The sequence below is a fragment of the Gallinula chloropus genome, assembly GCF_964237585.1.
Source record: "Gallinula chloropus genome assembly, chromosome: 12".
NCBI lineage: Eukaryota > Metazoa > Chordata > Aves > Gruiformes > Rallidae > Gallinula > Gallinula chloropus.
Window position 1 is genome coordinate 5,378,072 of NC_140097.1, and position 144,179 is coordinate 5,522,250.

At 45.5% G+C, this 144,179-nt stretch overlaps 2 protein-coding genes across 2 annotated transcripts in view; one reads left to right on the forward strand and one right to left on the reverse strand.

The window, feature by feature from the left end:
* Window positions 1-5,397, forward strand: part of LOC311196051 (2-epi-5-epi-valiolone synthase-like) — a gene marked incomplete at both ends in the record, with an annotated part of 6,560 nt that extends 1,163 nt beyond the window's left edge. The window contains 4 exons of the mRNA XM_084269546.1: window positions 1,721-2,354; window positions 3,493-3,726; window positions 4,398-4,650; window positions 5,297-5,397. Coding sequence (XP_084125672.1) covers window positions 1,721-2,354; window positions 3,493-3,726; window positions 4,398-4,650; window positions 5,297-5,397 — 1,222 coding nt within the window. The remainder of the gene's footprint in view (window positions 1-1,720; window positions 2,355-3,492; window positions 3,727-4,397; window positions 4,651-5,296) is intronic.
* Window positions 5,398-14,146: 8,749 nt separating this feature from the next.
* Window positions 14,147-113,250, reverse strand: MITF (melanocyte inducing transcription factor). Its single transcript, XM_084269395.1, has 10 exons — window positions 113,115-113,250; window positions 54,937-55,183; window positions 28,810-29,037; window positions 27,581-27,664; window positions 26,212-26,307; window positions 21,449-21,566; window positions 18,243-18,299; window positions 17,135-17,210; window positions 16,504-16,651; window positions 14,147-14,851 (listed from the first exon to the last, which is right to left on the reverse strand). Exons 1-10 carry the CDS (start codon window positions 113,216-113,218, stop codon window positions 14,450-14,452), a joined length of 1,560 nt encoding a protein of 519 aa, XP_084125521.1. The 5' UTR covers window positions 113,219-113,250; the 3' UTR covers window positions 14,147-14,449.
* Window positions 113,251-144,179: the final 30,929 nt, after the last annotated feature.

A 144,179-nucleotide genomic window follows, 5' to 3' on the forward strand; every position in this document is an offset into this window, starting at 1 on the left:
CAACCTCAGCCAACAGCAGGATGAACACAGGGCCCAGAGCACACCCAGAAAATCCCTTGGGTGACATATGCTTCCACAAGTGTATGTTCACCTTCAAATTCACTGCTGTTTTTGCACAGCAGAGGGGTTGCAGTGGGTGCTAGTCGTGCCATCCAGCACCCAAAGCTGATTCCACCAGCGTTCAAACCCATCCTGTCTATTAGAAGGGTCACATGCCAGAGGAGATGCACAGTTTATGTGCATGTGCGCAGTTTAACAACAGCTACAAACATATATATTTGGCACATTAAAATATATGGGTTTTTTATCACTGCAATTTGAAAGCCCAGAAGAAATTTTCGCAAAGGTATAAACTCTTCAGTGTTTTTCTTTAATAGCTAAAAATATTAGGGCCAAGTTTAGACAAAATTTGGTAAAGAAAGCAAAGAAGCATCTACTTTGATCTATGAGAAAAAATCAGGCATGTGGAAAGAAATTGGGCACGTAAATCTGATTATCCAGTGAGCCATCTGCGCATTCAAAAACCATAACAGATTCATGGAAACTTTCGGGTTTTTTATCCAACTGCAGCTCAAGGAGAGGTCTTACATAAAATACACTTTGCTCTTTCCTTCTGTCTGTCTTTTTTTTTTTTTAATGCTTTCTTGATTCCCAACAAACTAAAAAAGCCACTTGCTTTTCTTCCAGCTTCCCCTGCCCCAAGGAAGTAATAACTGGGTTGCAGGGCTGTGTTCTTCACTGTTTTAAATAGATACCACAGGCTGGCTTTGTAGACTCTTATTTATCCTTAAAAACTCCAGCATGGAAATCTTTCCCAAGTCTCAAACTATTTTCTTTCACTCCCTGGGAACAGTTCCTATTTCTGTCACACCAGTTTCGAGGTAGAGAGATCCACTGTTTCAGCTGGACTGTTATAGAGACACTATTTCATAGGGAGGTCAGTGGCTCTGTGTAGACAGACAGGAATAAATCAACTCTTATTGCACAGATTCAGCTGGAAGAGGATGTTTTCTCCACAAATGGTGGAGGAGATAAGACACAAATGGTGACAGGAGATAGGACAAGGGAAACTGGCACAAAGCTGTGCCAGGTCAGGTTCAAATTAGATGTTAGGAAAATATTTTTCACTGAAAGAGTTGTCAGGGCCTGGAACAGGCTGCCCAGTGAGGGGGTTGAGTCACCATCCCTGGATGTGTTTAAAAAAAGGGTAGGTAAGGTACTCTAGGGATATGGTTTAGCACAGGACAGGAACGGTTGGACTTGATGATCTTAAAGGTCTTTTCCCACCTTGTGATTCTGAGATTCAAATACTCTGGGAAAATTCTGGCAATCTTCCCCACTCTCTTTTGGGAAGCTGAAATGATCAGCCTGGGGGTTTCTACTGGGGTTTTCAACACCGTGGTCCAGTCCTTCTTCCTCTTCTTACAATTTTTTAAAAAATTATATATTTTTTATAATTTTTAAAAGTGTTTTTTTATCATGTAGAAGTTCTGCCACTTGACTGTTCACAAAGACATGGGAGGGTTTCTCTGGTGCCAAAGCAATTGAGCTCTGACACCCAGGAGAACTGTCCCAACCTTGCAGCCCTCCACTTTTGTAGTGCTCAGGCAGGACACCCTTTGTTCCCCACACTCTGGCTACATCCTTATACCAGTTCAGACATGCCAAGTAGAAAACAGGAATATAATGATTTCAAACTGTGTTTTCTGATCCTTGCCAGAGGTGAAAACATCTCCGAAGGGGGGATTTCCTGGACAATTGAAGCTCCCATCTATTTTTGCTACAAAGTGGTAGAAACCTACAATATTCTGGATGTCTCCAATACCACTCTGCTCTGGGGTCACATTACTGACCCCCAGCAACTAGAGCTAGCCACCAGCAGCAAGAGGAAGCTGAGGCGCTTCATTGTCATCGACGAAGTCGTTGACAAACTTTATGGCTCCAAGGTCAGAGAATACTTCCAAGAGAACAACGTTCAGCACAAAATCCTCGCTCTGCCTACCACTGAGGAGACGAAATCCATGGACCTGGTCTTGAACATCTTGCAAGAAGTCCAGAAGTTCAGCATCGACAGGAGAACCGAGCCCATCATCGCCATCGGAGGAGGCGTCTGCCTAGACATCGTCGGGCTGGCTGCATCCCTCTACAGGAGACGTACCCCTTACATTCGGGTCCCCACAACCCTCCTCTCCTACGTTGATGCCAGCGTGGGGGCGAAGAACGGGGTGAATTTCCTGCAGTGTAAGAACAAGCTCGGGGGCTACACCCCTCCGGTAGCCAGTTTCCTGGATCGGTCCTTCATTCAGAGCATTCCTCGGCGACACATCTCCAACGGCCTCGGGGAGATTTTAAAGGTAGGAGCTTTTGCAACTGCAGTTTTCGACCCTGAAATGTGGATGAGATGTCCATCAGCATCCATGGCACTGTATAAAAACAAGGGTGGGCTGTCAAGGCTGCGTGGGAACTTTGAACTCTCATTGACCCTATGTATATATATATATATAGGGTCAAAATATATATAGGGTCAATATATATATATTCAGCTGCCAAACTTGTTAGAATATCCCTTACATGCAGTGCCTAGTGCCAACCCTGCAAAGTAAACTCCAAACCTCAGTGCCATGTGTAGACACTACAAAAACAGGGAAGAAACCATCTTCCCATCGAGGCTGATCCATAGCACTCTGAAATGAACTGCTGCCAAAGCATTTGAGGCTCATTATACCGGGGATTAATAATCTGCCAGATCATTTGCACCTACCTCATGGGGGATGTCAAGTGGGGTCAATCAATCTTCTGTGAGACAAATTCTAAAATTACCTGGGAAGTGCATGGTAAATGGTTTTGTGCCTGAAGAGCTCTGAAAACTTTTAATAAAGCAGAGTTCAAGTTATTAAAGATTATTAGAAATTAGTTCATCAGTAGCATTTTTCAGCGCTGACACAATGAGAACTCCCCAGGATATCTGGAAGTTTCTGGCAGGCATCAGGAAACCCAGAGGTCACTGTTCCCCACCGCAGGCGTGGGCTAACCCCCACGTTGGAGGGTGAAAAGATATAAATTTATATCAATGAAACCACTTCTGACCCCTTGTATTCCTCATATGGTAGTGCTTTCCCACCTTCCCTTGCCCAAAGTGCAATCCCAGGGATTAGGTGAGAGTTATCCTAGGGATGGCCACCATCCAGTCCCTTGTCTTGGGCACAGCTACTATGAGATAGGTTCAAGTTTCCTGCCAGACACACAAGCACCCAAAGCTCATTGCAAACCGTCTGCTGGGCTGCTAGAGTGTGCAGCAAACTCACAGCGTGGTCAAAGCTGCCCAGCAGTAGGGGAATTTGCCCGCTGGTGCTGTCATCTTACTAAATGTACAGGTATTTCTTTGCTAGTGTATAACATGATACCATAGTCCAGTCTAGTGAAACACTCAGGTTTTCAACAGCACAAACAAGGGTCACATAATCATCTTTAATTGCTTCTTCTTTGTCCTAGATGGCACTCATGAAACACAAAGGGCTGTTTGACCTGCTCAAGAGCCATGGGAAATACCTGCTGGACACCAAGTTCCAGTCCTATGATGTCTCTGCTGACCACAGGGACGCTGCACTGCAGACTACCAGAATTGCCATTGAAACCATGCTGGAAGAGCTGGCTCCCAACCTCTGGGAGGATGACCTGGACAGACTGGTTGATTTTGGTCACCTTATAAGCCCAGAGCTGGAAATGGTGAGTGACAGACTTTATAGTGCAACATCCATTTAAAAACACCAACCTTTTCAGTCAGCAGCATGAAAACTTGGTGCAAAAGGAGCTGAGCTCAACTCCAGATTTGCACATTACCTCAGATCACCCAGTGCACCCAGCCTGGTCCTGTTGGATAACCCTTTCCCAGCCCTCTTTCTGCACCCCACCCACCCCAATTTCCTATTCAGACCACAGACCAGTCCTCACTCCTCACCAGGCATTTACCAAAGCACAAGGATGACCAGATTTCAGTGAAGCCACCAGAAATCACTAACATGAGCTATAATGGAGCAAAGGCCTGGAGACCATGGCCCGTATTACTGAGGAGGAATTGCTACCAAGGTCTGAGGGGCAGGGCTATACCTTACACAGCGTGCAAAGCTCTTCACCCCATGGTGCTCTTCATCAGTGATTTGAATGAGAATTAGATCCTGGATCCCTAGGAGGGATTTTACAAGCAGTTAATCATGTGTAAAACAGATCATCCTTTGCAACCCATAGATCATGGGATGCTGAAGTCCAGCAAGTCTGTGCTGCTGCTGCTGTCAGTCAAACGCCAACTTTCAGGAGTGCTTTTAGGAAATAAACATAAACCTATTTATTCTTTGCCAGCTCAAACCTTCTCCCCCCCACCCGCCTTTGCTCTGTTTCAGAGAGTTTTGCCATCACTGATGCACGGAGAAGCTGTGAACATCGACATGGCATTCATGACATACGTCGCCTACGCGCGGGGGCTCATCACCGCCGAGCAGAAGGAGCAGATCATCCAGTGCATGAGGGGCCTGGAGCTGCCCGTCTGGCACAGCGGCTGCAGCTGGTCCCTCATAAAGAGAGCCCTGATGGAGCGCCTGAAACACAGCGGGGGACAGACCCGGATGCCTCTTCCCACCGGCCTCGGTGTAGCAGGTAGCGAGGGACTCACTCCGGGCAGCCCCTGGGAGCAGGCACTTGAAGGGGGGGGCAGCAGGTACCCTGACATGCTGAGATGCTGGGAAACATGCCCCACAGTTGTATGTTTCTGGTTTTACTTGTGCTTCCCTTAACACATCAATAAGCCCACCTTCTTTTGTGGGTAACCACCAGAACTCAGCTAAGGACTGTGGTCTAATGAACTGCATTACAACCCATCAACTCACTTAACCAAAGAGTCTGCAGGCCAACAGTGTCATGAGGAAAAACAACTCCTTTGTTATGCATGTTAAACGTGTGTCAAGTTACCCTTGGCAAGAGGGAGTTCATGTATTATTGTGTCTAGAGCTGATACTTGAAAATGAAAACCTGTGCAGCATCTGGGAGGAAACAGTCTTCCTTATAAGATTTAAAAACCCCAAACACCACAAAACAAAACCCAACCCCTAACAGAGGCAACCCATGGGACCAGGTTGTGGCCTCGTGCATCAGTCTCTACCCAGACTGTTGCCATGAAGCTCAGTACACTCACAAGAAAACACACATCAACTGTTTGGAGGAGCTACTCTACCAGTAGTGAGTTAGTGTACGAGTGGGAAGAGCTTCTCTGGGTGTCCAAGTAACCACAAGTCTTGTTTTACAGAGATATTCAACGACACTAGTGAAGAGACCCTGGAAAGAGCGTACAAGCTGTGGGTCAGGGACTGCAGGACGGTGCTGGAAGAAGAGCCAGCGGCTCTCTGAGAGCTGCAAACTGGAGCTGACGTCCTGCCCCACACGTGGAGTTGTTCAACATCATTAGTTAGTGGGCAGGACTGAATTTAAAACAAGATAAACACAGAACCACCCATGAAACTACGAACACCCCAGAGCTCTTGGAACAAGAATAACACTGGCCTCTGGCCTGACTTACCTCTTTCGATTGCTCTTCTTGAGAGGAGATTCATTAGACCCACGTAGGGCTCAAGACTTGATCACACCAAACTGAAACCACCAAGTGCCTTAGTGTAGTGCAGAGCAAGCTGTCTCCTTTGGCAGGGAGCGACTGACATTTATCCTTTCATTGATGCCCTGTCCCTGGAGGTGTTCCAGGCCAGGTTGGTTGGGGTCCTGGGCAACCTTGTCTAGATCATGCCTGGAGGTTGGTGGTTGGGGGGTTGGAACTCTCAGGTCCTTGGGGTCCCTTCCAACCCAGACCAATCTGTGATTCTGTGATTTGGTGAATTGGACCTGGGGGCTGCCTTGGCCTGGCACAGTGCTGTCCCACTGCTGCTTGCTGCTGGATCCCTTAAGCCAGTAGGTGTATCTGACTCATAGAGCATGTAGAAGAAGTGGAGCATCTTGATGGCACCACACCACGTCTCTGTGCAATGTAAAATCTTTGAGGTGGGATATCTCCTTCACTGGTTTTCACATTCTGAGCCGTTCTTGTTTTCTCAAGCTAGCAAAATAAGGAACTTGGCTGCCAGCCTTTGCTCCCAGTGTGAGGGGATGACACACTCGCTACCACTGCTGTGAAGCACAACAGGAGGTGTATCTTGACAGCATGGTAGTCCTATGTCCTGGGACTCAGATACCAAGGACATGCTGACAAGACTGATCTTGCTGCCAAGATGTTATAGCAGTGGTTTTACTGCAGAACCCCTGCAAGCCACCGGTGTGACAACCACGGTTTGATTCGCACCATCATTGCCATGAACAAAAGCTGAACTCCAGGCTGTGTCACAGGACCTCCCAAACATCAGCCAAGAGCCTCCTCATACCTGGCTGGAGAGGGCTCCTTCCCCGTTGTGGTACTTTCCAAGTAGATAAGGGCTGTTGGGGAAAACCAAGAGAAATTTAGGGACACCAAGAGAATTTGTCACCTTCAAGCGGCCTCAGCGTCACATCTCAGGATCCTGGCAGACACAGAGCAGGTTATCTATCGGATGCTGACTGTGAAAAACGGAAAGGCAATGTCAACCCTTTCCCCAGAGATCGAATCAAAGGAATCACAGTCAACAAACAGCTGTTGAATTGTTTACGGTGTTGTTATATTACTTTTTCTCCCTTATGTCATACCACTTCCTGCTGATCTGCTGGCTTCTGTTTTGCTGAAGTAATAAAAGCCATTAAACCTGGAAAACTTGTAAAACAACCATTCTGTTGCTGTACCCAGTGCATGTCTGTACGTTTACACATGCTCGAGAGACAGACAGACACTGGAGGAGTGAGGAATGTAGTTGGCTTAATAAATCCCTCTTCCTCTTGATCCCAGAGGTGTGCCCAGAAGTGCACAAAGAGGCTTCCCTGGCCCTTCTCCAGAGCCATGTGTCTCTAGCTTCAGGGCAGTTTTGCACAGAGGTACCACCTCACCAAGCAGATGTCTCCATCCTTGGAGCCACATCTTCCCACAGAAATAGTCCCCTAATGCCCTGAGTCAATCCAGCCCGTGGCTGAGGATATCAAGGACATTTCCTCTTTTTTCCAGACTGTCAAACGCAGGTTCCTTCAGCTGGTTCCTCACTGCAGCTTCCAAGCAGGGGAAGCAGCACTCCTGCTCCAGGAAAGACACCTGCACCAGCAGCCTTTCACTAGAACAGAAAGGGGCACTGCAACATGAGAGTAGGGGAAGATCTGGACGTTTTAGGAGCATGAGAACCCCAAGGCAGGAGAGCAGTGCTGAGGGACAAAGAGATGACAGTCTCTGGAAGGGCTGGGGGGTTGTGCCTGCCCCATCTGCTGACACTCATCTTTCAGGGATGATGCAGGACGGGAGACCTGTAGCTTTGGTGCTCCTCTCCCAGAGTTTAGGGTGATCACCTGGATATACTCACAAGCAGTTTTCCTCTGCTACAGGAGCTGGATGGGACATTTTTCACATCAGAGAATCTAGAAACAAAGCACAGGATTATCAGCTGCCCTGAAGTCAGTGTCCCTCAGTGCAGGAATCCTACTGTCCTTTACCTACCTGAAAGAGGTACAAGGCAAACAGCAGCCTGAAGTTGTTCATTTTAAATATCCAGGGAGAGACCAGAGGCATTCAGCACCCCAGTCCCACGGGACAACAAGCAACACGTTAGCAGGGTCCAACCACCCTGGACCCAGAAGAGACCCAGAACCTCACACATCAATTAAAAGCCCAACATCTGGGACTGATGTGCTACTGGTGACAGCGACGTGGTGGCAGGTCACCTGCCAGCCGTTCCTACACGTTGGCTTTGCCTCTGTCTTCGGGAGCCGGTGTGTGTGTGTGTAACAACATATCAAAGGAGCTGGAACACAATTAAGACTGAAAAGTGAACACATGATTATTATTTTTCACCCTCCCTTCTGCTGTGGGTGACAGAATACAATCAACCCCTGACATGCTTGGTTGCTTAGTAGCAGACAGCCACATTTTTAATTATATACTAAAATATGCTAAAGAACATAAAACGTCTGTGTGACTAATACGTGTATATCAAGAGAGGCATATGACAGCAGCTAAATTGCTTCAGTGTCTGATCAAGAGTGCCTCTGCCAGGCTTGTCATCGAAAGATCAAGGGAAGGAGGTGGAAAGTATTATTAATAAAACAGTGACTTTTTAAAATACACCTCATTGTTTGCAGTGCTGCTTTTTTTTTTTAAATGTCTAGCGTGAATTTAATTCTTTTCATTTATCCAGCTTTAATTCCTGCTTTTTTTTCAAATGGAGCTATTATCATTAGATCTAAAAAAAATCTTTGCTTATTTTCTTATTACCTTCAATGACGTGCTACTCCAAAGAGAGAAGTAGAAAGCCGTACGGGACCCTGCTGGGCTCTCAGCAGTGCAAGTTCTTCATCAGCTTGTTTGAACGAAATTACTTTAGTGGTCAGAGAACAAGAAATTATTTTATATTATTTACATGCTCTGAAGTAATTTATTTTGCAGCAATCTTCTCTATCAACTGCTTTTCAGCAGGAGGGAGGGAAAAAAAAACCCCAAGAAAGATTATGAGCTCCAATAGCTTGTAATAAAGGAGTATCTAAGCAGTTATCACTCACGTCCAGTCACTAGCAGCATGCAACGTACCCCATATAAAATGAGAATCAGGCCAGGTGTTTCAAAGATGTTGACTAAAAGCATTTAAAGCAGCCAAACAGTGCTGAATGTAGCAGCAACTGTCCCACTCCCTGCCCAGCCCCAAGGTCTGTGCGTGTCTGTCTGGAGCAGTTATTGCTCACACAAGTTACACACTGCCTGGGACAGGAGGACTCGCCAGTGACAGCACTAAGCCATGACTTGCCTCAGAGTGGGACAGGTTGGCTGGCTGGTGCTGGGCAAGATCCAGCACGGTGCCGTGGGGTGATGCCGCCTTCGCCTCGCCAGCGCTGGGATGCAGCTGAACTCCTCACTGCAGCAGGGTCCCTGCCCACTGAGGGAAGCAAGCCTTCGTTACAGCTTCCCAGCCGGCTGGAAAGGGTGAGATCCCACAAGAGTGTGCTGTTCCCTGCTTTTTAAACGAACATCTGACTCACTGCCACCAGAGGCAAAGCGGAAAGCCATCAGGAATGGGGAGCTCTGGAGACAGCTGGACACAGGAGAGCGGAGACCCGGGGGCCATGTGCCCCATCTACTGAACCCCATGAAGAGCCCAGAGTGCATCCAGAGAACGCTGGTGCCAAGAAGTTGGTTAAGATTGGAGCGGTTTCAAGTAGGGCTGGACTTCAGATCCCAGGCAAAGGCAACAGTGATGGTCAGCACGTGTGCATTTCACCTGCAAGCCAGCAGCACGTGAAGCCTTACTGATTTTCATAGGTCAGGGGCACTTGTTCAAGCCATCCCTGTCACCTTCCCAGCATCAGGAGCTGCCGAGCTCCCATGCCTCTCCTGGGAAGGAAAGCACAATGGTGGGAGCGGGGCCCCTGCTGTGCCACCACATCCCACATCCCGACCATGGGGCTTTTCCAGCAATCCAGACCCAACCAGGCACTGGCAGCCTTATTTTTAATATCCATTTCCTTATCCTGTGCGGAATTTTCCCAGCTTGCAATAAAAGGAACTAAAAGGCCTGTAAGCAGACCTGCTGCCACACCCCCAGCGACTGCTTCCAGCCATTACCCCACCACAGGTTTTCTTCCTGGGTTCTCCAACCCAGATGAAACCTGAAGCTGTTCCCACTGACAGCAAGAAACTCGCTCCCAACACACGGTGCTGGCACAACCAGCCACTGGAAGGAGAGGCACAACACATCCAACACCTCAGATTAGAAGTGATACCCTAGGCTGCTGGCAAATAGATTTCCTGCTACAGTACGATGCTGCCATATCTGAACACTGTGCTGGATCGCTGCAGGAACAGCACTACACAACCTCCTGGAAACTCTCAGCTTTGAACTTGTCTATGTCCCACAAAGAGGGAGCAGGGCTTTTCTGCTGCACCTGAGCACAGTTGGGTGGTTTCACCCAGCGTTTTTGTTTGGTTGATTTTTAAATTGCACGATGCAGGACAGCTACTTGCTTTTAAATACAACTGAATGAAGGCATTTTCTATTTCAAATAGACATCAGATCATCGAGACTCCAGGCCAAGTTCAAAACTCATATTGCTTGTATTCAGGTCTCAAACCCCCAGGAGATACCACCAGCACCACCACCACTGCAGTGACATCCACAGACGGCAAGGACAGTATGAGCAACAGCCTGCCAGAGAGCAAGACCAGAAGGGATGAAAGCAACAGAGAGATCAACAAAGATGGGAAGACAAAGGAAGAGCCCAGCTGGTTCCTAACCAGCACAATCCCAGAGCAGCTCTTTGTGCATTGTGAGTGGAAGCTTCAGAGGAGTGACCGGGGGGAGATGAGCAGATGTTTTTCCATGTCTACCTGTTCTGCTCCTTACGCTGGACTGTCCACTTCGGCTCTGGCTGCTTGGGTGTGCATCTGCAAAGTGGGTCTGATCTGTAGCTCTCTCCCCCTGGTGCTGCTGCAATACGAACAACCCGACAAGCTCAGGGCAACTGACTGGGAGCAGCCCAGGAGCAGGGACATCTCTGCCACCAAGTCACATCATGGGAGCACTGCTGGGACTCGGAATGCATGGAAAAACAATATTCACTTGCATGGAAAACGAGTGGCTTACACAGACATATGTGAAAAACCAAATGCTTTAATCCATCTATCAAGAACAACAGTTCAAATTATTTCATTGGATACATTAATATTGATCCATAATTTACAGTGCTATGGACCATACACAAATTATTGCTGCAGTCAACAGCAGATGAATATCAACATTACAGTACCAAGCATCATAGCAAGAGGCAGTAATTAATGTCACTTTTTCAAGAAATATAGGTATTTATACTATTATCAACATCAGCTTCCCCCCCCAGTGCATTTTATGTCAAACAACATAAATGTAAGTGCATTATTTTGTGCTTTGTGCTTTCCTCATGTACCTTCTTTTTGCTTTTACAGGTTCTAAGAGTTAAATATTGCTTCGTAGGCCAAAAGCAGTGAGGAAGAACTTCACGGTACTCTGCACGTTCCTGCATGGCTCTGGCAAAGCGGGAACTGGTAGGTACCCTGTCCAACCACTCAGGGAAGCCACCCCAAAATGCCATCATCAGACTGGGCCACAATTTCAGTCCACCTCACTCCACCTAGTTCCTGCCAAACCTGGCCTTTAATTGCCATCTCCACTCTCTGCCACTGATCCCCTGTAAAACGTCACAGTCACACGTCCCACCCTGTGCAACCGGGCAGAGGCATCTCCAGTCAGCCCTGGCCTAGAGAGCCACATCTCCTAGAGCCTGCCCCACCGCAGCGTCACCTCACAGGAGCAGGTGGAGTCCAAGGAGGGGCTGCGGCCCAAGGAAACACAGGGTGAAGAGTGAGCAGGGCACAGCCCAGTCCCGTGTCACCCCAGAGCAACACAACGTACAGGGAACACACCTCACGGCTGCTGGGGCCACTTTTATCAAGAAATCCAGCTCTTGATGTAAAGGTCTTCCTTGACTCCTAACTCACCTCCACACAGCACGTAGCAAAAATGAGAAGTTCACGGCTATCAGCGAGCATCAGTGTTTCACGTACGCTCAAAACAGATTTATATACCACAGTCTAGACTCCAATTCCCCAATGCCCAGCACGGGCATCAAACCAGAAGCCTTATTCAATATATTCAGTGGTTTTCAGTTACCACACCAAGCGTGTGCACCCCGGTTTCGCACAGCGCTGCAGAGCTGTCCCGATCTAACGGGGAAGGGTAACGCAACCCTGTGTTACAGCTACCAGCACTTCACAGCCCTGATTTTCTTTACCTCTCACCACTCCTAAACAGCAGTGCCAGCAGCCCGTGCCTGCACGCTAACGGAGCTAACTCTGGCACAGCTGCCCAGCGAGCACCTTCCCTGCCAGAGGATGATGATGGCTGCAGCGTCATCCTGCAGGCTCCCGGGTCCTGCCCTGGGCCAAAGCATCGCTACCCTAGGAAAGACACATCCCCAAAAGCTGTCTGGGATGGGGGGGGGGGTGTGTGAAATGGGGAGGGGGGTGGGGGAGAGAGAGGCATCATCAAAATCTAACTCCAACTCCTCCTTCAAGAAATACAATGAACAAAGCGCCACAACCCAGCGGCTGCATCACCACCAACACATCGCTCGCTGCTCCAGTGGAAACAGCCAGCGACAGCCACAGAAAGAGCAACCCCAACGCAGACCCCAGAGTCCCGTGACCGCAAGCTGCCACCCCAGCGAGCCCCTCGCCACCGGCACTGCGCAGGGTGCCCTTCCACAGGGACACGTGCGGGTGAAAGCTCAGTGGGAACTGCCGCCGCCACCACCTCTCCTTCCCATCGCCACCCAATTCACATTTGATACCTGAACACCAACTGCAGTGACCGAGGGTTCCTTACAAACCCCTCCAAACCCACAGCTCCAGCCACTACCCGTTCCGCTCGCCCCACGTGCAATTTCCAGTGTAGCACAAAGGAGAACGGGGAAGCTCTTGTTTCCTACGCGTAGGCACCATGCTCCACTTCAGCGTCCTACAAAGACATCACCCTACACACAGCTCTCTCCCATGCCACACTTCAGTCAGTGCTAGTCGAGGAAGACTACAACTAAGAGTTTAAGGCACTTCATTCCGAACGAGATGCGCTTGCCTGCCTGCCGCCTGTGAGTGAGAAATCCCTTCCACCCGCCCAGCTCGTAACACCACACATCACCTCTGCCAAACACCTAGGCTCGATATAATACAAGTATAACTACCGTTATTGCATAGGACTACACTTTGAGTAGATAATGCACCGAACTACTTTTACAACATTGTTGCATGTTAAAAATTAATGACGTCGTTATCAAGTAACAGTTATTTTGCAGATACAGTAATTTACTCTTTTTTTTTTGTTGGTTTTTTTCTTTTTTTCTCCTTATGTCAGCCCCAGTGCTGAAATAAAACACAAATTACTATAACGGGTATATTAACTACATAGTTATGTTTCCAAGCATATTACTACTTCTCTTCTGTATCACTAAAAATAAATATGTAAGTTCAGTTTTCTCTACAGAATTGTTTCATTACCTAATCTAAATTTGTACTCTACCTTAAATGTGGTTTAAAAACATTTCCAAAGTGAGACTGTAATATACAAAATATTCTCAAAATCTCTCTTAAAACACAGAACCCTGCATAAAAGCTTCCTTTCAAGTGTTTACAAAGAACGCAGAAAACCTCCAATGAGTTTTAAAAATGTCAAAAAATCGTTGCAATATTAAGAGGCAAAAAATCTTACAAATGAAATACAAATATATTTCAAACAAAAAAAAAAAACCTTGAGGATAATAACTAAGGAATCCATGCAAATCAAAATAAACTGTACAATGCAATTTAAAAATAAAAAATAATAATAAAGCTAATTAGATATGTACAACATAATGTGCCCAGCTGATAAAACAGTCAGCGATTTTTTTATGTGTATTCCAACTACAGAGCGTTCCTGCTCGGTTCACTGTTGGCAAAGCCATCAAGGTGTGTTAGAAAACAAAACAACATCATCAAAAAAAAGTCTAAAGAGGAAAAACTCGAGCCATGATCCAAAAGGAAAACCCAAATCAGCTCAGAGTAAAACTAAACGGCACTCTGAGAAAGAGACTCGCATCTCCCAGCAGTTTTCAGCAACAGCATTTTATATCACAATCAACACAATCAGGATGTCTGAACACCTTTTTGTTTGTTTGTTTGTATTTGGGGTGGAGTAGGGTGGGTGTTTTTTCCCTAAACACTTGTCATGGAAAGACCAACGTTTGAGGGACACTGTATCTTTAAGGCAGCACTAAGTCAATTAATACAATTACAAATTGGACTTGGTTGGTTGTGGTTGGTTGTTGGCTTTTTTTTTTTTTTGGTTTCTTTACATTCTTTAACTTTACATTTTGTTTCCAAGTAAATAGGTTGCATTTACAATTCTACGATTCCCCCCTCTCCCCACCCACCCACCACCCTCCCCCCAGTAGAAACAGACTCTTCATTTATAATTCTATTGCTTTGAGTAGATTTGACCAGTTCAAAGTTCTTGGCGAATCCAGTTCACAGATACTGTACATATGCTGTACAATATTTTGGAGGCATTGGTAGTTTTAAAATAGAATATACAAGTTTCTTCACAAAAAATTCTAAAAAAAATCCCTATATATATAATATATACACACACACACACACACACACTGGGCTACTGAAGAAGCACAAAGGGGGGAAAAAAAAAGAAAAATCAAAAAAATTCTACAAAAGGTAAATTATTTAATCTACTGATCCAGAAACAAAGCAGTTTATGAAAGGTGTGCCAAGGATGTGCTAACAGGCGTGATCGGTGTCCTCCATGCTCACGCTGCTCCGCCTGCTACTCGTCTTGGATGCTCCGGGAGACACGGAGGAGAGCAGCGGGTCAGTCACTCCCACGGGGGAGAGGGTATCGTCCATCAAGATATCCTCCAGCTTGGATCCCATTTTTGTGGGAACGCTGTAAGTGCCAGCTGGTTCAGTCACGTTTCCGAGGTTGTCGCTGAAGGTGATGGTACCGTCAGTGAGATCCAGGGTGGTAGTGCAAGACAGGTCTGTGTGGTGCGGCATGATGTCTTGGTTGCAGTTGTCCAGCACAGGCTCTTGTTTGATGACCCTGTTGACCATATCTGGGGAGCAAAGGCCTGTAGATGGTACGAGGGTCAGTCCGTGTGCCCGGGCTTGCATCTCAAGTTCCTGTGAAGGAGGATAAAGGGATAAATTAAATATATATATTTATAATCTGAGGGCAAAATCTGTCCTGCTATGGTCCTGTGTGCTGCGACTGACAGCTTCCTTCTGCTGTACACAAACCGCTTCCTCCCCTTCCACAGCGACAAGTGCCTGCTCCTTGTACGCTCCTGCCCTGCAGATTTCCACCTGAGCACCTGTCTCTCCAAGAGGAGGGTGACCACCAGCCCACAGAGCTCCTTCACACTTCTCCTCAGTACCTACACCACGGCCAGAACCCAGCACCCTGCACAACGGACACGTCTCCCCTCCAGCCTCTTCTCCAAGCAGTGGCAGGGTGGGCAGATGTGTTGTCAGGCCAGGGGAGGAAAGCACTTAATTAATCAGGAGAAACCAAAAGGGAGAACACAGATGTTGTGTTATTTGCTGCCAGATGTGCTGCCCATTATTCAAGGGTCTGGGGTTTGTGTTGTTTTGATTGAAGGAGGAGCCAGAACAAATGGATAAGGCAAAGGAAGACGAAAGATGCTTAAGGAGTGATCTGCCTTGGCTTTGGAACACCACTGCTTGATGCTGCTCCGCAGAGGGGTCATGCATCTTCATTGTCTCAACAAAACACAAAAACCTTGCTGAAGCTCACCCCAGGCTGTTCTATTTTAAAGCTGTTTGCTGCCACGCTGGGGTATTTCTAGTCCCATTATCTACTTGGCAGATTAACCGTGCTGCGGTGCCGGGCTCTCCTGACACAGCAGCCAGGCTGACACGCTGCACACAGAGCCCGGCTCTTGGCACTGCAGGCCCACAAGGGGGATGGATTGAAGCTGAAGGAGGGGAAGTTTAGATTAAATATTAGGGGGAAGTTCTTTACAGGGAGAGTGGTGAGGTGCTGGAACAGGCTGCCCAGAGAGGGGGTGGATGCCCCATCCCTGGAGGTGTTCAAGGCCAGGTTGGATGGGGCCCTGGGCAACCTTGTCTAGATCATGCCTGGAGGTTGGCAGCCCTGCCTGTGGCAGGGGGCTGGAACTCTGTGATCCTTGGGGTCCCTTCAAACCCAGACTATTCTATGACTCTATGTAGAAGACTGCAATCTGGAGAGCTTCTCTGAGGTATAGGGCCTAGATTGGTCCACACACAATTTAGGAAACCCACAAGCAAAACAACAACTCTTAATTTATTGCCATTTGTCTGAAACTGCTTCAGAAGAAAGCAAGCACTGCAGCTGCAGGTCAAAAAACATTGTAAACTAAGAGAACTAAAGTGAGCATATTCCCAAACCACTGAACTCAATTTGATCACTGTCAACAAATAAACCATATGTGAAGTCACAGTTCTTTAGGTCTGGGAACCCCCCAAAAATATAAATAATTTAAAAAATTCCATATAAATCTTTCCTACAGTACAGTTTGTAACTTTTATTGTCTGTAATAGACAAATAAAGAGTAAATAATGCTTTATCAGTGTGCTTGGCAATATTTAGCTAATGTCTCCTGGGTTTTTTCCCCAGAAAAAAGTCTCTTTGGACTTCTCAGCATGGGTACCCATTTATTAAAGCAGTGGTTCCTCCTAACCCCTGTTCCTACCAAAAAAGCTTCAGTTGCCATTATTTGCAGCCACACGCTGCAACATCACGAGCATCTGCAGCTTATTTGTCAGCAAACCTGTATTCTGAGCAGCAGGTGCCTATTGGCATGTTCCAACTTCTTCTGCCTGTTCTCAAGCTCCTTGGTGCGCTGCTGCTCTCTCTGCAGCTTGCGGATGTAGTCCACAGAGGCCTTTAGAATAGTTCCCTTATTCCAGCGCATATCCCTTTGGAAACAATAAAGAAAGGGAAGAGTTAAGACTCCCAGGGAGTTTTATTTTAGAGCCCTCAGTCCCCAGGAGCAGCTATGGTGATACCTCACCTAATGAGAACACCTGGTTAGCATTTATTCTGAGCTGTTGAGTCCAGGGGGTATGTGAAGTGCACTAGAGGGGGTCAGAGCACAGCTACTGAACAGCAGACTGCTGCCAGCTCGCCTCAGGAGATGGGCATGGAGCCCAGGGGCTCCCTGCAGCCCCCCATGCCAACCCCCAGCCCAGCTGGGGGGCTCTTTTCACTGCCTCACAGCAAGGCTGCAGGACAATAATGATAGGACCCCATGAGATAGTTCTCAAACATTGCTGGGGCTGCTGTCTGGGTGATGCCCAATTTCAGTTGAGGAATTATAAAGATCCTGTGTGACCAGGTGCTTCTGTGGGTGTCTTTTAACACCTCCCCTCCCAGAGTCTCCTTGGGCACATTATACTTACGGGTCATTTGACTTGGGTATCAAAGTGCCTAGTTCTTTTATACGGTCATTGATGTTAAATCTTCTTCTTCGTTCAACTTTAGGAAAAAACAGCAGAAATGTTACAAATTAATATTCACACTTAATTACAACTTTATGCAGTAATATTTGCACTTGTAAATACAACATATAAACTGTTTAATCTAAGATTCCTTTAAGTTCCTTTGAAACATTTGCTGGAAGCTTAAAATCTAGGGACAGTGTAATTTATTTTGCTCTCTGACACTCGGACATGCTCAGAGAGATGTTCTGCTTATACCATAAAAATGTGGATTGCTGAAGTGCCAGAGTTAACAGAGACTCTAAAAACCAGGAATGCTGTGTTAGCACAGTGAGAAGCAAATGTTTTCATAGGGAAAAGCATCACAGAGACAAAAATGTCAATGCTCAAGGAAATCCCAAAGCAGGAAAAGGGACAAAACATACAGTTGCTTTTTGAAGTACTCTTCCAGATACAGTATTTTGGGGATCCCAAAGCCCAACTTAAACAATATTTTTCCTGCATTAGCTTTTCATGCAATAGAAAAGGTTTCTGAATGGCTCAAGGCATGAAACAGTTCCTTTCTTCTTAGGAAGTATGAAAGGGTAAGTTAAGGATCCTTTAAGTCATGAGATGCTCATTAGTTTGAAGTGGGATTTTTTTTTTCCTCAACTCAGAAATACATGTTCCCTTCAAAGATTCAATTTACAGAATTACCATGCTGAGGATGCACACTAATGTATCAAGTCCCAAACTGAGAATGTATCTGAGATTTTTAATTAACAAAAAAACCCCTAAAAATCACCAAGGCAAAATCATCCAAGGTAGATTTGTTAAAAACAACTGGATCAAACATTGTTTCCATAATGCCACTGATAACAACCAGCCATTTGCTTGATTTATTGTAGAAAAAAGGTTTAAAATTGACATATTTCAGCACACATTTCACAAGAATTTGAGACATCCAATCTATGGGCATAACGTAACAAACTGGTGCAATATTCTCACTCCAGGCAGTGTCTCATTCAAATTTAACACTTAAAACCTAAGTTCATTACTGGAATTGGCGCAAAACACAAGGAGGACTTACTCAAGTTGTGATTGTCTTTCTTTTGCCTCTCCTTAGCCAGCGCTCGGGCTTCTGACTCTGTAGGAAAAATACATGCTGTGCATGTGAATGCAGTAATTAGAGTTCAAGTGATTCAAACACAACGTTCCAGCCTGAGAAACATCCCTGTGGGAAGCCTGAGTGATATCTGTCAAGCTGCTGATGACCCCCCTTCCAACCAGTGAGAAGGACCAGTGCTGTGAGCCGTGGTGGCCAAAACACAACGTTCAAACTTCACCCCTGCGCCCACAGAGCATCCATTCCCACACTCCCCATGCTGATGGGAAGGTTTCCCACAGAGACCCTGATTCAGCAACTGCTGAAATCCAACCTACCTTCTCCCATGTTTCCATCCCTCCAGCACGTGTCTGCACCCCACAGAAGCCGAACCAGAGGAGCAGCATGCTTATCGCATTGCTACCCGCACAGAACCCGAGGCAGGCAGGAGCCAGAGGCTCTACTCACTGGAATTAAGGCCACATCCTTTTGTGTGGCACATGCATGAACATCACCCCAAGACTCAGGGTATAACTTAAGTGACATATTAAAAATCCTGTGTTTTCCAGAGACACCAAGTGTTCTCATTAAATAAGAAGAACAAAAAAAAAGTTGGAAAATTCAAGACCTTTATCAGGAATATCATTAGCAAATGATGGTCCTCACTCCTGGCAAGGCAAAAATACCAGTAACATCCACCACTTGTCTCCTCAACCCTTCCTACTCTTGCTCCACACTTTTATTATCATATTTCAGCATGCAATAGTTTAGGAAAAAGCATAACTAAATGTGTTACTTTCAGTTCTCATTTGTTCTTTCATTTCTCAAGCAACTTTTGATGCTTTTTTTTTGTTTGCTCTATCCATTCTAGTTTAAAAAAAAACACAAAAGGTGTGAGGGCATTAATCCTGTTGCATTTAAATCTCAAAACCAGCAAGGGTTATTTAGTTCTGCTGTCAAGTAAGGACAAGCAAACACATGATTTATTATCGCACAGTCTGTTATGGGAACAAACCTCCTCACACTCCTTCCATCAAGTTTCCATCCTACATTCTTTTATTTTTACAGGCTATGGATTATTATGTCCTACCCAACCCAAAATAACAGGTGATAAGGGTATGGAGTATTGGAAGCTCACTACTTGGAACACAGTATTACATGCAGTATAACAAAACATCATCTTCTACACTAGGCTCCCAAAGGATCAAAACAGAAACCAAACCCAAACTGAACTAACAAAAAACCAAAACCCCCAAAAGCTTGAAAGACTACTGCATGTCACAATAAAATTTGGGCTTAACCTGACATTGCCATATGAAATAGATGGGAGGTTTGTAAGGCCAAATCCAATGGGAACTGCACTCCTGGGTGAGTAGGATTGCCATGAAATGCTTCAGCAACTACAGCTGCTAACTCTCAACCCTCATCGGCATCAGATGCTGGGATAATAGATTTGACTGTTCTTGGTTCTCCACAACTTTGGTATTTATTCAGCAAGCTGGAGAAAGGTTTGTGAGAAACGCTACACCTGAGCATCACCAGCTCTAATTCCAACACCAAGATCCCAAAACAGAGAACCAAAAGACTCCTGCCTTGCAGCAACATGCTGGGTTTAAAATCACTGCCTGTCAGAAAGCACCAAACCCAGTGCTTTCTGCACAAGGGCTTGCCCAGATCAATGTGAAAGGGACTGCTGGTAAATTGGATTTTAATGCCTAAATGCAATCTGCTAGCATGTATTTTGAACAGAAAACCCCACTCATCTGAATTGTTTCTGTGGACAGGTGAATGCAGCTTATAAACTTTTAACTTAGTTCGGATCTCCTTCGATGTACTGAGGACTCCAGTAAGACCACTTCATTCACTAATTTTCCCTCTTTCTGCCTTCTCTGCCTGAAGTCTTACACAACCACCTGAAGCGAATCTACCAGCCTGGACATCTGGGAAGCTGGATGATAAGTTTGGAGTCTGCAGCCCCCTCTAGCTGTCTCTAACTGGGGCAATGAAACTGTCGTGCAGGCCTTGGAGTTCTCACCCCCTCCCACTCTCCACTGAATGTAGTTCCATCGATGTAGAAGCTTTTCTTTTCTGAGCAGCCACAAATCACTGTGCAATTTGTGTGTCTTCATTTGGTGCTGAACTCAAATTCTCTGCAGTCACATAATGGCAAATATCCGCCAGCTCAGAGACGAGGCATTTCCTCCTGAGAAGCTGACTCCTGGGCTATTAAAACTGCTCTACTTACACTAATTCCTGCCCAGAACCTGCTTTGCAACTGAGTCAGCCCGTGAGTTTTCACAACAGAAATCCAGGAAGACAACAGACAAGGAGGAAACTATGCCTTTACCATGACACACAGAGCGTGACTCCTTGTTGGGTTTAAAACCAGCCATTTCTGGGTGTTAAGATGATTTCATCAGCAGCTTTAGAATGGATCTCCATTTGTTTCTCCTGCAGACAAGCTGGCCTGGTACACTGTGCCCTACCCGTGGTTACAGCTTTTCAAGTGCAGCAAAAGAGCAAAAATACAATGTGCTTGAGAATACAAAACTTATTTCCTCCCCCAAACTATTGAGCTTCTGTACACATGTGCTTGAAAGAGGCTTCTGATGTGCCCTGTGCCACCCCCTGCTTGTCTGGAGCACTTAGTACAGGATACTTAATTTTCATCTTCAGTTAAGAAACATGTATTCTCTCTTGAGTGCCTGATTTTGCATTTTACAGGATCTGGGTGTCCAGATTTCATATTCCAACACACTATTTCTCCACTGCTGCCCTCCCCTAAGTAGTGAGTACAGCCTCAACACCGAGCACTCCTCAACATGAATCCCCCAGAGACTCCAGATGTGAAGCTGCTAAACCTCGGTGTTGAGAGAGCAAACAAGAAGCTCGAAGTAGGAAACAGCTCTGGAAGAGATGCCTGGAAGCATCCTGCCACACCATGTTCTCAAAGTGCAGATTTCCAGGGACTTTATCTTACTTTGTGACCCTGAACACACAGATGCGCACACATGAACACAGCTGCATCGCAGGCTGATGTGGCTGCTAAAGACAGTCCACAAAGCAGAAAGGAGCTATTCAGCCATATATTCAAGAATTCTACAAGGAATGTTCAAGAAATTATGTCCAATATCACCTGAATTCAGAACAATTAGGCTATCACTCTGAGGTGGTATCATAGACATATTTACCTGTGAGCTCCCTTTTGATGTTGGGAAGATTAGCTGGACACGAGTTGCTGATGTTTAGTCCTGGAGGAGGCATGCTTTGGTTGCCATAAAGGTCAATCAAATTGCCAGACACGGGCAACTGGAAAAGATAAAGAAGGAAAAGGATCATTTGTTTGGCTTTTACAAAAGGCTTGGTACAGAAAAAAGAGTTAGGACCTGCTAGGAAATCTGTGCTTTTCTCCATGTGCAAATGGTCAGCAAAAGTAGGCTGAGTGAGCTGTGACTGTTCAGCCTGGAGAAAAGAAGACTAAGGGGGGGACTTTATTAAAGTTTATAAATAACTGAAGTATGGGATGCAGGGGGAAATGGCCAGTCCTTTTTCAGTGCTCTGTGGGGACAGGACAAGGGGCAATGGCTGCAAGTTGGAGCACAGGAAGTTCTGCACCAACATGGGGAAGAACTTTTACACAGTGAGGGTGAGGGAGCCCTGGGACAGGCTGCCCAGGGGGGTGTGGAGTCTCCATCTCCCATCTGGACACTGATCTGTGCAGCATGAGCTAGGGACCCTGCTTTGGCAGGGGGGTTGGACCTGATGATCTCTTGAGGTCCCTTCCAACCCCTGTGATTCTGTGATCTGCTCAGACATCAGGAACAAACACCCATATCAGGAAAATTCTGTCTTCCCTCCCCAAGGATACGCAGAAGAGGTGCCATGCTGATAACGCTGCTGCATTATTGCTCCTTATTTTTATTGCTCCTTATTTTTCAGTGAAACTATTACGTCTTTGCCCCCGTCACTGTGCTCCCTCAGAAAATTTGGAGGAGCCTACAGAACACTGCTGAGGAAGCCCCCATTCTTCCAGGAATAGGGGAGCCAAAGTACTTAGCGAGCTGTCACATGCTGGAGGGAGAACTCTGTATTAATCAGCCACGTTTTTCATGTGATTTGAAAGCTACCTACACAGAAGAATTTTAAGTTTACTTTCAACTTACGTAACAAGAACACGCACCAGGAGGAGGAAGATTATTTTGACATTAAGTTTCCTCAATTACTTGTTCATTCTGCTGTTCTTATTTAGGTATGGTTAAGCAAGGAGATTTGTACAGAAATAGGACAGCATTCCAAGAAGCCTTATCAGAGCTAGCCCTTTAAATTGAAAGGCACTTAAAGAAGTTTATCCTGAGTGGATTATTTTACCCATCTCTCTTTTGTTTTCAAACTAGGTTTTGAAAAGACAGGTACAAACCACTTTGATATCTTATCTGAGTAGCAATACTTCTTATCATCCTCTCTGTGAAGAAAACCAATCCCTCCAAGTCACTGATCCAGCCAGATTAGAGAATTAACTTCACACCCATGTAAGTAACTACTGAATACAATGGAGTGACTCTCAGACTGGACTATTAAACTCCTACAGACCATCCTTGCCAGACTGAGACCTACGAAAGTATTTCTGCCATCAGGAGCTACGGTAAGAAGCAAAGTTGATGTGCAGGCATTGAAGTACCACCAGTGAGAAGCCATGCCAATACTTGAACACAAGACAGCAGCCAACAAAAAAATTGACAGAGGGAAAAATATAAGTGAATTCTCACCAAGAACCAGCCTTACAACTCCTTGCCCTCTCCTTAGCTCTTAAATGTAATATTAAAAAGACAAAAAGAGAAAAGGACCATTTATAAAAAGATCATGGCTGTCCATCACAGGCTATGGTCCAAGTTGTGATGTATCCGCATCAATGTCAGTGTGACCACCTTCCTGCTGCTCTGCAAGGCCAACCCTTGTGTCTTTCAGCCCTTCAAATGCATCCACAACACAGGCACAGGGGTAGCATCACACACCCTTCTGACTGGATGCCCTCTTCCTATTCACCTTGCTAAGCACAGGGAGAGCACAAAGAACTTGCTTGTAGCCTGGGGATTCCGAGTTCAGAACCAGACATGTGAAATCTAATCAGGAATTTAAAGGGGGGGGGGGGGGAAGTTGCGGTTGGTTTGTTTGTTTGTTTCCTCCCAGAAATCTAGCATCCAGCCTCTCAAAGCTGGGATAAAGCAGTGATGTTATACCTAAAGATGGAGAATAGTCAAGGTCACCAAGCTGCTTTACCTACTGCAAGATGGACCCTGCTTGTTAAAAGTAGTTAGTGATTGTTTTTTTTCCTATGTGTATTTTCCTCCCAGAGGTGTCAGCACTGAGCTGGATTTCTGTGCCAAGAAACAGGGCCTGTGTGAGCAATCACTGAAACAGGGGACAGGTCCTGCTGACATCCTGCAGGAAGAGCAGGGGCCGGATACACTGTGCCAGGAGTAGTGAGTGCACCCACCAAAGCACAGACGCTGCTGATGGGGCACTACCGAAATACAGGATGATAAGGGAGAGGTTTGCACAGCTGAGTGATGCTGCAGGTTTGCATGTACACACGGATGCTTGGCAAGGAAATCTGTGTTAGAGGGAGATGCCAACAATCTCCGCTTGAACCAGTGATCCATAAGCAAGAGACTGATCACCTGCTTTGACTACTTGTCTCAGCAAGCTGAACTCCACAGGTCAAAGCTTCACTGCTAAGTTTTTACAAGTGTGACTAGGCCTTGATTAGTTGGATGAATTAGCTGACATCTCAATTTGGCATACAAGTACCTAGCAATTCAACTCCTGTGTCACATCCATCCAGAAAAAAACCCTTTTGACAAACTAGGGACCATTTTTTGAAATCTCCCACTGCAGAAGAGAAGCCAGTCAACTTGTGACCCAGTGAAGTTTACAAACACTTCCACAAGCAGTTGATTGCAACAGGCCCTTTTCAATTAAGGCATACTTGGAAACTTCCCTTAGCTCGCTTTACACAGAAATCTCTGCTTTTGCTTATCAATTAAGCACTGTTACCAAATGTAACAAACTGGTCCTTTTGTCCTTTGTTGGTTATGGAACAATAGCAGCCTTTGTCATAGTCTCAGCACAGCTATTTATAGGTTGTGTCTCTTTAGGGACCATTTCCTCTCTTGCCTTCTTCCACCTCTAAGCTTAGTCTACAGACATTAATTCTGTATTAGCAGTGTTGTGCGTTTTCAGAGCTAAATCCTGTTCCAAAAGCAAAGTGTCTGTTACATCAGGTCCTTTCAAACAACTGCTGGGAAACTACAGCTCAATTTCCATCTCCTCAGGATCAGCACAGAGTTAACTTAGAGACTAAAATACGGTTTTTGCCTCCCACAGTTAAAGTCATCTTAATTCTACTATTCCCTATCCTTATTTTACAGACTTCACCACAAATGTGGGGCAGGCAGGCCTTGCAAGTTCTGCTGGCATGCAGCAAGCAGGAGGGATGCAGACTACCCTAAATACTGACTGCACAGACTCCTTGCACCAAAAGAGCACAGAGTACTGTGCTGCACGTGTCTGGAAGCAAAGAGAGACTGCTGGGGTCCCTGTGAAATGAAACAGGGAGAAAAGCACAAAGAAATCCAAGCACCCTCTAGCTTAAGGGGTCCCAATCCGATGGAACTTCAGAGCAAGGACTCCAGAAGAACCTGAACCCTCAATTTAAAAAAGAAAAAGAAAGAGTAACTATCTCAAAAACTCTCTCTTCATGAGTTAAGTGTTCCTCTCAATCTCCATCCAGGACAGATGTACTTTTCAAGGCATCTTGGATTAAAGGAAGATTCATTCTTTCTGGCAGGACTCTGCAGTCTTTTCTCCATCTAAAAGGGCACTACTTAGGAAGGATGTTGGTGGGCTGTTTCCCGTGGCATGTGCCACATCTCTGAGAGGGCTGTGGGAATCTGTGGGAGCACAGGGCTAGGTTAACATGACATCAGACAACTACTGTCAGTGAATGCAAACCTATGCAACCAAATCGATGCTATGCAGTAAGCTCTGAGCTCTGGCACTAGATGAAAAAGAAACAGATGCCAGCACTGGCAGACATCTACTGGGCCAGATCTAACAGCACTTAAGCCTAAGGGGAAGAATTCACTGGAGCTGCCCTCCATGGAAGATCAAAATCAGATTAGGCCAGAAGCACGATTACATTAATGCGCGCAGCAATGTGAACCAGCAAACAGGAACAGCAAGGCCAAGGCAACCTGTGCCTTCCCTCCCTCACCAGCATTCACTTCTCTGTCTTCTTGGGTTTTGTCACAAGCCTCCTATGTCCCCCCTTTCCCACACTCAGTTTTTCAGCTTCTTTATTCCTTCACCTTCTGTTTCCTCTGCGGGCTTGTTTTGAGTTTTATATCGTTCGCTGTCCCCTGGCTGGGGACTTCGCTCCCTTTGCAATCAGGCCAAGCTAAAGCTATAAGGCTTGAGTTAGCAGGTAAACTAGACCAGCTTTGGACAGGACACTAACACCTGCTTGAGCATGTCATACAGTTTCTTACTTGAACATGACAACATACAACTTTGGGGTGCCCAAAGTTCCTTCTGGGCTTCCTGAATATCACGTCCATGGTGATCTTTAACATCTGATGCTTATAAGGTCACTTATGTTATCTCAGTTCACTCCTATGTTACAATCCTCACGGTGAGTGACTTGTCTTTGAAATACAGAAGCAAAATTGTCCCTCATATTTCCTCAACCTGGCTCCAGCTTGTCTTTTCAAATTCATGCTTTTCATTGCAATCCCCTACCTTAAACTCTTCAAAGAAAACCTCCTTATCCTCTACGGGACAATACAATAATTAACTACTTAATTGCTTGGAGAAAAAGTCATACTAAGGGTTTGGGTTCTCTTGAGGAAGGACAAAGAGACTTAACAGGGAAACCAAATGGGAAGGACCATTGTACCGTATTTGCCATTTGCAGGGCTGGGTCCATCAAGCCAAGGATTTCTTCATTGTAGCTTGACTCCAGGCTAATGATGTCATCGATCACATCATCCATCTGCAGCAGGAAAGGTGGACAAAGGAAAACAGAAGAATTATTATCCAATACAGAGGTACAGAGGCCTGACCGAGCACCCCAGCTGCCCGCTGGCTCTCTGCAGCACAGGCCCAAGCAGAGGGGCCTGAGCAGCTTTGCACACTCCAAATCCCGTCCCTCAGCCACGACCCCTGCTTTTCAGCCAGGACAGCCAGGCCATGACAAAGCTGAGGTTGCAGGTCTAACCCGCTCCTCCCACCAGCAGTTACCTGCCCACGGACACATGGCTCCTCCCCAGACTACGGAGGCCATAGAAGGAGCTACGCTAACCACGCGAATCCCTCCCCCCCATGCAGCTCTGCCTGCCTACCCAGCACCCCTTTCCACTACATTGTGGGGTCAAAACCTATGGAGAACAGATGGCAGTGTCCAAGACTGAGCCCTGTGGGGAAAGGGCACCAAGGCTTGTTGCTGGGTGATGGGCTGCCCATCCTTGACAGCAGAATCCCTTGAATTCACATCCCTCAGACACCCTCCCAGGAAGGTACGACCCCTGAGCATCTCAGAGATGATTTTAGGTGGTGCAAGCCATCTTCTTTCCAGGGCTGGGCTGGAAGGTGCCTCTGTAGTTCCTGCACAGTCAGAGCAGAGCAGCACACGTACTCTGACCTGTGCTGCAGGACTATTTCCTTTTTGCTCACTTTAAAAAAGGAGCTTAAATGGCAGTCATCTACAAAATCGATGTCTGAAGCTGATGGTAGAAATAGTACTGTACAGGGGTTTTTTGTCAGCTCAAGAAAATGGGAACAAATTACCCTGAATTCCAGGGTAATTCCAACTGTTACAGCCCATACTCAGGGTCTCGTTGCTAAAATAAAACCCCCTTAGTTAAAAATATGTAAGTAAAAAGGGTGACTACCGAGGACAAATTAGCACAAATGGATTTAGTCCTTCTCCTACTGTTTTTTTTCTTTTAAATTTAAGTATTATCTACATAGGAATGTGATCTCAGAAACTATGAGGACACAAACATACATGCAGTCTGGGGAAAACTGCACTAGAAAAAACTTCCTGACGTGAGACCTCAAAGCATGGTGGATATATTCTGCTTTTCAGATGTCATCACACACTTCTGACACCAATGCTAACAGACAATGTTGTTCTGCTCCTTAAATGCATCTTGTATTCAACTGCTTAAAGAAACTAGGGGGCAGGTTTATTGTCCAACATCACTTCTGAGAAACATGCTCATTAGAAAGGGGACCTGCGCTCCAACTCCTGTGTCATCCAGTACCTGCATGCATGATGCTCGTGAGTGTGTATTCAGAGCCGGGCACTCACTCTCAACCCTGCTTTGCTCTTCAAATTTATAAAATCCCTGCAGAAATAAAAAGGAGAAAAAAAAAAAAAAAAAAAAAGAAAAGAAAAGAAAAAGCAAAGCATGGATCTGAGTTCATGGCACAGTCTCAGTCCCAAAAAGAGCGTGATTGAAACAGTGTCATGCACACACGTGCCTGATGACACAGCAAAGTGAAGCTGTAAATATCTTGAGGGGTAACAAAAAAAAAAAGCAAGAAAAGATTTGGGTACAACTAGGATGACAGTGCAGAATTATTTGTTTTGAATTTCTTTTGAAGCCATGGAGCACAAGTAATTTCTCTTCCATGTGCAAAATATCTTCTGTAATAACTGTTTCTTCGAGTTGCATAACGTTTTCCTCACAGAGTGCTTCTGTATTAAAACAGGCACAAAAGCTTGAGGGGGAAGGATGGGCAACAGGGAGGCTCTACAATTGCCTCCCACTTGTCAAGTTACAAAAACATTGACATGATTCTTACACTTGTTAATGGCTTTCAAATCATTTTCCTTCAGCACCCGAGCACACATCTAAGTAAGGTCCAACTAAGTTTTTGCCAACAAGATTGCAAAGGATTTTTGGGCGTAGGCTAGTGAAGTCTTCTATTTGCAGCACTGAGCCCACCTTGAAATAACAATCGGTAACATTTTAGGGTATATTAGCTGGGAGAATCTGGCCTTCCAGCTAAGCAAGAAACTTGGTCAAGTTTTACTGTAAAAATGTCTGAAGTGTCTCAAAAAGCTTTGTGTCTTCCAGTTATTTTTGTTACGCTCTTTGCTCTTTCTACACTGACTGAGCCATAAATAACATTATTGCAGAAAGCTACAGCTTACAAAACTGCTTTGTATTCTCCAAAGGTCAATTATTCAGTGCATGCATCAAGGAAGGGGGGGGTAGAAGGGGGAAGAAGTAATTTTAATAAGCATAAGCCTGCTAACATAGTTTAAAACAAGATGAAGTTAGAGAGACACCATATTTTTTTTTTTGCCAAAATGTTCTATGCAAATATGTATTCATCAGGCAGGCACAGAGGTAGGAGTTGCATTTTCAAAGTTCAGGAAAGATAAACATACATCTTAAAAACAAGCAAATAGGGTTTAAACCAGAAAAGGAGCAGAGTGCAGCTCCATTCTACTGAAGAAGATGCACAGTGAGAGCGTTATTACCTCTTTTTCACAGTTGGAGTTAAGGGTAAGCATAGCCATTGGACTGTTGGGCGCGCTGCTTCCAGTTCCAGGCGGCATGACATGATCACTGGGCTGGTTTGGACATGGCAAGCTCAGGGCTTGGTTGGCATGTTTATTTGCTAGAGTGGTAGAGAGGTACTGCTTTACCTGCTGCCGCTGGGCTTGCTGAATATGGTACTTGGTTGGGTTCTCAAGGTGAGTCTGCACCTGTGTGACACAATTTGAAGAGTGTTTATTGGTTTACGGCATCATTATACGTGCTATCGGTTCGAGCACTGGATGTGTGACACTTACACCAGCCAAGCATTTGACTTAACAGTGCAAACCCGTGCTGCCCCTCACTAATCCATGTTTGGTGGCAAGAAATCAGCCTATGAGCCAGTGTTTTTAGGTTTCCACAACTGACTTAACAGCAAACCAAACAGCTCCACTTATTTTTCTGCAACAAGGCGATGTCTCACTTAAGACCAATGCTCCAGTTTACCCAGTTTACACCCCACAACCTCTACTCAAACCTTCTGCCCCATGCAACATGGGAGTTTTCACAAAGACACAGAGAAAACAAGTCGCACTGCTGGACTCCTTTCACTTGGCAGCAGCTACCAATTAAAACCACGCAGTATGGATTGTTGTCCTTTATCAAGTGTCAATTAACAGCAAGATGATCCAAAAGTTCCTTGTTTGTTTGAGGTTTTGGGGGGGATTTATTTTTTTAAGTAACATACTGGTTACAAAAAAAGAAAGAAAAAAGGAATACACTTTTCTTTTTTGCCTACAAATTATTTATATCTCAGATATACAACCTAAATCATACACAAATAAGACAGCCTGTTTATAAACACATTATGCAAATAAGATGCAAGAAAAGAAGTGTTTCAGTTCAAATCAATCACTGTCCCCAGCAACAGCTATTTCTGTATTTCAGATAAGCTTTTAAAGTACTGAGAACTTTTTATATACAGCATATGAAAAACCACATACCGAACTATCCCCGCGCACCCTACATAAGCAAGACAAGAGAGGCAGTATTTTTTCCCCCTGCAAAATTTTCACCATCTCCTGGAAATCTTTATCACCTGGCTTTGATCGTTAATGTTTTAATTGGAAGGTAGAAAAGAACACAAAATACACTAATGTTCTGAGAAGTTCTTCAGTTTTAAAGCAGTGACTTCGCTGTTACAAGTGACCATGATATATCCCTACTTATATTTGTGGAAGAAATTAAATAAAGCAAATTAGAAACTAGCAGAAAAGGGTTTACAGCATGCAGAAAGCCTTCTTTTAAAATAAGCCTGCAATGACAACTCACCTGATAATGGTTATACTCAAGCATTTCCAGCATATTACTTAAAGGCTGTGAGAGAAGCGACTGCGATATCCTTCGCTCTGCGCTACTCCAGTTTGAAGGATTCACATATGGAAGCACCATAAACAAGCTGCCCCCCCAAAACCAGCAGAAGGAAATTGAATGCTACTGCTCAGACTTATAGTAACCTACAGTAATTAGCCACGCATGTAGAGAAACAAACAGTTCACACAGGGGCTGCTCTTGGAAGCTATGCAAGTTTAGCTCTAAGGACTGGTATTATTTTTTTCTCCTTGGCTTTGACGTCATGCTGCTTCATACACATAAAAGGACCTTTTAAGTGATGGGCTATCAAAGTCAGATTGACAGTTTGCTCAAGGCTAATTCGCTATTCATCTTTCGTTCCAGTCGTCCTAACAGACAATGGTATTTTTCTTTAGCAGTAAGGTTAAAAGTTTTTAAGTACAGAGTAAGAAATAAGTGAATAAATGCCCCACCAGCCGATCGCGTATCCCCTGGCAGTGGGATGCACTGGATAAACCCCATGTGGCTACACAGCCCTATCTCCACCTCACGCAGCCACCAACCCACTCAGGACCTGCAGCTGAACACAAAGGATTTGAAGCAGCTCTACCACGTAGGTCCTCAGCCTTCCTGGGGCTCCAGAGCCCGTTGATTCTGTCCCAACCTACAGCTGGAAGAGGCTTTCCAGTCTGGGAGTGGTTGACAATGGGCTAAAGCAGGTCCCACATGCGCTCCTCTGTGCTTGTACACAGACCCCACACCCTCCAGGATATACTTTTTCCTTTCTATCCAACTCCACGACAAAAGCTTGTACCCAAGAATGGGCATCAAAAGCTGTTCAATTTGTATTACTTCCCAGAAGTCTCTGCTGCACAGGGAAACACGCTTAAGACAGCGTTGCTAGAGACTTCAATCTGATGTGTCGCACCAAATCGCAAGACAGCACCACAGAGAAGCCTGCTGCTGTGGTAAGCACAGCCTGTGCTTCGTCAGTCCCAAATGGCATCACCAAATTTTCCTACCACTAGCAGTAAGAGTTACACTACCCAGATGAGTCAATCTTCTACTTAAACTTTCATCTTCCCAGTAAAGTTATCAGCAAACAAGTGTTTTCTGTAGCACTTATTGTTGAATATGCTACTTCACCAACAAGCCCTACTTGTCTGCCACAAGTTGCACATTTCTTTGCCTCCTCAAGCACCAGATACCACTGCTCTTCTCCCTTAACCCTGCCAGGGCAATGGGATGTTACAAAGCTTCTCCTCTATGCACCCACTATCCACCCCTCCACACTCCCAGGAGAGGGACCAGCAAACCTCCAAGATCCATGTCTTGACTCTGCATCACCAAACACTGTGTTATTTATAATATATACCGATGCACTGGACTGACTCCACTGCACATCAAGTTTTGAAACACACACTGCCTATCTGACATAGGATTTTTTGTTGGCAAAACACATACTTCTTTCACAAGGACATGCTTTCTCCAAGATTTAGCTGTATCACCCTACACTCGTGTGGTTGGCTTTATTACACTGCTCTTTTTTCTTGTTTGTTTTTTTTTGAAATGAGAAAAAAAGTTGTGAACCTTAAATAAAGGAGCCACATTCTGTCTCAAACTTCTAAGGTGCAGATTTCTACTTAATATAGAAGTGTAACTATTTGAGAATTTCAGTCCTGCTGAGAATCACATCCTCTGGTACAGGGCAACAGATTCCAGGTGCAGTTCAGAAGCTACCACCTGCTTTTTTTCTTTTTTCCTTTGCTTTTTCTTTTTGAGGGGAGAAGGAAATCTTCAAGACAATCTTAAAGGTCTTTTCCAACCTAAGTGATTCTATTCCTCTGCCCATTATCATTTCTGTCATTGAATTGCTCCAAAAATGATGCAAAGGAGATTCCAAGACTGAAATGTCTTTGGCCTAGACCATTCTCCTCTGCAGTCTCTACATCAAAGGGGACCCAAATGTACATCTTGGGATGTTTGTCCAAGTGGGCACCAGTCATGGTCAGCCTGTAGATAAATCATAAAGCAGTCTTACTTTTTGACAAAGCATCTCACAAGCAGAGCTTGTGAACAAGAGCTTGTGAGCTGCAGAACAAGCCCAAAACCAAAATTACACGAACCCAAATATGAAACCATGGATAAAAGTTTCAACTTAAGATCTAATTTTGGTCCTCAGCCCCTTCCTGCCTTTGGGGTAGGGAATGGTTTTTGTTCTTCCAAATTCGTGATAGAGATTGGATTTACTCCCTGAAAAATGCATCTGAATGAGGTCAGATGAAGGATGGCTCACTGGCAGCCCACAGCCTAGTTTCAGCAGGTGACTATGCCTTCATAATTTGTATTCAGATGCCTTTATCAATCTGCTTGGGTATGGAGCTTCTGCTTACATGGTTCGTATCTCAAGCAGAGGAAAGGCTTTCCCATACCTTCGCTAGTCTCGACATCTGACTGCTAATCCCAGTGCATACATCCAGTTCAAGTATCTGAGGAGGAGAAAAACAGCTCCTGAGAAGCTTCCTGTTCCTTCCACATCAGAGATACACAGTAATAACCCATAAATGTAGAGCAGATTTTTCCCAGCCCTCGGCTCTAGTGTCAGTCGAGCAAACATTTAATCAATGGCTTTCACTAGCTTTAAGCATACACACAGTATCAGTGGGAATTTTAGGTGTAGTTCAGACTATGTTCTTCAAAATCCTTGTATTATATTACACATCAGTGACAGGACTAGTGAGTAGACCCACACACTTCCCGCAATCTGAAAATCCAGAAGTGTTTCCCACTAAGGTGATCAGGGCTCAGGAATTCAAACACAAAGCACCACGCTCAAATAGTTCCTCTGTATCAAGCCAACACAAGCAACCAAAACAACACTTCTGATAATTTCCTTCTCCTGTCAAGTCTTGCTGGGAATCACTCAGACTTAATTTACTCAAAACTTGCTAATGATGGCAACGGTGCTACGTGGCAGCAGAGTAACATACCCTACTCCTACTTGATATGTATGGATCAAACCCTTTTTGTGGGGGGACACAGGAGAGTTGAGTCTTGAGCAGCACAAGGTGAGGAAGCCTTTTGGCTTGGCCAATGTGCTTTGCATGGTGTCATCCAGAAACTAAGTGGTTCATGATTAAAATAACGGGGACCTTAAGAGGCTCAAGAGGTAGGTCCATGCAAACTGCATGAAGTTCAACAAAGTCAAGTGTGAGATCCTGCACATGGGCTGGGGCACCCCAAGCACAGCTACAGGCTGGGTGCAGAATGGGCTGACAGTGATTGTTAGTTTTACTGACTTGTGATGTTTCCTGTAACTACCAAGCAATTCAACACTTGGCAATGAAATTGCCCAGATTTTTGCAGGTATCTATACTGTTACCAGTACTGCTGGTTTAGTCAAGTTCCCACAACATTCGCATTAAGTGAAGAAAAGACAAACAGGCTGAGCAGAAAAATCACCAGAAACAAAACATGAAATGAATTAAAAGAGAACAAAGACTGAACTAGCCATACCTAACACCCAGATGTAGGAGAAGGCCTTGCCCACCCTGAGGACAGCAGTAATGTCCCACCTCTGGTAGGCTCGCCTGCACAGGTCTCCTCACCACCAGGAGTTCCTTCACTGCCTCTTGGTCTTCCCCACTTTTCATCTCCCCCCTTTTCAAACTGGGTATCACACCCCCATCTCCCTCACCTCCTCTGGCACCACCATCACTCCAGAGGCCCTGGCCACCCCCACACTGATCAGCCTCTGCCATGCTGAGGTGGTAGGAACCAAAACGGCTTCCCCTCCTCTACTCCTCCTGGTTGAGCTTACGGACACAACATCCTTTTCCTAGCAAAATGCCAGTTGCTAAGGACCAGGACATGGAGTTAAGATGTGGAGACCTCACGGCTGTGCATGCAAAGCTGAAGATGCCCCAAATCCCTCCCCAGTAAGAGACAAGTGACCGAAGGCCATCACAATGCCAGCAGAGCTGGGCTGCCCTGCTCCTCCAGCCCCCACGAGCTGGGAAGGAACATATTCCCATTCCCCAAACCACACAGAGGGAGATTCTTCTCACCAAAACATCACTAAACCTTCCTGTGAAAGTAAAGGCAAACCACTTAAATGAAGCATTAAGCAGAGACAGGCTTGGGTGCAGGGACATACCAGGGATTTACAGAGGACAGCTAACCAAGGGGGAGAAAGACTCTTCACCCCACCCCCACTTTCTTTTTTTCTATGTTTTAAATATTATTTCACTAAAAAGACCATTTGTTTTGAGTAAATTGCCTTAGGACTTAGCTTAGAATTACAAATAAAATACTTGTCGTCAGTTTCCTCAGTTCAATAGAACTTTTTGTTGCTTAGACAGCTAAATGTCATGGGATTTTTAAGAAAGGTTAAAATTCTGTGTCATTTAACAATTAATGGCACCCAAAGGAAAACGATACGAACCCACATCCACTGAAGTGTTTTGCAAGGGCTACAGGCTTTGGAAAGTTGAGTCCAATGCATCAGAAAGTCTGTTCAACATGTTAGTCTGGGGCTTCAAAGCAGCTTTTTAAAGCTGGTTCGACCCATCACTTTCAAGGATTAAAAAAAGATAATACATCAACAGTGACAACAGCAAACTGTTTTCTAGGACTCTGAATAAAAACAGAGCTGTATAAATAGATGTCTGTCCTTTCAGGCTAGGGGAAAAAATAAATAAATGAAAAAATCTGAGGAGAATGACATATGAGGATAATCAATTAACTGCATGTTGCATTAAGCTATTCATTCTCCCAAAGTTTTCTAATCCAGATTCAAGAGTCTTTAAGTCATATCCACCAGAGCTTGACAACTGAGTCTGAAAAATCCTGAAGACCATAAAACCCCTCCAATTATTTAATTAAAGTATTGATCATGGGTTTCACTGCAACGCCAGGAAGTGCCCTTCCACCACCCAACTCAGAGCAATCCAACCAACCAGCCAGACAGTGGCTTAACTCAAAGGCATTTTCCCACACGCTGTGTTCAAACATGAAGCACCAGCCTGACATTTCTGCCCCTAAAGACGTCAGCGGCCTGAAGTCACTTCGCATGGGAATTTCAGTCCTCTTGCTTTCTGAACAACCTTTCCAGTCCTCCAAGATGGAACAACCACCTCAAATGAAATGTAATCAAAATTAAGCTGACTGGGTTGTGATTGAGGGGGGAGTTCTTTACAAAGAGAGTGGTGAGGGGCTGCAGCAGGCTACCCAGAGAGGTGGTGGATGCCCCATCCCTGGGGCTGTTCAAGGCCAGGTTGGTTGGGGCCCTGAGCAACCTTGTCTAGATCATGCCTGAAGGTTGGCAGCCCTGCCTGTGGCAGGGGGCTTGGAACTATCTGGTCCTTGGGGTCCCTTCCAACCCAGGCCATTCGATGATTCCATAACTTCTCCAGGTGCTGTTCTCTCCTTCCCTCCATCTTTTCCAGAACAGACTTGCTCCCCTTCCTTTTAGTCCACAAGTGGTGAAAAGAAAACTGAAGAGGAAGGCCAAGAGCAGGAAAAAGGGGAAGAGTTACTTGTATTGGCAGAGGAATGACAGGCAGGATAAGTCCATTCCAGCATTTTACCCGAGTCAACGCAAGGAAACGACAGCAGTAATCACAATAATACTCCCCAGATACTTAATTCATCCCCAAACCCTCTGAACTTGAAAAACCAAGGCAGGTATGAGAAAGTTACTCAAGGTCTGGCATGCCGATTGCAGTCCAAGTGGATCATCTTCGAGCACAAATAGTTAGGAAGAAGAAAAGGCACATTGTACAGGACGAGCATCATTTACACAGCTCGGCGTTGTTTCACCCATCACCAGAAATTCCTCTGCATAACGTGACTTTTTCTCCAAGGCAAAGACATGAAGCAGACAACAAGAACAAAGTTTTTGTGGATTAGTATTTAAAAACTGCTTTAGCTATAGGAGCACATGACAACAGTATCTAAGGAAATTAAAGAGAGGTTAGCCAGATTTGCTTAAGGCAACAGGAATTGATGTAATTTGCAGGTTAGTGGCATGCCAGCTGCCATTCCACAAGTGCAGCTTTCAGACAGGGTTCAGTCCTTTGAACTGCTGCATTTTTTTGGTAGGAAACCAGCATTTCAGCTGTTTACTTCCTAACACACATGCCATGAATTTTTATTTTATACAGTTACTGAGAGGATAACCAAAATACCATTGCCACATTTTAGGACAGACAAGTAATTGACTCCAGACAACGTCAGACACAATGTTTTTGGCTATGGTTTCACCTACCCCAGGTGCCTCAGAGCACAAGTATTTCATGACTTGCAAGGAACATAAGCCACGCAGAAGCATCTGACAGGCAAGTCTGAATTCAGGATTGCCATGGTAAACAGCTGAATTCAAACTCCTCATATCTACGTCCACTCCTGCCATCCTCTCCCATACAGAAGCTGTGTGGCACTTTCCTTGGCACTAGAGGGTTTGAGATTGCTGACATGGAACGACTCCTGCTTACAGGAGTCACCAAAGACAGACAGAAAGTTGCTTACAGAAAGCTCTCTTGCAAGAACTGGTGTAGAGAGGTCAACTCAAGAGGGAGCACAGGCATAGGGCTACTGGCATTTCAGCTGCCTGAAAGCCAGTACAGATGGTCTGAAGGCATCTCTAATCCCAGCTTCCCCTCACAAAGCCCAAGGACAGCCATCTGTCCTTCCAACAGCCCAAGCAGCACCAACACAAGATTTACCAGACCACTCTCAACACAGTTCATTACCGACTTGATGGAGTCACTTCAGAGAAGTAAAAGTATTTGCCCAACCTTATCTTCCTCCTAAGGCTGTCAAACAGTTTTAGCCAGTGCCAGCTTTGACTTGCCATCACATATTTAGAGCCTGAGCAAGACTATCAGTTACATTGCACAGGGGTTATGAATCCAGCCACCTTTCCAGCCCTCAGTAACCCCTGCTAGACCTGGTGTCTTCATGACTTCACTCTACTGCATTTCCCTCATGTGGCAGGGAAGAGGTTCAGAAGACCCAGCAGGGCCTTGACAGGTCAGATTGCTTCTGAATTCACATCAACCCTCACACGTGCAAAGGACTTAGAGGTCCTGGGTGTATTTTCTAGAGCCCACCATGCACTTTCCTATACAAGAGGAAGAACATGAGTTCTTCCTCAAGTCCTGCAATGCCCTGTTGAAGCAGCTTCCAGGGGTGAGAAGAGGCATCATTCTCCACATCTAGTCTTGCTCAAATTGTTTATTTGTCAAAATGTGAAGAATGCAAACAGGACTTGGTAAAAAAAATAATAATAAAAACCTTTCTTAGAAAACAATAAAGAAGAAAACAGAAATCAGTTTTGTGCAAAGATGTTCAATAAAAAGCAACCAGAGCTAAGCTTAACATAGGAGAGATGGCACATGCTGCCCAAACTGTAAATAAAAAGCAAAAGAAAGGGAAAAAACACAAATTTGATACTCCCAAAATTTTAACCCCCTGTATTCTCAACACTGGTTTTGTTTATCACCATGAGGTCTGTGAAAGGTTGCTCAATCCGACAGCATGCTAGAGACAGTTTAGAGCCAAGAAAATTTCCAGTATTGAGAAACTGAACCTTCAGCACTGTGGGGCTAAGCAAGAAGTGAGCCTGATTTAAAAGTTTTTCAAATCCACACTGCTAGCTTGGGGGAAAGAACTGGTGTTCAGGATATTGCCTGCGGGCTGCTAAGTATTTGTTGACAAAATTTCAACGTTGAGCACTGAAACACAAGGAGAGAGATGTAAAAATGGCACCAGATCAAAATATTTCAAACATCCAAAAGCTACAAACAGAACCAGTTGCATCCTTCCCTTTTTTAAAATAAAAGCTGTTTATAAATTCAAATGCAACTTTTGGATCATTACATTCAAGGGACAAAGCCTGCCCACTTTGGAGGCACACTGCACATCAGGAGGACATCATAGAATAGTTTGGGTTGGAAGGAACCTTTAAAGGTCATCTAGTCCAACCTCTGCATCTTGTGTACTTGTCTAAAAACCAATCTAGGTGAAAGACTGTTACACTCATTGTTCACACAGTTACAGGGGACAGAGAGGTTGGCAACGTGCTCTCAAGGTCACTTACAAAGCACATAGTGAGAACGTGCCACGAATCACAACCCAAATGTGCAAACATGAAACCAACACACCAAACCCAACCGGTGCCACTCAGTACACGCTGGAACAGCCTGGCCTGTGCATCTGCTGAGAAACCTTCCTCCTCAAACTTACAAAGCAGCATCCAAATAGGAGAGTGAAAATAATCTCGGAAGGCCCATTGATTTTAACAAACCCCTTGGCCCCACGCTGGCTGCAGCACAAAGGACACTTGCCCCAGCACACCCCTATTGCAAGGCTACCCTGCTTTGCAACACATACAGAGCACCCCCAAAAGTTAGCAAGAGACTGAAGACTTTTGTTAATTCAAAACAGTTTTATGCTGTTAACATGCCCTGAGCTTCTTCCTGCACGTCACAGCTAATAATTAGAAAGACTTAGCCAGGCTCTATACCACTTTGCCTACAGCTGATGCTGCCTCACGTCAGCTCCAATACGGAAGGCCTGAATAAGCAGAAGAAGAAAGCAGCCTAGATCCATCCCTGGCATTCCCACTATTAATACAACCATTAGGCACAGCCTAAAATAATAATAAATCGCTGACTTCATTTAAGCAAAGGAAAGCAAGCTGCTTACCCCCGAACTGCTTGATTTTTATCCTTCTGTTCAACGAGCTGTGATGTTATTTATGACTGTACTAAAACCTACCGAGTTGTAATAAAACAGTTTCGGTACCTCAGAGTGCTTGATCATCATGTTCTGTAATGTAAGATAATCCAAGTCACCTTCATGCAAACTCAACTGGCTACGATCTGAAGCATTCTGCTAAATACCTGAATTGGGATTATTTTATTTTTTGGCAAGCCACAAAGCTCACACACGCCTTGTACAGGGTGGCAAGCCATGGCTCAGGAGGGGAATTAACCCAAGGGGCCAAACTGATGCCACACAGCATCGAAACTGAAAGCCAGCACTTTTGAACAGTGGTGGCTCTTCCCAGGGAGTAGAGTGGTGATGTCCAATGCTTCCACTAAACAATTAGTACTCCTTTTATATCCTGACATCTCACTCCCAAAGTAGGTGCTACAGCAGACATCAGGGTAGCCACAAGAGATTAAAGGTAACAACAGTAAGAAATTTAATATGGTTGTTCCACTCTAACTCCAGAAACCACAATTAAACTTCAGGTTTTAGTTATTTCTTAGCTAGAGGAACGCTGCCACAATACTTGTGTAACACAAAGACATATTTAAGGCAAATGGCCATTAGGTTGCATGACCTCACCTCTGCGCCCCACGATCATATTCCCACAGCAGTCAGGCGACAGCTATCAGCTGGCTCCCAGACAAAAAAAAAACCCCAACCAAGACTAGCACTGGCTCATTTATTAAACAAGGATGCCAACATTTCAGCCAGTTTAAGATCTCAGGCCTTACATACATAGAGACATGGCATCACGATCTATTTTATACTTACAAAAACAACACGCAGCCACTCGGCCGTTTTTGTAACCTTCCCCACACCTGCCCCTCCGCGTCTTCCAGAGATGAGCTGTTGAAAACCCTTCTCCTCATGTTATTTCACATATGGCAGGCAAATAATTAGTTACGCTGTGAGATGAGAAGCTCCTGTCCACATCAGTGACCCCCAATCAGGCCAGAGGATGTAGCATTTGCAGGGCCATCACCTGAACTGGTGTAACCTTTGGCAAAAGCAGGGTTAGCTGTCCGTAAGCCCTGTTTACATCGCAGTCATTGAGACAAAACTGCAGTTGGGATTGTTACTTCCAGAGATCCTGCACAAGCCTGTTCCTTACCATGAAAACTTAAAGACTGTGAAAACCAGGTTATATACAGCGATAGTTTGAACTTCTGCTGTGATGCTCTCCTGGCACAGACACATACCCTGGCATGTTTGAGCTCATTGGAGACCTCCAGCCTGCAATGGACTACAAGCTCTTGATTCTCCACTACATGAGTCCCTACCAAGGTTGTTGGGGTTAGGGGTCTTTCTGCAGGACAGGAATCACATTTTCTTACACGGCACCAGAAAAATTCCACCTCCCCAAGCAGCTTACAGAAAACTCTGCTCAGTGGTTTCATCTGAACTTCAAAAAAGCACAAGCCCAGCAACTCACCAGGAGAGGCTCATTCACAAACACAAAGAACGTGTGTTATAGTTCCAGTCCTTCCAAAAGGTTAGCTGCAAATCAGAATTGCCAAGAAATTCAGAAGCAATAGTTTTGTCAGAAGATCAAAACCTCTTCTGAGAAGGAACTTTAGGGCCTCCAGGCTTGGTCTCAGACGAATCCTATTTAAAACCGCACCGTACCCACACTAACGCAGCCCTTCAAGTGCTCTTACAAGAGCAGAACTACGTGTGCAAAGGGAAACAGGCATTAATATCTTCCACTAAAACCCGGTTTATTTACTTAAAAAAATCATGCATCTACTTTTAACACTAAAAAACTACAAACAACATGACATGTATTGTGCAACACATCTCTGCTCACTGATTGATGACACACACAAAGTTTTGGATACCCAAGAAATAGATGTGAGCATAGCACAACTCAAGGCAAAGAGATGCTAGAGTTAGGTGGATGTAATTAAAGATTAGATGTGGACTAACTAGATCCTAACTCCATCTTCCCCACCTTCCTTGCCCTCTCCTAAAGCTCGAGTACAAACCCACCTCAACATATCACTACTTTAAAGAGGATGGAATAAATATTTTTAGAAATCTTAATGCTTCAAAAATGCAAATAAGCTCATACTGAATAGAATTTATTTTAAATTAAATAAAAGTCTGAACAAGAGGGGAAGTACAAGTCTGGGTTGTTTGGGTTTTTTTAACATCTGCTAGCAGCCAGAAGAGATGTCAGTATATCCACCACAGCAAGCACATGGGTTTTGGCAATGGCAAATGTAACTGCAGCTTGTCCCAAGGACACCCCTGCACACTCAAGCAGTGTGGTGCAAGACACAGGACCCTGCAGGGGAATGGTTCAGAACACTATATGCATTTCAAACCATTCCTGTCAGACTGGCTCTAGTCTGTCCTCACAGACTGAACTCCCAGGAGTGGCTGGAGAACATGAGGTCTTCTCTTTTAACTTCCTCTGACATGAATCTAATTAGTACTCATCAACAGCACCAGGTGAAAATAAGCTAATGTTCAATAACTGGTGGCAACTGGGAATTGACTTCCAAAGTGCTTTGTTACTCCACACTAAAGGCAGAGCTGCCCTGAGAAGGTGTTAGTGCTGATGTCAAACAGACCTCTTCAAAAGACCTTTTTTAAAAACTCAAACTGCCTCAGCAGTAAGTCCCATGTAATTTTTAACGTGGCCCCACAAATGCACCTACTGGAGCAACCACGAGGCAGCAAGGACCAGGGCTGCACAGGACAGCATCTGCCACCTTTGCTGCGTCACAGAACCACATCCAAAAAACCAAACACGGGCACAAGTGAAGAATTAACTTGAGTAACAGCCAAAGCTGCTTCTGCTGTACCCATCTGGGCTCTATTGGCTCTATACAGCCGGTCACAAAGGCTATTTAGATGTGTCTTCTGGAATGGCAGCTACTGGAGAAGAAAAAGCGGGATTAACTGTGCCCCTCTGCCGTTGTTCCCTGGGTCGGGCAGCAGTCAGCATGTTCCCTGCTCCGTATGGAAGGTGGTGCATCTAGATGCACTGCGCTCAGATCACGCAGAGCCACCGAGAGTCACGAGGAGCCCTCACAGCCCTTAACCAGAGCACGTTAATGGAAGTAATACATTTTCCTGGGGAAGGTGCAAGTCCAGAGAGAAGGGATTTCTAAGGATAACTCCTGAGAACAGGTAGAAGACTCAGCTGGAAGTATTGTCCTTGTTATTTGCATTTAACACGGTTGGGAAAGGCAGAAGGCAGCTCTGAACAGGGACCCATGCAGGAAGCAGCACTTCCCACAGAGAAGCCACTGACTGAATAGGCAGTGCTTTTCTTCCCCCCAAAAGCCAGTGCATTAGAAAAGGATAAACTCTTTTGAAAAGCCACAGCAGCATAATTAAATACCATTTTCCTTTTTCCACAGCAAACCTTACGGGGCTGAAGCCTTAAGGAATATATAAACTTCCATGTGAATGGAGCCCATTAACTGCCCTGCGATGAATGGTGCCTGTGGTCCAAAATTCATTTCCTTTTAGAAAGCAAAGAGGATAGAAAGCTTACGATCTGGACACACCAGTGCTGACTCATTCAAGGTCGTTTTACTCCCTTCCCTGAACAAATTGTTTCTTTGAGACCCGGGCAAATGTGGTCTTTCAGAAGAGTAGAGTTTTGGTGGGAGTCAGGAAGCAGAATTGTAAAACAAAGTAATACTGTAGTAAAACACTATTAGACTGCTCAAAGGATGACTTTTCAACTGCTAAGTTTTGATAATGGAGATGATTACTGGGTTGTTTTTTTTTAAACAGAAGCCTCACTTCTCAGCATTTTCTGTAAGAAAGCAAGAATTAACTTTAAAGCTGTTCCTGAAACGCTAATGGTGCATCAGAACAGCCCTACTTCCCATGATGCTGCAGCAGTGCTAAAAGCAGGTCTCTCCCAAAGCAAGTTTATCAGTACAGCTGTTATTGGGACAGCAACAGCTCCCAGGAATAAGTCTTTCTGGAGAACATCACACCCCTTAGACAGGGTTCCCTAAAACCCAGATAGAACAAAACCCCCACATGCCTAAGGTAAAAACACAAGCAGGGAGACATCACAAACCCGGGTAGCTGGTAGAAATCGTAAAGGCAAGGGTTAGTGTGCTGCCTATAGGTCTTTGCCAGGACCTTTATAAAGATGTGGCATTGGCAGATCAGTTGCTTTCTGCACCTCAATCTTGAAATGAGCTTCTCTCAAGGAAGGCAGCATTGTCTTCTTAAAAGACAACTTCCATTAGCTGTCTGTTCAGATTTTCTTCTGAAAAGAAGAGAAAGATGTAATTCATGGCCAACCCTTAAGTCCATAAACTGAATTTTGATGGTTTCAACCAGGAATTTCCTGGTGATTTTTAGGAAGGAAGCCTGAAACACAAGCTTTGATTCATCTCTCTCAACATACAGTACTCACGAAGAAGTTTTAAGTCAGAGTAGTGGTTCAATGCCACTACCAGCGTATTTTAATATAACACTTCACTGGCACAGAAAAAGAAACGTCAGTGTTAGGTAGGGAGGGGAAAACAGTTTGAAACTCACTCCTTGGGTTTTCTGGAGTTCGCAGCAGTGAACCTTCAGGCCCAGACCTTTTACAGATGCTCAGCTGCCTGCCTGCTGCCAAGGCCCGGAGCTGAGCAGCGGCTCCCACCACTGCAGGACATTCAGCATCCCTCGTGGCCTGTGACGTTCTTCTGGCAGCGAAGCTCCCACCCTCCTTCCACATTTAAAGGACAGGATAGCTGGCAAGATGCATTGCTCCAGGACAGAACAGCTCTTTGAAACCTTGGTTTCTTTAAACACGCTCCTGCTGATGTCAATGCGTTCACTTGCAGTTGCAACACAGATTCCAGCCAAGTCAGTAACAAAAATGCTGTTGTTGAAGCCAGGACTGCAAGTCGGTGGGTTGTATGCAAACAGCTAACGGCTTCTGGGTTGTGTAAGCCACATTCATTCAGAAATACACCCATAGTTTTTCTACCCCCCACCCCCCCAAGAAAGCCATCCCATATTTCAAACGACTTCTCTTTCACTAGCTCACATGGTCCACATCAACCAGGATGCAGAGCACACAGCACAGAAATGTAACATAACACAGTTGTGTCCTGCACAGCTCCGAGGAGCAGGAATGCTCCACTGAAAGACACACTCCCCTTTCGTCACTTAAACCCTTTTTAGTGTTCCAGTCTTGCTTGCTGAGCAAGTTCATCACTTCTACTGGCTGCCAGCAGCGGGTGTAGTTTAAAGAGGCAGCTTGCCTATCCTGGACTTCCTAGCTGTAACTGGATTTTGCATGTAACAACTCTTACATACAGCATTTAGCCGGTTAATGGGTTAAAGGTACCTCTAGGACATAAGTAGGTGAAATAAAACAGCAACACAAGCAAACAACACAATTAGAATAACGTGCCAAAACGGGTTTTTAACACCTGAGTATTATCCGTCCTCAGAGGAAGGAACAGTCTAGAAATTGCACTTCCCCAGCAGCTGAGAGCGTTCCCAAGAACTAACACACACTCCTGGAATCCCTAATGCCATCTGCTGAGAGATTTGGAAAGTGCAGCACAGCCTGTGACACCTGAACGCGTTCGCTGTGCCGCTGTGTGTTCTGCATGCCGGTGTAGTTACTGTGATGCTGGTGATGAAATGCACAGTTCCAAAGGAAAAATAAAGCAAAAAAATAAAAAAAACCTGGCTTGAATCGTCTAAGTTACCCAAGAATTTTCAAAGAACCAGCTGGAATGTCAATGCTGATACTCAGCAAGCAGGGAACACTAAGGCAGGGGTCCAAAGATATTGCTCCAGTATCACAACAACACGATGGGGGATTTGACATGGACACTCCAACTTTGCAAAAACAATGGCACTGAAGTGAGTTATGTTTGCTGGGTTTTTTTTTCCTTTTTACCTAAAAAAGATGCTCAGTTTTCTGGTCTACAGCATTACAAGCTGGAACACAGAAGCTAGTTAGTTGTAAGCCACTTGAAGATACATAAGTTTATTCACAAGTCTCAAAATAATAACGAGGTGGGTAAGTGGGCTCCAGTGGGAGTGTTCCTAGTGCCAGGCTGCAAGGCTGAGCTTCCACCCCAAACCCCAGCGCTCTCTGCAAGCATTTGGAGGCAGCAAGACATTTCCATAGATGGTAAGAACAGAATTTCTGAGAATTAAAGATTGTCAGGGTGACATTGCCACAAAGACCATCACATTTATTTTCTTTATATTTTTTTTACATTTACCAACCTGCCAAGCACACAAAAGCAGACACGTGGTTTTGCTGGGCTGCCCCAGAAACAAGCTCCATCTCAGGAGGTGCAAAGGGAAGATGAGCAAGGGGGATATTTTTTTTCTCCTTGCTCACACTGAAACACTGTCCCCAATTCTGCCCCAGACAGTACCAGTGAGTAAGAAGATGTTCAGAAAAAGTCTTCTACAGGATTCAAGACCTGGCAAGCCCACCCTAAGCAGAAGGCTAGCACAGCCTGCTTTTCCTCTAGCCCACAAGAGTTTTATAAGTGCTGCAATCTGACTCTGACGTTAATTATTAAAGGAAGATTTACAGCAATAGTAACTTTATTCTTTAGGTCAGACAGACCCAGCCAGATCCACTGGCCAGCAACTCGCTGTCACAAACTCAAGCTGGACGCTGCCACACAGAGATGTTCTCCGAGAGAAGTGCAAAAGGCAGCAGAATGCTGATCCAGCTCCAGCCTGAACCTCTTGTTTCATTTCTGACTCACACTATTCCTTTCACAAAGGACAGTGTATGAAGGTTTTCCTAAGCAAATACACACCAGATAAGTTCTGTCCTTGACTCAGGGACCATTTCCACCACAAGCACTGAAGAGATGTGTTACTAAAACACAACAAAACATGAAGCTGCCACTCATTTCCACAAGACAAAGGGTTAAAGCAGTTACCCATTTCCTCAGCTGGACCACTACTACTATTGTAAAGTCTGTATTCAGTTGAATTCCATCAGGCCAGGCTTTCTTAACACAATCTGACATGTACCTCTTCAAGATCTTGGATGATTTTTTTTTCCTCCTCTCTGCTTCTTGGTAGTAGACTCTAGAAATACATACACTCAAAAAGCCAAACAGTAATCCAAGTAATATTTAATTATCAAACTGAGGGGACTGATAACAGGATTGAATAATTTCTTTTTAAAAATAAAAAAAAAACCCACAACCAAAAAAACTGAAACACACTTGCCAGGTCCTTTACAGACAACACAATACTGGGGTTTGTTTCAAGTTCATAACTTGGCTCTTAAAGTAGTTGATAATGAACCAGCAGGCATTATTTTAAATCAGCCAGTTTTATTAAATGAGCCAGAAAGGAAAGAGGCAGGGCTAATTACCAACATTCCTTGATGAATTACCTAGCGGTGTGTGGTAAATCTTCGGGCGTCTTTTGTCTTTATCCCCAAATTTATCCCTTACTTATTTCTCAAGAGGTTAAAGGACATGGGGCTAATTAAGGAACCAACTCAGTGACAGACAGAATCATTCAAGGTAAGGCTGGTTTTTACTCTTTCAAGCTTTTGCATCTCTGCCTGGTACTTCTTAATCTAATTTAAAAAGGGGAAAAAAAAATACATACTGCTGTGAGGGGGAGGCAAGTGCTAATCTTGTCACGGTCAGGCAGGTTGAAATTGCCATGCAGTGCTGGGCAAAATGCTACATATTTGTAATTTAGCCAACAAGAAATTCCTTAAGCCTCTCCTGAATGGCAGGAATGTCTCCAGCTTGTCACTTTGAATTCATTCACCACGCAGGTTCAGCGTCTCGAAGAATAATGCTGCCAAACTAGCTGAAGGACTGAATATTTGCGAGTACACATAATACCAGAAGATTACTTTAAGCAGATCTAAGTGTTCACATTTAAAACTTAATGTCTACTCAAGGTGTCAGCAGGGCCCCCCTACCCTTAGACCTCCACCCAACTCCATGGTCGACAGTTGCATCTGGCTCCGGACACTGGTTTTGGCCAAATCAAGCTGAGGAAGCAACAAGCACAACTGAGCCTCTTCATACATCCCTGGCTCAACCAAGAAAGCAGAATAAGGTGGGGTTTAAATTAAGGTTCACCAAAAAATGACTTAATAGAAGTTGTTAAAACCTCATGGGCTGCAGAGCCTCATCGATGCTTTTAATACCCACAATTATGGGCACCTACAAACCTCTGGGAAGATTGCTGCAGCTCCAAAACACCCACTGACACATGGTGAACTACCATTTTCCCAAGGTCTAGTAACTCAGTCAGACAATGAGGAAAAAAAAAAGTTTTGAAGCTGTTACAGACCAAACTTCCAAGGTCTCCTTAACTTTGTGGAGGTTGTCATGTCAGTGGGAAGGCAGCAAATCCTCAAGACGACAAACTAGGGCATATATCACCAAGAACCTTCTACAAGGCAACCAGAGCTGGGACCTCCAGATACCTGTATCATTTTACATGAATACACATCTTTATTTCCTCTGGGTCAAAAATGTCAGTTCAAACTACCAGGTAACTTACTGTGAACTTGCAGGGGGACAGGTCCATGATAAGCAGCAGTTCCTCAGATACCTGTGCACCCTGTTCACAGTATCATTTGGCCTAAAAACACCCTGGCCCCCTCCAGCAACACAGTTCACTAGCAGCACACTTGTCCCTCTGCTTTGGTAGCTGTATTTTATGTCACGGTGACTAGGGCTGAAGATTGAAAGACCAGGCATCTTCATCAGCACCAGCATTTCTGTCAAGAGCATGGCAAAACATGTATTCAGACCCATGGGAAAAGGACATTTGGGGCGAAGGGTGAAAGCCATGTTTTGCACTACCAGCCAAGCAGTCAGATACTTGCACACCGAAGCATGCTGCTCCCTTGAATTCCACACATTTTTAATGGCTAATAACCTAGGTGTTAGGCAAGAGTTTACATTTTACCTCCATTACTAACCACAGACATCTAGCTCCAGTGCTTGTTTTTGAACAGCTTTCAACCCACCAAGCAAGCAAAAGATTTAAGGCCTGAGAGATACTTTTACTTACGTGAAGGCTTAGGAGACAAGGCAGGCGTTAGTGGGTCTGGAGTTACATGTGAGTTTTTCTTTAGGAAGAACTCGCTGTAGGCTGAAGTAACGTATACCAGAGTCACTGAGCGTAAGTAACTTCAGTTTAAATGCTCTATCTGTAGCTCAGCAAGTCTCAGTCTGGCAAATCTCTCATCTGAAGGTCTCAATTGCAAATAAACGCCATGCTTACATAACGTACCAGCACACACGCTACTGTCTCCCATTGTCAGGTTAGATTAAATTAACTTGTACTCAGATAAGCACAACCACAAACACACATTTGCTGTAGCAGATGCTGCCCCACGTTTATCTCGACGTCCCATTGTTCCTGTCCCTCAGAACCCTGAGTGAAGTCCCCCAAAGAATGAAGTTTTCCGGTAATTATTACACTGAGAGCAGCACAGCTAACTGCCCAGCCTTCCCTGCTAGGCAGGGCTGGTTACCACTGCAGGTCACCCTGTAATAAGCACACTGGAAAAGGGCTGGGAGGAAGTATTTTTTTATACATATACGTCCACAGTCATTAACATCACTGGGAAGGCACGCCTGGCATTTCAAAAACGAAGAAACACGGGGTATCTGATGAAAAAAAGAGCTTATCGTGGTGGTGCATTTAAAACCTGAATGAACAACGACATGAGGGTGAAGGCAGGAGGCCAGCCTGGTCGCCTGTATCCTTATGAGCAGCACAGCCACAGTACTGCACTCCTGTCAGCTCTGGAAATGATGCTGTAAGGGGAAGACAAGCACGAGCTGCAGCAACAGGATGGCACTAAGGATGAGCCAAACACACTCGTCCCACTATCAGCGGCAATAAGCCCCCGATACTGCTACGAGATGGGCAAAAGCTCTTAGAGCACTAAAGCAGAGTTCCAGTAAGCAGTACCTGGTCCTAGGCTTTGAGATGAAGAGGTTTCAGCTTGATCAGGATCCAGGTGAAGGGAGGAAGGATGCAGTGACAAGCCCTGGCAGTAAGGAGTTCTAATTCCACCACCTACCACAAAGACACCGACCTGGGCAGCGTGGCAGGGGATGCCTGGGGGTCTCTCAGTCCCAGATATGTTTTTTTAATATCCAGCATATTATAAACATTTTGGCATGCAAATACACTGTTAACAAGCTGTTAACAACAAGTATTACAAATGGGTCTGTGGCCTGTATTTCCATACAGGTTTTTATATAGACGTCGAGTTTTGGGGTAAACTGCCCCGTTAGCAAGGGCAGGCACTGTGTGGGAGTGCAGTCTGTACAGTCAGAGAGCAGAGATCTCAAACTGCAGATCACCAAAGCAGGACCTGCCTTGTCCAGATCCCCTGGAGCAAGGAAACCCTTTGCTCCTCTCGAGAAACAACAATAAAGGGCATGTCAGCATCCTGAAAGGGACCTGCTATATCATCTGCTGCTCAGGAGACCTGCTTTTACCTTATTACCCATAAAGCATTTATGCAGTGTCCAAACAACATCTGCACCACTGCAGGAACACACCAGTTGATGCAGCAAACACCCATAGTGGGTTCTCCCTGCAGCCCTCGAGCTGGACTTCGCAGCAGCACACAGTGTAGGACTCTGCCATCTCCACACCTGGGCTGGACAGAAGCTCCACTCTTAAATCCCCAGTGGCAGACCAAGAGGGAGGGAGATATGTGAGAAGTCCAGCAGATTTCTTACCATGCTATTCATTCGGTGTGACAGCGTTCCAGACGAAGGGGATGTAAACCAACCACATCCTCAGGAGCGTTAGCACGAGCAGCAGGGACAGGGACCACACTGTCTGCCCACAACACATCCGCTTCGGGTTTCTACCAACCCTTGTGCCATGGCCTGGCACATCTCATTAAAGACATGACAGCACAAGCATCAGAGCCATTCACCAACTGAGAAGCCCCAACAAATAATATGGGGGGGCAGAGGGAAGAAGTCTTCACCCTTCATTTTCTACCTTCCATCTCCCGCCTCTCCAAATTTCTGCAGTAAGTTCACTTTCTGGACAACTGCAAATTGTGTACATAAGACTAGGTGGAGAAAGTGGGTTTATAAGAAAAATTAAATAGAAGAGAGCAACCTTCAAAGGCAAGCCTTAATATCTCTAGTCTGAATACTTCTATCAGCAGAACTTCTCAAAGACTAACCCAAAAACCAAGCAGAGGGTCCTGCAAGCCTTGCACAAGGCATTCTGGTTGGTCATTTCAGCCTTGAGCGTCATTCCTTTCCCCCAGACCTTTCAGATGTTTTAAATGAAGGAAACCCCTTTGCCTAACGTGTCTCTTAAAAGCCTGTAAAGGGTGGTGACCCCACCATACTGCGACTGTGTTTTTGGTGAAGACACCAGAGGGACATTACGTACCACTCTGGTCATACATGTCAGCATTTCTGCCTACTGAACAAAAAACTCCTAAAAATCAGCTGCCTGGACTGATGCACAAGACCAAAAACAACAGCCAAGGTTTGGGTACCAGTGCCTGTGGAAAGGCAGTCATTCAGCAGGCAGGAGGCCACTCGCTGTATAGGAATCCTACCAGTCCCTTGGTAGGAAAGAAGGCTGGGGCAGGGTCTGTGTGAAATCAGAACACATGAAAACCAGAACCCGGAAACTCTACCACATCAACAAGAGATGCTCCCTAAAGATCTGTCAACAGACAGCTGCCAGGACTACAGGAGAACAGCTAATTTCATGCTACCAAGCAGGAAGGCAGGAACAGACGAGATCCACAACAATTATGGAGAAGTTGATTAAAAAACCAAACCAAAACCGTGCTCTCAGGGTTTCTGACAGCCAAGATTTCACCACCTTTAACAAAGTTAACTCCATAAGGAAAGGCATTAATAGCAGCACTGTTTTACAAACCAAGGGGCAAAAGCACGAAGCTGCCATCAGGTCTCCGTGAGTACAGGCAGGGACCTGAAGCTGGGTTAACCCTGCCCAAAGAGATGCAGCAACCAGTTCCCAGAGCCCAGCTCTGGAATGCCAAAGTTGAGATCTGCGGCAGTGCTTCTGCTCAACAGATCAGGACTCCTACCAGACAGAGAGAATAGCTGCCATCAAGAAAAAGAAAGGCTTCTTAACACCAATGCAGTATATAAAACTAGAATACATCTGTATGGAAGAAGTTACTCCACCAAACAACCCAGCAAACACATCTGAAGACAAACTCTTTCCAAAGAGGCTAACTCTTAAATGAAAATACAAATGTACTTTGTACCTCAGGAACAGATCTTGATCCAACATTGAAAGGGCTTGGAATTACTCCAGCAATCCACATTTTAAGTTCTATGCTCCTATATCCAAGGCAGAGCAAGAGGTTGAACTGCAGCAGAAGCCAAGAAACTCTCGTGCCATCTCTCTGTAGCATCAGTCCTCAGCTATCAACAGGAGAGGGATGAGAAGGTGCGTAAAGATAACCCAGCCCGTAGTGTGTGAAGCCAACATCAGCTCTGCAGAAGAACAACTGGAAGCTGTAACGAATCCTCCCTTGGCTGTCAGATTTGAAGAGATGCTGTTTCAAATGCAGCAGACCTACTCCTAGTCCACCCTCTTAATTGGCCTGTACAAAGCAACACCAAATTTGAATTCCAACAGGTCATTTCCTACCTTGCCAAGCTACATTACTTGGCAAAGAAGTGATGCAATAAGTCATTACTCAAGAAAATGAAATTCTATTTATTCATATGGCCTGGAGGGTTCCACATTATGCAATTTGGAGATACCTACACAGGGTGACATAAATTTGTATGTATTTCTCTTTCTTTCTGTCTTGTTTCTAAATTAACATCTTGAAAGCAATATAAAATCTGAGCTCATGAATGCCTTTGTCTCCTAGTAACTCCCAACTATCATCCTCAGACACGTGAATACAATTCTCCTTCTCAAACGAAGAGATGTGAGAGAAGAGGCAAGTCACAGAATGCAATTAAAACCATAAAAAGTTGACAAAAATCGACATGCTTGGAGTAAAGGGGGGGGTTTGATGCTAAGTTCCAAAGTAAACAAACTCAACAAAACCAGCTACTACATTTGGTCTTGTCTCCTTGTGAACAGTCAAAAAGATCTTCTAGAGAGTTGCTTTGCAGATTAACATTTCTGAAAGCATAAAACCACCCCCTTTTTGTCTACCTCATTCTTTAAGGTCACTAAATCCAGACCACCTGGATAATAAAGTTACCAATTTAGCTCCCTATTTATCTAATTAATACTACTTTTGTACAGCTCATATGGAAAATTTGTCTGCAGCTAAAGACCAACTGAAGTGTAAAAAGCAGCTGCAGGGAAATGATGTCACTCATGCACCAGTAACACGGGCAGAGCTGGCTGCCAGCGCAGCGGCACCGGGAAGATCCTGATTGATCGTTAATCTCAGCTTTTGAGCCAAATAACCTATTTAATAAAAACAACACCCTACAAGCCAGCATTTCTGCCTACTGAACAAAAAACTCTGTAAAACATCAGCTGCCTGGACTGACACAGAAGACCAAAAACTACCCAACAGCCAAGGCTGTTCAGTCCTGCTCTCACTGAAGCATCTCTGATAAGTTTTCAGCAAGATCATGACTTCAAGCCTGGTATTTTGTACTATTTTTTTTTTCCTTTTTTGGACAGAACTGGTTCATTTTTGGCAGTAAGGATAAAAGGATGAGTTGCTAGTTGATTTTGCCCACCAAAACCACAAACAATGAGGCTGTGCAGAGCAGTCTCCCCTCTCTCACGGGCAGAGAGCAAGAAGACTTGGTTTTGCTCATTATGGCTGTTTAGGTAAACGCAGCTGATGAGCTGACAGGCATCCTTCCCTTCCAGCAGGTAGCTCATGTTTCCACAGCCATCACCTTCAATGCACAACTGTCTGTCACCAAAAGGTAGTTGCTGCCAGTTACTGCTTTAGATTTACAAGCCAGTTAAGTAAATATTCTCTTAATTTTTCACTCTTCGGGGTGATGCATGTCGCCATTTGAGCCAAATACAAGTGCAGCGGAGGTGTCCTCCCTCTTTCCAGCAGACCCTCCTCTATCAGAAGACTGGGGACAGATCCTTCTTCCAGCCCTGCAGGACAATGATTCAAGTTTCAAGTCCTTCATGTGAAGCTTCCTAGCAGGGAGCAGGTTACAGATCCACAAGCAAATCCTATGACAAGCCAGCTCCTCATAACCGCACTGGTAAATAACCGAGCATCACCTCTGGGCTGCTGTGTCTTCTGTAGTTCATCCCTCTGAAACAAAGGGCTGCCTCACCTCCACTCTCATACAAAGATGCATTTTAAAATGAACAATATAAACAACTGCCAATGCTTCTTCAAGACATCACACTCATTCCTCAATGGTAAAGTACCATCAGAAAATAAATGCTTTCCTTTAAGTTTTTAGAAATAAACAACAGAAACCAAACAAAACAAGCCAATCTAAACTCATGTCCTAACATTGCAGGATGAAAGAATGTCATAAAGTTAAATAAGCATATGTTAGGTAAGTGCCTTCCACACAGAGATCCATAGGCATCTGCTGGATCTGAGTAACAACTACGGCATCACAACCTGGCAACAAGGTTAACTGCTACACACAAACACTGGGTGTAATTCACACGCCTCTTAACAAAACGGCTCTTCCCAGGACACTTCAAACTCCCTGCTACACATATGCATGCTCTAAGTACAGCAGATATAATTTTCACTGGAAATGTATGGACATGGGTGTGTGCATATATGGGCATACAGAATCATGGAATGGTTAGGGTTGGAAGGGACCTTAAAAATCATCACATTCCAACCCCCGAATCATAGAATGGTAAGAGTGCTTTGGGTTGGAAGGGACCTCAAAGATCATGTATATATATATATGTATTTTTATATATATATGTATATATATATATATAAATTCAAAATTCAACTGTTGCCTTTTTACTCCTAGATCAGAGACAACACTTGAGTATGACTCCAGCGTCCCAATCAATAACTATAATCAATGATTATACACCACAATGCAGCCTCAATAAAAGCACCCTACACTTCCACCGTTAAGCCTGTCCCAAACTGCCTCAACATCCTGAGCCCACAGGTCTATTTTTAAAACTCAGTCTCTGAACACGTAACATTGACGTGTAACAGCAATGAGCAAACTACAAGCAGATCGTAACCAAGCTCAGTTAACTTATTTGGTAAGAAGACGCTGATTGACTGGAAGTGGTTACTAAACATCCAACTGGAATAAAAAGATTCAGCCACAATGCAGAGAAAATAGGTAGCTCTTCAAAACTGGTGAAAACAAAGTTTTCATTAAGTATGTCAGCAAATCTCTTAAAACATGTTGCATTCTTACTCACACGTTTCACACTGCTTTACTCTACTTGGACTTACCCAGAGCATGAAATTTTCCTCTTTTCTTATAGCTGTTCACTTCCCCCCCACACACCCAAAGTAATTAGCCATCTACATACCCTTTGACAGAGGGAAACTAACAAGCTCCCACAGTTTCCAGTAGGACAAGGAATCCAAAGCTACTAATAGCAAACAAATCATTTAAGCAAAAAAGGATTACAGAGGCTGGTTGCGAGAGGCTGGAAACTCACCCGTATTTCAGATTAAGGCTGAGGAGCTCTTTTGTAATGAGTTTTGACTCCATTTTACAAAAATATTTCCTTGTATTCTTTTTTTAAAAAAGCACAATATTAATTTCTGTATGTATTAATAACTTCTGCTTTCTGAAGATAAACAAGCAAAAAGGCGAACGATGGAAACATCAGTTTTTGCAACAAAACCTCTCTCCCGAGATCTCCAAGTTTAAAGAAAACAAAAAGAAGTCACACAAACTTTTGTTTTAGAAGAAGTTTTTCCATTCTTCACTACCAGGGCACCAAAACAAGCTGCAAACCAAGCCAGAGCACCGCTTACCCATATGATTACATTGCTGAGAATCCCTAGTAAATAAAGTATGTTTGGATGAGCGAGAGCACCTAAAGGAAAGGCAGAGAGATGGGCGTACCTTGAGGACCTCCATGGGTACCTGGGTGGCAGGGGGCAGGCTGGTGGGGACGCTGACGTTGATGGCAGGTGTCTGGCTGACGGGTACTCGCTGCTGCATGAACTGGGCTGCTTGCTGCTTCTGCTGCTGCTCCCGACGCTCCTGCTCCTGCATCTGCTCACGCATGAGCTGCTGTCGTAGCAGGATTCGTGAGGTCATGCTGGAGGAGCTTAAGGGAGGCTTGGAAGCGCCAGGATGCTCGGAATTGCTGTGGGAAGACCAGAGAAAGACAGCTCAGCTTCCAGATGCAGGATCACGGCTCCGGCGGTTGGAGCTTGCAGAGTTACACAGGAACACAGGGCAGGATGGGTGAGGATACACTGCGCCATGCAAGGGGGAATTTGGAGCCGACCTACTTCAGGTGCTTAGCAGCCACATTAGGCTGCCTTAAGGTGACTGCAGCTAACCGTTTCCAAACCCCAAAATCCAGCTGTAATGAGCTTTCAAGTTTTACGGCAACCATCCAGAAGAAAAACAAATGCTTTTTTGGATAACAGCAGGCACTCAGATTGTATTTTTTTTTAAAGAAAAGTAATAAAGAGCTGTATTAAATCTACTGATAGGTTCAGATAATGCTCCAGGTCTACTGAGCTAGCTTAAAAAGAAAGAAATAAAATACATCTACCTCTGTCACGGAAGTACAACATCAAGTTCAGTTATTCTCTGCAAAACGCTACCTTGGGGTTGGATGTGATGGTGGCAATGCTCTTCATCACCAGAAACCAGACCCAAAGACACCCAACCAAAGCAACACAACTCCCACGTCAGGCCTACCAGCATCTTCCAAGCACGCAGGGACACCAGAACAGACAGAATAAACAGTGATGGCTTTATTTCAGTCACACTTCACAAAGCCTATCAGGCTGGCATGCTGCACTGCTTCACCACCTACAAGCTGTTTCTAAGCCACTGGCAAGCAGAGCTGCCGACAAGACAGCATGGGACAAGCCACGGGACTTTGCCACGGACAGTGACACCTTCTGAAGCACCCCATCATTTCGTTAGTCCTCAGAACTAAAATCCATTTACAAGGCATTTCTGTAGCATAAGGTGGAACAGTTAGGGTGTGTAAATACCAAGCTGCACATTCTTTGGGAGAGGATGTCAGAAGTGGGTAGAGAATACATGATTCCATGTAAGAAAGAGTTATGGTGTGTATAATTCAGGATATTTGGGTTCTGATTCTGCCTGCTGCAGCCAACAACCCCTGGAAATAGAACTCATTAGACTGTAAAGATGCAGGGCTGTGCCTGGGAAGGCAGCAGGGAGCCCTCCTGCTCTGGGATGAGGCTGCCCTTGGAATGCCACCTCCAGCCCTGGTGTCTAGGTGCTACTGCAGGATGCTGGCAGGACAGAGGGGTACAGGAGCCACCATCCTCCCAGGTCTTGCCTGGAAGCTGCAGGCTCTGAGAGCTATGTGCTGCTAGAAGCCCTCTGGCTTGTTTAGGACTAATGTTGAAAACAGTAGAAACTAAAAAAGATGACACACTTACTCCCCCAAGAGATCTTAACTCTGCTTTTCCAGCACACACATTTTGGGGGCAGGGAGGAGACTATCTTGCTATTTAAGACCTGTCAGGTTGAAACATTCACAGAGACACTGATCCTTTTGATAAAACAAGAGAAAACCTTTGTGGTGAAACTAATGCAGCTGTGGAATAATCGCACTAATTAGCTGCTCAAGACAAGTCATTGACTGTGATACTCGTAAAATACACCACCTCTCAATTAAGGGTGAAGCATTCTCACATCTCAGCTCCACGCTGTATTTCCCATTTGCACATCTGAGCCACTTGTACATTTCCAAACCAAGGAGAAGCTTTATTTGCAAGACCAGGATAGTTGTACATCAGTGGTCACCCAAGTTTTTTGATCACACACCCCTACCAGGAAATAAACGTCTGTGCACCCACCTCCAACATGTGTATGTTTATTTATTTATAAATTATGTGCTTGTGTTATTCAAGTGTTAATGTTTTCTTCCTGCCCACCAATAATACTGTGCACCACACTTTGGAGATCACTGTAATAGATGAGCCAAACAAACCCCCACCCAAATACTGCTCAGCAGACACACCATTCTCTTATTCCCACACGTTGTAATTTTATGCAGCAGCAACACACACACACAGACACACACACAGAGGCCTTGAACACAGGCAGCAATGCATTGCCAACCACAGCTACTACCATCAAGGCATCTGAGTTCCAGGAACACTTTTATCTGGGATAAAAAAGTTGCTGCTTGACATCTGCCTGCCAGACCAGATGCTCCTGTCGCAAGCACCGCAACAAACACTGGACAAACATGAGACCGCTCCAGGTATGTAGGATCCCAGGTATTTATCCCCGTGGGCAGGGTGGTCGCACCACATCAGATGCTGAAGCAGCGTTCCTTCCATTCACAGAGCTGATCAAACATTTGAAATGGTGGTATATCATCCCCTAAGCCTGTCCCATGCACAACATGGGCCATCCTCCTACCCAGCTTCCCATCCCCACCATGTCCGCTCCTCCTCTCGACCGCAGGATGCTCCACACACAGCTGAGATGGAACAGAAGATGGTTTGAGTTTCATCCCCACATACCCTCTGGAGAGCAAACAGAAGCTTTGCCAGAAAGTCAGGTTTCCAATGATAAAAAACCCAAAAAAACAAAACTCTTTGTGTCAAAGGCTTCATCAAGAGAGCTCTGAAGATTCACACCTTTAAAGCTTCTTGACCTTTACATGACCATCTCCCATGGCCACGCACAGCACCATGTACCACAGTACAACCCCGAACCTGGACACAGGGATTCAAAACTCACATATGTGGACTGACTCACGCCTGGGGTATGTAGAGTCTGTAACAGATCCCACAGACACAACTGATACATGATTTAGATACTTCCTGCAAACACGGTTCATGGATACCACTTAATTGCAATAAATGAAACCAACTCATCCTTTTAATTGACACATGATTAAACCAGTTATCCATCAGCAGTCTAATAAGCATAGTGGAATTCAGACTGAGAGTTATTACTTATGAGTGTCATGTGCCAATCCAATTAATCATGAAGTGATAACGTTTTATTAAATAAGGTTAAATTACATATCCTTTGCACAGATGCCTGGGAAATGTTAGCTCCTGCATACATAAGTTACAATGCAGATGGCCGTTGCATAATAAAAGGCAAGTGATCAGATTAAAATCAAGTTTGATGTTGTTGCCATCAACTCAAGAGATTAGAGACCATACCTTTTGAGGCCTAATCTGCCTTCCCAGATGCGTACTGATTATTTTATCTCTGTCTCCTTGGGCAAAAAAGACAAGCTGGTCTTTTGTTGGTCAGTTTTGTTTTCAGAGTCTTATAAATCGATCAAACAAGTTGTCTGGTTCCCATAGATTATTTACATGAGTTGTCTCATTTGCAAACATTGTTTTGCATTAGTTACGTACTCCTTAAGAAATTTCTCTGGAGATTTTCAACTAGGAAAGTTATTTAACTCAGCTTTGCTTTTTAATTACTGGTTTCAAATACGATTTTAAAGAAAAAAAAGCTTCCAATGTAAGGTTTCTTAGACCAATTACAATAATTATTAAGCCACACCAACCCCTCAGAGACAAACAAGAATCAAATTAAATGCATTTTAAAAAAACCTGCTTTCAAACCCCTTTGCTCTGGCAGGACCGACTGCCCTGCTATAAGCAGACAAGTGGCACACAAGAGGGAGGCTGCTGCTTTCCCCTGTTCATGCCAACTGTTTGTTAATGGGTTAGTCCACAGGAAAATCAGCCAAGAAAAGCAGATTTAAGCACCTCAAGAAATCCCCCGAGCTGCACCAGATCTTGGAGGTCAGAGGGAAGAAATAACACGGGGTTTAAATGCTCGTGTTTCATGTTGTACCCTTATCCCATTCATAATTATTTATAGAGCGATGAAAGGCATCCACGTTTAAGCACCTGACATTAGCATAAAACCATCTTGATCTTTAAAGCAAGCAGACAGGAGGTTGCCAATGTTACAACTCAAAGACTTGGCTTGACCTCTGCCATCAGGAGACCACCACACAGGTCCCCTCCCAACATCCCCCCCCCCCTCACTCAATGACCACTGGTTTCCTCAAAACTCTTGATTTGTACAGATTCTGCTTGCAGTTTCTCCACCAAGCAGTAAAACCCAAGAAGATTTTTGCTGACAGTATTACCTAGGTGGTTGAAGCAACAAAAGATCTAGCAGCACCTGACCTGCCAACCAGCATCACTCTGTCATAGAGGGGGCAAGCAAATACTTAAAGAAAAAAGGAAAAGAAGAGGAGCCAGATAACCTCCCTAAAAATAGTAATACCCAATCCCAAAACAAATCCACAAACAACAAAAAACCCCATGCAAACTCTTCTCCCCCATCCTCAGCCAAGGTAAAGGCATTCTAACTGCTACAGCGTTTTCCCAGGAGTGTTTTATCCTCCTTCCCTAAATTTAATAACTGGTTGTGTGTTACAGCGACACGACACTCTCACCACGCCAACTGCTTCAAGTAGCAACGTACAAAAACCCCAACAAACCACAACAGTTGGCACCCTTGTGTGTCCTTTCTTGCCAAGGACAGAGCAATTACATAAATGGTGCAGAGACCTTTATCGGCCTTTACAATAAAGCAAGGGCTCTGTTTTAGGCTTCCACATGAAAGGAGGTTTCTGCATTTGAAGGTTACATGTTTAAAGACACACGTTGCCTCCTTCTGCATCCGCTGCAACATCAAGGGAAGGGTTTTTTCTGTCCCTCCAGTGCTTTCTTACTCTGACCTCCATCAGCTCAGAGCTGCTGTCCTGGAGCAGCATCACTTACCCTACACCATGGGCTGCACCTGGAGAACAACTCGCTGCTCAACAAGCAGGCATCCATCCATCCATCCATCCCTCCCTCCCCTCCAAAACTCCACCTCCCCAAACACACCAAGTGCATGTGGCTGGCAGGGGGAAGGAGTACAAAACCCCTCAAACATCCACCATGCAGGTCCTCTGCTACTACAAACAGGATGAAGATACACTTGTCTTCAAAAAAAGCCACAACAAACATCCAAACAAAAATCCCCAACACCCAAACAAAACACTTCAATTACTCCTCAGCTAAGACTTTCTTCCCCGTGGCAGTACACCATTTAGTAGTTTTCCATTTCTCTTCCTGTCTTTAAAACACACCTTCACAAGCTGCTGAACATAATGCTTTCTGAACTTAATGAAAACCTCTCTCATGACCCAGGAGCACTCAGTAAATAATTATTAAGCTCTGGAGGTGGCTTTTGCATGAGTGTTGACTTAATAAAATGCTGTAAGTTGATCTGCTTGAATGCCCATTTACTTGGGGACACAGCTCACGGTATAGCTTGGAAAGCTTGATCACCATCAGATTAAAGAACAAGGTAAAACTAAAGAGGTTCAGTCTTGAAGCTGCAAAGGTCACATTTTACAAACCTTTACTACTGCTTCTGTTAAATGAGAGATGAATAATTGCAAATCTGGAGTATCCTCAAAGACTTCCACAGAATAACCACTATCATCCACCAAATCTTTACGTGCCTAAACTGCACCTCCATTAGCCCAAACATGCATGTGTGTGCCATGAGTTTAAAGAAGGAGATAGCTATATATATATGTGTGTGTGTGTGTATATATATATATAATTTTTTAAAAAAACACAGAGTATTTGATAAGTCTTCTTCTGAAAGTCACTGTCATTATCTCAGCTGGTCAGCCCCAGCTGCTGTGGCTCTGCAGAAGACAGCAGCCAGCTCCTAAGCACGGTATTTTTAACTCCCAGAACACAACCTCCATCACAACAAATCAATCACACAATCTGCTCACGGTGCTGTCGCTCCGGGAAAGCGCCACTTACAGACAGAAGCTGCCAAAGGAGCAGGGCACGAACATCTGAACTCTAACAGCTTCCATCTTTTTTTCCCCCCTCGTGTCCGAGGGCTTTTGCTGAGCACCCTTGGGTGAAAGTCAAGCAGCGTCCTGGCTGGCTGTGTCTCTAGGGGTGGCTCCAGATAAGGACCTGGCAACTCCAATCCCCACAGAGCAGCAACGTGGGCAGCGGTGCCCAGCGCCTGCCAGCACTGCAGACCTGTGCAATCCAGCACCTACCGAGGAGAAAAGAAGGGTGGAGGAGTCGGGGCAGCCACACACAAGGTCTTCAGCTATCACAAGAAGCTGCCAAAGCAGCCCAGAAGTTCAGAGTCAGCATCTTGCTGTATCTCGCCTCACCTGCATGAGAGTGTTGGACAAGCTCCGGATGGAGACAGCCCGGCAAGGCACAGGTCCACAGTGAGCACAGGCAAACACCGGGCGCTGCCGCGGGGCTGAGCGTGATCCTCAGACCTGCACCCGCGCTGTCCCACAGACAGATGAACTGCTGGGAGAAGTGGAAGACACAGGTTGCCAATGAAAGCACTTCTCCCATTCATTAATTAAGAGGGGTGTGATCAGGCCGTTAATGCCACCAGAGGAGCGGATAAGGCTGTCTGCAACGGCAGAGGTTTCTCATGATCTTTACTGCCAAAAAGATGAAGGGAAAGGGTGGGCAAATTTGACAAATTTGTTTACTGGGACATAACTCCCTCACATTCGAGGGCTGCCCAGCTGAGCCTCCAGCCAGGAACCACTGGAGGGGCATCTCACAAGAGCTAGATGTGCATCTGTAACGGTACAGGGACTCAGCATGACGGTGCTCAGCACCCAAGTCTCCTCTCTTCCCCCACTTTCAAGCTGAATCCCTCAGGCAGGAAAGGAGCAGGGAGATGAAGCCACCTACACACAGACACCTCGAGCTCCCAAAACATTCCATGAAGGGTTAAAGGAATTTAAAACTTAGGTGAATGTGTTACCCAGTACTGGTTTCGTGCTATTTCTCAAACTCACAGATTAAAAAAAAGCAAACCAAAAAAGCATTTCACTTGAAAGCCTGACCAGTGGCTTATCAAAGGCTTTCTAAACCTTTTTCAGAGACCACAGCTATGGGTACTTCCCTCTCTAAAGAGCTCTATATACATCTGCACAACAAAAAGCCAGATAGCTGAAAGAACTAAGAGGTGATAAAAAAAAAAAAGGAGGAGATAACACACCACTAACCACCTCTGTGGTTCTTGATTTTATAATACAGAATTTACCTGGGTCAACAGAGAAGATAACAGCGTCGCTGAGCGGGAAGATGACGTATGATCACTGAAGTTTTTATACTTTGCAACTACACAGCACCCAGATCTGACTTGACATCATGCTTCCACCATACCTTGGTTTAGGAAGCACCTATCGCTTCACAGAGTCGGCTCAAGTTTACTCACAGAGGCAGCCCAACAGAAAACAAGACTTAACCACGTTGTGTTCAGAGCTTGTACCCGTCATTCACACACTCAGGGTGTCTCCTGGCCAAAAAGCCACTGCAATCCTCAAGGGTTACAATGACCACACAATTCCCAGCCTACATGGATCAGCTGAGGTTTTCTGCTCATTGACCCCACTGTTACAGCACTACTCAACCCTTCCCAAAAATGAAGAGGCAGCTTGAAGCCTCTTCTTGTGCTCATGACATCCTCGGTCTGGTATGCTGAGTGAACAGGATCTTAAGAAGTAAAAAGGGAAAGTGTTTATGGAAGATTTGCTTTAAATGATTAAGAACCCCAAACAGTCATAACGAAAACCACAAAGTGAACCCAGTGCTCAGTGTGTGACGGGTCTGTGTTGCCAGCACGTAGGACTTGCTGGATACAGTGAACGCTACGTGCAAGGGGAAGAAAAAAAAATCACCACCTAACACATTACTACACCAACTCCAACATTAAAATAATCTTGGACAGATATTATGCAAACTCCCACTTGCATCTCCAGCCACAGCACTAGCTGTTCATTACAGGACCTGATCAAATCAGGGAGTGTCTTCAACTTCTCTTTCTAGAAAAGGAGAGCTCTCCAGACTGCAGGAACCATTTCCTCAGTGTCTCCACATTTAGAAAACCTTTCAGATTTAGAGTTCTGGAGTGTTGTTCATAGTTCTACATTTTTCGCTATTAGTGGAAGAGTTACTGGAGCAAAGAGGATTGTTTTACTCAGCAGGCTGAATGACTGGGAGAGGAAAGAAGCCTTAATTCAGCAACAAGGTACTTAACCAACGATCTTGATAGGTACACTGCAACTGCAGTTTGCAGGACAGAGGTACCAGTCTTGTTGCCTTGGGTGTTCACAGCAGGGATGGGAAAGTGGGACAAACTCCAATTAGTCCACATAAGGAAACATTAGTGATGTTTGCAGACTTGCTAATCAAGGCTAAGAGGCAGACAGCCGTTCACAGGAGGAACTGCTCAACTACAAACAAGGAGAGAAGTGGTGGCCTTCAGTTCCCTCACGTTGGCTGTTGAATGTGACCTGCAGCATCCCTGACACGGGGTAGTCTCACACCAAGGCTCCTGGAGAAAGCAAACCCCACAAGTCCATCAGGTAGCACTGCTATACTACCACAGGACAGCTGCATCCAGCAATAAGGTGCCTCTGTCCCCAGGTATCCATCAGAAATCCCATCTGCTCCCAGTTCAGGGATTTCCCACGCTGCTGGGTGCTTACAACCTTGAGAACCCCTCGGCGTCTGCTCTGCGTCGGGACAGAACGGCTGGGGCAGGTCGGTGCCAGTGTTGATTAGAAGACCTCTTCACCCGCCACCCAACAGCTGTAAACTCTGTTTTAAGTTTATGACCTCATATAGGTGTCATATATATGTCAGTCTTTGACAGAAATATTTAGGGCTGATTTAAAGGCCCAGAGTCCCAGGGAACTGGCATCTCCAGGGACTGTTCTGGCAACTCCCCCCCTGCAAAACAAGTTCTGCACCTTGTTTCTAGCCAGAAACTGCTCATGAACAGAGGGAAGGAGGAAAATAATTACTTAAACTTAGGGTCACATGTAAGTAGAAGTACCACCAAATAAAAAAGGTGATACTGAATGAATTCTCATTCAAAACAAGAACGTGCAAGTAACATTTAGACTTTCAAAGCATAAAAATGTATATTAAAAAAAATCATCCTCAATCTATTCATAGGTCTTCTCTGAATTCATAAACACAGCTCTGCTTAATTTAATTTTGCCATTAATCTTTTGTTCTGCATCTATTCTGTCACACATAAAATGACTAAAATTCTTCTAAAAGAGGAGACATCAGGAAAAACCCTCAGAAACAACTTTATAAAGCCAACTAAACTCTTAAAAATTTAATACAGCTGCTTCAGTTTTAGAAAAAAAAGTCTATTTTAAAGTAAAACTATTCAGCAGGCACCCTGTTTTGCACCATTTCATGACAACTGAGACCCGCTGTGCATGCAAGTTGCTGCAGGAATAGCACTTCTTACTTTTCAAAACACATCACAGCTATTGGGTTATTTTGGGGGGAGGGAGATTTAAAAAAAAAAAAAAGGGGCAGCCGACTGAAAGCTATTTACAAGCCTTTTTGTTAGACCTTTCTTAATCTCTTCTGCACTGCCAGAAGCATAGCACTTGAATGGCTATTTCTGTTCAAAGCTATATTTGTTGTGGAACTACTGCAAACCCCTGAATCATGTAAACAGAGACAAGAGCCAAAAAATATTTCACTGCACTTGAAGCTCACATCTGCCTTAGTTACTAGGGCAAAATAACATAAAATAAAGGCAGGCACTTAGTTTATAACCAATAAATCCTGCAAAGGCTACAGTTAATCATGAGTTCAACGCAACAGGGTTTTGTTTAATCTGGTTTATTTAGCACTGGTGACCTTGGCAGAGTACCTGAGGGAGGACCCACCTTTACTCCCAACCAGCAGTTAACACCTTCTGTTATTTTAGGCCACAGCAGAGGGTTGTACAGCCAGTCAGGTTTCTAAACTCACAGCAAAGTCACCTGGAAGTGATGAGCAGTTCCAGGCTTCCTGGAGCCCAGCTGCCACCATAGAATCGTAGCATCACCTAGGTTGGAAGAGACCCTTTAGATCATCGGGTCTAACAGTACTGCTGCCACTAAAAAGTCATATTTAATGATTCTCAGCCTGGACTTGTAAGGAGCTGCACGTTTCTGCAAAGCAAATGCTTGGCACACCTGCTGCTGGGAGCAAAGTGACCCTCCCAATTTCTTCAGCTTCTTGGTTAGCGCTAGAAACCATTCCCTCACCTCAACATACCACTAGGGATGCAGGCTGCACCTTCTCTTCTCTCCCCTTCTTCTTGATCCTCCTCCAGCAGGAGGGATCCCCAACATGCCCCATTTGCTGTAAACTATGCAAAGCCCCAGAACAAAAATAAAACCTCAGGCAGGTGCTTGATCCCAACTTCACCTGGATTTCAAAGAGCCACCACGACAGGCAGGGGCACACTCTGCCAAGTGGTTTTCCGTACTGAATCATACAAGAGGTACTCCAGGTACCAGGATATGCAGCTTATTTTTGGATCAGAATGGGACATCACAAGTGGATTAACACCAAAAAAAAAAAGTTTCATTCATAAACCACAGAAAAAATCTGGATTACATCTTAGTAGCCTGTTTTTGCCATGGAATCATCTGCTGAATTCAGAATTCCAGCAGCTGCCTAATAATACTGAGTTGCCAACAGATATCTAAAACACTGAAAATGTTTTTCCCATCCTTTTAGTGACTGCTGCAAAGCCACATCCAGGAACTGCAACTGGTTTTCCAAGTACTGGAGGGGGGTGGGCGGGGGGGGGGGGGGTGGGGATTGTAAAAAAAATATATATATATATATTTTTAGCAACATCCAGAACAAAACAAGATGATTTGTTATCCTTGCTTTGTTTTTAAAAGCAGATAAATAAAATGCCTTGTCCGTTTACATCATCAACCATTTGCTTTAGTTGAAAGTTGTGCAAATCAGCCAGGAAGAATCCAAAGATACTTTACCTTAAAAGCATTAACCTGATATATCGTTATACTTCTGTGTCCCTTCTCTTCACCAAGCTATAACCTGGCTATACAATTCCTAGTCTTCAAAGAAGGATATATATTTGGGTTTGCCTACAATTGGCATTACAGACTACTTAAAATTGTATTAAAGCTAGTATCAACCCCTATACCTCCCCCATACAGAAAGCGAGGATTTCCTGAATGCCATCGTCATTTAATTAACACTTGCACAGTGAGAGCACTTCTTATGCACAAGTTATCAACAAAAATAATTAAAAAAATAGAAATCAAACCCAAACTACAAGGCCCAGGTCTGGACCAGGGCAAGCCACCTTCTCCAGGATTCCTTCTGGTCTCGTTGGCTCCCAGGCATCTCCCTTCACACACTAGATGGAGCTTTGTCCCCTGCTTGCCCAGGCTGCAGCTGGCACTGCGCTTCCTTAGGGATATAGAGGGTGAAGAGGCAAAGGGTGAAACACAGACCTCACCCCTAAGCAGTGCACACAGCAGCCTGGGGAACAGCATGATACCCTGAGAGTGCCGGGGCTCTCACCATCCCTCCCTGGCCCTGCTCCCTTCCCTCCCTCCCACCCCATCAATCTCTCCTTCAAGCACTGTTATGGCATTTTCAAAGAATCGAGGATTTCAACAGCTCTGAGTCCCAAACCACACTGCAACTTCCACCACCTTTACTCTGGCCAGGAGGCACTGCCTTGAGCTGGCCCCAGTACAGCTGTGGGGCTTGTTCTCCCCTCAAAGGGGCAGCACTTCAACTTACTTCCAATTTACACACCTGAATTGCTCGCTGGCTTTCCTGGATCCCCCTTTATGTTCCCACTCATTTTCTTTCAAAACAAGCTCTTGGATCTCCTCTCTAGCAACCCACAACATGTGTATTTAACTAAGGTTCCAAGCTTGGGTCCACTGACACTGCTCAGGAACAACTCACTGACCAGAGTACAGTGCCCCATGACTCGTATCTGCTGGGTTTGGTCTGTATCAGTTCAGGAGAAACAGCTCATCCTTCTGGTGAACTGCCACAGCTCCATCAGGCTCTTCCAAAGTACAGCAGGATATGGTCCATCATGGGTATTTCTATAACCATGAACTCAATGGGAGACACAGGAGCCCAGGGGAATGAGTCACTCCAAGCGTCCCAAGTGGCCAACACCACAGCTCCAATGTCAAAAGCAGCAGCCTCAGGCTCTATCAGATACAGTAACACCAGAGAGGATGGAGAAGCACCAGGGTCAGGAGTACCAATCATCTATGAAAGATCTTTGTGGGCAAGGGATCCTGCCTGGGCACCTCTGCTCAAGGCCAAGGAGCTGAAATTGAAGTGATGAGAGAAGCAAGAGCCCACTTCATAGCATTTAGAGCAGGAAGCTAAAGAAAAGTTTGGCATTTTAATCTCACAAAACAGAGGTTGATAGGGATGAGTGTTGCTGGCTATAAATACAGCAGACACACAAACACCCAGGGGAGAACAACCCTGACGCTTCACCAAGCGATAGACACCAGCTATGAACAAGATTAAATTGGTACCATCAGCCTTATTCTGAGAAGTCCAGTCCTGAGACCGTTTCCAACTGGAGGACCAGCAAAGGAACAGCTCACTTCTACGCAGATAAAGACCCATTGCTTAATCAAAGTAGGTCACTGTGGAGCAAAGCAGCCAGTAACAAATTACAGGCCACAGAAGACGCCCTCCAGCCAGAGGGTCCAACAGGACAGATGCAGGACAAAGAGAACTCAGAGCACACAGATCTGAAGTAGCCCTGGAATAGAGCGCTGCACAAAACAGGAGCTGTTGCCTTCACATTCATCTGAGTAGCAAAATGCAGTCCTTCTGGAAAGGCAAATATCCTAGCTTGAACAGGCTTCTCAGTGGGTCCCACCACAGCAAAGATGCTCTTCTAGAGCTACCAGCCCATCCAGACCCTAATGAAATACACCTCACATCACCTGGCACACTGGGTCAGCTGGAAAGCCAGTGCCAGCAGTCACCATATTCTTGGAGGTCCTCTCACCCCCGCATTGCAGGATGCCATTGCCCACATCCTCTCCTGTGTGAGCCCAGCTGAGCAAGCCAGAGTTCAGAAGTGTAGGAGTGAAGCAGTAGTACCTCAACAGCGTGACCCCTCCTTCCTAACTGATTTAGGAATAACTAGTTTAGGAGTGCCTACATCACCGCTTTGCAGTTCAACTGACTCCACTTTTGGTGTCTGGCTGCCAAGCTACTGCCCAAATTTCTCCATGAATCAGAAGGGCCCAGTGCCTCCTTAATCTGGGCCAGCCACTTTTCAGGTGGAGTAAGTCAATGGGGAAGGATAACCACAAGTACAAGGAGGTCTGAAAACAGGCTCCAAATAAAGGTCATTTTTGTCATGCAGAAGTACCTCCAAGTCAGTGTTTCTGAAATAAAGTAAAAACTCCCATGGAGTGGCACAAGTAGCTGACAGAACAGCACAAAAAGCAAGGTAGGGTTAGAAAACTGTGGGAGCAGGTGATGAAAAAGAGAAGCTGTTATTTTTTCACATCAGAATGATCAGGCTTAGTCCCTGTTTTCTTTCTGCTGGACTACACTATGTTAATTCAGTTTCACTGGCCCACAAAGTCAGCATCAGAAAGTTTTACCTAAAATCAGATGTTCAAGCAGGTCATTACTACTGAGAAAAAAATGTTTGCTGCTTTATTCAATCAGGGAACAAAACAGAAATAGGGAAACAAAAGGCAAACCTACTATACTTGCTTCTCCTAGAAGGCCTCCCCTGGTTTCCAAGCATCCCCGGGCTGCCTCCAGCAGTCCAGACTGGACAGGCAAAACTGGTCAGTCAATTTGAGAGGGTTTTTCAGGTCAAGATGTTTATAACATGCATCAAAGTTACAGCACACTTTGACAGAGGAAGAAAACTCATATTGCCTTCCAAGGGGGTTGCTTTGCAAGGACAGGTAAGCCAGTTTACCTTCAAGAGTCTGCACACCACACCTCCACTTGCCCACCAGTTTTTACCACATGGAAAGCTGGAGCGCTCATGCGTTAGACCATAAGGACTGGTCTACAGAAGCTTGTCTGCCCTTCCTCTCTCAATTGCAAATCTGACAACCCAAAGATTAGGAGTCTCTCCCTCAACACAAACAAAAAAGCCAAGGCACACAGAGAATCGATCCAGAACAGGTTTAAGAGGGACACCTTTCAAAGACAAGGCAGCAGATGAAGGGTACAACAGCCACACAGCATCTGACATCACTCCTCAGGACTTTCCACGCAGAGACTTTGAGCCTCTTAGGAGACACATCTCCTGGAAAGTAAATACAGGATGTGAAGCCACATCTCTGAATCCCAGAATCATCCATCCTCCGCAGCCAACAGCCATGTGTCTTTCGTTATCCTACCTGGCACTGACAAGCAACGCAAGATGTATCCGAAGGTGAACCTGCTCTTGCAACACCTACTCCCAAGCTTAGCAGAGCAGAGCCCTTTCAGCCCGTTACATCAACATAAACCCCAAACCCATTACTGATCAACCTCCTAGACTCGCCATCCAAAGTTTCCACTGAAGTTCAGAAGTGGAACGGAATGAAAACACCTTCACTGCCCACCTTATTTCCAGCCTGGGAACAAAGAACATCAGCCTTTGGTGCTTTTTTAATGCAGTCTAATTCATTCCAAAGAAAGAAATAATTAAGCAGTACAGAAAGCCAAAGTATGCAACCTGAAAAACGTCCTCCTGTCCGGCAGCTCAAGCTCTAAAGACACTTATATTACCTTATGCTGCTAAAATTGGTTTGTTTTGGGTTGTTTGGGGTTTTTTTAAGTAACTGGGGAAAGCAGATACAATCCACAAGACACACAACAGCATTAAACTGAAAATGTTAGATTTTTTGAAAATGAAGCAGATCAAATGCATTAGGTGATTTGTTCTAATTGAGTCCATATACAAGTTGTTTGAAACTCAAGTCTTCAGTAATTAGATACTTACATATGAGTTTTTAAAAATCCAGCAAGTGTTTAATACTATTAAAAAGCCAGCACTTTAAATCTTTCCAGACTGGGATTCAAAAATTCCCTGAAACACACACAAAAAAAGGCTCAGGAAAAAAAAAAGAAACATTAGAAAAAGTTTTAAAATGCCATTTCACCACCTACCCCAGCCCATGCTTCTGCAGAACCAGCACCAGGTAAATGGGGAATTGTGAAGTCAGCCAGAGTAACACAGTTCCCAGGCTGAAGGGGTTTGGTTTTTATACAGGTCCAAGATCTTGGTCCTGCAGTGGCCTGGAACAGGACTGCAAATGAAGCAGCAGCAAGTGCCAGCAAGGAAGCACACAAGACTCTGGTACCAAGGGTCTTACAAGCAGTTTAAGAGCCTTACAGTTACTACTTTGGGTAAGTTGCACCGTTCCTTACTAAGGATACTGCCATAACGAAGGGCAATGAAAGGCTACAGTGATTCCACAAATGCAGATCACCAGTGGAGAGGATGGAAAGCTTCCTCCATGCCCACATACAAGTAACAGGTTGCAGTTGGTAGGAATGATTTGATTCATCCCTAGGAGAAGACCATGGTACTTCCAACACAGCCTAATGAAAAGAAGCTGAAAGTAGCACCCTCAAAATGTCACCAAGCCACAAAAATCACTGAACCATGGCAACTCCTGATGGATTGCTGTAAGGACATGCTACTATAGGCATAACTCCTGGATATGACCTTCCAACTTCACTCTCCTGTGCTGAGAGTCCCCCTATCCCAAACTAAAAGGTCCACCCACCGATCTTGCTTCCCTGGAGTAAGAGGCACACAGAGACCACGCACCAGAAAACCTTTAAAAAGTCAGTTCTATCAGAAATTGTCCAACTTGTTCCAGATTTTAAGCAGCAGCTTAAAAACCCAGTTTCTGGCTAACACATTGTTTTGGCACTGCATTATTCAACAGCAGCATCATTTTATCACCTGTCCATGTACCACCCTCCAAGAAGCAATATGCAAGAGCTCTTTGATAATTACATTTTCCATCATAACTTGAGCCACAAACCAAAAATTGATATTGGCAGAAAATTGCTGAAATTGTCTGTAACAATGTCTGCCTTGCTAATTCTTCATTTGAGATTAAATGCCATAAAACTCTTTGGAACTATTAAATCAAATATGCAAATGGAAGATGGGAGCCAGCCTGCACGCATTTTCATTTACCATTTAGCACATATATAAATTGAAACACTGCACTTCAAGCCAGAATGAGCACATCATACACTTTCCTCATTTTAATTAAAAAGGGTGAATATAACCATTTCCAGTGGGTTTGGGAACCTAGAGGTGTACAGGAAGATGACAAGAAAAACCCAATCAAAACCAAAGATCCCAGAGAAAACAGATTTAAAACTGCTTTTCTGCATAGCAATGCAGCAACATGCTGCTTGGAAACATCCTTCCATTCCTATTTAACATAATGGTGGTATGAATTACTGCCAAAGTAAACTTCAAAAATGTGTTTGCCATGGAGGAAAACCAACCAAACTGAAGTTTCATGCTCAGAATCCCTTTTCAGGAGCGTGAAGGTTTCTTTGTTCCCTTTAGTGCCAGGTCATTTCAAACTTTTAAGTCTACCTATTTCATTGTGCTTGCAAAGCCTTTATTTAGGGGGAGGGGGGGTGAATAGAAAATTTGAAGGTTAAAAAGCAAAAAAATCCCACTCCTAAAAATAAAAAAGCCCTGCTCAATGCCCTGTATAACTGTATCACCACGTGCAACACTTCCCCACTCCCAAAAGCTTGGCATCTGAACCCAAAATATTGTTTAACGGAGCCAAGAGAGAAGGTGTGTTTTTGGAAAAAAAAATACCTGTAGAGAATCCTCGAATAAGTTGTATTTACAAACTTAATTAAAGTAACCCCCAAATTACTTACTCTATACTCTTAAATGGCAGTTTCTGACCATTAATAAGTGTAAACACAAATAAGACCTTTTATTCAACCATCTTGCTAAATTTCAGGTTTCTGTAAGCAGCCTGATAAAGCAGCCCAGTTATTCCTCCCTTGTTTATCTGTTATCTAACAACCACAGGCAATATCACTTCAGACACCAGAAAAATACTTGGGACTTTTATGCTGGGGCTCAGTTGCCCAAATACATCCCTTTCCTTCTCTATCCTTGATTTCTATTTAGGTGTGCTGCATTTCCATGGGTTTAAGTCCAGGTCTTCAGCACACGGACAATTAAGGAGACTATTTCTGAAAGTTACTTCAGAAAGTTTATACAACTTATTTGAGCTGTTTCTCATGGCGTTTGTGCTGGTAGCCTTAGGATTTAAACTCAAATTGCATGATCAGACTCTTAAATGCTGCAGGATTGGGAAGGAAAAGCGGCTAATTTTAATTATTAGACAGCAACTGTCACTGAGCATTTAACCATAACGTTGAATTCAAGCATGTGTTCAATCCATCCTAACTAAATCTAGCTGTGACACAGTCCCAAACCCAAGGAAATCAATGGGAGCTTTCATTCTTACTTTCCACAGACTAAAGTCCTTCTGGCACAGACAGTAATTGACTACAGCGTTTTCAGAGGAAAACCGGTCTGCCCTTACTGCACCTGAGAAAACCACATTGAAATGGCAATCAACCCCACCACGTACAGCATCACCTCTGCAGTCCACAGCATCTGCAATGGGACAAGCCATGAACCAGCTGGCTGAACGTTAAAAGCACACCAAAAGGACTTGTATGTGCTTGTCAGGCTGCTCCATAGATGAAGAGACAGATGAGCAGGGAAATATGTGCCACCCCGAGCAGGTCTGGGATTTTTTTTGTTGTAAGTCAGGTAGTTTCTTAATTTTATTCCTGCCTTGGCCAGGATGGGAACAGGCAGAGAAAAAGTAAATCGCATAACACTGTTCTCCAGCTCCTGCCAGCCAGCTGCAGGAACTGATGTGCAAACACAACCCCGCGCTGGCACTGGGGGTGACAACTGCCCTGCACAACTCTGGTGCAGCTCAGGGAAGAAAAAGGACTGAGAACTTACCCAGGGAATCCATTCTGTCCCGTTTGGATCCAGCAAGGCAAGAGCTTCCCGGGAACTACACTCCCGATAGCCACAAAACCAAGACTAGACAGAAAGGTCTTAGTAAGCACCAGCTTCCAGAAAGTGCACTTCCACTCCTACCCATCCACCTCCTAACCCTGCCGCTGCATTTGTGGCTGCCTTTGTTAGAACACTTCTGCAAACGAAAACAGATGAGTAACTACTGCTGCTGTAGCAAACTCCCAAGCCCATGGTCACTAATAATAGCTTTGTTCCTTTTATTACTAAACAAAACAAAACAAAAAAAAAAGAAGTTTAAATGCTTGTATAAAATGCACATGGCTGAATGTTTTCTTTCATTGATCCAGTGCCGTTTCCCCACACGAGCTCAGGCCCAGGTCTCTCGAACAATTTACGTGGATCAACACAAAGCAGAGCAATCTCAGGGTTGCTGAAGGGTTATATTCCATAAAACCATAAAAAGATATCAGGTTTTGAGCTCCTTCCCTTCAGCTGTTAAGGGTTTAATTAATATTTTTTGAAAAAATAAAGAGTCTGAGCAGAGATATTCCTGCTTTTTGCAGAAACTAGGAGCCAAACGCAGCTCCGAGCTCTGGGTATGTGGCATCCTGGAGCTTATGGACTCAGAAGGGTCAAGGTGCCTCGGCAGGCTGAGCACCCAGCTCCCCGCTGAGGCACCCTGTCATGCTGCCCCTGAGCCAGCTCCCAGGCAGGTCGAGGGATGGGGCAGGGGAAGCTGAGAACAGCAACACAGAAGCAAGAACCCTGGAGAGGAGCAAAGCAGTTGCGGTGAAGCGACAGCAGGAATGTGATGAGAAGAAAGCCTTCCCTTGTATGAACCCCAGCCTGGCTCACTGCTGGGAAAGAAAAAACCAACCAACCAAAGGAACTAACCAACTTTTGCTCAAAAATCCTGACTTGTCTCCCTGGTCCAGCATGCAGGTTTTCACACCGAGCTGGGACCCAGCCACAGCACCACCAAACACAGGGCTGCCACCACCCTGCGCCACGCTCCTGGGAGATGCCTCAGAGCTGCTGGGCTTGGGCCAGCCCTGCTGGAAAAAAAAACAAACCACCAAAGATCCTGAATGTTTAAAAGGCCGTGTTTTCATACTGTTAACATCCTGACACTTCCAGTGCTTTTCAACTCTTAAATTGCTGTTATTGGGTTGAGTGTTGCTGAACACTCCCAGGCACTGCACAGAGAGTGGTTGGGATTTTTTTGGGTTTTTGTTTGGTTTGCTGGTTTGGTTTTTTTTTTTTTTACAGGAAGTAACTAAGCCAGAAGCAGTGACAGCACCCTCTTGTTCTTCTCTGAGCCTTTTTATTTCATTTCTTTTTTTTTTTTAGTTTATCTGAACAATGGCCCCACGAAACAGCTCACAATAACGACTGTTACAAAATAGGAAGCTGAATTATTAGGCAAGCTTCATCTGCGTAACTCAATCAGCCTAGGGAGGATATGACAGGCACGATGAAGACAAAGGACTGGACTCTGTGACCCCAGGCATCTCCTTCAGGGCTCAGTTTCTGGACCGAGTTACTTAAAAGCCCAAGGATGCTTTTGCTCCTTTAGGAGATGCACCATTCCTGTAACTGGGGAATAAAGCACATGGGCTTTGCAAGATCACCAAGCCCACATGCAGAAAGCGAACGCTTTGGAGAGGCTGTGGTAAGAGCTTTACCTGAAAATAAGTTTCAAAATGGAAAAAAAGCAACTTAAAACAAAGCATCAAGCATCAAAAATGCTACAAAGCAATCTCTTCGGTGTACAAGAAGTACACAAATCATGAGTTGGTCTTCAAACAAACAGCCTAGTGCAGCCTTGGTAAACCAACACAGCGACAGCTAAGAGGGGTCTTGAAGTAGCAGCAATGTTATTTTAGCTGCAGGGTTCAATGGCACAGGATTTCTCCACGCCCACTGAGCTGGGACCTGCTCGGGGTGAGATGCTTTGGGCCAGATGAGTACTGGAGGCAGAGACCTGCCATCCTGTCATTACGAGAACCTTACTGAAACTACGAAAACCAGGTCTAAGCACCTATCTGAGCAATGCTTCTGTTGATAACTGCAAGACAAGTGACTGAGCAAGAGCAATACAGGAACCCGTAAGTGAATCATTAACGAGCAATGATTTCTCCATTACTCACTGTGGGTATAGAGTTACTGTGAGCAAGATTTGTTTCTAAAAAAAGGGAACAGCCAACAACATGAGCACTAAGTTCATCAAAGCTCAACACAACGTAGAAAGGAAAGAGGAAGGCACACTATGGGTCTGTCTTTGTCCAAAAGAGCCATTCATTGGGGAAGGCTCCGTGGAGCAGAGCAGCGGCGTTGGGAACGGCATCGCACACCACCTCCTTCCACGGGGGTCGTGTTCAGGGGCTCAGGTCAACTGGGTGTTGATTTTGCATTAGGCCAAGAAATTATTAACTCATTCAACAAAAGCTATACATCTGCCAGACGAGTGACACAGATCAATAGCCAACAACCCAAACGTCAACAGTTTGACCTCCAGGCAAGGGTCACCATACCCCTTTGCCCACATTCTACAGTAAATATTCCTAGTACATTTTCTCCCAGCATTTGCAGTTTATGCCACTGAAAACAAGCAACAGGAGAACCGAGCTGACATTCTCAGCCAATCTTTAGGCCAGATTAGCAAGCAATTAAAGCTGTTGTATGAGGAATTTTAAGTGCTCTATGACTTCATGCCAAACAAGAGCTAGTCAAGCACTGAAATTTATTTCTTACAAGTCTGTTCTACACAGAAACAGCAGACAAATTTAAAGAAAAGATTTTTGAAGCCTGGAAGATTTCTGAAGCACGGATTCAACCAATTACCACAGCATCGATTATACCTTAAACGTGCTGAAAGAAATTCTGCATCCAAAAAAAAGCCATACAAAGCATTCTGATTGCTTCCTACCAAAAAAATGCCAGAATTGATGCATTCCTAGGAAACATTTCCATTCCATCCAAACTGGGGAGGTCTAATAATTTTGTACTGTCTTGTTGGCAAAACATAATTAACAGTTTTGTCAACTGCACCCCAGCCAGTTTAAAGGAACACTTTAAAAGCCCAGAAACAAATCTCAGCCCCAAAAGCAAACAATTGCTTTGCCACTGATCGCCTACAACCAGATCCACAAGGACAAGTAGGAGAAAACACTGCTGTTGTCCCAGGAGCTGACCACTTAGTCCCAGATGCACCTCTTCATTAAGCTGCCAGGAAAACTAGACAGAACAGTAACACTGCACTTTGTGAGGTTGAGAGAGAGAGGAGAAGCTTGTTTTGAGTCCAACACAACATGAAAGTAGAGTTTTGTAGATGGTCACCCATGGCAACAGCTCACATGGATTTGATAATCTCGGTTGAAATTAATTATTTTCATAAACACACCAACTGGAGCAGTTAAAAAGTCACAACAAACAAAGCCAGAAGAAGTTAAATGAGGCAACCGAAGCCTGAGCTACAGATTCAGCTTGATCTGTTGTTCATATAAAGAACGCTCTACTTGGAGATTAGGGGTGAGAAATAAGAAGTCATTAGCTCTTCTTCAGAGTTCATGATTCAAATCTGACAAAACACACACTTCAGTGTTTCCAAGCTTAAAGAAAATTCCAGCAGGGTCATGGAAGATGCTATTTATAGCTGGCTTAATCTCTGTGCACTCAAACACCACTTTCATACACACACATATTTTGTTAGCACTTAAAGAAAGAAAAAAAAAAGAAATCTGTTACTGAAAACTTAATCATCCACAAGTTCTGAAAATGCAAATGAGGTTTTTCTCTTAATATTAGCTGCTCCTCACTGAATGGCACCAAAAAAATCAGCCTATAGTTTTTCCAGCCAAAACTGTTACCGGAAAAACAACAGGTCCTGGAAAATATTCAGTGACAGAACCCAGAAAGAAGAATGTGGAAAGTTACCAGCAATTAATTTCTACAATAGGAAACAAACTTCCCACCCTCAATTTATCTACTGGTACAGCTGAGATGGTTCTGAAATCTGGAACATCCATGCAGTGAAATGCTTTGGGAAGTGCCCAGCAGGATGGAAAGGCAATGGCCCCACAGCCCTGGTCCTTACGATCATTCTGCAAACGTCAGCACTGCTAAGCCCTCTAACAGAGAGAAAATACATTTGAACTTAATGGTCCACTGCAAAGATCATCTAGCTCTGGGGCTGTTACTAAGAGGGCAAGGCAAGTAGGTCAGGTAATCTACACCAGGTCTGGTAAGAGGTGATGGGAGGGCTCCCGTGCCAGGCAAGCGGCACCTCACCAGACTGTCTGCCTTCTACGATGAGATGGTTGTCTTGGTGGGCAGCACAGGAGAGCAGCAATCACTGCTTACATGACACGAGGAAATCTGGACAGACCAACCAACTCTACAGGCAGTGGTCTGCAGGTCAACCCACATTGGATGGGCTGATTTATACTAGCACTCCTTGGTAGGGGGGTCAACACTGTTGAACAGTTTCATTATTGATCCTTGAGAGATAAGCAAAGCTTCACTAGACAGAGTTGCTTAAAGCCTTGCCCAAGTTCAAACTTGGACACTGAGCCATGGGGTTGAACCAGATGTTCCTTCCAACACAAATGATTTTTGGTCCAGAAACACTGAAGTTTAGTCTTTGTCTCTTAAATTACCCATAATATACTTAAAAATACTTTAATCATGAAAATTTGAAAGGTTTCAGCCATGGCAGATAGAATCAAGAACGGTAACACCCAAGTACCACAGCACCCCTTGGAAAGATATACAAGAACATTTGCAGTTTGCAAACAGACTCTGGCTACTCTTCAGTAACTGCTCTGTGCATGTGTGGAGCCTGTGTAGCAATACAAGCCTGTTACTCACAGGGCCCTTGTTGTTGTATTCTTTATTAATCCTTATAAATTTGTCCACTGACCTACTTTAATCTTAAGATATTCAGAGGTTGAATGTTGCTACCAGCCAAACTCTTTTAGAGGCATTAAATAGAGATATCATGTAAGCTTCTAATAACGTCGACAACTACTAAAATTCAGTTGGCTGAGCCAAAAAGAAATCCCTGAACCCTTGCATACATTCTCCTCTCCTCATGGAGCATGCCCAGCACAGAACACCATGTGGAGATGGCAAGTTTCCCTCACCGCCTTCTTAAAATACTAACAGATCAGATCTGACTGTAAGGGAACAGTGAGCAGCTGAACCCTCCTCCTTGCCCCGAAACAATATTCTGGTGAGTCAGCCCTCAGCATTTTTCCTGCTCAGATCCAACACATACACACACACAGAGGTTGTTTATTTAGTGCACCGCTATTCTGCCACAGTGCCAGTCCCCAAGCTCACTTTTTATCACTTTCAAGCAAGTTTAGGAAAAGATTTTCAGGTTGGAAGAGCAGAGCAGAGAATCTTCTTCACCAACCACTACTGGCAGTGAGAAGGCCACATTACTGACACACTGCATTTGAGGCTTTGAGCTAATAGCTACTCAGCATTGAAAACAGAAATGCTTTACCAGCCTACATTCACTGGAAAAAATTAAGCAGATCCAGTCAGAATCTCTCCCCGGTAGTTTTGTCTAAGTGACAGAAACCTTCTAGCAGTCATAATTCATTACCAGCCGACGTTTCTCTTAAGGTACGCCTCAAGAAAACTTGATGTACATCCAAACTCCTGCAAGCTTGCTCCTTTCCCTTGGATGCATCTTTCATTTTCCCTAAGCCTGCAAATCATGTTCTGCAAAGGCTACAGCATGCCAGGGATGCTTAAAATAGAAAGGCCTGTAGCTGGTGATACTGCAAATATAAATACAGCTATTGGTATAGCGGTGGGAGTAATAGGAGTGACACGGACCCAGAGCAGCCCCGTGGCCAAACTCTGCTGGCAAGCAGCTGCCAGCTCCCTAGAACACCAGCAGAAGAAGGGGAATGGCCATTTAATGATTTGAATGGGCATAATACAAACTGCTTGAGCTGTGGCAAAGGCACAGCACGATTCCAACCCCTGGGCTTCGATGCTGCTAAATTTAGTAGGAGTTTCAGTGCAGGAGGAGAGGCAAGAGAGCAACAGAAGTGCTTTAGTAAGGTAACAGATAGAGCTCGAGCTGATTGCAAATCTGTAATTTTGACCTTGCTGGACAGAAAAGCCCAACATTTGCAGATGGCAGCTGGGGCATCATGTCTCACTGCCACACTCGCACGGCCAGGGAGAAGCACGACCACGGCTTTCTGTAATAGCAGACCCTGGAGAAGGATATAGACACCAAAACAAGAACCTTAGAGAAAAAAATCTGGACTAAGAAAGGCTTACCCTTCAAACTAGCAAAGCCTACAAACCTTAAAGTCTGCTCAAAAATATTAGATATCAACGTTATCAAAGCACACCACCAGTTAGAACTGCGTCCAAGTCTAATATAATAATGTCACATTTATTTTTGTCCCTGACTCCAGACTAGGTGCTCCAGCTATATCTGTGCTTCTTGCAGCATTTTAAAAGAAACACACACACACTGAGCAGTGTAGTAGAGGGTGTATTAGATAATCTATTCCAGAGAGCACCCTTGATGCACCATCAAGCTAATAAGCAGTTTCAGGACAACAGAAAGACCAAAGAATACCTTGAGAAATACTTTTCCAAACATTTTAATTTTTTAATTTTTTTTTTTAATTGGGTCAAGAACAAACAATATTTCATCAATTTTAGAATAATTCAGTAAGCCTTATTTGGTAAACTCAAAGGAAAAAAAATATTTCAAAAAAATTCATGCAATAGGTGACTAAGCTGTTAGACACACGATGACCAAGCCAGTGGTCAGAGCCACTCAAGCGTATGGTCCATGTGGCAGTGTCATTCAAGCCATCAGATGCTGAGCACACCCACCTTGCCAGCAAGTCTTCCCTCAAAACTTGTGATGAAAACATTCATGATCTCTCTGGTTATTGCTGAGCACATCACACAGAGCAACAGCGGTGGGAGGTGAGACACTGGTGTCCCATTGCCTCTGATTTCAGTTGCAATGCTGCTGATTATGATGCAAGTATTAATTAATATGTTAAAATGAAACAAAATCACAGAGAGAAGATGAAGGCTTGGGATGGAGATAATAAATGGTGCCTAAATACTGGAAGATAAAAAATGGATGACTCCAATTTAACTGGTTTATCTCTACCTAGGATGAACCATCACACACAATACTTCCAGCATCCTGACAACCAACACAAGCTTCAGTACTAAAGGATTTTCATCACATTAATACCACGGGTTCAAAACTTTCAGGCAGAAACAAAAATTAACCTTGCTGAAGACAGAAAAGATTGCTCCCAAAAGCTGGCTATTCCTGTAACCAACAACACCTTCCAGTAGCAGTAGTGTGGCTTTAGGGACAATCAAGGTATGGTTCTTGCACTCAAGGAGGAGCTCCTCCATTTTAGAGTAACAGTACCCCAAGGCAGGCAGAGTCAGACCCAAAGTAAATCTGCTCATTGCTTCATGGCAAATAAACCACCATGTTACTGAAGCTCATTTAAAATTATTTCAAATAGACCAAAAACTGGTTAAAGAAGTAAGTCCCATGCAAGTCATCTGTTGGATTTCTTAAGTCTTTCCAAGTGAAAAAAAAAAATAAGCCCAAGTTCAACATCTCCTGAGAAGCCTAGCTAACAGTTTGGAGCATTTCACACACACAAAATCAAAACAAGAGAAGAACAGGTTCACATTTGGTGAAATGACATTTTATCTGGGAAATCTGATAAAAGAGGTCTGGTCATGGCAGAAGCCACCAGAAACTGCGCAGGAGAGTTCCCACTGAGCTTGTTTTGAAGATGCAGAAACTGTCCTTTTCTGGGTTCTTCGCCTATCCTATCCTCACACACAATTCAGTCTGCAGGAGACTCTCTTTTGGCTTTTCTGTGATACCACATGCAGGAGGTGAGGCCACAATTCAACCACTCTGGTCCTTGGCCTCAACGCCACAAACACTTTCTGCTGCTAGGGACCTTCAGGAAAAGCCACCACCACCACACAAAGACAGCAGGCTGGCTACATCTACAGGTGTAACAAACAGATCTGAGTCACAATCTTCATTTCAGAAAGGTCAGTTTGAGCAGTCTCTGAAAAATCAGACAGAAGTCCCAATTTCTCCCACCGCCTCCTAAAGTCAGCCTACAAGTTTCAAGACCGAAAGCTGCCTGCTCTCCCCTCTCCTTCCTTTTCCTTCTTCCAGTTTGGGCCTTTCTACCCCTCACCCCAAGCTTTGGAGATACCAAGGGCTGGGCTCAAGTGACCACGTAGAAGAGCCATTGTTTAAAGGTCTTGGGCCAGAACTCATCAGAGACTCAAAGTAGATGGTCCAGACCACCCTCGGTCAATGTTAACGGTGTTCAGTACAGCTCCTTTACGTTCCCTAAATATGAGGGAAACCAGGACAGATGACTGCAGGATGCATCTGCAAAGCACTTGCTAAGAGCAGCAGATGAACAAATCCATTTGCCTGAAACATGGCAAGTTATATTCTTATAACAGCAAAAAGTGATGTTCTTACAGCAATGGTGACCACAGGATATTGCCAAATCAAGAGTTTCTAAGGCAAATACTTCAATTAGATCAACATAAACACTTTGGGGTTGGAGGGGGGGGATGTGGCTAGAGGGATCACCAGCTTTTAGTAGACAAGTTCTTCATTAGGCTTTTATATAATCACAGCCAGCACAGGTCAAACCAAGCTCCAGAATTTTTGTTTTGGTATTTCTCACACAAGGCAGCAGCTGGGCAAGGCAGCAGACAGGACACTGGACAACACCACCTCTCTCCTGTGGGATCAGCAGTTCTATTCCAGGTCTACCAGTTCCAGCATCCACTCTCTCACATGATTAGGGGGAAACTATCAAACTCCAAGAAAACGCTTGCTTAATGGTTGACCAAGTTTAAAACACCATGCAGTGCAGTGCTGTTCCAGCAGCATGTCAACAGATGGATCATCATTAGCAGCACAGAGATTTTTCACGTGCCACTGGTTGCAATGGTCAGAATCACTGCTCGCTCCCTCCAGGACACAAAGCCAACTCGTGTCTTGCCACAAGCACATGCTCTCCCATCCTGGTCTCAGAAACAGCCAGTTAGCAAAGTCCTTACAGTCTTCACTTGTGATGTTAACACAAAGTCCTCAATACAGAGAGTGGCCTCCTCTTGTCCTGCAATCTGCATTTGTGACTATCCCCACCACTCCTTGTTTCTCTAGTACTTACTTCCCCACCCTTTACACCCCACATACAGCAAGTTCACAGGAGTTCTGGGAATCACCCTTGTGTCTGTGCTGTACAAACCTCTGTGAAGTAGAGGTACAGCTGGGATTTCTTTATGCTGTGGAACCACAAAGGATCAAGACTTGGCTCTTATGCATGAAGCTACACAAACTTAAAGTCAGTCTTTGATTATATTCTCCCCTCTGTCCTCTCCCTATAAAGTGGAAGACTTCACATCAAAAGAAAGGAGGTAGTACAAGAGGCCTTCTCCATTAGGGGAAAGGAATACAGGAAAATTAATAAATAAATAAATTTTAAAAACCAACCAAAAAAACACCCAACAAAAAACAGATGCAGAGAAGAAGCTGCCAGGACATCAGTCAGTGTGCAAGGAACATCCCCGAGGGACATGGCACAAGTGGAGGCTGCAGCAGGAGCAAGGTACCAGGGCAGGTGAGGTGTTAAGGCAGGGCCAGAAAATAGTGCAGAGAGGCCAACTGAGTATTGCCATAGTAAGGATGGAGGAACACTTGTCAGGGTGTATATGGAGAAAGTCAGAGGACACGAGATGCACATAGACAGGCCAAAGAACATCAGCTCTTAAAACCAAAAAAAACCAACCCAGACAAAAAAAAGAGAAGTAAAAAAAGGAGGAGAAAAAACAAAACTATTGAAGAATTGAGAAAATAAGAACAAGAAACCCCCAAAGGCTTTTGGGTTTGTTCTGTTTAAGGAAAGGTCAAAGCTACAAGAGTTGTGTAACAGAAACTACATGACAGCTTCAAGAAGCAAACTGGTCAGAGTTCACTCCTAGTGCATGGGACCATGCAGGAGAACACTTCCCAGCTCCAGCCATGAGCAGAGAGTGCAGAAACTACCTGCCCTCTACCTGGACTTGTGCAAAGCATTCGACACTATCCCACATCACATCCTGGTCCCTCAATTGCAGGGACCTGGATGTGACAGATGGACCACTCAGTGGATAAGGAATTGACTGGACGGTTGCGGTCAACAGCTCGATGTCCAAGTGGAGTCCAATGACAAGTGACGTTCCTCAGGGGTCGGGATTGAGATCAGAGCTGTTCAACATCCCTGTCAGCAATACAGAGAGGGGGATCAAGTGCACCCTCAGCAAGTTTGCTGACAACACTGAGCTGTGTGGTTGACACGCTGGAGGGAAGGGACACCGTCCAGAGGAACCCTGACTGGCTTGAGAGGTGGGTCCCTGCAAACAGCATAAAGTTCATCAAGGTCAAGTGCAACGTCCTCCACATGGGTTGGGGCAATCCCAAGCAGAACCACAGGCTTCTCCCATAAAGAAAGGCTGAGAGCATTGGGCTTGTTCAACCTGGAGAAGAGAAAGATCTGGGAAGACCCTTGAGCACCTTCCAGTATACAAAAGGGCTCCAGGAATGCTGGAGAGGCATGGATGAAAAAGGCACAGAGGGACAGGACAAGGGAGGATGGCTTTAAATTAGAAGAGGATTGATTTAGATTAAACATAGGGAAGAAATTCTTCTCTATGAGGGTGGGGAGGACCTGGCACAGGGTGCCCAGAGAAGCTGGGGCTGCCCCTGGATCCCTGGCAGAGTTCAAGGCCAGATTGGATGGGGCTTGGGGCACTCTGGTCTAGTGGAGCGTGTCCCTGCCCATGGCAGGGGGTGGGACTGGGTGGACTTTGAGGTCCTCTCCAACACAAACCATTCTATCATTATTATTGTCTGCCACTTGAACCCTTCACTGGCTATTCCTACCTGTCAAAGGACACCACTGCCAGCAGCTTAAGGCCATGATTATCAGTAATTGCAACTAAGCTAGCTCTGTCTGCCCAGATAGAAGGGTAGTTTATGTGCTATAATATTCTGTAATAAATTCCTATTTTCAGAAGCTCACAGGAAAGCTTTGCTTGGTGACACAAGCATCAGATGAAGTAACTACTGGACCTGGTAAGGACAAGGGCTCTGTTCCTGACTGCTGCCCTTCTACATCACCTGAGGGTAAGTCGCTGCTTTTTCTGTTTCCCTTTCTTCATTTGCAAAAACAGGATGGATGATAAAGGCCTCTTCTCTATGGCATTTTTTGAATTAGAGAACACAGCCACTGTTGTCTGGGCACAAACAATGGTCCCTGTTCTAAAGAAGAGGGAGAGAGGCCAAGTACTTGGATGTATAACCCAAGCTGAGCTGCACCATGGGTATGCAGTCTGCTGGAAGGTACAGGACAGGTTTAGAGACGCCCACCAGCACCAGCATTGGGTAAGGGGTAGAGTACACACACACCCCTCCCTAACTTCTCCCTCCCTCCAGCACTGGCCAGAAGAACAGCCCATATAAATAACGTTTCACTGCACAAGCTGCTAAGTGCCAGCTGCGCTGAAGTTCCACACAAAAATAATTACAAGAGAGCCTGGGATGCTTGAAGATTTGCTTCCTCATCCACAGCATGGTGCATCTCTGCCCAGATACAAACTGAAACTAGTTAAGTAACAGTCCAGTTCATCCCTGATGACACAGAGTTTCTAATGAGGGACTTCCCAAGAAAATAATACTCAGACTTTGAGTAATAATTATTCATACATGTTATAAATAAACACAGCTCCTAATACTTTTAATTAGGCTGTTCACATCAAGAAGTTATGTTCCCCTTAAGTGTTTACACAGTGAGAAGAATCATGCAACATTTCTCCAAGTGATGAAGAGTTGATGGAGGACTTGAAGAATGGCCTAAGTCAAAATGGACTTACTGGAAGTCTCCCTTACAAAAATTTTCTTCTTTTAGTCTAAGTAAAAAAATCAACAAAGACTGAAAGCATTCAACAAAATTCATTATTTAAATGGCTAAAGGTTTTGTCCATCCACATTAAAAGTTACAACTCTATTTGAAACCATTGAACAAGCCAGCTGTTGTGCGACCTGTTGCTGCAATTCCAGCAGACCGTAACCTGTATCCAGAGGCTTCTACTTCACTACTTCCCCTTGAGCAAAACACCAGGCATTTTCCCTACAGTGGGTGGGATTGCTCTCTCCCTACTTTAAACCAACTTATTTATCCAAGACACAAAACCTAAGGGTTTGTTTTCTATATATACACATCCCCCATATATCAACATATGGAGGGTTTGTGCACATTCGAATATATATACACACGTGTGTATGTATATACACACACATATATGTGCATTTTTTTAAATAATGATATATCTATCTATATATATATATGCTCCAAGTCTCTACCTGCCACATATAAGCTGCTTAGTTACTTGTTTCACTGCCCCAGCACACAGGAGCAGTCAACGTCAACCAGCATCTCGCACAAGCAGCACTACACAAATAGCAAGCACGACCACTCATGTCCCCAAGAACTTATTATAGAAGATGCACAACACAAGTAACAGGGGAGGAGGCAAAAGCATGCTGGGAGACACCAGCAGACCTTACAGAAGATGCTAGCCAAAGGGTTTGTGTATCTTTATTTTAATAATGGTAATAAAAACCCCAACTGATTCCTACCATGGATCTCCTCTTCCCTTTGAAGGAGAAATACTCAGGAAAGAGGAGTACTTTTTTCATATTTAATGGTGTGACTTGATGTGACAAGGCCAGACAGAAGCTGTTACTTGAAACAGTGTTGTAGCTGGTAAGTCTTCCCTCTCCTTCCTCCTCAGGCACTTCTCTGCTGAACCCTCCCCTTCACTTGCTACGAGCGAAGCTGATTTTATGTAATGCTGCCACAGGAACTGTTGCAGTGGAAAGCATCTCCAGATCATCTTAACCTGCCAGTATGTTCCCTGTGCTGAAAAGCTGGAGATCTCAAAGGAAAGCATGGAAGACAGAGACAGATGGAAAAAAAAAACGAGCAAACAAGATGGTTTCTATTAAGCACACCGTGTCAAAGAGCCACCCAAAGAGACTGAAGAGATGGGGCAGAAAGACAACCACAAAACAAGCAAGGTTAGCAGATACAGCAAGACACCTGCTGTAAAAGCTTTTTGAGATGACTCACCCAGTTCTCCCGTTCCTCTTCCCAGCTTAGCTCGACACTGGATCAGAGGGAAGCGTTTAGCATCAGGAAAAAAGGGTGGAGTTGACAGAACATTTCCTGGGCAATCATAGGAGCAATAAGCAGCCTGTTTGTCCACCCAGTGCAAATTACAGGAACATCAACACTGCTCAAACACACAGAGCATGCAAGCGCACCCTGAACGCTCCTCCATCAGCCCTCTGCTGCCAGGGTGCAAGAGGCTGGATACAGTCTGTCCCTGGGATAACAAGCTCTGGGGTAGGTTCCCGTGTGTCAAGACAGCCCTAAAAGCATGACACCAACCCACTGCCAGTCTCTCATCTTACAGCATAGCTCATTCAGACCATTTTAAAAGGTGCAAGAGGATAAGGTGGATGAGCACACAGCTTTGGGAAGGAGATGCAGATGTGCTGTAGCACATGACAAATCCACAACACTGACTCCCAAGGTGGGAAGGGGAGAAGGTGAAGGACACGTATGATGCCGTGGCAGGCAGTTAACTTCATCAACAGACAGAAACCACTCCAGGATGGGGGGGCAAGTATGGGAAGTGAGGGATGAGGAGCCCAGTGGAACTGTGGGGTTCTAGAGGACAGAGATAGATGTGGAAGGGTAAGGCAAGCTCGCGTGGCTAAGGATATATTTGACATACTTAATTCCCAGCAATAAAGAACGGGCAAAAAGAGAACCTTAGGGCTTGGTGTTCCCTCTGTGCTACATAAAAGACTGAAGGGTGTTAGAGAATAAGTGGGACTGCATCTCTAAGAAGGGCCAAAGGCACATGAACCACAAAGGGAGGGACTGAAGATAGAACAAGGAGATTAAGCGGAACACTCACCTTGATACCAGCTCCCAGCCAGCTCCCGATGCCTGCCCTAGAAACCCTCCGGACAAAGCTCCCGCCAGGCCAGGCTGCCTCACGCTTCCCTGCCGCCTCATTCCCCTTGCAACAAGGCTCCTGATACCCCATCGCCTGCCCTCCCCTCCTCTATCCAGCCAATACCTTCATATCCTGTGCTATTCATCTTTCTCATCTTCTTTTCATCCTCATAGCAGAGCTATTACCTACAACACTCCTAATCACATTTAATTGGTGTACACTCCATGGAGGAGATCCATAATCTTCAAAGCATCCTCCAAACAAAGTACAGCAAAGGCTCCCCCCGCTCTGCTCAAGGCATTTGGCAAGAGCATAGTAGTACACATTACACCAAGTGGCCTTTTTGTTTCCACTCCCTGAGTCACAACCCTATGCATCAAAGATTGATTTCACGCCTATCTGGGATGAATGAGCTTTCCTAAACGTTTGAGACATACTATAGGGAAAAAAAAAGCAGCAAGGGGAAGGTATGACTCACCACCTATTTGCTAATCTATAGCTGATCTTCAGAAGTTACTACATTTGTATGGTGTTTCAAAAATAACCATGTAGATTTCCAACACTTGCCTCAGACCTACAGCGCAGAGGACCATCACTACAGGGCACTGCAGCTGTTGCAAGGACAAAGCCACACAGCCTTCTCCAGGAGACAGAAAATACCAAGTTAACCAGATGACTCACAAATATATAAGAAAAGCCATCCTTAAACAGTAACATACTCATTGATTTAGGGCCTTTTTTTTGTCCTGATTATATTCCCTACTTTCTTCTTCTACTTGCAAACAGCAGCACAGGCTCTGCAGACTCCAAATCTAGAAGATTTTATTTCCTTTTAGCCACCAAAATTCTTCCCATGTTTTGAGAAGGACCATGTTGTCTCTTCCCATCCTCAAAGGTATTTGGCACAAGAAGAGGTAACGCCTATGCCATAGCTGAACAGATAAGCCATCTCCCTTGGCTGGCTGAATCACTGTTTTAAATTAAGCAGAAGAATATGGAAAATCCCAAGTGAAGTGTTCCTTCACCTCCCCCTATTCCTACTCCCTGTTTCTAGGCACAGCTCCTACAGAAGAGCTTCAGGAATTGATGTGTCTCCCAGGAACGGACAAGCAAAGTACATGTCAGTGGGCTCCAGGCTCCTGTCTCAAACACGCTTTCTTCTCCCAACACCAGCTTGTAAATTGACTTTAGAAGACAAAGCCAGGCTAGAGATGTGGATTTGGAAGGTGGCAGCCCTGAGGCAAGGAAAGGGACTGTAATGCTCAGAGCCAGAGTACTGGGGTGCACCAGGGAGGTGTGATCTAACCCAGGGGATGACAACAAAGCAAACTCTGATTAGGGAGATGAGAACCACCACTACAGACCACACCATCAACACCACCATCCTTCACAACAGCTGTTAGGAAGCATATTAAAAGAAATTACAGAACCCAGTTAGCAGGGAAGCTAATTCTCTGCTATTCCCAAAGCATGGAAAACTGCATTCACTTTAGCAGATGCTCTCTTGCCTCAGAGTTATCCCAGCACATCCAACTCTGTCAACCCCATACCATCAACCCAACAGCAGTGATGTTCAGAGGAGAGTTATGCTACGTACAAAGAGTTTTCTCGTGAGCAAAGCAATACATATCATTCTAAATACTTCGACAGAAACTCTTTTTTTTTTAATCATCCAGAGATTTAGGACTGTGCTGTCCCATGCACAAGAAACAATGCAATCTAACAATGTAACCTAAAACCACACAAAAATACAAGGACACAAAACCATACCACCATTTATTTAATGTTTTAAGTTACTGGATGTGGAAGCAGACAAGTAACTGCAGCACTCACACCTGGGGCAGAGCCTCCACATTCCTTTGCCACTGGCCAGATGCAACGGGACCCAAAAACAACACCAGGGCAAATCAAGTTAGCACCCCTAACCTCCACTGAAATCAGGTTGTTAGGTTGGGGGTTTCCCCCCCCCCCCCCCCCTTTCTGGCTTTACTTTCACAGACCCAAAGTCTTTTGGCCAGTTTTCATTCCTTGTTTTCTCCAGGCTCTCTTTTTATTGTCTGTGGGCACTTGTGTTTGATAACAAAAGGAATTACAAACATAACTACCAGAACAACCATGTTTCTTTTCAGTATGTCATTCCTATTATATACTTCTTTTATGTTCACCTTCAATGACTACTAATACTCCAAGCCCAGGTCTTTGATTTATTGTATTTTTTTAAATGAAAGAAATCTCCTGACAACACCATCATCAGATGCATGGCTTGAACCCACAGTTACTCTTAACAGGGTATGGTAATGAATGAGACAATCCCCAGTAACTGTGGTTAATAACCACAGCTCACACCCTATAAAAGTTGTACTGCTCAGCAAATGAGGAACAGGCCACCTTGAATTAATTCTTTCTTGTTTAAATATAATTTTGTGTCCTTACTGGAGACCAAATTCTGTTTGTCTAACTCATGAGAGCACTTAGTTTCTTTCAGTGTGAAACTCTGATAACCCAGCCTTCCTTCAAACAAATTAACTCCTGATTTGGCTTCAGGTGCTCCTACAGCCCCAATGTCCCTATCTTCTACCAAGACACTGTATTTTCCTCCCCATCAGGTAAACCCTCCACAGGGTAACAGCTGGAAAAGAGCTGGATGACTAACAAGCATTAACCCAACAATTGAAAATAAGCAGATTGATCTGTTATTCCCATTCTTGCCAGCGAGTGTTGCTGTTTACCAAGGCAACACAAGGAAAAGAAGAAAAAAAAAAAAAAAGAAAAAGATATTGCTAAATTTCCTTATTCTGTTTGTATCCAAATCCTTCTGTACAGAACTCCGATTCACCCGCTGAAATCAGTGCAGCTCCTGAAGAGCATGCTTTGGATAGCTGCTGAAAGCAGAAGGCTTGCAGACTATTCCCTACCAAAAAAAAACCCCAAACTGAACGTGCAGACTATCTTCTGCAGCATTGATAAGCAAACTGCAAATGCCCAAGGAGAAAAATGGTGTGGGGAGATAACAGCAGAAACTATTCTTAGTAACAAGAGTTCTGCATCTGTTGGGCTAACTCCGCTGGCGCTGCACTGAAATGTTATATTCACAGACACGTGCTCCAAGCGTTGTGAAAAAGATACTATTTTAAATTCTGTTTTATGTAACCAGAAACATCTCTGAGAGCTCAGGGAGGTGTTTTCATCGTGTACCAAGGAGGAACAGAACCTGGAGTGGTGGTCCCCAGCCCATGAACAGCAGCAGGTAATGTGTGGGTACCAGAAGGCTGCGAGTTAAAAGCACAGCAAAAGGCAGAGCAAAGCCTAATCTCCCCCAGGAACAGGTTACAAAGTCACAGGCATATACCATGGCTTTAAAAGGGGGATTTTGCTGGCTGAACCACCCTCACTGAGCCCAGGGAGCTGATCTTAAGCAAAACATTTCAGAAATCCTTAACGTTCAGTGTACCATGGAGAGCCATTTACTGATCCCCCTGTGCAGGCAGACACACAGGAACACCCTTAAGAGACCTGTGGATGAAAGTAACATGATGCAAACCTCATGTGTGTGGCAGTGAATGAGATGGGAAACTTGGTCTGAAGACTGAATGAAGACCCAGAGTCTCCGGTTTCCCATCTTAACAGACAATTTTACTGATCAAACTTCAATACTTCTTCTAATTGTGTTATTTCAACCTGAAAACCAACTTTTGATAGGGGAAAAGTTCATTACATACTTTTTTTTTTCCCCTCCTTCAAGTTCTCCCATAGCATTTTATTTTTGGACACTACCAGAGGCTGGGCAGAAGCTTGCTTTCTCCCAATACATCCCAAGTTAGACCAAGCAGAAATCACAGAGAAGTAAACTCTTCCAATGTAACTTCTGTATAGTTATGCCTCTATGTACCAAACAGGGCTGGACCCCTGGATGCAGCCATAATTACTACACATAAAGTGCTGTCATATGGAGTAAGACCATTCATGTCTAAATCTGTAGCTGAAATCTCAAATGGCTGAGAGCAGTCTCTGTGTGTGTTGATATCACTTGACTATTACCACGACACCCTCCTGAAACATTCAGAAGTGACCACGTAAAGTCAATATCCCACCTGGGAATACCTGGGACCTTTACTTGTAGAGAGATCAAAGCCCAAATGGATTTTTGGGAAATGAAGGGGAAGAAAGGAAAAAAAGAAAAGCCTGTAAGTTGCAGGGACCCCTGCAAAACAGTTTTCTAGTCAGCTGAACAGCCAAAATCAGTGTTAGCCTGTCCCACTTACAACAGACTTGTTCATAGCCTCTTCCTCCTGGCTCTCAGGGGCTGAATCCCAGTACCCGTTTTGAAATACAGGGTTCTGTCCCCATCCTGTCCCCCCCTCTTCAATCACCTTTTATTCAAACCCTCTTTTGAAGAGCTGATGGTGCAGACAGGGCGCTACAGTAGTCGCAAGGAATGTATTTTTTCCTGCTAACCCATCCTCATGGCAACAGCCAGAAATACCCTTCAGTAACCCGGACGTGTCAACAAGCTCCATTACAGCCCAGGATGTTTGGTATAGCAGTTATTTCACAAGCCTCTGGTGGGACTGTAAATTCTGGCAGTGTCAAATACATTTCCTTTTATCACAAAACCCATTTTGGAGCCATCAGAAAGATTTCTCATTTGTAAACTAGTACTTCTATATTTAGAATATTACTTGGATTACAGATGTATTTTTTTCTTCCTGACAGTGCAGAAATGGAGAAGAAAAGGCAGGATGCTAGCACAGGCATGCAGGCCACACTTCAAATACTGGAAAAGGTTTTAAGTTCTTGGAGAAGGGATTTCTGGATTTGAGGAAAGGCCTGATACATGGTTTCCAGCTAAAATGCTGTCCCTGACTTCACCCCTCCATAAAATGGAAACTCTTCCTCTGGCCAGGCTCACCTGCAATGAGACTTGTGGTCTGCTTCAGAAAGCAAAGGGTCGAGGTGTTCAAGGGATGTGGGGTGAAAAAAAGGAAGGTCCATCAAGAACCTGGTCAGGAGAGGACCTCACCTTCACAACTCCCTGCTTTTTCTCTGCTGCAAGTACAAATACTACCTACCAAGCCCTTGTCAAAACTGGGGGGCACAGATTGCCCCACAAGACCTCTGCTCCCCGCCAGACAGGCAGCCTTTTGGAAGCATCAAACTAAGTTGTTCTAAGTAGTACACTGATGTGCCTCATGACACTGGCTTTGTGAGTCAAATAAAACCTGACAAATAGTTGATGGAAGTACAGATTTCAGTTAATCTAACTGAACTAGTACATTAGGAGGATAAACAAGCCTCCTGTACACGCAAAGATGAACACAGCTTGGCATGAGACACCTCGAAATCAACACTAAATCAAACTAATAAACATGACTGACAGGAGAATGACTAACACCCCTTTAAAGCAAAGGCCCATATAGCTCTTGCTTATGAGCTCAGAGATTTCTCTGACTGAGCTCCCCCAACTCAAATGAGCTTTTTTTTGGGGGGAGGGGTCATCAATTCTGGATTAACCAGCTCATTTATGTCCTCAGAGTGAACGATATCCAAGCTCTTGATTTCTTGACTAAAACCTGCTCTGCAGATCACGGCCTACCCAAACAGCTTGGTACAAATAAACTGGGGGAGGGCTGCATACATTAGTTCCCAGATCTCTGGATATACTTCTTTTTGGGGGGGACGGCACTGTTCCAATAGTTTCTTAAAATGATGGCAGCGGAACAGAGTGTGAAGCTGGGTGGCATGTAGCTGCCAACACATCAAGCATTTGCAATGATTCATTAGTCCAGGCTTTGATGAGTTGTTCCTTGGTTTGAAATAACTAGAGAAAGAAGGAACTAGGCATCCAACGTGCCAGAGCTCAGCTGATGGGCACCCAAACTCCAGGTGCAAACCTACAGTATTGCACTGGGTGTGTTTACTTTTATTTTAACAGGGGTAGCTAACTCATCAAATGATGAAGAAGTGGTCTGCATCTTGACGTTCTATGTATTTACTGGTAGGGGACAGAATAAACCACTGGCTAGGTTCCACTTTAACATTTTAGGGTTTGCATTCAATCATAATCAAATTTCTCTGTGTGTTTTTCTCTGAAAACACTATCACAACATCATATTTTGAATCCATATCTCTTTGTCTATTTTTCATACGAAGCCTTTTTCTTTTCCAGGCCTCCATCCTCCCTTTTCCTCAGAGAAAGGCTCTTTGAAAAGTTTTTTTTTTTTATTGGACACGATGTATAATTTAGCCTGCAAGAGCTACTTCCAGATGGCCTCCAAGTTTATTCACTCACCATGAATTTTCCAATAGAGAAGAAATAAAGGGAAGCGAGACGGGATTCCTGAAGCAAGAGCCTCACTAGTTCCTCAGGAATTAGGATACCTCATTTCTCCTAATAAAAATCACACACAATTGGATCCAACTCACAGAGATACCAAACACTCCCAATGACTTCACCCTTGTCTCTAACCCAGAGAGCTTTTTCATGGAAAGAGGGCTGCAGCACACGAGTGGGTATTCAGACTGCTGGCGCACCTTCCTGGAATCCCTCGCCTGAAAATCCAGCCATTAACATATGGAGGAGTTGGAGAGAGCGCTTCTGTTTTTGTTATACACCATCTTTTCTGAATTATCATTTTCCCCATATTACAAGGTATTTGGCAAAACAGACAGAAAACCATGAACTAGGTTCAAGAATCACAGAACAGGCCTTAGCTCCATCAGTGTGAGGGTAGTTTTTCTCTACAGAACCCTCGTTCGAGCTGTGTTTTGCACAGCACAAAGAACTGATGCAATCATACTTGAGCCTCACCTCGTCCTTTGGAAAAAGGAGCTCCTGTACAGCACTATGGGGCAACTCTTAGGTGAGGGTAGTCTGGAAGGTCAGGAGACAGACCTCCAGGTTCCTGTTTAACACCAGAAGTCAAGTCCCTCTTTTTCTGTTTGGTTACAACAGATTCTGTCACTTCTCCACAGACACTACTTCACTGGCATGTCACATCTCAACTGAGATCCTACACCTGTACAGGGCTCTGCTACCATCAACCTCTAGGCCACAGTGAACCACCACCAACTAACCAAGGAGACAGGGCTGGGACCCAGGACCACAGGCTTGATTAGAAATGCTGCACGCTGGTTACCAATAACACCACAGTTCAACAACAACACTTACACAGGGCTTTCTCCCATTCACCAAGGAAGATCTCAGACACCTCCAAGCATACCTGCTCTGCCATCCTCCATCAAGTCTGTCTCAAGAGCTCTTTCCTGGGCAGGACGCCGACCAGGGTTTTGACAGCAGCGAGGCAGTGGGTGTGCTAGGAGCCCTTCCCATCACGCTGACAGCTCTGCCTCATTGTTTCCCCCTGTAGCCATCTGCTTCTCGTGTCTTATTCTCAGATTGCAGATCTGCTGTGAAGCATCCCACCGCCTTCCTCCATCCTCACATAGCACCTACCAGCAGCACGGGATGCTGGGTCCCAAGCAGTGATCCCAAGTGTTATAGTAAAATAAGTCATAACGTGCAGAACAAAAGCTGTTTACAGAGGACTTTATTGTTGGAGGTCCCCAGATAGATGGCTGGGGGGAAAAAAAAAAGTCACATTTCATAGCAATTTCCCTGACACGTGCCAACCACAGAGGAGCCCTCTTGAACCAGTACAGCTCCCAAGTACCTTGTATCAAAGTCCTAGGTCTATACACAACGCTGCCGAAGAGGAACAAGGTTTATATTCTGATTAATTGTTCAGGATGAAAATATGGGCTCTGACATAATGTAATAGCTATTTTGGCACAACTTTTGAGGAGCATGAGTAAGCAGCCTCTCCTAATTGATGTGCAGATGCTGGAGTGGGTAGTAACTGCATAATAGCTTAATGTTGTCTTCTGAAAGTTAACACAGATGTGAACCCCGTCAAACTAGTCCAGAGTCACCAGCAGTGGCTCCATACTGGAGGAATTTCATCCTGTACCATCCATTATCTCCATGTTCTGTTTCCCATGGAAAACTGGTTAAGACAGGATGACGTGGATGTCAGAGCTGCAGTCAACATAAACGACTCCAGCTCCCAACAGTGGCAGGAGGACTCAAGAGGCTGATCAAAACACCTTGACTTAACAAGTTACCATTCACCAGCTGAGCAACCACGTGTACTGCTAGACCATGGCCAATGCGTCGTGAGACAGCTTCACTTCATCTACGGTCAGAGAGGTTAGTGCTAACCTGCATTACACCCCATTTGCTACGAACCAGGACTTTGCACACAGATAACCACTGCAGTATAGCTGACATCAGTAAATTATTACACAGAATTAGCTAAACTACGCTCCAGCAGTAAGATGATTAGCTCAGCAAGCCAGTGTAATGTGGGACAGGGTTCCTATGGAGTAAGCATAAAGCTCAAGAAGAGAGTCCTGGCAGGTTACCAGGCCGCTGGCGTTCCTGCTTGCTCATTTGAGAGATCCAGTACGTTAAGAGTCAGTCGTACAAAGTCATCTTTACTCATCGGTAAAGATGTCACTGAACACAAGCATGGTACTTGTTCACACTTTCTACTGGAATGCTGGGTTTAGGAGAGCGTAACTCAGCAGTGTACAGAAAGCCAGCCACACACCAGCCACCACACAACTCATGCATCAGTTTACCACGTTTTTCTAAGGTCAGCAGTAAGATTTTGTGTTCTGCTTAACCCAACATAACGACAAGCTGCAGAAGGAGGAGTCCTGCCTCCCCAACAGCTCTGGTTCCCAACCCTCCCCTGGGCTGGGTCTCACAACTGTGTGGCTGTAGCACAAGTCCGTTCTGGAAGCAGATGACAATTTTTGAGCATGTGTGGTCCTTTTCCCATCAGATCACCAAGAGAAACCAGCTCTCCAAGCAGCCACTTAGCAGCCAGCTCCTTCGTGGGTTGCAGGACGGGCTCAGGGCATGGATGGGCACAGCCATACCTTCCAGTCCACAGCCAGAGATCACAAACCACACCCCACGTAGTGCATAGTCCTTCTGCCCACATCCATTAGCTGAACTTTTACCCCATGTTACTGCTTTGAAAATAAAGTAGTTAAGTGATAAGAGGCTATTTTTTCCCCTTAAATCGCTCAAATTACAAAAGAAACAAAGCCTCTGATTCCAAATACTCCAGCTATAAAGGTGGTAGCTGGGCAAACACTGAGGCTCTGGTGTCTTTGCCTCTGAAATCTACAGGAGTAGACACCACCAAGGAACTGGCAGAAGCACAAAGCAGTGCACTTGAACACGAGAGCACACGTCACAGGGCAAAAGCACAACAGGCAGTATTGCTCTACAAATGCCTTTGTGCTGAGGTTCTGAATCGGCTCTCTGATGTAGATCCCGATTCCCAGACACAAAAAAAAAAGGTGTGCAAACAACATTTTGCGCATGAAACATTCAGTGGAAAAGGGGAAAAGCTGCCCCTTAGCCCTGCAGTTACCCAAACCCTTTGGGGAGCTTCCCAGGCTGTTTAAAAGCCTGTACCTTGCATCCAAAAGCAAGTCAGGCCCCATGAATCGAGGTGATGCTAGCAGTGCGGTGCTGACAGGCACAGGACTACTTACCGGCGGGCACACGCTCCTCACATACACTCAATAAGCCTGACATTCTCCTGACAAACCTGCTTCCCTTTGCATAGCAGTTCTGCTCTCACAAAGGGGAACAGCAGTAGGCAGCTATATTCCAATGCTGAGGGCAGTTAAAACAGTCTTCTTGCCAGAAAAGCTGGGGACCACTTCTCCTTGTGGCAGTAACGGACGGGGTAGGATGTAAAGGATGGGTGAAGCAGCATGAAGACTGCCACCAGGTAAATCACAAAGGCCAAGCCAATTTTTGGTGAAGCAACTCTGCTGCTTGCAGGTGCAATTCTCTTTCCTCAACAGTACACTCAACAGAACATACTGGAGTTTGTGTACAGTCTTCAGCTACCCCGGAGAAGGGGATCTCAAGTATTTATCAGTATCATCCAGTTGAACCAGGGGTCCCTCCACTCTTCTCCCACCCTCTGTGAATGCCTCCCACCTTCTGGCAGTTGTACTGTCACATCCAACGTCCAGATTTCAGAAAGAGATGTACAATGAACCGAAGTGCAGTAACAAGCCAGCACACAACAACTGAAATCTCAACCCCATTACCTGTTCTCAGTTTAGCTCAGAACATTCCTTACCCATGCAAATGCAGAGGTAAGGCAGTGCCTTCAAAACGCTTTTCATTAAGAACTCTGCATCTAGTACAGCTCCCTATAAACTCCATGTAATCTAATTTCTGCACTACCCTGTTTCAGTTTCTCATTACTGACTATCTTTCATGTTTTAATTCACATGACATTAGATTTGCTGCACTAAATGAGCACCTTCTGAACTCCAGAATAAAATGGAGGTTAATTACTAAACCAGATTTTTAAGTGAGAGTAAAACTCTATTAATGCCTAAAGCAATGCTAAACTTGACAACTTAATTGAAGTTAAGCATTGCAGAGTTAAACTGCCCCAACAGCTTTATTCGAGCAGCAGCTCACACAGCAAGACCTCCCAGGATCCCACGTTTTACCCAGCTGACAGGATTCTTCCTGCTCCTGCAGCTTTCATTTGCAGCAAGACACTCAAGCAGCATTTCAAGATTGTCTTCTAAGCATATGTCCAGACCTCTCCCCCAACCTGCATCTCCTTGTGTCCCTTGTACACACCATTAAGCCTCAGGATAAACCAGGGGAAACAAATAGAAGAGGTTGGGTAAAAAGCACTCTCACTGCAGGTACAGGTAGAGCTAAAAGCTGCTGTCAAGATCTAGCAACATGCAGCATCCACATGGTATTAATTTTGTCCCTGAGGAACCCAAGAGCTAAGCCTGACAGCATCCTGGGAGCACAGGCATTGCTGCATGCTGGTTACCATCCAGAGTTGCTCATTCTCTTGAGTAAAGCCCAACAGGACTGTATCAAGGCAGACATCATCCTCGTCTCTAAATTTATACTAAGAATTACCACTGATACAGTTCTCATGTTTGCTTGGAACTTCTAGGTGGCAATAACAAACCAAGTCTCTTCCCCTAACAGGCAACTCCAGTAAAAGTCCCCTTAACTTTCCACCTATTTCTGAATGCAAATGAAAAGGAACAAAGTCTGGAGCAGTAAACATGGTTTGCTTTATTTCCTATACTTGATGTTTTCCTATTGCCAGTCAACTTCAGTTACCCAAACATGTCAGAGCTTGACAGCACAGGGAGAGATGCAGCCTCAGAAAACACAGGCTGGAGATTCTATAACCAGCACACGTTCATCTCTTTGTCTGGTACCAAGTGAATTGAGTAATGCTGCTAGGGCACCACACAGCACTGGACTTTTAACACTGACAGTGTGGTTAAAGATTCCTATTTAACTGCTATGCTGAATTTTACCATGCAAGACACAGCCAAAGTAAACTTTTCCTGTAATTCCAGTAAACATTTTTTATGTTAAAGATCATATTCTGTAAGATCTCCAGTCTGTTGGTCCTCGAAGCTGCCAGAGGCAATCTGCACAAAACTGAAGCACAGCCCTAGGTAACTGCACAACACAAGACATCCACGGGAAGATCAGTCCCAACCAAAGCCCAGATACTCCATCCCATGTGTTATTTACTTAACACAGCTTGGCAGAAGCCTATCTTACACCATCCCAAGGAACAGAGGCACAGTTGCAGGTTACAAAGAGGCACTTTGTCCACAGCAAACTGAAGAACCAATTCTAGAATCACCCCAGAGCATGAAATGGCCAAAGTTCATGTTTACTATTTTAGAAGTAATTTCAACTTCAGTGTATGAGTTCATAGCAGACAAGTTAGTGCTGGCGCATCAAAGAACTGGCATATTTTAGTCAACAGCCTTGTGGAATTATTATACATGTTAAACGGTCCAGATAACATCGCAAGCGATGAGCATCTGTCAAATGCTCTGCACAAACACCACCGAGGAACAGTTTTGCAGCACTGGACACAACCTCTGCACTGAAGCTGAAGTGCTAATGAAAGATAATGTTACCCTGTAGGGTGCTTCGGGAATGACAAAGCAAAAAGAAACTACTTTGTGTCAAACAGGACTGAATCACGTTGAGGAAAAAAACCTGGTGACCCCTGAGACAAGGCTGAAAGGGAAACAAAATCTGTGCACACTGGGACATGCAAGTCAAAAAAAAACATTTAAAACACCCCCAAAGCAAAAAAATAAACTAAAAAAACCCCACACTTTTTTACTGGGAAGGTCATCACTACTGAAGCAGGTCACACAGAGAAGCTGTAGAGTCTCTGTCTTGGGAGATACTCAAAACCCAGAAAGACGTGGCTCTGAGCAACGGAGCCGGAGGAGATGATCTCCAGAGGAGTCACCTCACTGATGCTATAGTTCTACACCACTGGGAAAAACTGAAGACTGCTGAAAACAACCACATTTTCAGAACCTAGTGACACGACACTCAACATCAGACCAACACCAGTGGTTGGCTCTGAGAACAGCCTCATTGAGGTTCAGAAAGCTGCAGTCACGTACAGATCTTGTTCCAGTGGAGCCACCCAAGCACTATCAGGGTAACACACTATCAAGGTAAGCACACACACACACACACACACAAGTGGTCAAGGATCTGTTCTGCAGAATTAAAGCACGTGCAGATCTATATGCTCATCTCTCCAATGCCCAAAGCTTTCCAATGCTGAGAACTTGAGCACCTTCCTTCACCTCACTGACGTCAGGACATCAGAAATTAAATGGGAAGTTAAGTCTTTTAGGGGGAAAAAAAAAGTACTTCAAAAATCTCTGCATCTCCTGTTGGAAAGATTACAGGTTTATCCTTTTCTAGTGAGATTTTTTTTACTTCTCCAAGCATTGTTTCAATGGAAGTGAAATAAATTAAAATCACAGTCTCAGGCTCAAAAGTGCATCAGATTTAACAGCCCGCCCTATGCTGAACACTTTTCCCAATCCAACAATGTACTCAAACCATGAGCTGCAGCTTAAACACCCATAGTCCTGAGCAGCACAGCTCACGTGCTTAAGGTTTGCTGGATCAGGGTTGAGCACTCCCATGCCTGTTAAGAGCCCTGGAGCTGCAACAAGTTTAAACCTACGAGGACAAAGCGAATTGAATTATTTAGGATTCTGAAATAAAGAGTACATTGAAGCCTTCAGCTGAACAGAGGTTTGATCAAAGGATGTCTTTAGGCATATGCTTCACTTCAGCTGCTGTTTCAGCCCCTGTATCTACCAGAGAAGCGTCGGCATGAATGCTGGATGCTTTCTTTAGCTTGCAGCTTCCACTACACCACAGATGCAAAGTACATTGCGGGGGAGCCTGTGGCAGGCATTTGCTCAGGGAGAACACTTTTGGGAAAGATTATGTATTATTTTAATATTTCATTTACTTTTACCATTTCAAACAAGCCCAACTTGCTTCTCAAATTCCAGGTCATAAAGCAACATGTAGGTATGGAATTTTAACTCGAATTCTCATCTTCATGTAACGAGATGCCAGGAAACAGAGGAGAGCCTGTTACCAAAAACCTTCAATAAAATTTGGTTAAATTATCCAGATGGTTTTCATTCCACAGAAAATGCTAAACCAGCAGTTTGCAGAGCAGAGCATTTTCTAAATACACAAAATAAAGAGAAAACAATACACAAGTAGAAAGCACAAATGCTGAGCCCGTTACATTTTTGTTCCAGCAGACATGCAACACAACCAATACAACCTTGCAGTTCTAGAGCACCCGCCTTTCTGCTGCAGTTCCCAGTTCAGCCACTCATTTTCTTCATTTGTGACATGCAGAAAGGAGGAACCGCATCCCCATCGTGTAACCCCCAACACCCAGCACTCCCTGTAGGGTTACAAGAAGCCAAACAGCACCTACCAAACAACCTGTGCACCATGGATGACTCTGCAAGCAGCCAAATTTCGCATTTCCCCAAAAGCACAGCCTGACTCTGCAGTGCTTAAATACAGGGAAAACTCTCTTACATTAACCAGTGATTAGAGAATTGGAATATTAAGAACTCTGAAAGTCCTTACCACAAAACATAAACCTACTGAAAAGAGACAACAAGGGCAGATACTGCAATTTTCTGCACTGTGTTATTTAATAAACCTCAATGAAAAGATATTAAATTACAGATAGGAAATATGCACCAGGTAGTTGTATGACACCACCAGAAATCATTCAAATCCACCACCACCAGAATTAAAAAAACAATCAGAAAGATCAGCAAGAGATGAGACACGGAAAAATCTCTCTGCAGTTACAGATGGATATTCATCCCTTTCACACGGCATCTCACTACAACGTTTCATAGCAACGGGGCAGGAGTTATCAGATAGCAGGGGATGAGACTGGTAACCACACGAACCAGTAATGTCCTCCAGCTCACAGCACATCTCCAAAGCGATATAAGAAAACAGGCGAACGAGCAAACCCAGTACTTGTACAAGGAAGAGCTAATGTTGTTTTCCTGCAGTACTGGTGGCTGTCCACATCGGCCGGCTCAGACAAGAGCATCACCACCATCTGCTGAACATTGCGCCATAACGACAGCACACTGATGCTCTGCTGATCCTTGGGGAGAGCAGGACCTGTCATCTTTTGCATGTTTCTGTGCCTACCTAAGAGAACTGCAACGCCCAGGCTGCCCAGGAGAAGGTCTGGGCATGAAAAGAGCCCCCTTTGTCCCCAACTCTTCCTTGAGCTGGTACGCAGCAGGGCGGCATTTGGGAACAGGAGATCACTGGTCCTGTTCCCCCAGGGGTCTATTTATAGTTCAAGCAGTGCTGGAAGGCAGAAGGCCAAACGGTCAAGTTGCAAAGAACAAGTGCCTAAATATCCCACCTGAGACCCAGGAACACACACACCTCCCCTAGATCGATGAGAGATCACTGCACACCCAGAGGAGGGAAGTTTTGCGCTGCAGAGATCACGGCACCCAGTACAACACCTTCATTAGAAAGGCGAAGTGAGGGGTAATTAACATTCTCCTCCAGAAACGAGGACTCCTTTGGAAAGACAGTAATTACTGCCTACTTGGAGAGATCTCTCCCAGAAAGCAGCACACTGTTGTAAAGATAGGGTAGCCAATTCCTTTGGGAAATACCAAAAACGCTGCAAGAGAGACCCTCCCCAGCTCTGCAACCATGTGGCAGCAGCACTGGGTCCCTTCCAGCCAGCCCTGTTTTCTCCGCAGGGGCAGCTCCAGCACCTTCTGAGGTTCTCCTAACTGGCAGATCCACTTCTACATTACTTGACACACTTGAAAAACAGAAAGCCCTTGCTGGCCCACAGCATCTTCAGGGCTAGCAGCTCCTACAGCACCACTTTCTACAGTAGGTACCGAAAGCTGTACTAGCTGGGAACCAAATTATCACTTGCAGAACAGTTTTGCAATTAGACTGAAACTGTAAATTGTGCAACAAGCTAAATCAAAAAAACAAGTCTGCCACAGAGACATAATCTTATTTCTCCTCCTGCCTTACCCACTCTGTAACTCACTGCCATACAGATCACAATTCTCTTGCTGTACCACAAATGACTTCACATTCCTGAAAAATGAAGCGCTCTGAAGAAACAGCCTGTATTTTTATTCCCTCTCAATATCCACCTTTGCCTGACAGCTTCCTCCCCAATATATTCCACTGAGGGAGGCCCCTCAGCCACCAGAGAGCCCATACCACCCTTTGACTTCCCTGCCTTCCTGCAGTAACTCAGGAACCTCTCGTTCCCATAACCTGAATGGCATCTTCCCTTCATCCAACTCCCTATGCCCCAAATATCACCCCTCATATTTCAAGCAGGTCCCCATACTTCATGCTGTGACCTCAACTAGAGGCATCCGGACGACTACCTTTCAGAAACAGAGCTGAAAACAATGTAGTTTCTGAGCATATCTTCCTTGCCTCCCGCTAGAGCTGTTCCACTTTGTATTCTGGAGTAGGGAGAGCACAATCCCAAGCAAATTCTCACTCCCTCCTATTCCACCAAGCCACTCCAGCCCCTGCACGTTCAGTGAATAGTACACAAGGCAAAACAGACTAGCTTCTGTAAAAGACACCTCAAAAAGCCCACTGTTTATTGGTTTGGACACTCCAAAAAGGTGGTAGACATGTTCAATCCTGTGTTTTGAGTCGCAGGCAGGACTGGAACTCAAAACTCCTGTGTCCCAAATGGATAAAGTTGGGGTAGGGGCGTGCTGTACTACTTGCTCTTCCTCATTTCTCTAAGAGCTGCTGTCTTTGGCACGTCACTCTGAGTAAGTTCAGCAACAGTTCATCTAGAACAGACAACCAAATCTTCAAGGGACAGAGTTCAACACCACCAGCAGCCTCTCAGAGCCTTCACTGGCTGACTTGGGCTGTCCCCCACTTTGCATGCCGTTCGGTAAGGAACCTAGACACCTACCTCATGGGTTTTTTAATTCCACTAAGCATCAGAACACATAAAAATGAGATGATGCAACACTAAACCCAAGTTCCCCTTATGAATATAGCCCTAGGTGCCCAACAGGATGTGACAGGTGGACGGGCAGGCGAGCCGAGGAGGAGGATGAGGTCATGAAATGAGCAGTTGCACAGCATACTACTAATCTTAAATTCCAAACTCATTATGCACAAGCCTAACAAACAAAGGAGCAGCTTAACAGATTTACAATGTGCCTTCTCCAAGGGTGGAATAATTATTTATCAGATGGCAACCTTCGTGTTACAACAGCAATAAATAAATGAATGATCCCAGCAACTCTCCTGAACCGTGCCACTAGACAGACTGACATCTGGGACGTGCCTTTAGCATGGCTGAGCTAGGGTAGAATTGTAAATATTTGGTACAAATAAAACTTACTAGACCACACAGAAACCCAAACACAGCAATTAATGGCATCCCAAGGGACCCACTGCAAGAGCCCCGCACCTCCTCAAAATCCTCCCAGCTTCCAACACACAGCCCAAACCATAGAAGAGGATTTTTCCCTTCACTTTTCTGTGAGATCATCCCCTCCTGCACACGTATAGATCTCAACATCACTCTGATTTCATTCTCCCAGGTTGCAACTGTTATCTATTTGGGCTGAAGTCGACAAACATTATATAAAGGGTTTGGTTTGTTCCCTCTACCTCTGTATTCCCAGCTTGGCTGTATAGCTGTGCTCTACCACGCAGAGACACATCCAGAAAAAGCATTTCCAAAGTCAGTCATATTTTAGACAAACTCTCTCCTCCTTTATTTAGATAAACCCCAAAGAATCCTGAAAGGAAATAGTAAATGTGCACCAAACACACTCAGCCAGGCTCTCCCACTCAGATATCTCAGTGATCCTTCTCCATATCTCTACAGCACTATTCTGACTTCCCAGTTTGAAGCTCCGGAACCACAACCCCCTCTTGCCCATCTTCCCCTTATCTCTTGCCATCTGAAGGCTTCCAAATCTGCTCCCATCTTCTCACCCTGAAACAGTTCCCAGCTGATTTAGCTCCATCTCAAGTTTTTCTAGCTGGCTGCTTCTCCTCCAGAAAAGATCACAGTAACTCCTATTTTCTGGGTGCATTTACACCTTAGAACAGGATGGCTGGGAATAAGATTAGTAACAATTATTCATCGTTCCTGTCTAAACTCTCATTACTTTTCTCTGGTCTCCAGCCCCCAGCGCCCCTGCCCCAGTAGGTTTACACCACTCATACAGCAGTTTGTGCTGTCACATACTGAGAAGACAAGAAATGGTGTCTCAGCCCCCCAGGGTTACAGGCAAGCTTTAACAATACACTGTTATTGGTGTGATGTTTTAAGCAGATTAAACCTGGCAAGCTTCCAGCCCCTAAATATTTCAGAGCTGATCAACATCTTTCCAGGTACCCAAACCACTGATTTTCCTCAGTCAAAGTCCTTTTCTCTCAGAATTCATCAGGAATGGATTCTTCAGTGTAGCAGCAGGCCAAGCCAGGCACGCAATCCTTGCACACATGCAAACAAAGCTTTGCCTTTGCAGGTCTGAACAGACACAAACCTTCTTCCCACTCCCAGCAGCTTCAGTGGTCTCTCCGTGAGCTGTCGCACAAGATAGTCCGTTCGGACCCGACCCCCCCAGCACGCTCCACTCAGCCACAGCAGCAGCTTCTGGCAGGTTCATGCCCATTTTGGTGTCAAAAGAGCAGGGCAGAGGCGCAACGTACCTGTGAAGCTAGATGACCAGTTTTTGGGGAGCGTTCAAGGAGGCTGAATCCAGTTCTTCCCAGCAATGGGAACTGTCGCATCATCTCAAATGCGACTGTTTCCCTGAGCCAAAACGTCCCTATGAAATACCGAGTGCAGGGCTGGTCTCCAGCTGCCTGACACCGTACCTGTGGTATTCTAGAGTAAGAGAACAAGGGTCCAAATGTAAAGGTACTTGTTTGTTCTTGATGCTCATGTCTCCAAGTAGCACAGAACTCAAACTCCACATCCGCAAAGGTCCGTCTGCCTACATTGTAAAGGCATAATCTTCATGGGAACTGATTTTAAAAAAAACCAACTTGTTTACTGTTGGAGGCTGTTAATTACAACATTAAAATCCTAGCTCAAACCCTACATTAAACTCGCATTCTGTTTTACATAGCAGTATACGTAACAATCATCGCAGCAAGCAGCTCTGCTGGCTCACGCTGGAAGAAGTAATTACGTAGCACAGCAACACATTTTTGCCCTTCAACCTGCCAGTCCAGTCCACGCAGCAGCTGTGAGCAGCAGGTCAGGGTGGGGGGAGCCTACAGAGGGTTTCTACATAATCACTTACCACTGGAGAAAGAGCTCTGAACAGCCAGACCCTGGCTGGCATGCCCGGCAGAAAGCTGCTAACACAAACATTACAGCAGCCCTTGCAGCAGAGATGTTACCAGAAAAAATGAGCTGGATCCAAAGGCACTATTAGTGGTTAAAGTATTAGCTAGCAGTTGTAGTGCAAGCCTGCCTTCTTCATTTTCGCAGCTTTTATACTTGTACCAGCAATATCCACACCGCCCTCTTCCACCTGGACATTCCTATGTCCTCTCTGGAACACTCACTCTCAGGTGAAGCCCACAGACATCAATGACCACAGCCTATGTGGGTCACGAGCTGAAATTCTCACCAAAGATCTAACAGAGCCTTTTCAAAGGGCACCCCAAAATCACTAGTGCTCACCCACAGCAAGCAGGCCCTTGGTGTGCATAGGGCTGTGTGTAACTGCTACCTGGGAGGTGGGCTGGAGGACAGGCAGACCTGTTCCAGACTGTGTTACACCCCCTTTGGTTCCAGTGAAACTCAAAGTTTCCATCTCGACACTCCAAACATCATCAGCTTTTTCACAGCAGGTACAGCAGTAGCATTATGTTGTTATGAATATGCAGCAATATTCCTTCCCCTGTGCTGTTTTTTCCTCAGTATAAAATGAAGCGTAAAACTAAACGCAAGCCAGTAGTTGCCCTGTTACTATTCAGCTTCTGGGATTACCAAATAAATAAAACAATCACAGTTGTAGTACAACATGATAGTGATGCAATAGTTAACTGTCTGGCAAAATCTGCCATACCACACTGCTTAATCATATTGTCTTCGTTCCAGCAAAAATCGTATTAAAAGACAGCGAATTCTACCGAACAAGAATGTTGCAACCGACGGATTTCAAAAACTTTTTGCATCCAAAATAGAACGAGACAGACAATAATGGCCAAGAGCCTGACCAGCTTAATGGAAGCAGGACTCTCATTTTGTTCTCAACACTGAAACAGCAGATCATTCTCGGAAGACAATTAACAGCCAACATGCAATTTTAATTTTTAGCAGGAAAGTAAACAGAAAACTACCCCTTCCATTTCATTTTCCAAGTCTTACAGTGTGTCGTTTTAGAAAGCAAATCTAGAAATAGGAGGACAACAGGACAGGCGTCAGAGCAGGTTTCTCCTGTGCCTTTGGTTTTACGCAGCTGTACAGATTTCCTACCACTGAAGTTTTAATCATAGAACATGGTCAGAGGCTAAAATTGTTTATATAGTAATACATCTGCAAATCTCTTCTGCTCTTGTTTCCCAATCTTGTTTAGATCCTGATCAGACTGTACAGCAGGAGTTAGTCATGGTGCCCATCACTGCACTGGACCGGGCCTCCCAAACATACATCAGCCTGAGTGCCAACTAAGAAGATACACAGAGCAGAATAAGCTCCACAGTGACTAGTTAACAACAACTGGTAAGTTCAGAGCAGCCCCAAAACTTCTGGTCCAGAGGCTTGTGAAATTACCTCCGCTTAAGACAGGGAAACAAGCAGTACCAGGAGCACCCCCATACCCATCAGCAGGGCTACATTGCTTTTTCCCAGCCATCTGAAAAGCAAAATAAGATATTGATTCCAACCATCACCTGGATACCATAAATTGATAGCAGCTCGATCCTGCAGAGAGCTGCAAGTCCCCCGTGCACCAGAAAGGCAGGGATTTATTTCAAGCAGAGCACACACGTACTCACACACGGGCAATACAGCCAGCAGCCTGACAAATACAAAGAAAATACACGTGCACACTAAAAGGTGCACAGTCAGTGCAGTCGGCTCAGCCCCAAAATACCCTCTCTGCTCAGCTTGGCAGGCAAACAAAATCCTCTTGAGGAGAGCGGGCTAGGGAAGCAGAAAGGTGACGTTCGATAGTTCGCATCAAAGCAAACGCTGAACTGAATTTCAGGGGCTATTTCTGTTTCCTTGCTAAGTAGCAAAGGCCTACCACAAATAACAGGGAGAGAGCTTTGCAGCGAGAAAAGGTCAAGAAGGATCCGCTGCAGACAGGGAACAGCATCGGCTCCGGGTGTAAAGGAATATAAAGCAACACCGCTTATTGTCTCCACATGTTTACACAATAGGCACTCCAACTCCAGCCTGTCCTTTTAAGACTGGTTTTCAAAAATAAAAGCAGTACAGAAAAGATGTGGTGAAGGTTTCCTTCCCAGCGAAGCGAATCCGAGGTGCAGAATAAACACGGGATTATTGACTCACTCAGAGAAACGTTACCGGAGAGATTTCAGAGACATCCTCCTGGCTTAGCCCTGCTCCCCCTGAGGTTGGGCAAGACTTTTACCACTGACTTCAGGCAGCACTAGCCTACGTAGCACTTCAAACCCAGCTATTATTACCTTTTAGTTTAAAATACGTAATGTTCCTCTGTAACAGACGGAAAAATATTTCAGGAACTTTTTTTAATCTGTTCCTCCAAGATTTTTTTATTTATTTATTTTTTTTTTTAAACACAACACAGAGACGCGGTTCCTGGATGCAAGCACATGTGACCTGTTCTAAATAAAGGATATTTTCCACTTCTTGCACAACTGGAACAGATATAAGCAGTAGCTTGAACAAACTGCATTGCAGAACCCAAGCAGAATATAAAACACTTGAATAAGATCCATAAATAGCAGTAATATGAAAAGACTACCTCCAATAAGGCACAACCTCAACGTTGAGGAGCTTAATGTAATCAAGTTCAAGTTTAATCACGCTGCAAAGTTCATTTATGAAATTAAATTTGATCATCTGCAGACTAAGGCACTCTAGAAAAGTCCTCTTTGGCTGCAGAGTAAGTATAGAGTTTTAAAACATGTGCCTCTTTGGTGAGATTAGTATTTCCCCAACAACAACTGTCTATCAAAAGGGAAGTTTCTATCAAGTTGAAACTTCAATGTTTAGCCCAGCACCAGGGGAGGGGAAAAAAAAAATAAAAGGAGTGTTTTACACAGGGTACTAACTGGATAAAGATGAGATACTAATTGATGGATGTAAAATATTGAAGGTTGACTTTTAAAAAAGAAAATAAAAGCAAGCATTTGGACACCAGGAATGATGACAATTTTATAAAAACATCCCTGCTATAATAATGACAAACTCCACATCTCAGTGCTATTGCTCATAAAGCAAGAATAAGCCTCCTAAAAAACTATCCCACAACTCAAAAGAATTTCCGAATCATTTTTTCCACTAAAAATACTTCAGCCACTGGATCATCCAGGTGCTTTTTTACCAGCCTGAAAATAAGTAAGCTGGGAAAGGGCAACAGAAAATAGCACAAATAATAAAACCACGTCCCTGCAGGTAAATGACTAAGAGCAAGGCAGTAAATTACAACAACTGACAATAATTTCCTGGCGCTCGCTAGGTTGTGCGTACCACCCAAACAGACAGATGTTACAGAGAACCAAAAACTGGAGACAAGGAATTGAATACAGACTCTTTTTTTCCCCTGCATTTGGCACATCTGGGTTAGTTCAGACCGCCCTCCACAAAGGCAGACTGTAAAGTCTTTACTTCCAGATACCACTTTGCTATCCAAAACGCCGCTTTAGTAAGTCGAATGATGCGAAGAATCCACATTAGGAGGGTGACAGATTTAACTTAAGCCTACAGCGCCCTGATGACTCCGTGCAGACACGTCAGGATCTGTGTTTACTTTTGGTAATAACTGATTGTTTTCTTCAACTGTTTGCCCGAAAATAAAACTCCGTCGATTTTCTGGCACAAGCAGCTCAAAATGAATCATCTTTACTTGTTCATTACACAAACACATACACACTTAAGTGTACATACTTATAAATTAAAACTATTACCCTGCAGGAATACAGGAGGAGAGGAAAAATTATGAATGTGATGAAAATAATAAATAAATCTTGTTGCCTCACTGGCTAGTCACACAGCCCAGCTTCCTCCCACAGCGAAAAGTGATTCTGGAGAAACCAAAGCGACTGAAACATGTTCTCAGCTTTCAAAGACAGTCAACCACAGCAAATTCCAGAGAACCCTTAAATGCATCTAGCACTTAGCACAAGAAGCTAACTTCTCATGACTCCAAGGGGCTTAGGAAATATGGTTGAACTGATGTATCTCAGCCCCACGTATTCTCTCCATCCCTTGTGATTAAAGCTTTTTGCTGGGCTTACATTTTTTTTTTTCCTTGGCCTCTAGCATTCGATTGTGGCTTGGCCTGATTTTGTACAGTATTTACTGCAAAAAGCTTTTATTATCAGCCCCTTTGTGGCTTTGGATTGCAGGCCTGAGTTATGAAACACGGATGGAGTAACTGCGAGGGCACAAGAAGAGGCGAAATCTTTAACTGGATTGTCATACATTGGAAAACAAGCAATCTGGGAGGAAGCAAAGAGTTTTACCAAGTGAAGGACATGAGTATCAGCAGGGCTGAGCTAAACTGGGCAACAAAGTTGTTTCTTCTTGGTTCAGAGCACTGGCATTCTTCACCTATTTCTGAGCTGGGTGGCTTTCTTCTATGTACGCACAATTTCAGCTGCTATGAGTAAGCTAAGGATGCTTCTCACCTCTTACAGTTAAAAAGGATCAGAGAAGGCCCTGAATGTTGCTAGGAAATCAGCAGATCTCACCAGGGAAAGAGAGTAGATTGCTATTTAGACTCATCTCCTCACATCAGCTACTGCCTCTGGTTTGCCTGCTCCCCAGGCACCTTTCCAGAGCACGGCTGCAGAGAAGACCGTAAGAAAGCAATTCCCACGGCCACAGTCCCACACCACGCTGACCTGGTGCTATTCCACTGACTGCTGAGCAATTACTCCTGATTTACATCCACAAGAGAAAGCAGCAGGGTGATGCTGGATACCCTCGATAATCATCAGTCGGACTGGTTTCAGGCCTGAGCAAGGCTGAAGGACTACACAAGTCCTCTTAGATTATGATCTGCACATCGCGGAGCAAACAGGTTCACGAGCAACTTCTGCCTCCTGTTATCATCAAGTTTTATCAGCCTGGCTCCAGGGACAGGTTTACAAGGACCTGACAGGGGCCCCTGGCTCCTCTGCTTCTTCAGCTCCCACAAGACCAGGAAGACAACTGAGACTCTACCTCAAGCAGAGCTGTACATGAGCTGGGCAGGCTCCACACTGAGGTTAACCTGTCAGTTCGCTATCTACCAGAAAGACCATGGGTTGCTATTGCACCCTCAGGGTTCCCTCTGTATGCATGAGTATGTGTGGAGGGACAGGGAGCCAGGCTGGGGCAAGCTGGTCACTTCTCCCACCCTACAAGCCCTTCTGGAAACATCAGAGCAGAAATTGGCCTTAGGCACCACCATGACTGACATTGGGGTGCCCCTTCAAACCCAAATGGTGGGCACTGCTGGCTGTGCAGGAGCAGGAACATACTGGGGCAATTTGGTCCAGGGAAGTTTGAAGTGACATTTAGAAGATGGCCATATGCTCCAGTGCTTTGTTACAGAGTATCTTTATGCACTTCCCCCTGAGAGAAGTGAAAGCTGCAGGGATGCGCTCGGGTCTCAAAGCATCAAATCACAGGAATTTAAAGCAGCTGGAACATCCATGCAAGGTCAAACGCAGACCTATTGTCTAAGCCCCATGCCCACACCATCTGAAGGGACAAACCACTGTCTACAAAGTGCACAACCACGAAGGGACAACTCTTGCACACCAGTTAGAACCCGTGGCTGGTGTGAACAGCGCTATTCAACAACGGGGCAGCTGTCACTATCTACCCACAACTGCTGCGCTCCACTAACGATGCAGGCACTGAACCCAAAGCCCTGTGGGTCTCCCAACTGCCTCCATCACAGCTGAAACCCACCACTGGTGAGGAACCCACCTTCTCTGCACTGTCTGCTCCCTGCACATTAGCCTGGCTCCGAGCTAATTACCTGGATAATGGCCACTTCCCCACACCACCTTGGAGGGGAAAGGAGTTCTGGCAGCTCTGGATCTGGTTGGCTGGCCTGTCAGGCTGTGAAAGGCAACACATCCCCACCACAACACATGCTATTGCTCCACTACACCACAGGTTCAACGCAAGGTAGGGCTGCAGGACAGAGTTTTGCAACAGCAGCAGAATTTTTAACAACTTCTTCAATGTTTCTTAAACATTCAGAGCAGGATCAGAAACTCATTTGTTTACTCTGAAGTTTGTCTGACGGGCAGTACAGCCTAAACCCATTCTCAGCACAGCTTTTTCTTCCTTTAAATGTTTACCTTCTCATTCGTTTTTCAAACGCAGGCACAGCGGTGCGAGGGGCATTGTTCAAAACTAAAAGCCATGACTGTGAAGACAGGCTGAGAACAGCCCTGATTACAAAACAAGGCACACTCGACCTTATACTCGATGGAGCCCCGCTTCGGAGAGCGCCGTGATGAAATGGAGGGTGCGCTACGGCCACGGTGCTCTGAATGAAAAGCCGGAGGAGGGGGAAACATGCCACTGCTGACAAGGTAGATGCTCAAGGCGTGGGGAGAGCGTTCGCTTCCTTCTTCCAGCGCTGGGGTCACGTTAGGAGTTGGAAGGGACCTTGAAAAAACGCCTAGCCCAACCCCAAAGGATGGAGAGGTGGTACCCAACACCCCACAAGGGAAAGAAGCGCGCACCCCCTTATTCCCCTTACAGGCTCTATCTCCGCGACGCAGCCGCTCCAGATAAGAATGAAGAGTCTATCTCGGGGAGAAAACACTTGAGGAAGAAGGTGACGTATCTAGGCAAAAAGTTTCCCGTCCCCGCGCAATCTCAAGTACCGAACCCGCGCCGACGAGCGAAAACAAACACAACAGCCCCCCCTCCCCTCCGCCCCCAACACGACCCCGCAGCACCTCGGCAGCTTCGCGCTGCCCCCGCCCGAGCGCCGCCGCACCTGCCGGGGGGACGGGACGGGCACCGGGGGCGGCGGAAGGATAGAGAGTGAGGGGGACAGGTACCGGTACCGCCGCCTCGTCCGTCCCCGGCAGAGCCCGCGGGCGGCGGGGGCTCCCCCGGCGTGACGGCGAGGCCCCGCACGGCCAACAATGCCCTTTACATAACGCCGGCCCGGCCCGCCCTCCCGCCCAACAACGCCGCTATTATGGCAGGAAGCAGTAAATGGCCGCCCCGCCGCGCAGGATGCCTCCCCTCCGCGCTGGAAGAGGGAGGAGGGGGGACACGCCGAGCTCGCCACCGGCCTGACTCAGCGCCGGGACCCGCCGCGCCGGCCCGGCCCCGCAGCGCGGGGGCACCGCGTCCTCCGGCCGGCCGCCCGTCCGTCCGTCCCACCTGCTCTTGAGGGGCTGGCTCTTGAGCTCGTAGTAGGTCTTGGGCTCCTCGTGGAACTCCTCGCCCACCTCGAAGTCCGGCACGATCCCCGACTCCGCCTGCATCGTCGCCGCTGCGAGAGGGAGAGACGGGAGGTTACCGCCGCGACGAGCCGAGCCCAGCCGCGCCGCCCGCTCCCGCACACACAGCGCCGCCGCCCGCCCCGCCTGGGACTTGTAGTCCGCCCCGGGGCCGGCCCGGCCGCCTCCGCCCGCTGCGCACTACAACTCCCGCCGGGCCGCGCCGCGCCGGGAAGGGCCGGGCCAGGCCCGCCGCTGTCAGCCGGGAACACGGGGGCGCCGAGCCGTGCCCGCCACCTGCCGCCCCCTCCCCTCGGCCCCCGCCCCGCCCCCGAGGACTGACGTCACGGAGCTCTGACGCCAGGCACTCGCAAGAGGTGCCGCGCGTGACGTCACGCCCGCCCGCAGCGATACCGGAGCAGAGACTGCGGTTTCTCCGTCCGCTGGTAGCGGAGAACCGGCGGATTCCCCCGCGGTGCAGGGAGCGGGGCGGAGCAGGGGGGTGTCTCTCTATCCCTGCCCAGAGCCCCAATACACAGGCAGTGGCAGCACGGGGTGACACGAGCACCGAGCGCTTATCATCACACCCTTGGAAATGTCTGTCAGAGGTGCCAGCAGGCAGCTGGTGCCGTCAGCGTGACGACATTCCTGAGCAGCTGCAGCCTCGGGCATCGGCTGTGTTCAGGGCTCAGAGAGCAGGGAGGCCACTACGGGCCTGAACGCAACCAGCAGAGGAGAGCCACAGGCAACAGAGGGTGGGACGTGTAAGATCATTTATTTCCCCGATGGGTGTTCAGGTCCCAGGACTGTTTGTGCTGCTCAGAATGCATTCTCAGCACAAGAATGCGTAACTCTAAGAGGCTTCCTTCAAACCCACATGCCCTTATAACTGGGCAGCAAGCTCACAGCTGTTGTGGAGAGAGGTGTGATGACATTAAATGCTTGAGGAACCAGCTTTCCATAGGGGAAATAATGTAATGCCAACCTCACCTTCCAGATTGGCTCCTGCAGATTAGGAAACTAAGAAGAGATGATCTTGAAACACAGAGTTAAGAAGAACCCCTGCCATACTCTATTGTCCCACCAACAGGCCCCACGGGGAATGGAAACTGGTGGGGTGGTGGGCGAGGAGGTCTCGGCCCAGGGGGGTCCAAGCAGTGTCAGGGACCAGAACCATTCCCTGCCTGCGCAGCCTCTGTGTATGAAAGGGTAGGCCCCTGCAAATTGGCTCATGGTATTACCCCGGAGCTTTGGCTTCACTAAATGAAGTCACAGCACAACCCTGACCTAGGACATTTGAAGATGCTGTTGGTAACTAATGCCTGAACATTCTAGAGCCGTCACACTGCTCAGAGCTAAAATCACACCTCTCCTTTTGTATCATTGCAGCACTAACAACTCCAGCAAACCGGATAAGCACCTTTTCCACGTGTCCTTTTCCTTGGTCACAGCTGCCAAAGCTGCCCAGGAGCAGGGCCCAGGGCTGTAGGGCAGTTCCCCACAGGGACACGGTGTGGGGCTTAGTGCTGCACCAGGACCCCTGCTCGTTTCAGGCAACACAGCATGCAAGTGAATAAAACCAAGCAAGAATCTTAGCTTGGTTTAGATATTTAGATCCCAGATTATCATGCAGCTCCTAAACTCCAAGCAATGACTTAATAACAAAGAGTAATTACTTTAATGAATCAGATATAACAAATTGGATAAGGCCCTGAAGAATGTTCTTTTGAGCCCACATTGGCAGATGGCTGGGAGAGCTTGACAGAGGAGTAGGCTCGCTAGCAGTGCTTTGGGCAAAAAAAAGCAACCAACAAACAAACAATGACAAACAACTAAGGAAAAAAAACCCACTGCTGAGCGACATGTACAGCCCAAGCCTCTGCGGGTTCGGGGTGTTTCTGATGAACTGTGTTTTCCCAAGTGAAGAAACACTGCGTGATTCAATGCAAGGGAGTAAGCAGCGGGACTCATCTGTTTGCAATGACTTGGCTTCTATTTCTCCAGGTGTAAAAATGAGATACTCTCTTCTGCTGTTTGAAATGTTCAGCTTATGAGCATTCAGCTCTGTTTTAATTATAGCGCTGGTTCTAAAGAGCAAAGATCTAGTATGCAAATACTCAGTGCTGCTTCGCTTGAGATACCACAGCTTCACTAGGGCTGGCGTGTACGTACAGCGCACAGGCAGAGAGGAAGCTGGTTTTCTTTCCATTGGACCATGAAGTTTTTACTTCTGCCTTTCATTCCCTCCCCCGTGCAATGCAAAGTTTCTGTTTGGTTTCAGATGGGGGCAATTTCTCATTGCACCTGGGCTAGTCGAGCCCTTTGTGCTGTTCTGCTGAGTCACACGAACCTTTCTTCTGTTCAGAACAGGATCCCATTTCTGTTTATAATATATATATTTTTTTAGAGTTTATCTTTCAGGGTGAAGGAACAATACTTCCACTGTGCTAAGCAGGATACTTATGTGTAAGCCTGCCCCAAAACAAACATGATGCTTTAAAGGTGAATCCTATTGTGCCAATCTCACACCTAGATTGTCATGAAGAAAATTCAATTAAAACCAAAATACATATTAGGTGAAATCAAAGACAAAGTCACTGTTGTGTTAACAGAGGGCTTAGGTTGATGTGTAGTTGTTCTATTACAGCTAGATTTCTGTGTAGCTCTGCTGGGTGTTTTCCAGTTGTGGATGTCAAACTGCTTTGGGGAGGAGAGGCAGGATGATTATCTCATTTAGCAAAGTGAGAAACAAAACACAGAAAGGTTATTTGTCAAACATCAAAACGGTGGCAGAACATGAACTTTAATCTAGTGTTTGCATTACAGGCATAACCCTACTAATACTCCTAGCGGGTAGGATTTTAATAGCTTTGTCACTCCACTAAGGATGTTGACCTCTATGAGCAAGTCCCAAACACCCCCTGGTATGTCAGGTCAGATTTAATCGGGGTTCAATAACCAGACTTGGGGATCATTGGGAAAGCACTGTTTGGTTTTCTATTCCCTGAAACTGGCCTTGCTTTCAAGAACACTTTAATAAAATCATAGCCAGAATAAAAGAAATAAGCACATATTTCTTAAGAACTGCAGCCTCAATGCCTGTATGACCCCTCCCTCTTGTTCTTCACCCAAGCTAACATAGCCCAAAAGCCGTGAGCTACTCAGGGCTCCCCAGCTCTGCTTTGCTCCCCTGTGCCCTGCAGACATCCTCTCTCCGGTCAGCATCATTCAGTTGTTTATTAACCACTGGGGCTGATACTGCTAAAGCTGTTAAAAGATGTGTTCAGCTCGTTAGATCAATTCTCCTTCTCAGACCTAGACCAGGTTCTCACCAAATCTGAGAGAGAAGCACAGAGGTTCAGGAGACTGAAGGACTTGGGCCGTGCAGCCCCTGAGGAGAAGGGTTTATCAGAAGACACAACTCTTCCTCATTCTGAACCATTTCCTGCGTTTTCAGCAACGATGCTCAAGATACCGTGAGCTGCACAATTTAATGTGCACCAAGCACATCAAGAGGAGCTGGTATTTCTTCCCCCTTTGCCCACCCCATGATTACTCTTTGCAATTCCCTTATTTGTGATATCTTCACTGGTAATTTTCATCATGTGTATTTATTCTTTTTTCTTCTGGCTTACAAGTACCATTGAAAATGGTTCTCCCATCAGCAGTGTTACCCAAACCACAGTCTGGGGATCTCTAGTTGACAGCAAAAAAATGGTTGATACCTCTGTAAGTAGGCAAAAAATGGACACTTGACTCAGCAGTTTGGAAGAAATCCCCCTTACCAACTATTTGAGCATTCATTTGAAGGGGAAAGGAAGCAGTCAATGCTGCTATTCAAAAAAATAAACAGCCATGTGACTTTATTTTGAAGAATGTTCCCAGACTTTTGCATTCATACGTTGTCATGCACTGTGAAATTAAGGAAGAGAATGCAATTTACCCCTGCGGTCATTAGTGCTCTTTATCTCCCTGCAAGGCAGAAGGCTTGTTTAAAAGCTTCCAGTGTTGAATCTGGAAAGAAAGGTGGCATTTAAGAGCTTCCAGTACCCATGAGGAGATTACGTTAGAGTCCTGTTTCTTTGCTCTACCAGCCGCATACATTGCCAGTTAAAATCTCCCATCCCCAATATCAAATCAAAATCGTTTCACTCTCTCAGGTCAGCTGCAGCAGGGAGTCCCTCTCTGCCCATCCTCTTTGTCACTCTGCCTCATTTCTTGTCCCAGTTTTTTTCTTTACCCAGCTGCACCATTTCTTTGCAGACCCCAAGTCTTTCACCCCATCTCCTTCCCTCCCCCAGCTGCAATCCCATGTCTTTGCCCAACCAAGACACGTTACTCATTTCAGACCTCAGCTCCATTTACCTCCCAGTGATGTCCTCACAGATTTACTAGTATTTAGTCAGTTTCAGCCTACCCTGAGTGCCATTTCAGTTTTGCCTTCCATAAAGTGCTGTTTTCATCCTTTCTGCTACCAAAACCAAAGGGTTTCCATCTCCCTGCACCCAGGAGCATTAACCAAACGAGCATCTCTCAGCATAAGCTCCCTACACACAGCAGCTCAGTAGCGTGGCAGCAGGGAAACCCTGCTCCTATTTCAGATGGGATGTCCGAGAGGGATGAAAGCCATGGAAATTTAACTGCTGCTCTGCTGCACATGTACTAATTTGGGTTTTTCAAAGAATTACCAGCTAGCCCAAATGGCACACAAACAGCACGAGGCCTATCTCTGACATAGATGAAAACCAGCAGCCACCTACAGCAAGATAACTCCTCCAAGCTTCACCAGTTTGCTTGCAGGGCTTTGCTACAGCCAGAAGCAAGCAGATGTTTTGAGAAGGAATCCAAAAATTATTTTACCAGGAAGAACAACAGGCCAGCTACCCCACATCTGAGCAGGAACAGCCTTGCTCTCCATGGCCTGCCCCATGCAAGATGTTGTTGCCAGGACTGATAATGTCACTGCAAGGTTTGGGTTTGCTTCTCTTACAAAAAGTTCTGAGTTCTCAGATTGAAAACGGGGCCCATGGATACCCCAGGAGAAATAAGCAGAATCTATATTTTAAGATATGGTTTCTAAGTCTGCATCATCAGTTTGGAACCAAGTCTGAAACCCTGTCAGTCACAGGGTGGTTTTATCAGCAGAACTGAGGTTGATTAATTCCGCAGCTGGGGCTTCTGAATGAATTGTGCTACGCTAATGAATCATCCACTAATTCCTAGTCCTCCCTTTCTTACCTTTCCAAATACAGTGGAGATGAACGGGAGAATTCAAGGGGGAACTGGACAATCTGTTGTTCAGTATCCTTGTTTTGATTTTCACGTGTTCCTCTTTCCAGACACTAACTCATGACACCAGTTAGCAACAGCAGCAGTGGTGCAAGCAGAAGCTGCAAGAGCAATGTCATTCTGACTTGGCTTTAGGAAATAAGAAAGCCCAGACTGGGGATTAAGTCATTCTCTCTGGTTGTTCAAAGAATAGCTTTCATGATTTCCACATTAGAGGCTGAGCATGGTGCTCAAGGCAGAGGTTCCTAGGTCTAACAAAGGGGGTGGGGGGGTCACAACTGCCTCTGCAGGGTCATGCTTCCCTGGTCTGGGCAAGTATTCAGAGAAGGAGTTAGCAGGATGGAGAAGAGGCTCCTGAGGACCCTCACCTTGAGTCCATGGCTTGGAGAACACAGTCTGACAGGCTCTAAACCAAGCTCCTGGCCAGTTACACCCAGTCACCCTTGGATGTGGTGGTGCATTTGCAAGCTGGGGGGCAGTCAGTTGGCCTTTTTCTCAAGTGAAAGCTGAGGTTCTCCTCAGCTAATACGACTCTTAAGAACTACCACATTGAGAAAGACAAATCCAAGGTCAGGAGCAAGGTCAGAAGGGCTGGCAGCAGGCTACGTGCATTGGGCTTCTCCTGAGGAGAAAGGGTTATTCTCCCATTGGGAAATAATTTGGGTCTTGCTCCTGAAAGGCCACTGCAGGAAGGCATGCACACCCATCCTGCTGAGCTCTGCCAGGCTTTCCAAGTTCTCAGGGGGAGGGAAAGGCAGCAGCAGAAGCAGCCAGAGCTGGATCCCAGCCAGTATCACCAACAGGTACTCGGATGAAGCCACAGACAGGATGAAACTCAGGAAAAGTCCATGAAGTAAAGTTTGTGAGAGTAACCTCATTTGGCTAGCACAGCACTGCAAATCTAGTTAATTAACCTGGTGCAAAGGCCAAAGCAGACGTAGATAAACCAGGTTAAACTCTCACTTACGCTGATTTAATGTAATTTGGTACAGTATCAGTGCTAGTTAAACTGATTATAGAGTTAACTGGTTTAAATATATTTGCCCTAAGTACTGCAACTGGTTTAACCAGGCTGCTTTAAAATCAAAAGTGAACCGTACACCTCTGCCAGTTTTTCCCTGTTGTATTTAAACCAGTACAACCTGTAGAGACATGTAAGAAGCTGCTTTTAACAAGGAGCAAAGTGCATCCAGAAAAGAGGACTTGGCCCAGCAGCGCTGGTCTCCAGCACCTTAATTCTCAGCTTGGCTGAGAAACTGTGTCATCTTCACATCAACAACACTTAAATCTAAATTTGTTTCCCCAAAATCCTATTATAAAAGGTGAGACCAAAATCACAGCCTGTTTTTCAAAATACACATAATCCCGTCAAGTTAGGGGGAAGGTGTTTGTTTTCTTCCCCACTGTCCAATAATAGTTTTGAATGGAAAAAGCATATTTTTTTTCAGTTAAAACTTTCTTGAGCTTTCTGTTTCGACACAGCCCTGTGAATGTTTCCTGTGCTTTGCCTGCCTTTCAAGAGAGATTTCATTACAAGCACTGAAAAGAGCAAGGGTTTAGTTTTCTTTACATTAGAAATATGAGCATTTGCATTTCGTAGCCACAACAGGCTCAGACACCAAGAGTCTCAGATTTGTGCTTTACACCAGGCCTTACACACACAACACAAAACACAAACCCTCCCCAAATGTCTCCACACTCAGCCATCTGAAATCAGAATAAACTGTTAAATATTATCCTATTAAAGAATAAAATATTCCCCACCTGAAGTCAGAATCCCTTTGGTTTTTATCATCTGCATCTCTACTGAAATTCATTTTTATGTCACCACCTAAAGAGTTTGTCTTCAAACAAAAACCAAGCAGTGAGAGAATCAGAAATCCACAGCAAAAAAAAAAACCCAAGCCTTTAGTACATAAAGCCTGCTGAGACTTGTGGGGTTTTTGAAGCAGTGGAATGAAAGGATAAGGGCCAATTTGCTGAATTTGTGTTACCTTTCACACTTTAGGATGTGCAAAAAGGATGCCCTCAGCTAGCAAAACAGCGCAGCAAGTATTTTAAACCCGTATTTTACAGAGATAATTGGTAGCATCAAGGGCCAAAACTATGTGTAGTGGAGATCAAAACTGCCCATGCAAAAAAAAAAAAAAAAAAGATTCCCCAAACTCTTCTTGAGTGATCATTAAATGCTTTACTCATATTGTGTGCCTACTCCAGAAACCCCACAGGGATTGAACACATTTTTCCCCCCTCCTCTTTTCTCTCAGCAGTCAGACATTTGATCTGAACAGGCAACGTAAGTCTCTGTCATTGCCTCCATCTACCTGGAAAGGATAATTTACCAGAGGATTTTTTCCCCCTTCATTAAAGGCAAGAGGCTTTGTTAGAAAAGGGAAGTTAAAGGCCAGATAACTCAGCCCGATGTGCAAAATGTGGATCTGTTGGACCCGTTGCCTACTTGTGAAGGAAGGAGACTGATTCATTAGCCATGAAGATGCTCCTTCCCTCAGTGTAAAACCAGGGACAAGTTTGAATGTTTAAAAAAAGTGTATAAAAAGGAGAAAATGAGGGAACTTGCCCAGAAACATGGCTCTGTGTTTCTGCCCCTCTATCTGCATCCCTCCATCATCTCTTACCCCATGCTTCTTTTTGCTCTGTGTTCCTCTAGCACTTGTTCCTACCAGTTTTGGCCTGTGAAGAAGCAGGGCACAATGCTCACAACAGCACTCACTTGGATCTTCTCTGGTCAGCCAACATCAGGACACCCAAATGGATGAGCAATCTTAACTGCTTGATCACCCTAGGTGGCCTTTGACTGCAGGACCACAAACTTGACGACTGGCATTAGCTTTGAAACCTTGGGGGGAACAAAACACACAGCCATGGCCCAGCCACGCACAGCACAGCGACCCCAGCAATGTAGCTTAGGCCAGCCCTGCTTATTTTGGAGGGTTCGTTTTGGCAGTCCTTTGGGAAGCACCAATGCCAACACGACTTTCCATGGACAGAGACTTGAGACAAGAATAGCACAGCCTGGACCAAACTGTAGACAGCTAATTGACACGTGGCTTAACCTTCCCCACCCCGCTCAGTGATGTAGTGCATGAGAACAGGGTATTCAAACTGCTTCAGATGGCCTCAATTATCTGGCAGAGTGGATTTCATGGACATGGCTAAAGTGAGCTGACTTGTCTCCAAGGAGCTAGTTGGTAAGAAAGCCAGACCTGGAGCTCATGCTGCCTGCTTTCCCAGAAGTTCATGCCATTACTGTGGCAAAATGGAATAAAAAGTACACTCTGTACTGTTACAGGAGAATGGAGAAAATACCCTCTAGTGATTTCCATTAAGTCATTGCACAGCAGGCCTTAACCCAAAGTTATTTGCAACACCAACGCCTTGCTCAGCAGCAAGCTAAGATGTTAGTCTAGAGCAGCCAAAGCTACCCAGTTGTGTTACCTGCCCATGCTCACTCAGGCTGTCCTTGATAGGAATGGAGGACCTTTCTGTCAAGCTACAGACCTCTATTTGTCTATCAATGTCCAAGCAGAGCAGCCACCACTTCTTTGGTCCAAAATTGTAACTGTCAGCATTAATATCATATCCATATAAATACATATTTAGTATTGACACTGGAACAGGTTGCCCAGAGAGGTGGTGGAATTGGTGTCTCCATGGATGGAGACATTCAAGATCAGGCTTCATGAAGCTCTGCGCAACCTCATTTAGTTAAAGGCGTCCCCTGCTCACTTCAGAGGGGTTGGACTAGATGGCATTTGAAGGTCCCTTCCAACCTAACACATAATATGATTCTACGATCAAAAACCTAGTACTTGCCCATGACTGCATCTAGCTAACTAGCCCTGATCATTGCCAGAACCTCCATGAGTCTTTTAAAGGCAAAGAGGAGTCTACATGTCGAAGCTCACAGAAACATTCCAATACATGTGGCAGGAGTTCCTGCATCAGTTATACCAATCCTTACCAGGTGAGAGCTACTTCTGAAGTAGATGGATCTGTCAGGAGCTGATAAAGCCAAGCTCACTTAATTTTCCCTGACAGTGGCTGGATTTACTGGAACCAGGGATGTGGTGGGGCTACAAGTACTGCAGGATCAGAGTTCTAGATGTGTGGGAAGCCTGAAGAAGGTGCTATCCAAGCCAAGGAACCCAAGTCTCACTTCTTAAAGAACACGATCCTGCCCCGTTAAAGTCAGGTGGCGACATCTTAATAACTTTTAATCCTTCCATGGAAAATCATCTTCCTCCCCATAAAGATGGGTTATTAGACAGGTGCCCCATTTCCCATCCACTGTAAGTGCAAAAGGGGCCACCTCATGCTGCCATCATGTCCTGTGCCTTGCTGAGATATAATAAAATATGTGATTGAGGCTGACTCTCATGGCCCACTGCAGAGCAATGTGTGCAGAACAACGAGCACGAGGTCACTTAGCACCTCTGGTACAAGGGCAGTCACTTCCACTCAAGGCCTGAAAGCCCCCCAGGTCACTGCTACCAGGGCTGTTCCGGTACCCACATGCTCCCTGAAAACCAGCCAAAAGCCATGCACCCCCTTTTCTCCCCCTCCTCCTGCAAAGCACTGTGTTTGACTCCTGCCAAACTGCTAAGCACCTCCGATGTCAGGACTTACTGGTGGCCCTAAGTTGCCTCAGATAGAAAACAAGAATACATTATTTATAATTTCCACATATTATTAGCAGAAGCAGCACAAGGTGCAGCCGCTGGCACTTCCCTGTATCCTAAGTGCTCATAAAGCTTTTCTTGATGTTAGCAAGTCTATTAATAAAGCGTTGCAAGCAATCAGAACTGCTCCACCAGCCTGGGGATGGAGAGGGGGGGTGGGGGGAGATGTGTTGGTGACATCGTGTTCCAGCTGAAAGTCATGTAAAATCCTCTATACCTTCTTCTGAAAGACATCAGCATCATCAGCAAATGCAAATATGCAATCACGGCACCTTGTAGCTAACGGGAAGTCACAGTTAGCACTGCAGAACCTCTTCCACTGCTGGTGAACAAACAGGATTCCTGTCTAGCTTGGGCATTTTCAGTAAAATTCAGCAGCAGATCCAAATGCAGAGAATAAAGGCTGAACCATGTGCTGGCCTCCACAGGTCTGCCGTACCCTCTTGGCTTCAGCTCTGTGGCTGAGCACAGAGTGACATTACCATGGCTATTGATAGCCATCGACCATGGTAAAAGCCATCTTCTTTGCACATGGAGAGGGCTTTGCCATGGGTTTCAGAGGCAGGGTTATGCCTTTGCTGACTGCAGGCACATTTGAAACCCCGCGTCAGCACTCCAGGGAGATGCTGTGTGAGCTCACTGCAGAGTGTTAGTACTGGAAAGATCATGTAGGCCTCATTAAGAAATAGTTCTGGTCCCGAGTCCCCATCTCATTTTTTTTAAAGCACTCAGGAGACAGCACAACCACCACATTTCCTCTCTACACTCAATTTTCTACCCGGGTCCCGAAGCGGTCACTGGCAGATGTTGCCCTGTTTTCACACAATCCCTGTGACTCCAGCACCGATGCCAGCAGCTACGATTGCCTGTGATGTCAATGCACGCAGCAGCCAGGAAAGCATTCCCAGCCTGGCTAACCAGGGCATATGTGCAAGATCATATATTTTAGATAGGGTATTTTGGGGAGGATTTCTAGTCCCTTCAAGCCACACGTCTGGCTTCAACCACCAAACATCAAGCTGCTCCTGCTCAGCATCACACCACCCCCATGGTTATTCTTTGTCATCATTCTTGCACATGCATCACACTATTGATGTTACTTAGACATATTATTTTAAGTCAAGAAAGAAGCGTAGGGAAAACAATCAGCTACTTTTATGCACACTCTGGCCTGGATTTCTATCAGATTTTTCTAGAAAATGGCATTAATATGGTGAAGAGAGAAGTATGTTAAAACTGTGCCAGTGTGCGCACTCTCACAGTCTCTCCTACACCCAGCATCATGAAATACTTCATCACAAATAATGCCATTCCATTCCTGTTCCAGCCTTGCCTGCTTCACCAGATCTCCATGCAGCTGCAGCACAAGAAATCAGAAAAAGAGACACATCCTGGCTGGAGAAGAGCAGGGAGTGCTGACTGCAGGGCATAGGAGGGCATGTGTAGCCACTTTGCCATGCAGGAGGTTTTACATCTGCAGCAGGGTGCCACGCTTTCTGCCTACTCACAGCTTGCAGCCATAACAGTGCTCCTTCCCTACTGGATTTTCCCTTCCCATCCCACCAAAGGATGGACCCAGTTGAAGAAGACTCAGTCCAGCAGTAACTATCTGCTGTCAGGTTTTAGACCCAGTGAAGTGTTGAGAGGAGCTCTCCAGTACCAAACCAGAATAGACCAGCTAAAGAAACACAAGGAAAGGCTCTCACCAAGGAGAGAAGAGATCATTCCAGTGTGCCATAAATGGATCAAAGCAGCAGAGCAAGGAGCTGGTCCTAAGACCTCCCTGAGTGCATGTCCTAGGTCAGAGAAAGCTCTAGACCTCTTCTCCTCTGCTGGAAAGGGAACATTAAAAACAAGAAGGCAGCAGAGGGGAATTCCAAAGAACTGAGACAGGGAGCAGAGGGAAAACTGTGTTATTGCATGTCTGGCATGCACCTGACTGACATTTCTCTCTTCAAAAATGCTCCCAGTAGATAAATACAGATAAAGGGGTAGAAGTCTTATGATTCAAACACGTGTTGAATAAGAACCCACATAAATGAAAATATCAAGGCTACACTGACTGATGAGGCAATGAGCTCTATTCTGTAAACATTCTTTCAAAGGAAAATCATGTGCCTTGTATAAAAAAGTTGCTTTCTTTTGGCAAAACTCTATTAAAATTCAGTAAGCCACATCCAGTTACTCACAGTGGGATCTGAGGCTTGCATTAGGCTGCTTTACACCCTAAGGGCCTATTTCTTTTAGCAACCTTGTCATCTTCTGTCCACTAAGTGTCACCTTGTCTGTGCACACCAGCAGCAACGGGGCTCCCAGGCAGGGGTTGTGGGGTTGCTGAGCCATCGGGAAAGCTCTGAGCCTGGGCTCCCATTCCCGCTGGCTGCGAGCATCACTTGGAAACTCAGGGAGGAGAGTCCTTCCAAATGGTTGCTCGCTTGCCAAAATTAGGTCACTAAGGGGGAAGCAATGTCCCTGCAGACTGTAACGGTGAGAAACTTCCTACACGAATTACGTGGGACTGGCAGCCTCTACGAATGCCACTCAAAGCACCCTCCCACCTCCAGGCTCCTTGGGAGAAGGCACAGGCAATGGGATTTTTCCGTTCTCTTCGCAAGGTTTTTCCTTTTGGCAGTTCCCAGCTTCTCTGGAGCACCTCAGAGCGGGATTTATTGAAATAACTTTCAGATGGGTGATGAAGCAGCCCAAAATCTGTGCTGTGGGGGTGTTTCCATGCTCAAGAGATGCCACACTTGGCCGCCCAGCATCTCTGGTCTTGGACCCGCTGTGGTCCATGGACCTTTCTACTGAATGGGCCCAGGATGCCAAGCAGATCTTTTGCAATGGCTTTGACTACACAGTCAACCCAGGAAGCTGCAGATGCACTCACTAGAATCATCCCCAGTGTGGCAAACCTAATTATACCAATATACTTGGTAATTTTTCCTGTCTTCATGCACCACAGGGAGATTTCTGCTCAGTACTGCTTTGGTTTTCATTTCTCCCATCTAATAGTCTAAAACAATAACATATATCTCAACAGTCTTGCTCTGATTTGCCTCTGTATTCCATCTTCCCTGCTACTCTGAAGGCATCTGTGAAATTGTCACCACCAACAGGCCACCTCAAGTTAGCTGCCCTGTCCAGTCATGAAGCTTTCTGCCAGCCGTGCCACCAGTCTCTCACTAACTACACAAGGAACCTTCAGGGCCCATTTGAACTCATCACCTAACTTTCAGAGCAGCTAAGACTGAAGTGACCTTTCCCCTATGCCATTAAATATAAAGAATTTTACATCAGATGCAGGACGTCAAGCCAGCGTGAAGGTAGCTGTGTTAGCAAAGCACTGCTTGCCATGCTCCGAGCTGCAAGTACAGGTACTTCCTAGATACCACAAGATCTATAAAAACCACTTTTTGTACATGCAGTTACCTTCTAAGCTCACTCAATGCAACTAAACACCACCAGGAAGGAAATTTGTTTCAAACAGAGGAATGGAAATCTTTCCAACTAGAATTACTGAATGTTTTCATGCTTAGCTCTGCAGAAATTCCAATGCAACCCTCAGGACATTTATCTGGGAATATACAGTAGTACACATGTGTCCCTAGCATTGCCCATGGACTTGCAAACCACAGGACTCTGAACAAATTTGTATGCCCCATTACACACGTAGAGCTGTTTACTCATGTTGAGTATTAGCGTCTGCCATGAGCAGTCCCACTGTAACAAGCAGGACTGTTTCCTCAGAGAAGTACTACTCAACGTGAATAAGAACACGATGTGCTGTTTGAGAGAGGGTGAAGATGTGCCATGAGACCAGATACCAGTATCTCTCCCAAAGGACAGATCACTGCCTCTCTGACGCTCTTGCAATCCATCTGACATCACTGTGTGAACACCTCACTCTGGACTTGGGGCCAGATGAGAATGACTGGGGCATCCTGGGATATGCAATTTTAGTCTTTTTCTAGAAGTCCATCACCAGACACCTCCCTTCCAGCGCCCTCTGTGAAGGCTCTCAGACAGAAACCTGTCTCTCACCAAAAAAAACAATTCATTAAAGCCATCCCACAGCAGGGTGCCATCCCTCCCTAGTCTGCACCCACAAACATGTGCAGCCTCTCTCCCTACAGGTGTGCTCCCAGGCACCCAGTCCAAAACACAGAGGCACCCAAAGCACAGCAGCTGACTGAAATCAGAAGTGGTATCTCAGCCATCTGTTTATAAATGTGAGACCATTGACTCATTAGTTTCATCTAACTCTACCAGCACAATAAAAAACTCCCAAAAAACTCACGCCTTCTGGAGAACAAACAATATCAACACGTGTGGGAGGGTTATAGCTCTGCAAGAAGCGGGGGGCGTTGCAGTTAAGAGCATCTCTCTAGGGATTTGCACCCAGCTCTGGCAGGTCAGAGCTGCTGTAGATGGGCACTGGACATGGTTGTGTCTGAGCCATTCCCTTCCCTGGCCATGGGCAGTTTTGTTTGGGTCCTCTCCTTTGGCCAGGGTTTAGGTGATGTAAAGCCAGGTGGGAGTTTGTCTGCTTTTAAAAGTGCTCTTAAAAACAGAGTGGTAAAGCAATTCATTCCTGAGCTGAAGTTGTGCAAAATAACCAGAAAGAAAATGTAAGCAGGGACATCTCCCACTCCCACTTTCTGCTGTCCCTGTCTCAGGGGGCAAGTCCCGATGATCTGGGATTGCAGTAATTCTGGGGGATTACTCACAGGCCGACCAGAGCGGCTCGCAGCGAGTTTTCCAGACAAGGAGGAGTGAAAGCTGGCGAAGATTAGATTCGCAGAGCGTGCCTCAGTTCATGGGAGCTGCTCAAGAAAACAGAAAGAGGGAAATCAGACCTCGGCTGAGTTCAGCGTTTGAAAGTTGAAGTCTCCTGCTTATGAGCTCACCACGCTCTGCTGAGCAAGTGGAAGGAAAACATTTTTCTGTCCACATCGTGACTTCAAGAAAGGAAGTTGTGTGGGCAGAAGCACCGGGGTGACTCTAAATACAGTGATGTCTCCTTCCCCAGCACACAGGCCTTGGGAGCACTCACTTTCTTCCAGTTTCCTCCCAAGATGTAAGGAGGAAAACATTCAATACCTCCTGCTGTAGAGACATTTATTTCCACGGCCAATTATGCCTCCAGCCATAAACTTTTTATTGCTACCTCTCATGCAGTTTATTTATTGTAACTTCCTTTTTTGAGTGGGCTGTTTATTTTTAAGCAAGTGTTGTTACATTTTTCACTAGATTACTAATAGCCACGTGCTCTGGCTGCAGAAGCTCAATAAGCTGATGTAACTGCAGGTCAGGATCTTAGCTCCTTCCTTAGCCTGTCTCCAAAGTAAATATGTAGAGGATGAACTCAGGGTTTAATATAAGACCCCTATGTATTTTCCACTTGGAAGATAAGGCCTCTGGGGTGCTGCAAGTGGGACTGGGACAGATTAAGTGAAATCTCTACCTACCATCAGCAGGGTCTTGCAAAGTGCAGAATTTTGCCTTTTAAGTTACTTTTGCAACAGCCCCTTACTCGTGATGCAGCTCTTTCAGCTGGCAGTGATTTAGGAACTTCTCAGCAGCTTTGGAGGTTGCTTCCCAAGGCCCCAGCAGAAGGCTCCCTGCACTCCCTGGCTCAGCCAGCAGCATGATACTGCAGCATACACCTAAATGCTCTCCTGGCATTTGAGGTGCTTCGGGGCTTCCTTGGTCCAGCAAGCCCTTGCCCATATGACATAGGCCACCTCCAAGCCCCCTCCTCAAACATGTTCTACCCACCAGGTATTTTGTCCTGCCAAGAGTTTCTGATAAAGCTTTTAGGTGGGAGTTGTTGGGTTTCCCCCCCCACCCCCTTGTTTTTTTGTGTGCATGAAAAGAGGAAATTAAATTGCTCTGGGTTTTCTAACCATGCTTTCCTCTCATGAGAGGAGCTTACTGGAAGTACACGTTCCTGGATAGGCCAAACAGCCCTGGGCTGCCCTTGCTGGGTGCAGAGTGAGCCTTGCTGAAAGAGAGTTGCGACAAGCCGGCTGCTTTGGGTGTCTCCTTACACTCATCTGTGCTTTGCTCTTGGGCATTGTGCAAGATGGAGCTTGGCCAAGGCCCTCTGAGCATCACCAGCTTCAGAGACAGCCCTTCTCTCTGTGCTCAGGGGACCTTTCTGAAAACTCAGGCTGCTGAGGGACCTGGTTGTTAAACACCTCCAACTGCTCCCAGAGGAAAGGCTTAAAGGAGAATATATACACCTATTAGCAATTTTTCAGTGGTGTGGCTACAGGCTTCACAGAAGTAAGATGTCCCTGTCCCTCCAAGAACCCCATTTCCATAGTATTTTCAGTTGCTGACATTAGTCCAAGACATGGCACTCAGGTTTTCAGGTGACTGGTGTATCTGTCTGACACCTCCTATATGCTTACTGAAGAATTAACTTGTTTTCTACTGTTCAAAGTGGATATTATTGGGATGAGTATACTCCAAATTCCTCTGAAGCCAAAGTTCTGGGATGGGCTTTGAAGCCAATATGCTTTGGATCAAGCCTTCAGCATATTGCTCAATTTTCCATTCTTTTGCAGGAAAACAGTTTACCAGTTACAGGGTGGAAAAGGGCAGCAGAGAGGTTTCCAAACAGCTCTCATCTCACCACAGCAGTGTCAGTCCTCTCCTTTAACAAGCTCACCAAGCACCATCACAGCCACTGGTCTATATAGCCTGTCCTATAGCTTTTAGCTGCTGAGGTCACATCTGAACTTCCTCCTTTTATAAAAATCAAATCAGAAGTGCTATAATTAGAGCAGATGCATTTCCCTTTATCACTTTCCACTTGAAATGCCACAAAGGCTCTGTGGAAACTTGACATTTACTGTTTTAGCAAGGCAGATGAATATTCAAGTTTATATTTCACTTGGGGCAGGGGGTGAGTCTGCTGCTGTCTGCACAGGAGCCGTTCCTCCAAGCCACTTGTTCTTCTTATTTGTGTGATTTACAGCTTGGTCTGCAGTCAGTGTCTAAGCCCTGAAATCATATTTAACCCTGAATCCCAGCAAGAGTAGAGGTGGAGCCTTTAAATCCAACTTTTCGCCACTAATTCACATCCCAGTATTATCAAAGCTTCCTTTCCAAACGGGGGGGTGGGTGCTTATTGTCAGCTTCCCTGTCAGCTGGGGGCACATTTCCCCACCCGTAACAGCCCGGGGAGCCTGTGGGAGCCCATCACCCATAGGGGATGACAGCAGCCCCGGCAGCCGCGGGCCGCCGCTGCCGTTCGGCGCCGTCTGCAGCAGATGGTGCTGCCGGCTCGCCCGGAGCCGCCGCCTTCCCCTCCTGCCTGGAGATCACCCGCTGCCAGTCAGGAGGAGAGGAAAAAGGGCCCAGAGCGAGATGTCTCCCACCCATCCTCGTGTTTGGCACCCATCACAGGGCCCCCCGGTACTAGATACACCCCTGCACGTCTCCAGCTAGAGAGCTGGCCGGGCATAGGAAGAATTTAGGCTGAGTCAAAGCAGCTGGGTACAGGACATTGGTTTAGAATGTGTAGGGTCAGTCTTGGGAATGAAGAAATTTATTTTCTCATATAGATGTAAAACCAGTTCAGATGCCATGAAAAAAAATGACTCCTGGCCTGACACTGTCCTGTTCCCATGCAGAGGTGCTGCCACATGCTTAGCTCTAATTTAAATAGGGCACCACCTTTTCCCCCAGTGAAAACAGGGATGTAGGTCTTTCCCTTGGGGTCCCTTTCAACCCAGACCATTCTATGTTTCAGAAACCCTAGGGGAGGTGCTCAGTTCCTGCACGACACTACATGGGCTGTCCCCCTGTCCCTTGGGCTGCTCCATCACCCTCAGGTTGGGCCGTGTCCTGGGGCAGCTGTAGCCTCCATACAGCTGACAATGGCTTGTTTATCCAAGTTCAAGTCAAAATGACCCTCTGATTTTCACCAAGTCAATACCTGGGAGCATAAAGTTCCTCACCACACAAAGCAGCATTTCAGTTCTAAATAATAAATGAGGTAGAAATGTACAACTGGCTTAGAAAGACCAAAGAGGCAAAAGCATTACAACATCAACTCCAGATTACTGGCTGTCACTGAATTCATAAAATGCCTTACCTTACCATCAGTCAGCACATGCACTTCTTTGTAGCATGACTCCAAACCCAGAACAGCTGCCTGGTGTCCTCAGAGGGACCTGCAGTTATTGTTTGATGTACGCTCCTTTACATGAACCAGCTTCAGCACTGAAGAAACTGAATTTTATCGCACCCCCAGGCTCATCCCCTCTCCCAAACTATCCAGCTCAAAGTTAGTTTGGGCAAGTCTTTGCCTGCAGTGATATATATGTTTTTCCCCCACTGTCACAGATGGCATCAGCTGATGATGTAACACAGAGCCTAGCAGAGGTATTGCTACCACCCCTCCACACCATCCAGCCCTGGGAAGAAAGGGCTGACTTACAAGGGGCTTTAGGCAAAGTCCCCCACTGCCAGGGCTCTGAATTATCTTGCCCATAGCTTTCTCTAGCAGGCTGCTGGGAAGCCCTGCGGCTCCGGCTCAGCATGTACCAGCCAGACAAGGCACAGGGCTCCCACCATCCACTGCCCACCCTACCCTGCTCCTGAGGGGCAGGAAGTCCCAAGCAGAGAGGCAGGATTTTAGGAATAAGGTCCCCAAGTCACCAAGATTTCTAAGGAGCAGATAATGAATGTAGCATGCAGTTTGAAGAGCCCAGGGAGAGACTGCACACTGCGGAGCAGTGATTGACTACGGCTGTTGCAGGTTACTGTTTGCCAGGCAGATGATTTCAACATCAATTTCCCCATGGCTTTAAAGCTGTCAGGTGCAGTGTCAATGGTATTTAGACTTATCATAAGCTTCTTTCCCTCACAAGGTTTCTAAAATAAACCGGCCTACATCTGCTGAACAATAACAGAAACCCCCAGAGCGCAGAAATGTTCATTTGGGGTGAAGATTTGCTGAATTCCCTTCCAGCCCAGCAAACCCACGTATGATCAGACCCATGCACCAAAGCAGGGCCTCACTGAAGTGCAGTGAGTCTTCTTGCCTGTGCAAAACACCTTTCAGCACAGGGGATTCAGTCAGCACTGATTGATGAACAGGCAGCCTCTGGCCCATAACAGGATTTAGGAATAATATTTTCCATGCCCAGGATTATATTGATCTGTGTTATTAGACCAAATTCACCTCTTGGCCTCTCCAACCAGCTTACAAAGCCCTGCACAATACCAGGGTGTGCAGAGCAGAAGACGTGGTGCTTGAGCTCATACTTGTGACATTCCTTTTGCAGATAAGAGACTCCTCTGGATTTACAGCCATGCCCTCTCCTTCCCTAAGAGGGCAACAGAGAGGATTTGCTACTTCATCAAAATACCTCCGTGCTCTCCCACACCATCCCTTGTGGCTTAGAGGGTTACTGGTAAACGATAGCCTCATCTTTCACTGACATCATTGCTCATTCCACCTTAGCCCTTCCCCTGGAAGCAGGAGGGTGATGGCAGAGAAAGGAAGGTATGGCTGCAAGGACAGAGCTCACCACTTCAACCAGGTACCTGGATTTGGGGAGATAAAACCAGCTGTGGTGCCTCAGCTCTGCCAGGGACAGCCAAGCCCAGGGCAGGGGGAGGAAGGTCTTTGACTCCCCAAGAGCAATACCGGCTGGATGGACATATCCCTTCTGAAATACAGAGGAGTCACACACAGGGAAACTGAATGTGATCCCCATGCAAGTGTTATTTGAGAATGGCAGCTTTAATATTTAAAAGGTCCCTGGCTGCAAGTGCAGCATGCTGAAGTTATCAGCGTTTTCTGTGGTACGCAGCAAGCTGATGTTGACCCTGCGGCTTAATTTAGTAACAAGATTACTCAGAGAAGAATAATGTACTGAAAAACCTTTATGGGACGAGGAAATATGCCAAAAGTAAACTTGGCCAGTGGACTTAATAGATAGAAACCCATTTGTTTCTTTTTGAGAACTTAATTAAATTTCCCATGAATTCATTTGTAATAACAGTAATAAGCACCATATATGGAAATCTTCAATGAGCTGTTAGCAAGGTAATTTCCTGAATTTGGCTTAGATATTAATAATGTCCAAAGCCAGCTAGATTTTAAAGTACAGCTGGCACACATTATTCCTCTCTGAGTATGAGGGTGTGTATGGGCTTATTTGTGAGCCTGGATGTGTAAAATAAATTACTTCAGTGCTGCCTGACACTGAGTTTTATTGCCTGTAGAATGATGCTTGATCAAATTCTGAAATGCAGAAAGGAGAGAGTTAACAGGCTTTCTTCTGTTTAACAAAGCAGCCTTCAGGAGGGCAGCACACATACCTTGCACTGACAAGGCTCCTTCAGCGCTCCTTGGATCACTGTCAGGATCTGGGAGGGGGAGGCTTTGAACGGAGCCACCTGGAATGAGAGGAGGTGAGCCTTAAGCTCTGCCCTGCTATACAGCCTTCCTGGCAAAAGGCAGAAGAGAAGAAAGTTCAAGAGGGAGCAGCCACCTCTTCTCACCAAGAGAGAAGCATGCCCCTGATGTGCAGCCTGCTTCTCAGGTGTTTTTCCATGCTTCACATATGCTGCACACATACATAGCTAAACAGCAAAGGAGAGATGGGCATCGCTGACTAAAGCTGATGGCTATGTGGAGAAAGGAAATTTGCTCAGAGAGGAGGAGCTCCATCACCAGTCAGAGGGAGCTTTCTCCAGCAGCTGCATGTTGCACACACTCAGAGCCTAAACACCAATATGGGAATTGTAATTAAAACCTTAACCTCTCTGCCATTAATTTTGGCCTGTATTAAAGAAGTACTCCAGTCCTGGCAAGGGTAGCAGAAGCCACAGCACAAAGAGATAGCAGTGATTATCTTTGGGCGTGAAGCCGAAATGAAGTGGGTGACAACAGTTGTGGCAGATGAAGTATGCAGCCACTCTTTGGAAGCACCACAGGAATGCTGGGGAAGAGCAAGAGGAAAGCCCAGTGACAGCAAACACAGAACAGGCATCTGCCCTGGAGGGTGCTGATGTATCTACTGACGCTCTGGGCACAAGAGCATTATCTAAATAGCACAGCAGCAGAGTTCCTGCTGAGAGAGCACAGCAGCCCAAGGATAAATTAGCACCTATTTAAATCACTGGGCTCATCTGCATAGATTTCAGTGAGATTCAGACCCAAGTGGGAAGAGTGTCAAAAATTCCCTGTGGGATTAAGCCTGTGCTCAGCAATGCCAGCTACCAAAGACTGCACATACCTTAGAAAGATGCAATCTTCGATTTCTCATTGTGAACACAGAACAAACCTGCTCACTTGGAAGCTTCCTAAGTACACACAGTGACTGGGATCAAAAGCTAAAGATTCCCACAGCACAGCCATTTCATCCATAACCTCCTTCTCCCAGTTAAACCAACACTCCTCATGCAGCAACACAGCTACCTCAGGGGATGCCTAGCAGGTCGATGCCTCCTCAGAAGTAGAGATGAGGCTCCCAGCTACATCTCCTCTTTTCTCGCTGATTTACCAACCTGTCCTGAGACAAGGCAGGATGCTGAAACTTCTGATGCTGTCTGTGCCAGAAGAAACTGCTGCTCTGCAGAGCACCTCTCCTAAGCACTTGCAACACCACCCCTCACCAGGCAGCCTAGGGAAAGACCCTCAGCTCCTCCTGCCTGCAGAAATACCCTGCCCACAGCCCCAGCTAACGAGAAGGCACAGTTTGTTCTCATTAACTACATAATCACCCCATCGGATTTGATGTTTCTCCAGCTTTCCAGAGATGTCATGGCCTTGATTATCCCACCTGCCAAAGCAGCACTATTCTGCTATGACTAGCCCACGGAGAACCTTTCTGATGTTGTATGTCTGCTACATCCTAATGTCATTCTCACCCCAGCAGGGTTTTGCTCTCAGTGTGAGATTTGTTTATTGTTTCAGAAGTTCTGTTGCCACCCTGTTATTTTGTGGACATTTACACAAAAGCCTTTAAAGAGCCTTTACCTAAAGGCACCGTGCCCACAGGGGTAGCCTCTGATTTTGCCATGACTCCTGTACTGAGCTCAGAGCAATCAGTAGTCCCACCAGTGAGAGCTCCAAAGCAGAGTGTGAGACCTGGGATGCAACGAGGATCTTTTCCACACGTTAAGGGCTTGCAAAATTAATATAAAGAATTCCCTAATGAAACATGAAGCTTGAGCCTGAACTTGTGCTCAGGGAAAGGCCCTGCTGGTATTTGTTCCATCCTCCTTCTCCGCAGCTCCCCACCATCCTGCCTGTCCTGGTCTGACGGCACGGTGGGGTGTGCTGTGGGATGGTGCAGGGCTCAGATGTCGGGGGTCTCCTCTGGCTGTCACTGGTTGGGGAAGCTGAGCTGGTGGTGCAGGGCTACTGCCAAGGTGCAGCTTTCTGACAGTGGCCCTGCACCCGTCAGATTCCCTAGACCACTCCAGCAAGTCCTCCATGTAACACATCATCTCCTAGCTGAAGCACTACCCCATGTTTCTTGTTTCCTAGATCATCTGGGAGAAACTGGGAGAGATTTTCCACCCTGGGAAGCACTGCTCTGGACCAGTTTCCATCACCTGTCCACCCAGGTTGTCTTCCCTGCCCATTCCCAGGGAGCAGTGGCTGTGGAGGGCTGGCTGTGGGAGAGCTGCCCTCACTCCTGGGGCAATATTCTGTTACGCTGAGTACATCCAGGCTTTGAGGAGAAACAATTAATGGATTATTGCTTTGCTTTTATGAGCAAGAGACAATCAATAAACCTATGATAGTTAACAGTCAAGAAAATGATCTGAACAAAATTGCTGTAGGATATCATGAGAGCCTGACCTGCCCCCGTTAATTTGTTCTTGGAAAGCAGCACACGTAACCGATGCAGCCACAAAACGAACAGGAGCTTAGCAAAGATTTTGTGCAAAAAAGGGACCCTTTGCATTTGACATGCTCTGTCACATTGAATTTTAATTACAGCTCCCCTCCAGTGCCAGAGCAGGAGGGGAATGCTAATGATGTGCAGGAGAGGCAGCACCAGGCAGGGAGCAGCAATGGCAGTCTCCAACCCAGCACTTGCACAAAGGGCAAGGTCCCCAATGTGATGACAAGGAGCAGAGAGCACAGATGTATTCAAAGTACAATCCCAGCTGGTTTAGTCCCCTTTTAGCTCCTACTGTTTAACCCCAGGTGCTGGATGGGCCACAGTTTGGGTTAAACCACATTTAAGTGACTTTTTAATACATTGAGCCATTCACAAGGTGCAGCCCTCAGTGACAAGAAACCCACTGAAGGAAATCAGAATTTGTTTGAACAAATGTGACCACAGATCACGTCTCTAATCAACAGCAAGATGTGGCTTTGGATCACTGCAATGTAACGATGCCACTTGCTCAGTCTTACTGTTTGCTGAGTTTTGTAAAGAAGCCTTTGAGAAGCACCACTCAGAAATCATTGTGTCCCCGTGGTGGGTCTGTAGCTCAAATAATTCTGGCAGTGGTCATGTGTAAGCAGGGATTGAGTGTTACGCTCACACTTAATGCTGTAAAACAATTACAGGCATCATCGGTAGCAACCCTGCTGTTCCCTACCTAGAGACACAGCAATTGTCTTAATCAGATGGTGATCATTAAACTTGTGCCAACTATTCCCACAGAAAAATCTTCCAGATAGTGGGATGCTGATATACATCTCAACAAGAGGCATCTGAGACATTAGGGGTGCATGGAAAAATTCAGGGAAGGGCAGAGGGAATTTGGATTGCAAGCCCCACTTTCAAAACCCGTACTGATCATGGAATCACAGAATCACAGGGGTTGGAAGGGACCTCGAGAGCTCATCGGGTCCAACCCCCCTGCCAAAGCAGCTCCTCAGCTCATATTGCACAGGTCAGTGTCCAGACAGGTCTTGAATATCTCCAGAGAAGGAGACTCCACACCCCCTGGGCAGCCTGTCCCAGGGCTCCCTCACCCTCACTGTGTAAAAGTTCTTCCCCATGTTGGTGCAGAACTTCCTGTGCTCCAACTTGCAGCCATTGCCCCTTGTCCTGTCCCCACAGACACTGAAAAGGGGCTGGCCATTTCCCCTTGCATCCCATACTTAAGATATTTATAAACATTAAAATAAGGTCCCCCCTTAGTCTTCTTTTCTCAAGGCTGAACAGTGTATTACTGAAGTCAGTCAAAGATACTCTGGGGGTATTTTAGACCCCTTCTTGCCTCTCTGCTTCCCCCCCCCCCCCCAAAAAAAAAAGACACAAAATTTATATTTCTTAAAATGATCACAAGTCTATATTAATATTCTTTCATTATCCTTTATTGTGATTTTCAACCATCAGCCGGCTTTCACAGAAATTCAAAGTCTTCTTATCAGGCCGAACAGCTGATCTCCATAGATGGTGTGACAATTCATAAAATCCTCAGGGATCAGAACAAAGACTCTCACAACCCTTTTGTTGTAAGAGTGCGATCTATTCCCGAGGGGAAATTCTCTGTTCTCTTGCTGGCTGCTTGCACAATAGAAAGATGGTTTTCCTGCATTGTTGGGGTTAGTAATGCAATGTTTGCTATTTCATCGCTGTACACTCCTGCCAAAAGAATTTGTATTACCTCACGCACTGCTGATAAAATGGAGTTGCTTGGGAAGATAAAAAAAAAAACTAAAACCCATTAATATTTGACCCGGTGAAATAAATCAGACCAGGGGTTTATGAAATGAAAATACCATTTAAAGCTATAAATTACCTATAAACAGCAACACAGGTTGCTGTGCTCTGTTCTTGTTTTCTGTAGCTCATTCTCATCTCTTCTTTCTGTCTTTCTATCCTCCTATTCCATAAGTAATAATTGGCTCATTTAAAATTTCCCCAGTGGATAAAAGTGGCTGGTTTATGTCACTTGACTGTAGCAGAAGACAAGGTGAGATCTGTATCTCCTACATCACAGTAGCACTTCTTTTAACGGGTAAGAGCTGCCTTGGCTTTAGTGCTGAAGGTGTGTACCTGTTTTCTTCAGCTGCATTTCTTCCAGCCCTTTGCTGGAACAGGATGCAGCACTATGAGAGTGAATGAGCAGCATTATTTGGGAAGGATCTAGAAATTCAGGGTGGAAAACTCAATTATTTACTCAATCTAAAATTTCATATTCTCTATATTTCTCTCGTAGGGTATAAATCATGCCCAGTCATTTTAAGTATTGTGAGATTTGGGGCTTTGTATTTTGCAGGAAAATACCTAATGGAAACTGGAGGGCTGAAAAAGTCCTTAAAAAGGGCTGGCAGATTTCATGGAGCAAGAAGCAGCTGAACTTAAATAAAAAATAAATCATAAATCATTTATTCCTCCCTCACGTAAATTTTTGAGTGTGGCTTTCAGTACCTTGATATGAAAGTAGAAGAGCTCCTGGCATAGTTCAGAGTGTGACTGCATTGATGTAAGGGCATAAAGGCTCATCCTTCTACATATGTGTCTAGGTATGCTATATTAATGTATAATTACTTTCCCCAAGCTGTGTGCTGAGCAGCATGGCCAGGCCCAGGTCAGTCCCTGTGGCTCCAGGCATGCTGAGATGCTCTTGCTCTTACAGCTACTCCCAGGTTACACAAGGAGTGAGAAAGCTGAGCCCTAATGAACCGAGCTGCTGCCTCTCAGTGCAGCACAGCCAGAAACACCTAGTCCTACGCCTGTGTGTGATGCTGTTTGCTCCTCCAGTTCTTCATGTGTTTCATGTTCACAAGCTGCCTGACCCAACAGGCTTGGAGCATCCTCCAGCCGCTGGTGCAAGAGGGAAACTGAACCTTTAAGTTAGCACGAATTCCCATCAGGCAACCCTCTAATTCTTCTCTAATTAAGGCTGGCAGTGGAAGCTGAGTGAAAGCCACGTTGTTTCCCATCCATCATTTCAAGGGGTCTTTGCTAAAGCAGAAATAAGTACTTTAATCTGTGTAAGGGGATATTTTAAGCACAAAACTGTGTCTGGAAAGTCAAAGCCTTTATGCATCCCTCAGGCACATGAAAAGATCCCCCCCGGCAGAGCAGGAGAGTATCAAAATTTCCTGTAGCAACCGGCCACTAGCAACAGTAACAAACAGTCTCTTGTCCAATTATCCCAACTTTCTGCATTACTCTGTGAGAGGCAGGTGAGCAGGAGGCTGACGCTGCACGGGAGGCAAAGTTTGCACCCTGAAGGACTCGTGCCTTAGCTTGGCTCAAGGCAAGGAAGGTCATGGACTTGATACTTCTGTGCCTCGGTTTCCCATCCCCAAAAGAGGAGTAGTGTTTCGGTTCCTTTCTCACTCCCTATGGGATGCAGAAGTCCAGGGAATTGGGTAAACCAGAGGCCCCACATGAGGCAAGATTATTGCTTGTACATATTTGTGCTGGATTTGCAAGCAATCCTGTTGGCTTAAGTAGGAATAAAAAGTTGGACAGATATTTCCTGGCCTCTTGACTGAATGGACATACTATCTCAGCTGGGTTTGTATTTTGAAAGAAAAAAGTGAGGTTATTTCTTCTAAAGGGGCTCGCAAAGGTAGGCAGCTTCACAGGCTGAGGGTTTGGGGCCACTCCATTAAACACAACCTTTGCTTTTGCCATGAGATTGCTGGAGCACCATGTGAAAATGAAGCAGACCCAAACATTTCTGCAGCTTGCAAATTGCCAATTCTCTCCAGTCTGCCTCTTTCCTAGGATGATCTGTGTGGGGAATTGCCAGTCAAAGTTCACCTTTTGAATGAAAAACCTTCTACCACCCTCGAACTTACTATTACCCTTCCCCATTTACTGCTTTTCTCCTTCTATCTGGGTTCTCTGCTTGGGTTTCGCCTTGGCACTGCCTAAAAGCATAGAATCACAGACTGGTCTGGGTTGGAAGGGACCCCAAGGATCAGAGAGTTCCAACCCCCCTGCCACAGGCAGGGCCACCAACCTCCACGCCTGGAGCTATACAAGGTTGTCCAGGGTGCATCTAACCTGGCCTTGAACACAAAAAGCAGAGACAACCCATCTCCCCGTGCTCCTAAGGGACCTCCCTCTCCCCAGCCAAGGAAGAGGTTTGAAAACCCCCACAAAGTGCTCAAGGATCTGCTTTTGCCCAACCAAAAGATTACGGTTGGAGGAGATAACCTTTTTACTTAGTACCTGTGATGCACATTCCATCCCACCCCCAGCAAGGTGGTGAGCTGCTGCTTGTGAAGGAGGCTGACTCCACAAAAAAAATAATGGATTTCATCCGCTCTGATGCCCGGAGGGGAACGGACCATCCACCTTAATAGAAATTAGATCTATATAGCCCTTGAAACACCTGGCTTGGCTTACCCACAAATGCCACCAAAAATACTCACGTTTAATCGGGAAGCTGTCAGCACAAATGTCAAAATGCCTTACCATGAGAAACAAGGGCAATTTACTTTAAAATTAACTACTCAATTGGTTTTCATCTAAAAAGCAATGCACTGGCTCCATCATGACAGGCTCGCTCATTTTTCATCTCTCTTGTCTTATTATGCAGGATCCCATCAAATGACACCACTTGCTTTCCCCACAGCAAAGCCCAGCAAAAAAAACCCCAGAGATAAATACCCTTCTACAGCAGCATTGTACATGTGGAGCTTGCCCAAAAGCCAGAAACCCAGAATGATATAGTAGTGATGAATAATACATAGCCAAAATGGGTTGGTCATACATAACCTTGTGTATGAATCTCAGCTTTATGGCTCTTCTTTATAATCCTTTCTGGTTTGTTGGTTTCATCTGACAAAGGTTAAAAATCATCTCATAATGCCCAAAATGGCATTTTCTTCCTGCTGGTGACTCCTCTGCTCCCAGTGGGTGCTGAGCAGCACCTCTGGTGAGTTTTGCTGAGTGTGTGGAGGTGTTTAGTCTGCTAAACATGGAGAGCTGGGCTCCTGCTGCCAAGCTGTGTGGGGTGTGAGATGCACAGCTGGGTCCTTCACGTTTGCTGCTGCTGCTTTCTTTCTCAAGTCTTTATGATGGGTCTAATCTTGTAGAATCATAGAATGCTTTGGGTTGAAGGGACCTCAAAGATCATTGAGTTCCAACCTCCTGCCATGGGCAGGGACACCTTCACTGGGCCAGGTTGCCCATAGCCTCATCCAACCTGGCCTTGAACCCTGCCGAGGATACAGAGGCAGCCACAGCTTCCCTGGGCACCCTGTGCCAGGGCCTCCCCACCCTCACAGCAAAGAATTTCTTCCTAACATCTAACCTAACCCTGCCTTCTTTCAGCTTGAAGCCATTGCCCTTTGTCCTGTCCCTGCACTCCCCGGTGAACAGTCCCTCTTCCCTCCCTTCCGGTATGACCCCATTGTATTGGTAGGCAACAGTCAGGTCTCCCTGAGCCTTCTCTTCTCCAGGCTGAACAAGCCAAACTCTCTCAGTCTGTCTTCACAGCAGAGGTGCTCCAGCCTCTGATCCTCTTCATGGCCTCCTCTGGTCTTGCTCCAACAGCTCTATGTCTTTCCAGCACATGCTGCAGCTCCTGATTTGACCCCAGGATGGACTTTGTGAACCAGAGAATAAAATATCCTGCTAAAAGCGTATTTTTGAGGCCTGAGGATGAGGGAGGTAATGTTTGGATATCAGGATTAATGGTGTCCAGCTGTCAAGAAGGAGCAAGCATGGAGAAGGAGTCCACAGGCTTTCCTTGGATGCAGTGGAGGTCAGTGGGAAATGGTATTTTGAAATGAAAAGCGGAAACACTTTTATCTAAAACAAGATAGAGCTGATGTGAAAATCCAGCTGCTGGAAGCCTGATGAGCAAATCCAGTTCCCAGGAGAGCAAAGCTGTGAGGTGCATCAGGTATGTCACTGTGGTTTGGAATCAAATGCTTTGAGTTTTGGCATAAACACTGGGCAGGAGGGACCAGGGTTTCTTTTAAAAGGCCTTAATTTTCTGCCAAAGGAAGAAGTTCTTTTATTTTTTTTCAGTAAAACATCTGGTTTTGACAGAACACTTCTGCCAACTGAGCTCCAGCTTCTGAAGCATGGCAGCTGCCACAGGCTCCCATCACTACCACCACCACCTGATGCTACCTGAGAGGGGATCCTCTGCAGCCCAAGGCAAGAGGCTTTTTCCTACTGTGCCGTCAAAAGCAGAGCACCAAATATACCAAAAGCAACCCCTCCTGCCCCTGGAGCTCTCATAAAACAGGTTAAGCCCATTAGAGCAACGTCAGCGCCTTCTGAGAGGGGCCACATCTTGCTCTGTATGTACTATGTCAGAGCAGAAAACAATTACAAGGCAGCAAATGCCATCACAGCCAGAGGTCAACCTGTGTAACACACCATAGGGTTATTGCAAAGCTTGCTTGCAACACCTGATCTGATATGTAAAGAGCTAAGGTACTGCCAACAAAAAAAAGGGGGAGGTGGGGAAGCCTGTGCACTCTGCTGGGCTTTTCCTTGAAGATGGAGAGAAAATGCACAAAGTGCAGAAGAAAATTGCTTCAAGCCACTGACCTGATCTCAGAAGAATTCAGGTGCTTGTGTTCTTCATCACCTTTAAACAAACACAGGGGGAAATCTGATAAGAAGAAGAGTGGGATTATTGTAATTTGATGGTAACCTGACTGGCTGGTCCCAGCCCATCTCTCTTTGAAGTCAACAGGGAAATGGCAGTTTCATTAAGTCAGTGACAGCTTCATGAAGTCCTGGTGAAAGACGAATAGACGTGGCTCGTTCGCCCCTGGTTTAAACCGTAGGATGGATCGCGGTTCTAGAAGTGATTCACAGCATGTCAGAGGATGCTCCTGAGACGGGTACAGAGGTACCACATAACTCACAGTGACACATCCCCTCCTTGATGAGCTGCTACTTTGCCTTTTTTCCACTATTAAATCGCTTTATGAGAATATGGCTCTTAGGGGCATATATAATCTGAATGAGCCATTGTCGCAGCAAGGATTGCTGCCTGCCTAAGGGACTGCTCGTGGCAGCTCTGTTCACCCAGCACTGAGTGATGCTTTTAGAGTCACCCAAAAAATCAGATCAGGGTTATCTTGCCACCCATACAATTCATACGAGCTTAAATGCTCCCGATGGCCGTGGTTGCGTGGGTATCTTGTCATATTTTCACCTGGAGGGAAGATGTGGGGAAGCACCTGCCGTCTGAAATCCATTCAGGGCAGCTTGTAACTGGGTCTTCCTCATTACTTTGGGAAGTCTGCTCCTGGTGGCTACTCAACACAGTGTGCTGGTTTTGGCTGGGATAGAGTATTTTCTTCCTAGTAGCTGGTGAGGGGCTGTGCTTGGGATTTGTGTTGGGAATGATGTTGATAATGCAGAGATGTTCTGTTCCTGCCAGGCAGTGCTTGTGCAGTGCTGAGGGATGTTCTGCTCCTCACCCACCAGCAAGTGAGCTGGGGATGCACAAGGAATTGTCGGGGACACAGCCAGGACAGCTGACCCCAATGACCAAAGGGATATTCCAGACCATATGACATCATGCTCAGCATATAAAACTGAGGTAAGAAGCAGGAAGAGGGGGATGTTCAGAGTGATGGCATTTGTCTTCCCAAGTCCCCATTACGTGTGATGGAGCCCTGCTGTCCTGGGGATGGCTGAGCACCTGCCTGCCATGGGATGTGGAGAAGGGAGGGATTCCTGGGTTTGCTTCACCTCTATGTGCAGCTTTTGCTTTGCCAATTGAGCTGTCCTGAACTCGACCTACAAGTTCTCTCTTTTGCTGTTCTGATTCTGCCCCTCATCCCACCCAGAGTGAGAGGCTGTGGGGCACTGGGCTGCTGGCTGGGGCTAAACCATGACACACAGCTACAAGGAGATCATACCAGGACAGTGCACTGTTATCTTTGAAGGCAAAATAAATGAAAAAAAATAAGCTCTGCATCACAAATAACTCTTTCCCATGATTGATTACATTTGTTTTGACCCTTATCTAATAGGGCTTCTACTCTGCAATGTGAATAAAATAAGCAGGAGATTAAAATAAAGAGATAGGTGAGAAAAAAGATGAAGAAAACAGAGAAACTAATTTTCTGAGCT

Coding starts and splice junctions, on each gene's coding strand:
- MITF (XM_084269395.1), bottom strand. CDS start 113,218: ATGCAGGCGGAGTCGGGGATCGTGCCGGACTTCGAGGTGGGCGAGGAG. Junction 17,211..18,242: donor GAAAGACAATCACAACTTGA/GTAAGTCCTCCT, acceptor TTTTTCCTAAAG/TTGAACGAAGAAGAAGATTT. Junction 14,852..16,503: donor ACCTGCTGCTCAGAATACAG/GTTTGCTGACAA, acceptor CCTCCTTCACAG/GAACTTGAGATGCAAGCCCG.